Source organism: Bufo gargarizans, chromosome 6 (genome assembly GCF_014858855.1).
Source record: "Bufo gargarizans isolate SCDJY-AF-19 chromosome 6, ASM1485885v1, whole genome shotgun sequence".
Classification (NCBI taxonomy): Eukaryota; Metazoa; Chordata; class Amphibia; order Anura; family Bufonidae; genus Bufo; species Bufo gargarizans.
The window spans coordinates 364,407,644-364,551,822 of NC_058085.1; the positions used below are offsets into that span (position 1 = coordinate 364,407,644).

Below are 144,179 nucleotides of genomic sequence, written 5' to 3' on the forward strand. Positions count from 1 at the left end.
TTTTCACGCATCACTTTGTGCGTTTTTTCACGTAACGCAGGCCCCATAGAAATGAATGGGGTTGCGTGAAAATCGCAAGCATCCGCAAGCAAGTGCGGATGCGGTGCGATTTTCACGCACGGTTGCTAGGAGACGATCGGGATGGAGACCCGATCATTATTATTTTCCCTTATAACATGGTAATAAGGGAAAATAATAGCATTCTGAATACAGAATGCATAGTACAATAGCGCTGGAGGGGTTAAAAAAAATTAAAAAAAATTTAACTCGCGCAGCCCGGCTTCTCGTCTGTCTCTTTTGCTGAACAGGACCTGTGGTGACGTCACTCCGGTCATCACATGATCCATCACATGATCTTTTACCATGGTGATGGATCATGTGATGACCGGAGTGACGTCACCACAGGTCCTGTTCCTGCAATGAATGCTCACCACAGGTCCTGTTCAGCAAAGGAGTCAGACGAGAAGCCGGGCTGCACGATAAACTGGACTAAGGCGAGTTACATTTTTATTTTATTTTTAACCCCTCCAGCGCTATTTTACTATGCATTCTTTATTCAGAATGCTATTATTTTCCCTTATAACCATGTTATAAGGGAAAATAATACAATCTACAGAACACCGATCCTAAGCCCGAACTTCTGTGAAGAAGTTCGGGTTTGGGTACCAAACACGCGCGATTTTTCTCACGCGCGTGCAAAACGCATTACATCTTTATATGGACCACGGACAGATGATGTCTGCATCCTGTATTTCTTGCAGATCCACTCACCCGAGTGAAGGAATATTGAGGAGAATCGGAGCTGGATGCTTTCTCCGATCACAGCATGCACTGGGCATTGATGGAGATGCCTTCAGAGTGCATTAGGTTTAGATTTTACTGGCAGCTGCATAAGGGTCTATTCACATAGGATGGTTTTGACCACAGTCAAAATAGCATTAAAAGGGCATTTAAAACCGCACTCAGTTTTACCAGGTTTGCTGCAGTTTTGTGATGTGCTTATTTGCCATGCATTTTTCAGGTTAAAAATTTAATATAAATGTATTTCACTTGTACAACAGGGTTTTTTACCACATGGTAAAAATCATTTTATGTAGCTCCTGTATACCCTGGTAGTTAGGACTAGTGGATGCGGTGTAGGGGCAAAGTGCACAGTTCTCGTTTATTCACACATTGGTGTATCACAAAACGCAGGTGGCTTGGTGTTTGTTCACACACAAGGAAAGTCCATAAACAATAAAAGTCACCTTTTCTACTGGGTATTAATTCACACCCTGTTAGCCGTTCAGCCTCATCAAGTCCATAGGCGGCCTGTTTGCCTTTAGAGGGGCCAGAGTCCTCCAGCCCGGCTTAAACCCCAAATCCCAGCACAGCCCTCAGTTCACAGCACACAGACTCCTGAGCTCCACTGTCAGAGGGAGGTAATCCACACACCTGGCAGTGCTGGCTGTTTTTTTTGGCCTGGCAAAAACCGGCCTGAAACATGGGGTGTAGTCACCCACCCAGCACTTTGACTACTCCCAGTAATAGCCATGCTAAATCTTGCGGTGTCAATTAGCAATAGTTGCTGCTGACACATAAAATATTACCAAAACACAAATAATTGAGTATGTGTGAATATATACAATAGATCACCTGACACAAAAAATACCGGCTCTTACTTCACCGAGGCCAGGAACCTCGGTGACACATACCTTCCATCCATGATGATTCCAGGTACCTTCTTACAGCAGCTATAGCCAAACTAATAGGGGGAGTGACCACTAACCGTGCCTAGGGCAGAATAAGGCTAGGGCTACATGACGACATGTGTCGGGCGACCATAGGGCACAACTACACTGCAACATGTGTCGCGCGACAATTTTTATAACGATAGTCTATGGTGTCACACTGCGACGCGACAGTCGCAGAAAAATCCACCTGTCGCAGTGTGACACCATAGAATATAATTATAAAAATTGTTGTGCGACATTGGTGAGACAAAATGTCGCGCGACACATGTCGTTGTGTAGCCCTAGCCTAAAAGCTAAGTACAGCCCAGGTCCGGAGACTAAATCCAATATAATACAATTCATAATAACGACAGACAGGACTTTCATCAGGTGACGTCCAGCTGCTCCGCTTCTAAGCAATCCTGCCACTGCCACGAGAAGTAGGAAGACGGTGGACCAGAAGCAAAGAGATGCTACAAAGTGCGGGTGGGGGGAGGGGTACACAGAGATCCAAAGGGACTGCTAAACGGGGTCGCCCATGGGAACCCAGTGCTGGAGCGGGAAGAGGGGAGTAAAAGTCTGAAAGACCCAACAGTTGCCCGTTCTATAAACATTCATTTTAATGAGAATAGTGCAATACTTACTTTTCCCTGTGGGGGCGCTGCAGGGAATTGAATGCTTCCTGCTGGGTTTCACTACAGAGAACAGCTGATGTCTCAGAAGGATCTTGTGATCAGCTTAGTGTTGGCGGGCTGGTCTAACTAAAAAGTATTGTCCAATCTCTAAAAAGCGCCGAGATTTTGTTTTACTGGTTCTGCAACAATGTGTCCAGTGGCCTTAAAAATTCTACTGGTTGACCTTGGACACAGACAACAGTTTAGCTCCAGCCCTGCTGTCAGTCCCACAATGCAATGCTCTCTCTTAGGGTCCATTGACACGTCCGTAGTGAATTGCGGATCCACAATACACCCGGCCGGCACCCCCATAGAACTGCCTATTTGCGGACAAGAATAGGACATGTTGTATTTTTTGCGTAGCTGAAGCCCGGAAGTTTGGGGCCGCGGCCCGGAAATGCGGATTCGGACAGCTCACTGTCTGCATACGTGTGAATGGACCCTTAACAGGTTGGATATGTTTGGAGAGAACTAGATTTTTCCATGCCATTGGTTTGCGGTACAAATACCCTTATAAATTTTTATTTATTTTTGGGGGGGATATTTTTACACTTTTCACTGTGTGGTTGTTAGCTGTCAAAGTTGCTGTTGACAGATCGGGTATTCTTTTTGTCTATATTTGGTACTTTAGCGTATCAAGAGCAGGGTTGGTTTTAGGGTTCGGTAAACTGGCCCACCGCTCAGGACCACCATCTTCTAGGGACACCCCCACCCCAATGATGGGAACAACCAGGAGAAACCGGAATTTACTGTTGGCCCCTTCACTGCCCTTGACCACCAGGAAATGTGAAATTAATCCCTAATTACAGGTGGGGACAGGCTGGAATCACAACTGGGCCCATTAGAGACCAGTATTATAAATAACATGTGATATCTGGGGCCCTATTACAGATTTTGGGGCCTAAAAACTGCAAGTTACACCTTAGTGGTAACATGCTGTAAATGGGATGTGAGTCCTAAACAAATTCCATTCTATTGTCCCGGATTCTATGTCTCCTCCCCGTGCACCATGAGTGCCCAGGCCCCATCCAGACTGATGGCACGGCACCTGACCATAGTGGCCGTGGTGTTGTCCGTGTCCACGTGTTTACTAAATAGCTGCACTTTTTTTATATTACAAAGAAAATCCCTCCTAATAGGTCCATTGGGATATTCACTTAATGAGTATCAAGTGTTCATAACCTGCATGTTGATGGTTTCTACCTCATAGATGCGGCAAAAAGCAAAAATTTGTTAAAGGGATATTTCCATCGTGATGCGATATTACTAGTATATGCCCCTGGTGTAGCGCTGCATCCTCTTCCCTGTAGGGTGCTCTGGCAAAATTCAAGTGAATGGGGTTAGCTGCAGTTCCCTGCGTGGCCATATGGCTGGGAGTGGCACTGTGCAGGGGGATGCAAAGCTAAACCAGCGCTGCCACCCCTTTATTCTCAGGGAAGTATCCTTTTGTAGCCATGTTTTATTCCTCCGCTGCATCTGTAATGAAATTTGAAGCAAATTTCTCAAATTCAGGTGTCTCCATGGTTACAGACTACGCGCGGTTACGTGTAGTCTGACCCTGCAGTCGCACGTTCTCCTTTCCCACTTGCCCTTTCTAAAAGAGTGGGTGGAGGGAGTAGATCGACACAAGACGTCAGGGTCAGACTGCGCAGAGCTTGTTTGTGGTCTGTAACCATGGAGACGCATCTGTTAAGACAAAAGTTGATACAATTTTAAGTGTTGAAGGAGAAATAGAGAAAGTGGTTTCAAAAGTAAAGGACACACCCGTGTCTGAACGGTCTCCGGAGTATCAGGACCAGAGCCGCGCCGATAATCACAAGGTGCTCTAAAAATATACACACTTTAAACAGTCGTTTTTCCATATGTTCCTTTAAACAGACGCACGTCGCTGTATTGGCTCCTTATAAGAAGCAGGCGTCCCCTCAGCATCTTAGCCGCGGTCCGGGCCCCCCCCCCCCCTCCTCATGTGAATGATATTGAAAGAATTTATAACATCCACAAATATATATGTCTGGGCCCTGCCGACAGGAGGCATGAAGGATCTCATTCCTGCAAGTCCGTCCCCTGCAACACATGGCAGGAAACCTGAGCCGCGGATGGAGGGCTGCACGCATTGTGGATCCGCTTCTCCCATGTCGCAGCAGGACGTGCACTGCTATAAACTGCAATCAGCCGCTGATACAACATAAGCCCGTGTTTTATGGCTCTTTGGATGGAACATTAGTGACATCATTGTTCGAAAACTTTGTTATTCCCATAAAATAGAATTACACAAAGCGATGGCGTCCAGTTGTCTCCAGAAGTCAAACCAGAGTTCAGCCGAGGCACTAACCAGAGACGTGGTCGGCAGTGACAGTCACAGGTTGATCCCAATTATATGGTTGTACTTATCTTTTACTGATCTTCAGTGACATCACTGACTCTAGTCACATCCAGAGCTGCATTTAAAATTTGAATAACCTTTTACCAAATGCTCCACCCATTGATATAGGGCAAGTCCCTAATACAAGGCATTTAACTTACAAGCAGAACATATGACCCCCTCATCACAGCCCAAAATGAATAAAAGACTAAATACAGACCCCAGACCGTAAACAGATCCCATAAATACAGGTCCCGGACCAGACCCCTAAACTAATGCAGATACCAGACCAGGTGCCACAGATACAGACCAAACCCCTTAAACTAATGCACATCGCAAACCAGATCCCATATATACAGATTCCAGACCAGATCGCATATATACAGATCTCAGACCAGATCCCATAAATACAGATCCCAGACCAGACCCGTTAAAACTAATGCAGATCTTATACCAAACCACCCAAATAAATACAGGCCCCACCCAGGCCAGACCCCCTAAACCAGGCATCCTCAAACTGCGGCCCTCCAGCTGTTGTAGAACTACAACTCCCACAATGCCCTGAGGTAGGCTGATACCTGGAGGCTGTTCGGGCATGTTGGGAGTTGTAGTTTTGCAACAGCTGGAGGGCCGCAGTTTGAGGATGCCTGCCCTAAACTAATACAGACCCCAGACCAGGCCCTTTAAACTAATGGAGATCCCAGAACAGATCCTATACAGACACCAGACTAGAAACCCTAAACGAATGCAGATCCCTAAACAGATTTCATAAATACAGGTCCCAGACCAAACCCCTAAACAGATCTCATAAATACAGGTCCCAGACCAAACCCCTAAACAGATCTCATAAATACAGGTCCCAGACCAGACCCCTAAACAGATCTCATAAATACAGGTCCCAGACCAGACCCCTAAACTAATGCAGATCCCAGACCAGATGCCATAAATACAGATCCCAGACTAGACCCCTAAAAACTAATGCAAATCTCAGGCCTTCTAAACTTATGCAGATCCTAGACCAGATGCCATAAATAAAGACCTCAGACCAGACCCCTAAACAGATCCCATAAATACAGGTCCCAGACCCTTTAAACTAATGCGGATCTCATACCAAACCACCCAGATACAGGCCGCACCTAGGCCAGACCACCTAAACTAATGCAGACCTCAGACCATGTGTCTTAATAAATACAGACCCCAGACCAGGCCCTTTGAACTAATGAAGATCCCAGAACAGATCCTATAATAAAGGGCCAGGACTAGAAACCCTAAACTAATGCAGATCTCAAACCAGATCCCAGACCAGACCCCTAATCTAATGCAGATCCCACAAATACAGGTCCCAGACCAGACCCCTAAACTAATGCAGATCTCAAACCAGATCCCACAAATACAGGTCCCAGACCAGACCCCTAAACTAATGCAGATCCCACACATACAGGTCCCAGACCAGACCCCTAAACTAATGCAGATCCCAAACCAGATCCCACATATACAGGTCCCAGACCAGACCCCCAAACTAATGCAGATCCCACAAATACAGGTCCCAGACCAGACGCCCAAACTAATGCAGATCCCAAACCAGATCCCACATATACAGGTCCCAGACCAGACCCCCAAACTGATGCAGATCCTACAAATACAGGTCCCAGACCAGACCCCCAAACTAATGCAGATCCCAGACCAGATCCCATTTATACAGGACACAGTCTCTGTGATGCTGCAAACAACACCAGAAGTGACTGCAGAAAGGTGGGAGCATAGTCAGGTCGTGGCCCCTATGAGACTTGTTTGCTCTCTTGGCGAGGTTCTTTTAGACATTCTGAGAATCGGAAAGTAAGCCATTATCTGAAGTAGAGACCTGCTGCAGACCTAATACACACAGTGCAATACTCCTATATAATCTACAGTGGGCGCTGCAGGGAGTGCTTGGAGGATCGGTACATAACATTTATTATAATCTATATTTTTATTCATCCAGAGCAGCTGTAGATCACCATGGATGGGACTTCAGTGTGGATGACAGATCTCCACTGAAAGGTTTATGTCAGAGTCCGGTCCCAGGAAATCACAAATGTCTCAGATCTGGCAGGTTCCACTCTAACCAATGCACCTCACAATAGGGTCCATTCACACATCCGCAATTCCATTCCGCATTTTGCGGAACGGAATTGCGGACCCATACATTTCTATAGGGCGGCACAACGTGCGGCCCCGATCCGGAATTGCGGACCCACACTTCACGGGTCCGCAATTCCGATCCTGAAAAAAAATAGAACATGTCCTATTCTTGTTCGCAATAGCGGTCAAGAATAGGCGTATTCTCTTAGTGCCGGCAATGTGTGGTCCGCAAAATGCGGAACGCACATTGCCGGTGTCCGTGTTTTGCGGATCCGCTAAACACACACGGATGTGTGAATGGACCCTAAGCTGACACTTTCTGTTCTATAGAGATCATCATGTCCTAGGAGTCATCTCATGATCATCACAGGCAGGATTACAATATCAGGTAAGAACTATATAACGATAATGCAGGATTCATAATTCATAGGTGATTTCACAGCTTATCGACCCCCTCCCTGCAAAATGACACCTGTACAGGTCATAGAGCATGCCCACAACACTCTCCTAAACATGTGATCTCGGGAGATGTGACTCTGCTACATCTATAGGTTGAAATAATTGCCCACCTGCCTTCTCTGTCTATAGACATGAATGGATGACTCCCTTCGAGACACTGTGGATATCAAACACCAGGTACGGTAACTAAGAAGGTTCTTTTATGGCCATCATTGCAGTACTACAAACTTTATTTATTATGGACAATCTCTTTAAAAGGGGTTGTCTGGGTTCAGAGCTGAACCCGGACATACCCATAATGTCACCCAGGCAGCCCCCCCTGACTTCATCATCGGAGCAGTTCATGCTCCGATGCTCTCCTTTGCCCTGGGCAAGGGCTCTTTTATTTGCTATAACACACTGCTGGGAGGAGGCTTCCACCCAGCAGTGTGTTCGGTGATGTCACCAGCTCTGATGGGCGGGATTTAGCACTGCCCTAGCCTTTTTACAGACTAAAGCCAGCCCATCAGTACCGGTGACATCACCGGGCTTCCTGCTGGGCGGAAGCTTTCTCCTGGCAGCCCCATGGAGAGCCCGGTACATCACCTGAACTCCACAAAATGCCTTTGTCCTGCGCGATTCAGTGCAGGGCAAAAGAGAGCATCGGAGAATGAACTGCTCCGATGCTCTTGTCGGGGGGGGGGGCTGCCTGGCAAAAATTCTGGGTATGTCTGGGTTCAGAGCTTTAAGTTTCAAAACCTTCTCTGCACAGTACAAGGAGCATTGTAATGGGCGGTGGATTCTGTCTGTGAATATCACTAAATTGTTATCAATGAAGAATTCCTGGACTGCGACATCTCCGGATATTTGCACAAGTCAGCAGGAGAGGAGGTTTGGCAGCTGCTCCCGGAGACAGAACAATGACGAGATTGGATGGCACAGTGCTGAGTGTCCAGGACAAGGTGCTGCAGACAAAGCTCAGCCGCACAGGTCAGGACTGAGTGCTGCAGACAAAGCTCAGCCGCACAGGTCAGGACTGAGTGCTGCAGACAAAGCTTAGCCATGGAGGTCAGGACTGAGTGCTGCAGACAAAGCTCAGCCGTACAAGTCAGGACTGAGTGCTGCAGACAAAGCTCAGCCGCACAGGTCAGGACTGAGTGCTGCAGACAAAGCTCAGCCGCACAGGTCAGGACTGAGTGCTGCAGACAAAGCTTAGCCATGGAGGTCAGGACTGAGTGCTGCAGACAAAGCTCAGCCGTACAAGTCAGGACTGAGTGCTGCAGACAAAGCTCAGCCGTACAAGTCAGGACTGAGTGCTGCAGACAAAGCTCAGCCGCACAGGTCAGGACTGAGTGCTGCAGACAAAGCTCAGCCGCACAGGTCAGGACTGAGTGCTGCAGACAAAGCTTAGCCATGGAGGTCAGGACTGGGTGCTGCAGACAAAGCTCAGCCGCACAGGCCAGGACTGAGTGCTGCAGACAAAGCTCAGCCGCACAGGTCAGGACTGAGTGCTGCAGACAAAGCTCAGCCGCACAGGTCAGGACTGAGTGCTGCAGACAAAAGCTCAGCCGTACAGGTCAGGACTGAGTGCTGCAGACAAAGCTCAGCCGTACAGGTCAGGACTGAGTGCTGCAGACAAAGCTCAGCCGTACAGGTCAGGACTGAGTGCTGCAGACAAAGCTCAGCCGTACAAGTCAGGACTGAGTGCTGCAGACAAAGCTCAGCCGTACAGGTCAGGACTGAGTGCTGCAGACAAAGCTCAGCCGTACAGGTCAGGACTGAGTGCTGCAGACAAAGCTCAGCCACACAAGTGAGGACTGTGTGCTGCAGACAAAGCTCAGTTGTACAGGTCAGAACTGAGTGCTGCAGACAAAGCTCAGCCGCACAGGTCAGGACTGAGTGCTGCAGACAAAGCTCAGCAGTACAGGTCAGGACTGAGTGCTGCAGACAAAGCTCAGTTGTACAGGTCAGAACTGAGTGCTGCAGACAAAGCTCAGCCGTACAGGTCAGGACTGAGTGCTGAAGACAAAGCTCAGCCGCACAGGTCAGGACTGAGTGCTGCAGACAAAGCTCAGCCGCACAGGTCAGGACTGAGTGCTGCAGACAAAGCTCAGTTGTACAGGTCAGGACTGAGTGCTGAAGATTTGGCACATACTGTAGATACATTAGGTTCTTAGAAAGGTTTTAGACCATGCTTCAGCTCTTGAGGGTGTATAGTTCTTGAGATATTCCCCCCAAAAATGCAAATATTGCACCATCACATGACCCATCTTAGCCAATAGAACCTTGCAGGTCCTTCAATCTTGACATACAAACAGTTTTACACCAGGTTTCCATAACAACTCTTTTATTCACTTCTATAGGTCACCTTTAAGGGGGCAGGGCGATGTGGAGGTCACCGTTAAATGGGTGTGGCTCTGTGGAAGTCACTCTTAAGGGGGAGGTGTACTGTTAAGGTCAAATTTTAAGGGGGCAAGGTGCTGTGGAGGAACATTGTTAAGGGGGAGGACCGCTGTGGATGTGACTGTTAAGGCATACCTCCCAACGATCCCGGATCCAGCGGGACAGTCCCGGATTTCAGTGGCTGTCCCAGGTTTCTGGAACAGGGGAGGCATGTCCTGCTCTCAGGCAGCTGTCTGTAATGATGAAGCAGAGAGCCGTCAGCTCCCTGCTCCATTATTCCTCCCCCCGGCCTCCTCCTCTTCCTTTTATACAGACCAGCATCTCCATGTATCCTGCTGCTTGGGAGAAACCGGGTGAGAATGTAGAGTTTGTTTGTTCTTTTTACTTCCCGTGAAAGTGGCACATACCTGGGCATATCACTGTGAGGGGGCACATACCTGGGCATATCACTGTGAGGGGGCACATACCTGGGCATATCACTGTGAGGGGGCACATACCTGGGCATATTACTGTGAGGGGGCACATACCTGGGCATATTACTGTGAGGGGGCACATACCTGGGCATATTACTGTGAGGGGGCACATACCCGGGCATATCACTGTGAGGGGGCACATACCCGGGCATATTACTGTGAGGGGGAACATACCTGGGCATATTACTGTGAGGGGGCACATACCTGGGCATATCACTGTGAGGGGGCACATACCCGGGCATATTACTGTGAGGGGGAACATACCTGGGCATATTACTGTGAGGGGGCACATACCTGGGCATATTACTGCGAGGGGGGACACAACTGGGCATATTACTGCGAGGGGGCACACAACTGGGCATATTACTGAGAGGGGGCACACAACTGGGCATATTACTGCGAGGGGGCACACAACTGGGCATATTACTGTAAGGGGGCACACAACTGGGCATATTACTGTAAGAAGGCACATATCTGGGCATATTACTGTAAGAGGGCACACAACTGGGCATATTACTGTAAGAGGGCACATATCTGGGCATATTACTGTAAGAGGGCACATATCTGCGCATATTACTGTGAGGGGGCACCTATCTGGGCATAACTACTGTGAGGGGGCACATATCAGGGCATCACTACTATGAGGGGGCACATATCAGGGCATCACTACTGTAAGGGGGCACATATCTGGGCATAATGCCTTAAAAAGGGCACATATCTGGGCATAACTACTGCAAGGGGGAACATATCTGGGCATAACTACTGCAAGGGGGCACATATCTGGGCATAATACTGTGAAAATGGCACATATCTGGACATAACTACCGTGAAAATGGCACATATCTGGGCATAATACTGTGAAAATGGCACATATCTGAGCATAATCTGTGAAGGGGGCACAATGTGGGTATAAATACTGTGTGATGGCATAAAGGGGGAATTATTACTATGTGGGGGCATTTAGGGGACTGGGTGGGATTAGGTGTATAGTTATATTTTGGGCGGTGTTAGAGGCGTGGTCTAGTGTGGAAAACATTTGCCACAGCGCAAGCCACACAGCGTCCCTCTTCCTTCTTTTCAAAAGTTAGGAGGTATGGTTAAGGGGGCGGACTGCTGTGGAGGCCACTGTTAAGGGGGCGGACTGCTGTGGAGGCCACTGTTAAGGGGGCGGACTGCTGTGGAGGCCACTGTTAAGGGGGCGGACTGCTGTGGAGGCCACTGTTAAGGGGGCGGACTGCTGTGGAGGCCACTGTTAAGGGGGCGGACTGCTGTGGAGGCCACTGTTAAGGGGGCGGACTGCTGTGGAGGCCACTGTTAAGGGGGCGGACTGCTGTGGAGGCCACTGTTAAGGGGGCGGACTGCTGTGAAGGTCATGGTTAAGAGGACAGGTGCTGCGGAGGTTACTGTTACGGGGGTGAGGTGCTATGGTGGTCACTGTTATGGAGGCGGGGCACTGTGAATGTCATTGTTAAGGGGGTGGGCCTTTGTGAAGGTCACTGTTAGGGGAGCGGTCCGCTGTGGAGGTGACAGTTAAGGGGACGGGGTGCTGTGGAGATGACAGTTAAGGGGATGGGGCGCTGTGGAGGTCACAGTTAAGGGGATGGGGCGCTGTGGAGGTCACAGTTAAGGGGATGGGGCGCTGTGGAGGTCACAGTTAAGGGGATGGGGCGCTGTGGAGGTCACAGTTAAGGGGATGGGGCGCTGTGGAGGTCACAGTTAAGGGGATGGGGCGCTGTGGAGGTCACAGTTAAGGGGACGGGGCGCTGTGGAGGTCACAGTTAAGGGGACGGGGCGCTGTGGAGGTCACAGTTAAGGGGACGGGGCGCTGTGGAGGTCACAGTTAAGGGGACGGGGCGCTGTGGAGGTCACAGTTAAGGGGACGGGGCGCTGTGGAGGTCACAGTTAAGGGGACGGGGCACTGTTAAGGTCACAGTTAAGGGGACGGGGCGCTGTTAAGGTCACAGTTAAGGGGACGGGGCGCTGTGGAGGTCACAGTTAAGGGGACGGGGCACTGTTAAGGTCACAGTTAAGGGGACGGGGCGCTGTTAAGGTCACAGTTAAGAGGAAGTACCGCTGTGGAGATCAATGTTAACGCGGTAGGGCGCTGTAAAGGTCAATGTTAAGGGGGCAGGGCACTGTGGAGGTTGCTGTTAAGGGGGCGGGGCACTGTGGAGGTCGCTGTTAAGGGGGCGGGGCACTGTGGAGGTTGCTGTTAAGGGGGCGGGGCACTGTGGAGGTCGCTGTTAAGGGGGCGGGGCACTGTGGAGGTCGCTGTTAAGGGGGCGGGGCACTGTGGAGGTCGCTGTTAAGGGGGTGGGCCGCTGTGGAGGTCGCTGTTAAGGGGGCGGGGCACTGTGGAGGTCGCTGTTAAGGGGGCGGGGCACTGAGGAGGTCGCTGTTAAGGGGCGGGGCACTGAGGAGGTCGCTGTTAAGGGGGCGGGGCACTGAGGAGGTCACTGTTAAGGGGGACACTGTAGAAGGGACACACACAAAAACATTAAATTAAATAGTCGAAGTATACCCGTGCGAAGCTGGCTCATTCCGCTGCTACACATATAGGGCGAATTCATGCTACAGCCTTATGATCAAGTCCAGTTTTAGAGTAGATCCCTAAAATCTTGCAAATTTGCCACTAATTACGGGCCGCGCCACCCTCCCGTGAAGATGCTTTACACATAAAATAACAAAACGTTTCCCTCTTGGGTAAAGTCTTTTTAAATGACATCCAGCCATTGCTCCTACCATACTACTCGAGGTTGCCGCCCAGCTTTCCATGCACCTAGAGCGTACATCTCATGATACAGCCAGGATAATTCTAGTATTCTGTCAAGGAACCAGGAAGCTCAGGATGAACAGCACCATCAGTGCTGTTCAACAGAAGAACGCGTGGTACATTACTGCAGCGCATTAGTGTAGGAAACCATTTCTATAGAAATATACAGTGGCCGGTGTCTGCACAGATCTGCCTCTCAGTGTTCTGGAAAAGCAGAGTGACGAGTCCTATATTGGGAACCCTATTGGTTGTCACCCAGCTTTTTCCTGCCCGGTGTAGGGTGACACATTCCAGCATCTACTAAATTCACCTGAAGTAACAAGCTTCTTTAGAGGCAACCACCTGGTGGCCTCAAAGCCTCTACTGGTGGCAACAGGCTTTCCTGCCCCTCAGACCTTGCAGCCGACTCAGGGGACACTGACGACCCTGCCCTGGAGTCCTCTTTAGTGGGATGGTTGAAGATGGCTCAGTGCTGCTTGGTGTAGGCTGCCCACTTCTCCGCCATGCAGCCCGCACTCCCAGCTATCTGCACTTCTTAGCCTAGTCCTGTACACCACTCGATACATGGGCATTTCTCTCTGCCACATGCTGGTGGGTCGGTTCCTCCTGGTCTGGTTTACCACAGGCCCTCTGAACACTCACATGTACCACCACCCTTCGCTGCGAATGTCGCTGCTCCAACCTCTATCTAGGTTCCCCGGGTGGTGCACCAATTTCGGAGAGTCACTCACTGCCACTTGCTAGCTAACTGTCATGCTGGGCAGCTGGTCCTCTCTATGTCTGAGCCTGCAGCAATCTCTGCATACAACCACATGGCACCACTACAGATGCTACTTCGGGAGGGGACCTACTAGGCATCACCCTTTCACAGTATACATCCTACACATGGCATCAATGACCACGTACCAGTAGGTAAAATGGTCGACCACTGAAGATCCACTCATGATATCCGTGGCATCTCCATATGTGTCGACAACCTGGAGAAAAAAAGACTGTGTGTAGTATGCAAATAACTCCCTAGGTGCAATGAGGGCAGTTTCATTGCACCCATTGACTCAGCTTCCAGTCTTATATTGCACACCCACTTCCAAAACATATTGATGCCTTGCCCTGAAGTCTCTCAGAAGCGCATTTAGCGCTTGCGCTGTACAGTTGTGAATATGTTTGACTACCTGGCCTGTCAATCAAAGCGGTGGAGGTGCGGCATAACAGACAGGAAGCAGATTCTTTGCGTGCAACGGCACCACCCTGGTTGCACCTAGGGAGTCATTTGCATACCACAAAAAGTCTTTTTTTTTCTGGATTTGCCACCACATATGGAGATGTCACAGAACGGATCTACAGCGGATGACCATTTGACCTACTGGTATGTGGTGGACAGATCCCCCTACTCAGTATCAGACGCCATTACATATCATACATAACATATACACTGTAACAGAATCCACGCTAACTCAGGCGCACTCTGCCCTGTAATAACAGATCTGAAACAGGAACTTCCTGCTCCCCTGGCACACCCTCAGCGGGCGACCTTCGGCAGAAATAAATCTTACGTTTCAGACACCACAAGGAAGATACGATGACTAGAGACGCTTGTAGTTGTAGCTGTTTCTGGGAAAGCTGGGTTGGAAACCAATACATCTACCACAAGCGGCTGATACCCAGCTTTCCCAGGTGCCTGAATGCCCAACATTGCTACAATAAGGTGGCAAGGTATAGGTCATAACTGGGCAAATGGGGAACTGGGTGCCAACCCATGTGGGTGCCCAAACACCTGTCACTGGGGAGGATACTCGGCTTTTTAGGTCCCTGAATATGTTACATTGTATGCAGAATAAAAATAAATAAACAGGGATATTTTGCCACATAATGGGCAAGGCCAGCATTCAGGAAAGTAGAAGAGCTGGGTACGGACTCCTGTGGGCGCTGTATGGGTGTCAGCCATAATGGTTGTCAGACAATGTTCTAGCAGCCTGACAGAAGAGGATGGAAGATTTTCACTGAAGGCTTTAAGGGGAAGTGTCCTTTAAGGGACTGTCCGTACAGAAGGCCGAGGCTGGGCACGGGGCACGGCCTGGCATAGTTGCATGATAATAATTGGCAAATCTGTCCTCTGTGAAGAAGCTGGGGGTTGTCAGCAGAAGAGAAGCAGGGGGTCCGTCAGAGCACAGCTGTGTGTGGGTGGGAGGTGGGCTCCACAGGGAAAGAGCAGAGAAAGCTGCAGGAAAGGGAGTGGGTGGGGAGCGGGCGGACAGATGTAGAACTCAGGGTACGATATGCAGGAGATGAAGAGTTAATGCCAGCAGCAGGGGAACTACAAGTCCAAGCATGCACTGCAAGCATTAGAGGGCAACCAGGTGGATTACAGACCATGTGTGGCCGCCAGGTGGGCTACATGTCCATCTGAGGCACAGGTGCCATATATGTGCCCCAAGGGGCGAGGCTGTGCCCTGAGCTCCCAGACTGGTACAGATCCATCAATGCCACCGAACTAATACCCAGCAGAAACATGTACAGATTAATACAAGCACATATACAACGCCACCTGCAGAAACATACTGAAGACAGACACACACACACACAAGGTACATACACATGGTGGGCACAGTACACACACACAGTGGGCACAGTACACACACACAGTGGGCACAGTACACACACACACAATGTACATACACATGGTGGGCACAGTACACACACACAGTGGGCACAGTACACACACACACAATGTACATACACATGGTGGGCACAGTATTCACACACAGCGGGCACAGTACACACACATACAATGTGCACTGAACACAAACACACAATGTACACAGTACACACAATGTACACACACACATACAATGTATACAGTACAGACATGCAATGTACACACACACACACACACACATACAATGTACACACACAATGTACACACACACATATACAATGTACACACACACACACAATACACACACAATGTACACACACACATATACAATGTACACACACACACACAATGTACACACACACATATACAATGTACACACACACAATGTACACACACATATACAATGTACATACACATGGTGGGCACAGTACACACAATACAATGTACAAAGTACACACACACAATGTACACAATACACACATATACAATGTACACACAGACATATACACAGTACACACACACACACACACACACAATGTACACACATATACAATGTATACACAGACATATACACACACACATATACAATGTACACACAGACATATACACAGTACACACACCCACACACACACAATGTACACACACACATATACAATGTATACACAGACACCCAGATAGATGACAATATTGGATTGCTGTGAATTGCTCGCTCTGCAGTTATGTCTCAGGCAGATGTTATGATTACAGGTGTGGTATAAAAAGGCTCTCAGAGGCTACTTTAGGGTAGTGTACCTCTTGGAGAGAAATTGTTGACTTCTAGACATGCCAAAGACATTTTGCCCATTGACAGGGACGCATTACAGAAATGAGAGACGTAGGATGGTCGATTTGATGAATTGGCTGCCATCTTGGCCTTTCTGTCCTAGCTGTTAGGAGGCGTTGGAGCAGAGCTTACATGAGGGCACACACTGTGAACAGGGTCCAGACAGACCACTGGTAGAGAGGATCATTTCATCCCCCGACCAGCACTTACAGTTTCGTTGTCCACCATCTAGACACAGGAGGACCCTAAATTACACCAATTCCAGGCACTTAGCAGAAGGTGTCCTGTACCCATTGCGTGTCCTGCCATTGACAACCAGCCACCGTCACCTTCATTTGCAGTGGTGTCATTAGTGAGAAGTCGATCGTTAAGGTGAGAGGAAAATAAACAGCGTTGCGGCACTCACCAGGATAAAAGATCTTTATTGTGGCTTCCTTAGAAGAAGATACATGTGGGTCCAGAGGCGGATACACTGTTGCGGGCGGCGACGGCCGTTTCGCGCGTAGGGTCGCGCTTCCTCAGGCCGCTCATTAGTGAGAAGCCTGGACTGTTATAGACTGGAATCGTATCGTCTCTAGTGATGGATCCAGGATCTGTTTAGGATCCCACGTCTTTCAGGTTTCAGTATGGAGGCCTCATGGTGAGCGCTTCAGTCCTGCCTTTGCTGAGGAGTGACACGCTGCCCCCACCGCCGGCGACAGGGACACGCTGCCCCCACCGCCGGCGACAGTGACACGCTGCCCCCACCGCCGGCGACAGGGACACGCTGCCCCCACCGCCGGCGACAGGGACACGCTGCCCCCACCGCCGGCGACAGGGACACGCTGCCCCCACCGCCGGCGACAGGGACACGCTGCCCCCACCGCCGGTGATAAGAACACGCTGCCCCCACCGCTTGTGATAGGAACACGCTGCCCCCACCGCTTGTGATAGGGACACGCTGCCCCCACCGCTGGCGACAGGGACACGCTGCCCCCACCGCTTGTGATAGGAACACGCTGCCCCCACCGCTGGTGATAGTGACACGCTGCCCCCACCGCTGGTGATAAGGACACGCTGCCCCCACCGCTTGTGATAAGGACACGCTGCCCCCACCGCTGGTTATGATCTGGGGGGCCATCCTATACGACATTTGGTCACCCTTAGGCCCCCAGCACACAAACTTATTTTCTTTCCGTGTCCGTTCAGTTTTTTTGTTGTTGTCCGTATGCGGAACCATTCACTTCAATGCATTCCGTTTCCGTATTTCCGTTCCGCCAAAAAATAGAACATGTCCTATTATTGTCCACATTACGGACAAGGATAGGACTGTTCTATTAGGGGTCAGCTGTTCCGTTCCGCAAAATATGGAATGTACACGTATGTCATCCGTATTTCTTGCGGATCGCAAAATACATACGGTCGTGTGCATGAGGCCTTAGTAGTGATACGAGGGACACTAACAGCTCAGCGACATGTGCAGGACATCCTGCCGCCACATGTGTTCCTCTCATCGCAGGGCTCCAACTGGCACTTTTCAGCAGGATGACGCTTGCACGGGTTTCCCAGGAATGTCTCCTCCAGATTATGACACTTCCTTGGCCGCCCGGGCACCAGATTTATCGCCGATCCAGTATTTACGGGACCAGCTGCACCTTCATACATATCGAACATTGCACAGACTCTGAAGGCAGCGTCACCTGATGTATTACGTCACGTGCACCGCCTCGATTCATTATCTGCTCACGTATGCCAATTATGAACGCGCTTCTTCGATACATTCGGTGGATTTTTACTCCTCTTCCTCTTGACAGTTTTCAAGACTGTCACATGTGCCCCATATGTTGGAGCTCTGCTCGCCATACAACTCCCCCGCAGTCTCTCTGAGACGTCACCCACGTCAGCCGCTCGATCATTTATCTCGGGTGCTTTAGCTTGTACAGACTGGTATCCTTCATTCCATGGAATTCTAGGAAGGTAGGAAATGCAGGGCGGGGGTGGGAGGAGGAGGTTACTCCCGATTGTGTCTATAGAGCATAAAGGAGTGTCCATACTGGATATTATAGTGTAGATTATCAGGGTGTGACTGATAGGAGGACCACACATGACCCAGCTCGACCTTCCAGCCAAGGAGATCTGAAGTGATTGCCATCACAAGGAGATTATCCGGCCTACAGTATTGTGTGAGGCACCATCCCTGTCATGCCTCAGGGGTCACCTCCCGAAGTGGGGTTTATCTGGCCACCAGAGATGTCTCCCATTGATGGTGCTGCCACCAGTTGACACCCAGCTTTCCAGTTGAGTGCAGCAGGCCAACTGCTTTTTGGGAGTCTTGGATTGCAGGATGACGGCTCCTGATGAAGAGGTTTCCTTGTTGTAAAGGTAATGGTGGCCATGTTAGCTGTCATCCAGCTTTCCCAGACACAGATATAACAAAGCGATACATTTTGGTTGAGCTTGCAACATTGGAGAAATGCACTGTAGAGGCAATTGACCTCTCTCTGTTTGGAGATTTCACGGCATCAATGTTGGTCGTCACCCAGCTTTCCTGGAAACAGATATAACAATGGTGTTTGGGCCAGACCACAACATAGTCACCGGGTGCGACTGTAGCAGCGGCCATGTTGCTTGTCACCCAGCTTTCCCAGGAACAGATATAACAAAGCAAGGACTTTCGGCCCAGACCATGACATCACTGCAGCGTATAATAGTCCTATCACAGGTGGGGCGTCCTTTATTGCCACAGTAGTAGTGGCCACGGTGGTTGTCATCCAGCTTTCCCAGGAACAGACAGAACATGGCCTGAGGGCCACGTACGTCACAGGTAATCTGCATGTTCAGCAGAGGAATGCAGTGTGTACATAAGAGGCTGTGCTGCTTCCAGCAAAGCAGTGGGGAGGGGGGTGGGGGGGGGGGGGGTACTGGTGTATGACACAGGAATGTGTGATCACCAGGGGAGGGCAGGCCTGGGATGTAGCATTACACTTACATGGCCGGGCAGGTCCGCTCCGTATTTCCTGGTTTTGGGTGTGCTCCTTTTATGGGCAAAGAGAACTGTCGGAGTGAGGTCACCATGAGACATCCAAGGGACTGCAAGGAAAGTTCAGCACAAAGAGACAGTCACAAAGAGTCTGCGCTCAGCAACAGCAGGAAATCTGCAAACTGTGTAAATAAACAAACAATGTGCGCAGGTCACAGACTGATACATTGTTTCCACAGAAGGTTCTACAGTGCGATGTACATCAGGTCGAGTTCTACAAGTCACTGCACCAAGGCCACGAAGAACACCAAGGAGCACGTAGGGTTCAACGGACAATAAAGATCTGGCACCAGGCTGCTGCACTCCGGTGACTGCCGCGGCGGTCGCCAATATTAACCAATCGAATAACCTTTTTTAAAGAAAGATTAATAGAAAAGTCTCCAATACTAATGCATTTCAGGACTGGACGCTTCTTCAATTTCAGATATAGTAAAATCAATATAAAATGCTCATTATATACAAAATTAACGCGTTTCAGGACAAGCACTAGCTGATCGGCATGGGTCCAACACTGCCAGCTGTTTGGATGTAGCCCCGGCGCTGGCACTACACAGTCCAGTTCACAGAGTAGTGGATGAAACGCGCTACTACAGCTCTGTTCCTACTGAAGTGAAGGGCAGCAGAGCTACGCGCTTCCACCGCCGGACCTATAGCTGGACAGGGCGCAGGTCCCCTCAATAGGAAGGGCTATGCACATATGCAAATATAAACAAAAATAGCATGATTCTTTACATGCCCGGTGAGGAGGGTCAACTGCCCTACCTCATACTTGAAAAATGAGTATCTATACTCCAAAACGCGTTGTCACCAAGGTTATCCATAAAGCATTGTTTTGGTTGTGATCGCGCCAAGAGTTGTCCGGGCTCTCCGTTGTCTGCATCTTCTAATCCAAGGCTACCCCGCGGTCTGAGGATCCGAGGACACCGGCCGCACCGCCCTGTCCTATCCACATGCATTCACTAGTGTTCTGTCTACGCTTATTCAAAAATTCTACAAATTCCAGACTTACTACCCCATGAACGCCTTTTCCCATTCTGCGTTCGCCGCAATTTGCATTATCACTTTTTCGGAACTGGAACCAAACCCTTTAAATTAAGAGGAGACAAAAAAAAAAAAGTATAATGTCCACAATAGTAACGCATTTCAAGACTAAACAACTTATTTCCAGGGCTAACGCGTTTCGGGACTAGACTGGCCCATTTTTCAGATTAACAGCAGGTTTTTATGGCCTGGACTGGCTTCGGATATACAGAAAGTACAACTAAAAGGAGGGTTTTGGGACTGAAAAAAATAAAATAAAATCACCTTCCCCAGAATAAAAGTAAAAAAAAGGAAAAGTTCAATATCTCCAGTTACAGCGCGCTTCGGGACCGGACTGGCTCCTTTCTACAAAATAAGAGAAAGTAAAAATGAAGGTTCATTATTTGGACTAACATTTCAGGACTTAACTGAGGTAAAGTTGAAAGTGAAGGATTAATATATCCAGTGATTACGCGTTTCAGGACTGGATCTACTGGTTCTTCAGACTGAGAGATAGGATCTAGAGCTCTAATAACAGGGCATTTCTTCAGCTTATGCTAACAATGGCAAATAACGCATTTCAGGACCCCTTTTTCAGATTACTAGATGGTAGAATGACCTCCGGTAATGTTTTGGGGCCCTGCGCTAGAGGGGCCACACTGATCCAGGAGCACATTTCTGCTTAAGACTTTTCTCTGGATTTCACCACGGACTTGTCGCCATCATACGCCGCCGTCGCCCTCCTGGTTTTGCGCCTTTTTTTGGTGATGGAACCACTGAGGGGGGGAAAGACTGAAGCCACAGGACGCCAAGAGTCAGAGACCGGAGGAGTCTGGGCGGCAGGGACCTCAGAGAGTGCACAGTAATGCATACCAAGGTAGACAGTCAAAACAGGCAGAAATAGACAGTCATGCACCAAGAGACAGTCACACTCAGATGGAAAGCATACATGAAGAGACAGCGTCATGCAGGTACAGTAGACAGTCAGAGCCAGCCATCACCATGCACTAAGGGCGAGTGATCGATACAACAGAGGAGCGTTTAAATGGAGCGTAGACGGAAGACGTCTGTGTGTCCACATCTCTGCACGGACTGATGTCTCTGAAGGGACTGCCATACTCGTGAAGCCAGCAATAAACATGCAGGCACCAAGAGACAGTCATATGTGGGTAGACTGCCATGAGCACGCATGCACAAAAAGAATGTAGACAGCTATAATTGTGCATGCATCAAGAGACAGCCATAACTGTGCATGCGCCAGGAGACCGTCACGCTCAGGGAGACAGCTGTAATAAATATGCATGGCAACATGCACCAAGAGACATCTATAAAAATGCATACACCAAGAGACAGTCACACTCAGGTAGACAGCTATAAGCATCCATGCACCAAGAGACAGTCACACTCAGGTAGACAGCTATAAGCATCCATGCACCAAGAGACAGTCACACTCAGGTAGACAGCTATAAGCATCCATGCACCAAGAGACAGTCACACTCAGGTAGACAGACATCACTATGCATGCACCAAGAGACAGTCACACTCAGGGAGACAGCTGTAATAAATATGCATGGCAACATGCACCAAGAGACATCTATAAAAATGCATACACCAAGAGACAGTCACACTCAGGTAGACAGCCATAAGCATCCATGCACCAAGAGACAGTCACACTCAGGTAGACAGCTATAAGCATCCATGCACCAAGAGACAGTCACACTCAGGTAGACAGACATCACTATGCATGCACCAAGAGACAGTCACACTCAGGTAGACAGCTATAAGTATCCATGCACCAAGAGACAGTCACACTCAGGTAGACAGCTATAAGCATCCATGCACCAAGAGACAGTCACACTCAGGTAGACAGCTATAAGCATCCATGCACCAAGAGACAGTCACACTCAGGTAGACAGCTATAAGCATCCATGCACCAAGAGACAGTCACACTCAGGTAGACAGTCACACTTAGACAGCCATAACTACGCACGCACGAAGAGACAGTCACCTCAGGTAGACAGCCATGCACACACTGATGAGAGAGCACATACCCACCGTGTGACACCCTCCCAGAGTCCCAGTCATCTGCAGGCCTCGCCCTCTCCACTCCCCCTGGGCAGTCTCAGGCGGTCTCTGACTGTCTCTCACTCTGTGCTGGCAGTCAGTCTCTGCTATTCAGAGGTAAGATGCATTCAGTGTGGGTCTGTCTCCGTGTGCTGTGCCTGTCTCCTGTGTGTGACTGTCTCTGGCCGACAGTGGTATGTGGAGAGCTGCTGGGGGTGCAGGGGCCACTGCCGGGGCCCCAGGGGTGCTGTCTCTTTACCACTGGAGCTCAGATGTGACTGCAGCCTTTGTCCCATTACTGAGGCTGTCTCTTACCGGCTGATCCTTGGTACATTGTGTTGCAGTCACATTAAATGCGTTTTTCAGGGATTGTGTGGAACAAAAGTTGCTTTTGTGAGAACTGTCTCTTTACATATGAAGAGGGCTGTCTCTTATCACTTCTGCTATACAATGAGACTTGGCCTGCTCTCTGGATCCACACCCTATAATGGACTCCCTCCCCACTGTGACGGTCTGTTGTAGATGGCTGTCTCTTTTCATGCCTTTGGATATCTTGAGGAACGGTCTCTTTCTCTTGTTCATTATGCACAGTGTAAACATCTGTCTCTCCGTCTGTGCAGTCTCGGTGTGCTGGCTTCCTATGTACTGGGCTGTCTCAGGATTCGGAGTCTCTTACACCTCTGGCCACATTAGAGTGCTCCCTGGTCACCATAGTCTGCCCCCTATCCAGGGCTGTCTCTTTTAGTACAATGTATACCGGCTTATGTACCCCCAGGTCACTACAGTCTGCTCCCTCTGTACAGGACTGTCTCTTTCAGTGCTCAGTATTGGGGGTCTCTTACCCCCAGGTCACTACAGTCTGCTCCCCCTGTACAGGACTGTCTCTTTCAGTGCTCAGTATTGGGGGTCTCTTAGCCCCAGGTCACTACAGTCTGCTCCCTCTGTACAGGACTGTCTTTCAGTGCTCAGTATTGGGGGTCTCTTACCCCCAGGTCACTACAGTCTGCTCCCCCTGTACAGGACTGTCTCTTTCAGTGCTCAGTATTGGGGGTCTCTTACCCCCAGGTCACTACAGTCTGCTCCCCCTGTACAGGACTGTCTCTTTCAGTGCTCAGTATTGGGGGTCTCTTACCCCCAGGTCACTACAGTCTGCTCCCTCTGTACAGGACTGTCTCTTTCAGTGCTCAGTATTGGGGGTCTCTTACCCCCAGGTCACTACAGTCTGCTCCCCCTGTACAGGACTGTCTCTTTCAGTGCTCAGTATTGGGGGTCTCTTACCCCCAGGTCACTACAGTCTGCTCCCCCTGTACAGGACTGTCTCTTTCAGTGCTCAGTATTGGGGGTCTCTTACCCCCAGGTCACTACAGTCTGCTCCCCCTGTACAGGACTGTCTCTTTCAGTGCTCAGTATTGGGGGTCTCTTACCCCCAGGTCACTACAGTCTGCTCCCTCTGTACAGGACTGTCTCTTTCAGTGCTCAGTATTGGGGGTCTCTTACCCCCAGGTCACTACAGTCTGCTCCCTCTGTACAGGACTGTCTTTCAGTGCTCAGTATTGGGGGTCTCTTACCCCCAGGTCACTACAGTCTGCTCCCCCTGTACAGGACTGTCTCTTTCAGTGCTCAGTATTGGGGGTCTCTTACCCCCAGGTCACTACAGTCTGCTCCCCCTGTACAGGACTGTCTCTTTCAGTGCTCAGTATTGGGGGTCTCTTACCCCCAGGTCACTACAGTCTGCTCCCCCTGTACAGGACTGTCTCTTTCAGTGCTCAGTATTGGGGGTCTCTTACCCCCAGGTCACTACAGTCTGCTCCCCCTGTACAGGACTGTCTCTTTCAGTGCTCAGTATCGGGGTTCGCCTACTACAGTAATCTGGTCTCTTTTAGGCCATGGCTTATGGCGGTCTACTCCAGCTGTACTGGGCTGTCTCTATTAATACACAGTATCAGGGTTCCCTTACCCCCCCCAGGTCACTACACTCTACTCTGTGCAGGGCTGTCTCTTTCAGTGCTTAGTATTGGGGGTCTCTTACCTCCAGGTCACTGCTGTCTCTTTCAGTGCTCACTATTGGGGATCTCTTACCCCCAGGTCACTACAGTCTGCTCCCTCTGTACAGGGCTGTCTCTTTCAGTGCTCAGTATTGGGGGTCTCTTACCCCCAGGTCACTGCTGTCTCTTTCAGTGCACAGTATTGGGGGTCTCTTACCCCCAGGTCACTACAGTCTGCTCCCTCTGTACAGGGCTGTCTCTTTCAGTGCTCAGTATTGGGGGTCTCTTACCCCCAGGTCACTGCTGTCTCTTTCAGTGCTCAGTACTGGGGGTCTCTTACCCCCAGGTCACTGCTGTCTCTTTCAGTGCACAGTATTGGGGGTCTCTTACCCCCAGGTCACTACAGTCTGCTCCCTCTGTACAGAGCTGTCTCTTTCAGTGCACAGTATTGGGGATCTCTTACCCCCAGGTCACTGCTGTCTCTTTCAGTGCTCAGTACTGGGGGTCTCTTACCCCCAGGTCACTACAGTCTGCTCCCTCTGTACAGAGCTGTCTCTTTCAGTGCACAGTATTGGGGATCTCTTACCCCCAGGTCACTGCTGTCTCTTTCAGTGCTCAGTACTGGGGGTCTCTTACCCCCAGGTCACTGCTGTCTCTTTCAGTGCTCAGTATTGGGGGTCTCTTACCCCCAGGTCACTGCTGTCTCTTTCAGTGCTCAGTAATCTGGTCTCCTTTAGGCCATGGAGTCTACTCCAGCTGTACAGGACTGTCTCTTTAACATGTTGCACTCGGAGCTGTCTCTCTGACCCCCAGCCCAGCAGTGTAATGTTAGTTAATGACTCCCAGCTGGGGAAGGGGGGTGGGGGTCCAGGGGGCAGACCCCCCCCCTCCTCCTGCTGCAATCCTGAGACATTGCTCACTCACCTCACATCCTGAGAGGACACGGCCTCCCCCTCACAGTTACCTCATCCCTGCCCCGCAGACATGGGCCCTGCTGGTTACCTCATTCCTGACCTGCAGGCCACAGACTCTGGAGCCTCTCATTCACAGCTGCCATTGCCTTGCTCAGCATTCCTGGGGCCCGGGGACTTGTCAGACATTTCTGCTCCACTTTATGGCCTCAGTCCTGTCCTAAAACATCAGCTATTGTGCCTCCTCCACCCCCGGTCTTCAGACAGGCCTGGCCCAGGGTCCTGCAGCCATCCTACAGGGCCCCCCGGCTTGTAGCACCTCATAATCGGGGTTGAGCCACCATGCCCATGTCGTGTGGATCCCAATATTTGCTGCCCCCTGTCTATCCTTGCCTCGGGTTTCATCATTTGTTTCAACCCTATTCTTCAGCATTAGACATTACCCCCTCCAGTAACTCCAGAGCCCCCCCACTCTTCAGGGTCTCTGCAGGTTCTCAGACCACGCGTCCTCCTTTATTCTTTATGTTGTGTCATTTTAAAGGGAATGGCGGTCCGGAGGGCGCTGCAGGAGGGCAGAGCGCTGTGTGGCACTGGTAAAGGCCGCCATTTATGTGCTGAGTGCTTATTAGTAATGTGAGGTTAGATTTTCATTAGGAGCAATCACTTCTACAGTGAAATCCTATAGGAATGGTGCAAACACATCTTTGGGGGGGGGGGATGTGGGCAGGGCAATCTGTATTTAGGGTGCACTGCTGTGGATAGCACTAGATGTGCATACAGTTGTTACACTATTATCCTCTAGCGCAGGCATCCTCAAACTGCGGCCCTCCAGCTGTTGCAAAACTACAACTCCCAGCATGCCCGAACAGCCTACAGCAGGGCATTGTGGGAGTTGCTGGAGGGACGCAGTTTGAGGATGCCTGCTCTAGCGCCTCCAAGTCTCAAGGTGGTGTAACTGTATCTTCCCCTTTAGACTGATTTCTTATAGACTAAATTCTCTTACATCTCACCCTCTTATAGTCAATTCACCCACATCTCACCCTCTTATAGTCAATTCACCCACATCTCACCCTCTTATAGTCAATTCACTCACATCTCACCCTCTTATAGTCAATTCACCCACATCTCACCCTCTTATAGTCAATTCACCCACATCTCACCCTCTTATAGTCAATTCACTCACATCTCACCCTCTTATAGTCAATTCACCCACATCTCACCCTCTTATAGTCAATTCACCCACATCTCACCCTCTTATAGTCAATTCACCCACATCTCACCCTCTTATAGTCAATTCACCCACATCTCACCCTCTTATAGTCAATTCACCCACATCTCACCCTCTTATAGTCAATTCACCCACATCTCACCCTCTTATAGTCAATTCACCCACATCTCACCCTCTTATAGTCAATTCACCCACATCTCACCCTCTTATAGTCAATTCACCCACATCTCACCCTCTTATAGTCAATTCACCCACATCTCACCCTCTTATAGTCAATTCACCCACATCTCACCCTCTTATAGTCAATTCACCCACATCTCACCCTCTTATAGTCAATTCACCCACATCTCACCCTCTTATAGTCAATTCACCCACATCTCACCCTCTTATAGTCAATTCACCCACATCTCACCCTCTTATAGTCAATTCACCCACATCTCACCCTCTTATAGTCAATTCACCCACATCTCACCCTCTTATAGTCAATTCACCCACATCTCACCCTCTACGCGTAGTCAATTCACCCACATCTCACCCTCTTATAGTCAATTCACCCACATCTCACCCTCTTATAGTCAATTCACCCACATCTCACCCTCTTATAGTCAATTCACTCACATCTCACCCTCTTATAGTCAATTCACTCACATCTCACCCTCTTATAGTCAATTCACCCACATCTCACCCTCTTATAGTCAATTCACCCACATCTCACCCTCTTATAGTCAATTCACCCACATCTCACCCTCTTATAGTCAATTCACCCACATCTCACCCTCTTATAGTCAATTCACCCACATCTCACCCTCTTATAGTCAATTCACCCACATCTCACCCTCTTATAGTCAATTCACCCACATCTCACCCTCTTATAGTCAATTCACCCACATCTCACCCTCTTATAGTCAATTCACCCACATCTCACCCTCTTATAGTCAATTCACCCACATCTCACCCTCTTATAGTCAATTCACCCACATCTCACCCTCTTATAGTCAATTCAACCACATCTCACCCTCTTATAGTCAATTCACCCATTTCAATTCACCCACATCTCACCCTCTTATAGTCAATTCACCCACATCTCACCCTCTTATAGTCAATTCACCCACATCTCACCCTCTTATAGTCAATTCACCCACATCTCACCCTCTTATAGTCAATTCACCCACATCTCACCCTCTTATAGTCAATTCACCCACATCTCACCCTCTTATAGTCAATTCACCCACATCTCACCCTCTTAGTCAATTTACCCACATCTCACCCTCTTATAGTCAATTCACCCACATCTCACCCTCTTATAGTCAATTCACCCACATCTCACCCTCTTAGTCAATTCACCCACATCTCACCCTCTTATAGTCAATTCACCCACATCTCACCCTCTTATAGTCAATTCACCCACATCTCACCCTCTTATAGTCGATGCACCCACATCTCACCCTCTACACGTAGTCAATGCACCCACATCTCACCCTCTACGCATAGTCAATGCACCCACATCTCGCCCTCTACGCATAGTCGATGCACCCACATCTCACCCTCTACGCATAGTCGATGCACCCACATCTCACCCTCTACGCATAGTCGATGCACCCACATCTCACCCTCTTCTCATAGTCGATGCACCCACATCTCACCCTCTTCTCATAGTTCAGCCACGTATCGCTCTCTTCTCAAGGCACCTTCTGCATTACACCCAGTGCTGTGCTCAGTATGAAGCCATCTCCACCCCATCGCCCATCACTCCCTAGTCGCTGTAGTTGGGTGCTCACCCCCTTACCCTCTCTCATGCCCCTATGTCTTTTCTGTAACCCTGCTCCACATTTCTTATAGGGGAAGCCCTTGTGTTCCAAAGCCACTTCTGCACCAAATCTTCCTTCTCCCCAGCCCCTCGTAGTCCCTCCATGATAGGAGCCATGCTTAAAATGCTGAGCTGTGCAGGAACCCCCGGGAGTATTTCCATGGAAACAAAGCGAGACGGACTCGGAGAGAGACGGGCGGAGGAAGGCGTTCAACCTTGAGCTGCCAGGGATCTGATCCGCAGGATTCGATCATAGTGAGAGTTAGATTACACATAACGGCTTTTTTATTTAACCTTTGCTGTGCTATAAATGTGGGCGCTGGCAGCCATATTGTTTAGGGGATGGGGGAGGGGGCAACCTTTCTTTTGTGTCATTTTCTCTGGCAACCGAAGAGTTATTACAAGCGAAGCGTAAGCTGCAGATGATGAATGCCTATGGGGACCACGAACCATATTGTGTTCCATACAAAACGCTCCCTTCTAATAGAAAAATCACGTACAGACGCTGCAGAGCTGAGTTTGTCATTTGGCACCGAATGTGCTATTACAATCTGTAGCCTTACATAGGACTGCAGGTAAACCCATTGCATTCTATTATACAACAAAGGAATGGCTCAGTGACCATCTCGGCTCTGCTACATCTGTACCTGTCTGTATGGGTAAGGGTCATATATATCTTTGTGTAACATCTCCGTCCTTTTTTTTCCCCTTTAGACATCAAGATGGACCCAGCCGCTCCCGCCACCCGGATGACCTCCTCTTTCACCATCAACATCTCCACCCCATCTTTTTACAACCAGCCCAAAAAGTTTGCTCCAGTGGTGCCCCCTAAGCCTAAGGTGAACCCATTTAAAGCGGCTGAGGAAGGAGACCCCAAGACTAACTCTGCTGGCCTCCAGGATAGCGCAACCGCCCCGCGTGCTTTTTTGGGGAGAGTTGGAGAAATCCCATCCTTACCGCCACCTGAGCATGAGGGTAATGAGATCTTCTGTCTGTGATTCCTTCCTCATTTACAGGGGCTTCAGGACAGACCCCCACTGTTCACCGTCTGCTAGGGCACATGGACAGCACAGAGGGGGATGAAGTCCATGTCTACCAACATTTCAGTCCCACATTGCAAGATATTTTAAGCCCCACCCCTGCTTAGCACAGCTCCACCCCAAAGGAGCATGAAAATGCAAATTAGAATAAGCCACACCCTATTTTAGGTCCATGTCACAGGAAATTCAATATAGGCGTTTTTTTTGTGGGTGGCAATCAGAATGGTCACCATTACAGCTTTTAAGGGCATAGTCACACCCAAGGGGATATACATACCATGGAGGGGGTTCCCCTTTTAGATATTGGTTACTTATCTTCAGGATAAGTCATCAATATCAGATTGGTGGGGGACCAACACCCGGCACCCCTACTGATAAAGTTTCGGCAGGCACCCAAGCCAGAAACTAAACAGAGGATGGAGTCGGAAGGAGAAAGTGCCATCCACTGTGTAGCCTGGAGCTGAGCTGCAGTACCCCGGCATGGCCACTACACAGTGGATGGCGCCTTCTGCTTTCGTCTTCATCCCCTGTTTAGTTTCCGTATGGGTGGCTGCCGAAAATAGCTGATCGGCAGGGGTTCTGGGTATAGGATCCCCATCAATCAGATTTTGATGACTTATTCTGATGATAGGAACCTGTGTCCTGCTCTCCAAGGTAACTGCATTGTTGAAGACATTTCCAGAATTAGAACAATGACTTTCTTCCAAAAAACACTGCCGCGTCTGTCCACAAGTTGTAGTACTAAGCAGAACCCGTGGACAGGGGTGGCACTGTTTTTAGAAGAAATCCGCCATTTTTTTTTCTAATCCTGGGGCCCCCTTTAAGGAGCAAGGGTGGGGATTTGGGTGAAGGGACACTATACCCTTCTCTCCTGGGTGGCAAAATGCAGCATAATGGTGGCCCAGCTTTGATTGTCCCACCTAGTCCTACATTGATAAATCCTTGATGCATTGTATTCCTAGGTATATCTTTGAAAAGATGAGCGACAACCCATATGGGAGCTGTTTTGGTGTCCATATAAGTTGTTGCATTGTTTTTTGAAGGTGTGATATGTGTGTTACTTTTGCCCTAGCGAGGCTCGGAAAAAGGTCCCAACCTTCTTCTGAATGGCTCCTCTCGTGGTCCTGTACTGTAAGCTGATACCATTACATCACAACACATTTCTGTATCGGACGCCGAGGCGGGGCGTGTTTTTTTTTTTTTTCTCTCTTTGGAAAGCCTCAAGGCTAAAACAAACCTGGAATCTCTCACTTTCTAATACATTCTTCTCGTGCCGGTCCTGGGGTAGGGTCGGGCACCTGCGACTGTTCTCAACTTCAACTCCTTATAGGGAAGGAAAGGCCAAGACCATTTCCCTCATAAAAAAAAAATAAAAGAAATTCCAGTCGCCCAGTAAAATTTCTTTACCGGGACTGCTGGGTGACAACCAGTATGGCCGCCATTACTTCTCCCTCAGCCGTTGTCATTCAGCCTCCCAAGTCTCATGTATGGCAAATCTGCTTATACAGTGACAACCCCCCCTAACTAGGAAAGTGGGTGACAACCCATCTTTCAGGTCTCTAGTGGCAGCCCTATTGGTTGTCACCTAGGAATCTGCAAAGTAGCATTTTTGACAGTGGTATAGGACGACTGGTGTTTTTTTTTTATTTTGGGGGCAATTGGTGTTGAAGGCCAGCAGCTTGCCTATCCTCCAGATTAAAGAGATCCTCTCGCCTCTCCTGATATATCTGTTTTTGTAACTACTTGTAGTGCCCAAGTAATTCTGGAGCATTTATTTGTGTTACCAACTGGGTGTGTGTCCCTGCACAGTGTTACACTATCCAGTCAGTGCTGCTAGGGTCAGACTGTACGGGGACACAATCTCAACTGGTAACACCCAGAAGGACCTTCATTCATAATTTCTATCTTGGTATTACTCGGGGATTTCAAGTAGTTACTGAAACAGCCATGTCAGGAGAGGAGATAAAGCCTCATGTATGGAGAGTTGAGGACCTAACGTTCTAGGGCTTACTTTTCTTAAAGGGATAGTCCATTTTCATGCAAACTTTTTTGAAAATGATGTATTTTCCTAATGTAGCCAATAAGGGTCATTATCTACCTAGGGGTCTTCATATCTCTTTGCTAGGTGGCAGAGGGTTTTCATGCTTGGTGGCCTCCATAATAGGTCTATGTTGACCACTTTATTTCTAATAGTCTTCTTCAGGGTTTAGATCTAAGTCCATAGTCCTTGTCTACAGCCGAATTCTTGTGGTATAATTCAAACCCCCCCCCCCCCCAATTAGAAGGCGGTCTTCATCAATATTGGAGTGTCGGCCATCGATGTTCAATGAATAGAGGACCTTTGCTAGGATGGGTACCAAGGATGTCCACCATATCGCACTTCATGGTAATTTCCCCTGCTTGTTTCTCAATTTCTGTTTACGTGGCTCTGTGGTAGTGGACAGAGTAACCAAACCTGGGTCATTTTAGGTTAGGTCTGCACTGGTTGCTCTGACCAGATGCCGAAATCCTAAATGAAAGTCGTACAACTCACTTTTTATATACGTGACTGATTCCTACTGCCTTAGAACAGCGCCACCAAGTGGCTAAACATGTTGAAAGACGAGGACTACAGTAATATTAATAATGGTATAAAAATGCACTAGAAGTGGCAATCTGCAGTGTCTGTGTATGTCTATATCAGGGCTGGCCAACCTCCAGCTGTTGCAAAACTACAACTCCCAGCATGCCAAGACAGCCTATAGCTATCAGCCTACAGCAGGGCATGGTGGGAATTGTAGTTTTACAACAGCTGGAGAGCCGCAGGTTGGCCAGCCCTGGTCTATATGATGGATCTATATGGACTCTGTGCTGCCATAGGTCTCCTTCTAGCAGAGAATACCCTACACATGCAGCATCTGATGCCACCATTTTTCATCCTCGTCGTGGGGCCCCATAGATACAGTAGAGTCACATAGAAGGCTCTAGGCCTTATGTCATGTGTGAGTGTCCATGGGCATCAAACTTCTGCTCTTGTAAATTTCCAAACTGTGGCATATGTCGAATTTCTGGATTATGGGATGCCAGATTCAAGTAGACTTTCTGTATATTATAACCATTCGTTATTAGTATAGGGCACTTGTACACCTTACCGTTTTTGGTTTCTTTGGTTGCTAGACCTGTTTCACTGTATATGGGAATTACTACGCGCCCTCTCCTCCGAATTAAGTCATTCCTCCTGCCTGACTGCTTGTTGCACATGTAAATACTGGTTCTGCCATGTGTTTGCGAACTATGACCACATTATTGTACCCAGGGGCCTGGGGAGCTGAAGAATGAGATAATTAAGATTCATTATCTAGCGCAGGAAATTTAAGGGAGAATTAAAAGGACCATTAAACTGGAATTTCATGCAATTTTGCATTTATTTATTTTTGTATGGAAATGTAACAGCAGTCAGGCCCTATTCATTTATTTGCATGGTAAAGGTGCTACGTCCTCACTCCAATATAGTAGACTTTTTTCTTTTAATATACCATGGTTGACTTGTAGAGAGGGTGCAGACTGACCTGATATTGTAGCTGGGTGGAAATGAAAGGATCATTATTTATGGCCTATCACAATGTCTGATAGGTGCAGGCCCTACCTTTAAAGAATTGCACCTTTGTGAAGAATGGGTGTACTCTGACCCCCAGATGAGGTGGCCACCAGCGGTGAGATATTTGATGTGTCCACCTCTCTTCAGTCTGTACTGTGGAGGGTCTAGAAACAAATGCTCAAGTGTGCAAATCCCACAGAAGTCACTGGAGGCCAGGGACCCACGTCCATGCAGGTCCATCACCGTTTTTGGCAGCCAGCTCATCACAGGGTTGAGGGTTCTGTTATTCTCAACACAGTTGTAGGTCACAAAGCATTTATGGCTCTGGATATGCAATAAATATCTGAAAAGTCTTGGCCATTTACCCTTAAAAGTTCTAATCATTTGAGAAGCTTGGGTGACAACCACGGCCACAGCAATGGCTTCTGCATGGCCTGTCCACTGTTTTCTTTGCTGACCAACTTGTGGAGCTTAGTTGTGGGTCATAAATTACCTCCTGGATCGAGCACAAGTGGGATGATAGGTCCACCATTGAGTCAGACTGAGTGCCAAGTAGGCTCGATTAACTGTGGGTGATTTCTCACTTGGTCCTCTGGGGGCATGATTTTTTTTTTTGTTGGCATCCCTTTAAAACCTTTTTCTCTCTCTTCAGAATTCATTTTGCCACCTCCTCCACCCAACGATGACTCTGTCATGAGCCCCACCATGTCTTTCCCACCTCCTCCACCTTCCTTTGGGGATGACATCCTTGGTTCCCCCACATCCAGCTTCCCTCCACCTCCACCACCTGAATTTGCCGAGCCCTTTCCACCTCCTGCTGAAGAGTTCTTCCCTTCACCACCTTCCCTGGAGGAAACAAGCCTTGTTAGTGGAACTAGCGACATCCAGGTAAAAATATACGCACCAAAAATATGTAATTGGTACTTCTTTATTCTATTCTTCACTGCGCATCTACTGACAAGTTCCAGCTTCTTTGCTGATTCTTGGAAGGAAGACAGTTCTTAAAATGTCTTCAGAATGTTTATGTAATCTTGAGTTTTCATTCCTTAGACATTTTTGTTTCATATAAGATTTAAAAAATGTGCTTGAAATGTTCTAATGGGACAATTCATTATTAGTATTATCATCATGATGTGTCTTCATGTCAGTGTAGACTCTTGGTTGACTATATAAATAATGTTGCTTCAGAATTTTGTATTTTTGTCTTCATACTTAATGTCATGTTCATAATTCCTTGATTGTCTCCATCCATCTTGTTGCTGGTCATTCTCTTCTTCCTCCTTCAATTCTTCGGCACGTGGATGGGTTTTCCAATGAGCTGGTTCTTTGTAGTAATATAAACAGAAGAAGAATAACTCCTATCATTTTAATGTCAAGTTGAAGACCCTGCTTGGTCAAGAAATTGGTTGTTTTTTATTCCCTACCATTCATGGTGACCTTCACCAACTCCAGTGGCAAAAGACGTCACCAACAACGTAGCTTAATGGCATCGGTCAATACTTTTCTTTCTCTGTTGTCCAGCTGGTAAAGGTCTTGATTGAGGAACAGTCTTGCTTTCTTCAATCTTCATGAGATATGAAAGACATGAAGGGCACGCAATTAAAGTGAAATGCATAAAACTCCTAAACTCCAACAAAAACTCATGAGAGATTGTAAATTTTGGTTTTCTTATCGCACCCCCAACAGTGTGACAAAACATATATGTTCAGGATAATATTTTTGAGAAGAATGTCCTTGGTCTAGAGTTGGACCAGAATTTGTATTGGACTAGAAGACCATTTTTGATCATCTGAAAGAAGTATAACATTATGTAATGGTATCCTCTAAGTCTCTTTTCTGACCCTTTAGAGGACACAGGATAAAATAAGTAAAAAAGCAAATAATTAAAAATACCAATAAACAAAAACACCAATAAACCACCAATATCCCAAGTTTTAGCCTTATTGAGATTCTCATAACTAGGAAGTTATACTTCATAATAAATAGTGGACAATGGCGTACACAATGGCGCTGAGCTATTTTTAGAACTCCCATATCGGTGAATGGCGAGTGGCCAAGCATGCTCGGCTGCTCTCTGTTCACTTTGAGGGTCTCTTTCTGGAGATAGGTGTCGGTCTCACCTATGAGACCTGCTTCTATCTGACGTTCATGGCATATCCTAGCGATTTGCCATCAATGTCCCAGATGGGCCAACCCCTTTTTTGTATTATAGAGAAGAAAAAAAAAATTCTACACAAAAAAAGCCCGAAATATCAAACACCGTGGGAAAATGAAATAAAACTTAGTTAGTGGAAATGGAGAAATGCAGAAATAAATGTCAAAATCACATGTAAAAAGCAGCTGACCACAGATGTTGAATCCTCTCTGCACGGGCGTGTCAGGAAACACCTGGAGGAGATGGTTCAGAAAGGAGAAGTCCAGAACCAGTGGAAAGCAATTAAACCATCTGCTTTATTCAATGGCACAAGGTTAAAAGCCGAGATGGACAAAATGACGTAGTGCAAGACACTAAGGTGCCCACACACATTAGACTAAAGTTGATGAAAATGGACGATTTCAACCAAGATGAACATTCGTTGGGTGAAACGTAACATCAAATGATCCACCTTCATCATCTGGAGAGAAGTCGATATTCGGACGAATATCTTTTTGTTCTTAAGAAGTTTCCATCGTCCATGATTAATCTGTGTTTGAAAGAGCATTCCCAGAAAGATCTTTCGTACTTCGCCCAGAGTTATTGACCATGTATGACCAGTTTAAACAACCATATTGGCTTGTGGACAAAAATGAGTATGGCTTTGTCGGCAAAGTGATTGTTCACCAGATGATTCTTCGTTCAACGGTTGTTCAACCTTAAACCTACTCAAGTCTAATGCGTATGGCCGCCTTTAGTAGTAGTCACTGTTTTTGGACTTCTCCATTTACCCCCTCTACACAGCCTGTGTGTAAAGCCACTGAGGTGGTCAATAAGGCCCAAAATACCTAATACATTAAGGTCCTGCCTTAAATGTAGTTGCATTACATGGGACTATTTAAAGTCATTCTTCTCTACCTATCTGCGGGACATTACTATTATAGTCAGTCTTATTCAACTTTTTGCCTTTTCACAGGTCACACCACCACCACCACCACCTCCACCAGCTCCTCCAGTGGTCACTCCAAAACCACCTGCCCCATCTTCTTTTTCACCTAAGCCAACTGTGCCTTTAACATTTACACCTAAAACCCCAGCAACCACATTTAGCCCTAAGCCTGTTGCCCCTCCTTCTGTTAGCCCTAAACCTAACAATCCTATCCCAGTTGCACCAAAACCGGCAGCGCCAGTGGCAGTTTCACCCAAACCTTCTGTACCTAACACATTTATTCCAAAGGTTCCTGCCCCTTATACATTTTCTCCTGCACAGTCTTCTAACCCACCGCCTGCTCCTTCCTTTTCTCCTAAGCCGGTGAGTGCACCAACTTTCTCCCCAAAACCGGCTCCATCTCACACATTCACCCCAAAACCTTCTGCCCCCCACACATTCACACCCAAACAGATAGAACCAGCATCAGAATCTTCACGCCCACAACAGAAGTTTCCCACATCTCAGCCCAGTGCCACCAGAGTGGACCCTCCTGCTCCTTCCGCAACTTCGTCTAGAGGGCCATCAGGATTTAACTTTGCACAGCAACGTGAAAAGCCTCAAGTGCTTGAAAAAGCTAGACCTGACCCTGAAGGGTCACAGAAAGAGAATGGAAGAATTGTTGTGCCCCAGGCTGAGATCAACAGGAATTCTGGGTCACAGATGGAGAACTTTAGGAACCACCAAGGAATAAAATCCAATGGAGCACCATCAGAAGGCTATCAGTCTTTGAAAATACAGTCGGATGCAACCCAAAGAAAATCTCCTCAACCCAACATGCAAAGACCTCCCGAGCCTGTAAGTGTTACCTCGTATTTCTGAAATTCTTCTTGGTGGTGGGTTTTCTTAATGGACTAACCAATGTACTAGTGCAGTAGAGGTGAGTTTGTTATTTGGCACAGCTCATGGGGATCTTATCATGAGTGTTTTCCATAGTTTACGATTGATCCTGATGCACATGCAAAGCAAATGACAAATTCAGCTCTGCTACTTATGTAGGACTATAGGTCATACATACTGTTGTGATTGTCAGTGGACCAGATTGATTGGCAGATTAAAGAGTTCCCCCACCCAAAAATCCCCAGAAATAAAAAATGATCCATTCATGTAAGTCCTTGAACCACCCGGTTGTATGCAGCCTTCCTATATTCTTTCTGTGATTTCCATGTGTAAGAGAAAACTAGGTTGACAACCTGTGGGGCCACCATTACATGTCCTCTGGTGTTGTCATGCAGTGATATAGGAGGAGGGTGTTGACCTGTCCATCTGGCTTGTAGAACTTTCTTCACTTCAGTAGACCATATATTGACCAGTGAAGAAACTTGCCGAAAGCCTGGACTTCTGAGACGACTGGTGTTTTCAGCTCAAGCAGCTTTGGATGTTCTTGTGGCTCCTATGGCTGTTTTCAAGGTTATGTTGGTATGGAGGTACTGCATTGGTCACTGTTTGGTACGGTTTGTGTTGGCATGGAGGTACTGTGTAGGCCACTGTCTGGCACTGTATGTTTTGGTGCTCTTGGTCACATCTTGAATTTAGACTCTGGAGGGAACATCTGGAATTCTGCCTGACAACCCCTGTGGGAACTATACTAGTGGCCATATTGAATGCTACCCAGATTTGGCCAAAATGGCAGAAATTTGAAATTCCAAATTTGACAGGAGAGGACTGCTCAAGGACTTATATTTACTGGGAATTTTGAAAATGCTCATTTACAGTAATGACTGTCAATCAGAGCTCTGACACAGAGCCAGAGGCTCAGGGAGTGGAATGGGTAATGAAGCCACACCATGATGTCATGATTGTGTTGCATGGCTGGATACAATTTAGGGATAAAGAGTATTTGAAACGTGGGAGTTGTTTTTCTAAGCTGAGGCTGACAGAGCAGAGTTTGCTTTTGTGACATTGCAATTTAAAAAAAAAAACACTGACCTCGGTGACGCAGACTCCGCGTTTTCTTATGCAACCACCATGATGCTTTTGCAATGTGACTGTTGCTTGTTTACATGAGGCCATGTGTCTGCAAAATGGTGGAGTGATCAAGTGTCGTCACTGGACTCCTGACCATTGATACATTTTGTTTTAGGAAAGAGTAGAAGTACAAATCGGAGTCGTATGATGGCATCTACAGGAGCTAGTTGTAGGAAGGTGCTTCTGTTACATTATCGATATATGAAGCCAAGTCTTCATCCTTGTGAAATTTATGTCCTCCTTCAGCTTTTGAAAACTTCCCCTTGCTCCCAGTCTATTCCCCCTGTGATAAACCACAACCATTGTGACTCATGAACATCAAGGCCTGTCACAGTCAGCTACGTCCCGTTTGGAATTGCCTGAGACTCTAAAGTTCGGGTATACTCAAGATACTGTGGAGTCGTCCTCTGAAGAACCATCTTAACCCATTGAACCTCAAGACCAATTAACAGGCAGAACCCCTGAGTCGGACACTTGTATCTCCAATATCTAAGTGTACCAGCCCATCATAAATGTCTCACTACCCCCTCATTAACCTTTGCCTACGCCCTCTTCATCCTTCCATTGTTTTGTTGCCACATCGCTTCTAAAAATATTGTTTTCTTATGAACCTTTGCTTGAAAACTCAGCCAACCCATCCAATTTTACCAACTAGCTGGACAAATGTACCCTGTTGGCAAAATCTAGTTATAACCATACATGCTTGGCCAAGCATCCATGCTTATTTTAGTAGGGAGACAAGCCACCTGTCCCCTGGCATATGGAGTTACATTGAAGTCCAACATGTGAATGTGGTCATTTCCCTTGATATCTGACAATGTTGGATAGTTGGGGTGTCCCACCCATTAGATTCTAATCTGTAGTTGTTATTGACAATAGTTGGACTAAAGAAATGTTGCTCAGCCTAGTAGACTCTGAGGCCTGGAATATTCATGGCTTTCATCTTATCAAAAGGGCACCATATTCATGGTGGCACATTCATAGACCTTAATAGTAAAGGTGTCCAAGTTAAGTTCTCAAATAACACACTTGGTTTCCAGACTATGGACTGGACACCAAGGTTTTGGAAGCCCAAAAGGTAGTAGGATGGGTTGACTTAAAAGCAATGGTTACCCTTTTAACTGAGGTGAGGTGTCTACAATTATACTCTTCATTTTAGGATCGGACTGGACAGGGATTGAACATGAAAGAAGTGGAAGAGTTGGAAATGTTGACCCAGCAATTAATGCGGGAGATGGACAAACAGCCAACAGCAGAATCCCATACCATGGGTAAGTTGACCACATACATATGCTGTATTAAACGGGCTGTCCAGCCGTTAATATTGATGAGCGTTAGGTCATCAATATCAAATCGTCGGGAGTCCGACACCCGGGAACCCTGACGATCAGCTGTTTGATGAGGCCCCAAAATGTCATCCAAGATGAGAGAAAATGAAGATTTAAGAAAAATAAGCAGATAACTAAGTCAGATAAAACCAGGGCTGTGGAGTCGGTAGATAAATGCTCCAACTCCTCAGTCTTTGGTACTTCCAACTCCCCGACGACTCTGTATTTAATATGCAAATGTATTTTATACATTCCTTGAAGGAAAGAAAGGCAACATACAGCTGTTCCACCAAGTTCTTCTAAGCTCTTATAGCAGAGAGAGGTAGTTGGGCAGAAGCTGCTGCCTTCTCCTTTGTGTGCTGATCTTCTGCTGAAGATAGGGCAGTGGGATGATCCAGGAAGGGGCAGGGGAAGGGGCATTTGTTTTAAAACTTGACTTCCCTAGTAGAATCCCATAGTCATGTTTATAGTTTAAGCTAACAATCTGAGTTTACAAGTTTTTATAGCCTTAGCTGAATGACAGCAGTTTTTCAAATGGTTTACAGCTTGAGTCTTGAACTATTGACTATCAAAATTCCAGCTAAATCAATTAACATAGATGTAACGGGATATAAAGAGTATAAATCTAAGTTCCAGCAGAAAAGAACCCCTAAAATCACAATTTTAATGATATACCTTAAAAAGGATCCCAAATGAACCTTCTATACCAATGAAAAACAAAAAATACATACAGGGTATGTGACTGATATATTGCATCCAGAGACTTGATAATACACCTGGGGTACGGGAGTAAATTATGCCTATGTCTACCCCTATCCTAAAACCTCAGCCCAGGTGGAGGCCCCCTGTCCACGTTCCTAGACTATTATCCCTAAGTCGTCCCTGCAAGGGTGAAAACAGGAAATAATCTGGAGTGCCCCAGGTATGAGGTGAGGATAATGAGGTACCAATGGTACAACAATTAGCTGAATGCAAGAGACAAAGTACAAACACAAAAAAAAATACAGATAGTCAGGGTTGACAATATAGTCACACACCTGGATTACCCCGACGCGTTTCCCCCTAGACAGTGCTACGGGATCATCAGGAGGTATGATAACAAAAACACTAATAATCTATACAATGCTAATGTAACATGATATATACTAGCTTATAGCCAGGTTACATAGTCGAATTCAGATCATTGCTCTACATATAATTAATACAGGGGGTGCCGCTCTGAAACCAGTCCACATATGGTGTGGCACCATTCCAGGCCGGTCACAGACCAACAATATCATATGTGGTTATGGTGCCTTGGTCCAAGTCCTGGAGGCCAAAAGGAAGGTGTACTCCGCATCAGTTAGAAGGTATGATACACCCCAGCCAGACAGCGTTCCTGTCGTCTCACTGTGAGAGAGTCTTGGTAAGACCCACAATCCTGGAGGCCTCCCCTTAGTCACCGCTCTCCCTGGTAGACTATCCATTCCCGTCACTTATACAAGTGTCTCTAGTCCTGCAAAAAACATATTTACTTAATCAGTTGTCAGTGAGAGGCTCGGTTAACCATGGGCGTTGCGTTCCCTGTAACAGCGGAACACAACACAATGGAAAGTATAACACTGCGTTGCGTGCCATATAGTTAAGCATATGAAAAGCATGCTTCTTCTTCACGGTCGCTTAACGTGTTCGTTTTGCGGTAACGTGACGCGCTGCATGCATTGGCCTTTATTCTTACAGTAGAGAAGTAATTAATTATAACGTTTTGTGATTTGGGACATTTAAACTTGCTTTTTTTTTATTTTGTTTATTCCAATTAAAATTTAGTAGGAGTCGGAGTTGGTTCATTTTTGCCGACTCCCACTCCAGGTACCCATAATTGCCTCCGACCCCGACAGCCCTGGATAAAACAAGTCAATACATATAACAGTCAGAAATAGCTGATAACTAGTAACTAATCCAGATATTTTACCAGAGAAGTGGCCTTGACTGGTTGGGTCTGAGTCTGGGGCATTGTATGTTCAGTCCAGTTTCAACTTACGATGGGTCAGAAAAGACCATTGTGTGTGGAAAATATTGTATCCTGAGGCCATTGTATCTTGAGGGATCACTGTACTTGTATTACATTGCACTTCCGAGACAAAGTGTAGTGAAATAAAGAGGTGGCGCTCGCATGGAGCTGATTGGTGGGGGTGTCGGGAGTTGGACCCTTGCCGACCAGATTATGATGATAGGTCATCAATATTAATGGCGGGACAACCCCTTTAACTTACCTTGATGAACTATTTTCAGGAAAGATTTGTGGAGGCTTTCTTGGTCATACAAACCTCAGTCCCCCTGGGGCTATGAGGCTTTGAGCATCCATCCCTTTTCTCCCACATAGATGATGGGTGTCTACCTATTCAATATTTCAGTGGGGTCACCATGGCATAGCTCCATTACTTGTCTTTGGTTGGTGGCCCAAAACATCTGCAGGCTCAGAAGATAGACCACAAGACGGTTCAGTAGGAGCTTATGTTGGGTTTCTGGTCAAGATGAGGATTTTGAATGACAACATCTGTATTGGAAAGTTCTAAGATCTGAATGTGGTCTCATGCTGGTTTACTAGCCAACCCTGTCTCCATCCAGATGTTTACACAGGTGGAGGCACTTTGGAATGTGTACAAGTCTATAGGTGTAATATCACTCGGCTCCTATCCTTATTGGATACGTAACCCACATGGATCCTTCACTCTCGCCCACTCATTGCTTCTGGGATTTAATCTTCATAATGTAAACTCTCAAGTGGATGAGAGAAGTGGAGCTGGAAGAGCTTCACCCGGGGTCAAAGAGACACAAGACACTGAGTATTTGGATGGGAGAGCCAGCATTAAGTAAAATTTATAGGCTGGGATCCTCTTGGGCCTCTTTACTTCTCAGATTTATTATTTCTCATTGTACTCGTTCTGTTCAGTAATTCTTCAATCCAAGTGTTATTTTTTTCCTATTCTATTTCAGTTGTTTAATTTATTTTTATTTCAATGATTTGATTTTTTTTGTAATTTACTTACGGTGTATTATTTTTTGTTATGTGCACTATCCATATTTTTACTATTTTTGTGTTATTCTATTTTTTATTAAGATTTGAATAATTTTTAAAAAGTGTGAAAGAAACAAACACAGCTGTACGAATTTTAGAAATGTATGAATTTTAAAGTGAAGCTCTGCCCTAGATTTATATTGGCTCTGAAGCTTTCAACTGTAATATCTGGCCCCTATACATTTATTTTTATTTTTTTGCTGTTTTTTTATCTTTCGAGTTAATTTTTTTAAACTCTGTATAGAAGCAAAATCTGTTGTAATCTGGAAACAATCAGCAAGCAGGGTCACTGCTGCTGATGGATCTTAACGTCTGCAAGATTTTCTGCTGGTTTTGGGTTGGGGCTTAGCGGATGGATGGGTTGAAGTATTCCCGGGGACGCAGACAGAGAAGTGGGGGAGGGCTCCTGCTACAGCCAGGCGCCTTACAGCCAGAAACGGGTTTGTGAGAAGGAGAATGGGGCATTGTATTCTGAATACAGTTTTCACAGGAGAACATAGTAAAGTGGTTGTGCTAGGAAGACAACCCCTGTCTATATTCCCTAATAGGGCGCATGGATATCGTATAAGGGGCTCTATGAGCCAAAAATGAGAACTATCTGGATTCCAGATGTACTTTTTGTAATATATGTATTAAAGATCCAATAATAATAAATCCTATCGGACAAAGCAGCTTGCTGATGGTTTCCATGTAAAGAAATGCTTTTGAAAAAAATACAAAGATACTGGATTATACATTTGCTGACGATCTAGAAGCAATAGTAATGAAAGGTGTAGATTTTGCAGCTAGAGGGTTACTAAGCACGAGGGATTAGGTTCGTCCTGACAAATCTTATAATCATTTGGTAATTCCCGTTCTCACACAGATTAGGAGCTGTAGAAATCATTCCTATATGTTTTTAACAAATTAAATGTGTGAGGAATCTGCGCCAATTACCTGGGCTGGAGGTGATTTTTAATACAAACCAGTTAGGACCCGTAGGAGGTTCACAGTACAAACGAAAAATGATGATGATGTCACCCACACATTGCCCGGGTCACGGAGGAGGGACTTCTGTGGAGTCTTTGGCCTGGTGTTTGATCCACTAGTACAGTCCTGATCAAAAAATCATATTTAGCATGGCTGGATCTTAACAAGGTTCCAAGTAGAGCTTCAACATGCAACAAGAAGAAATGGGAGTGAGACAAAACATTTTTTGAGCATTCAATTTACTGAAAACAACGAATAAACTGAAACAGGCTGTTTTTCAGCTGATCAAAAGTTTAGGACCACACCTCCAAAACATCCCTAAACCCCCCCCAAAACAGAAATCCAACTTCCAAACATGAACTCAGTAATAATGTGTAGCTCCGCCGTTATGGTTTATCACTTCAAAAATTTGTTTCGGCATGCTTGATGCAAGCATTTCCATGAGGTGAGTGGGAACATTTCTCCAAGTGGTGAAGACGGACGCACGAAGGCCATCTACTGGCTGGAACTGTTGTCCATTTTTGTAAACTTCCCTTGCCATCCATCCCCAAAGGTTCTCAATTGGTTTTAGATCAGGGGAACACGCAGGATGGGCCAAAAGAGTGGCCCATCCTTATTCTCCTGGAAGAAGTCCCTTGTCCTGCGGGCATTGTGTACTGTAGCGTTGTCCTGTTGGAAAACCCAGTCGTTACCACACAGACGAGGGTCCTCAGTCATGAGGAATGCTCTCTGCAACATCTGGACATAGCCAGCGGCCGTTTGACGCCCCTGCACTTCCTGAAGCTCCATTGTTCCACTGAAGGAAAAAGCACCCCAGACCATTATGGCGCCCCCTCCACTGTGGCGCGTAGAAAACATCTCAGGTGGGATCTGCTTGTCATGCCAGTAACGTTGGAAACCATCAGGACCAGCAAGGTTACATTTTTTTCTCATCGGAGAATAAAACTTTCTTCCACCTTTTGAATGTCCCATGTTTGGTGCTCTCTTGCAAAGTCCCAACGAGCAGTTCTGTGGCGTTCAAGGAGATGAGGTCTTTGAAGACGTTTTTTGTTTTTGAAGCCCTTCAGTCTCAGATGCCGTCTGATGGTTATGGGGCTGCAGTCAGCACCAGTAAGGGCCTTAATTTGGGTCGAGGATCGTCCAGTGTCTTGACGGACAGCCAGTTGGATCCTCCGGCTCAGTGCTGATGACATTTTTTGGGTCTTCCACTTGACTTTTTTGTTCCATAACCCTCAGGCTCATTTAAGAAATACTGCGTCCCACCTCAGCAGCGATGGCGCGCTGTGAGAGACCCTGCTTATGCAGTTCAACAACCCGACCACGTTTTGCCTTTGCCATCACAACGTGTGACTACCTGACAGAAAATGACAATGAATCCACATCTTTGCACAGATTTGGCCTTTTAAAGGCATGTGGTCCTACAATTTGGATCAGCTGAAAAACTGCCTGTTTCAGTTTAATCGTTATTTTCAATTAATTGAATGCTCAAAAAATGTTTTGTCTCACTCTCATTTCTTCTTGTTGCATGCTGAAGCTCTACTTGGAACCTTGTTTAGATCCAGCCAGGCTAAATAGGATTTTTTGCAATTTTTCAAGTGGTCTTAAACTTTTGATCAGGACTGTATTATATCTGGGGGAAACTTCTGAAAAGTTTTTTTATTTTTTTATTTTATTTTTTAAGTAAATCTTTTTTGCAAAAAAACTGCACAGATGGCATTGGACGTTCACCAAAAATTTCAAAAATATTTATGAGAACATGGCACAAGTAAAATACATGAATTCTGTTCAATGTCAGTGAGCTGCTTTCAAGGCCGGCAGAATACTGTTGTGCGTTACGACAAACCTCGGAGTCCATAATGTTACCGCTTTACCAAGCGTTAGAGCGCCCTCTTCTGGAATATATTAATTGCGGCCAGTTTTGAAGGTCCAAAGAAGAAGAAAGTAGACTGATAATGGGCCTGAAGGCCATGCACTGCCGACGGCTGTTCATCCTGGCGCCTCCTCCATGCGCATGCCCCTGGTTGATATTGATGGACAGCCTTAGTGCTAGCTAACTATATTGGAGAACACAATCAATCATTGACTTATGGGACCAAGAACATTCACACTCCTGTCAGAGCGGAGTACACCAGGAGAGCCGATGGACGCAAATTATACTACTGCCATCATAGGTGTATGACTATTGATTGCATTGATTTGTCCACCTCCTTTTTATAATTTAGTATTTTCCTCTATCCATATGTCAGAGCTAAAATCGGGGATTTCTGGAGTCATTTAGAAAATGCGTGTTTTATTTGCTTACTGGGTTGACCAGGATTCTTAAGATAGCCTATCAATATCAAATCAGTGGGGGTCCGACACCCTCGTATGGGTCATCAGACCACTGTGTGCTTGGTATTTGCCGGAAGGAGCTGCAGTACCAGGCACAGCCGCTAGGAGGTGTGCAGAGATTTGTCAGGGCGATCGGCGTGGTTCCTGGGGGTCTGACCCATCTGATATTGATGGCCTATAATATTATATTATCGTCCCGCAAAGCCCTTCAACTTGAGGTTTTATCCTGGTGCTGAGAGCCTCCAACATTTTTAATGCAATTATTATTATTATTTTTTTTCTTACTTTTTGCGTTATGGATTATATAACGGACAGAAACTACTGATTGACAAAGGTCATTCATATTCCCATAAGGGCGAGGCAGAGCAAATATACTTGTATGGTGCATACCGAAAGTCCCACTAAAAGGGAAAGTTTCCTAGAATAAAACCTAAAAACAGACCTTTTTAATATACATTATAAAATGGGGGGAGGGGGGGGGGAACAACCGTCTGCAGGATCAACCCTACTCCACAAGTCATACTGTCTGGTAGAGTCAATCCCGAGGATTAAAATGTCTTGTGAAATTCGGTTGCAGCGTCCCCAAGAAAAAATAATTTTATTCTTTATATATAAATGAGTGTTTCAGGGGTCCGAGGGGTGTGCGCTTAGTTTTTCCAGGCCCTTAATACACTGACGCCGGGGTTCCAATATTCTGCATCTATAGTTGTTGACGTCCAGTATAAAATGTGTGACCAGTAGACTGTAGAAAATCGCCCCCCCCGCCTGCTTGCTGATAAGAGTTTACAGAATACCGCCATATAGTGCTCTAAGTGCAGTAATCCGTAATAAGACTTTCTTAAAGAGCCCACGTAATCCTGCCATATGAGTCACCCAAAATTCAGTTACTAAATAATACCGCCATACTTTGCTAAATAATGCTGGATGCTTGTAGTGTGCGCCTGAGATTCCCATGTTTGGGGGCAAGAACCTTTTCCAGTCCTTCCAGTAGGGGGGTCCTCTTGATCATGGACTCATGTTTTTTACCGCTCTTTGCAGATCGCTGTAAACTGTGTGGCCAGGGATTGTCCAGGACGGAGACGGTGGTGAGGGCCGGGGAGCACCTGTACCACGTCCACTGTTTCACCTGCACCAAGTGTGAGCAGCAGCTACAGGGGCAGCAGTACTACGAGTGTGAAGGGCGGCCCCTCTGCGAGGACTGCTACCAGGTGAGTCTGGGAAGCGGCGGACGGCTTGCAGCACTTGGTCTCCTAAGCGGTGGACCTTCTCATCATGACCTTGGGGTTCTCCATCCGCTCAGGTCCCTTCTGCAGCCACATTGTTTCAGCCATTCACTCCAGAACTTGCAGTGTTGCCGATATCTAATATGTCGTAATTGTTCAACTGACGGTTTATCCGCCCACAAAGCCACGCTCCACTGCTGCAGCCGCCCACGCGTGGAATGTGTACCATAGCATTCTGCGGGTCTGATCGTTCAGGTCGCCGAGTGACCACCAACTGATTGTGTGTAGGTACCAGTGCTGACGTGGTCGCAGGAAGCTCCACTCTGCTGGGTATCGTGCAGGCTGTCTCTCTTGTAGGTCACATTGGAGAGCTTTGTATAAAGCAGGCTGTCTCTCCTGTAGGTCACATTGGAGAGCTCTGTATAAAGCAGGCTGTCTCTCCTGTAGGTCACATTGGAGAGCTCTGTATAAAGCAGGCTGTCTCTCCTGTAGGTCACATTAGAGTGCTCTGTATAAAGCAGGCTGTCTCTCTTGTGGGTCACATTGGAGAGCTCTATATAAAGCAGGCTGTCTCTCCTGTAGGTCACATTAGAGTGCTCTGTATAAAGCAGGCTGTCTCTCCTGTAGGTCACATTGGAGAGCTTTGTATAAAGCAGGCTGTCTCTCCTGTAGGTCACATTAGAGTGCTCTGTATAAAGCAGGCTGTCTCTCCTGTAGGTCACATCGGAGAGCTCTGTATAAAGCAGGCTGTCTCTCCTGTAGGTCACATCGGAGAGCTCTGTATAAAGCAGGTTGTCTCTCTTGTAGGTCACATTAGAGTGCTCTGTATAAAGCAGGCTGTCTCTCCTGTAGGTCACATTAGAGTGCTCTGTATAAAGCAGGCTGTCTCTCTTGTAGGTCACATTAGAGAGCTCTGTATAAAGCAGGCTGTCTCTCTTGTAGGTCACATCGGAGAGCTCTCTATAAAGCAGGCTGTCTCTCCTGTAGGTCACATCGGAGTGCTCTGTATAAAGCAGGCTGTCTCTCTTGTAGGTCACATCGGAGAGCTCTGTATAAAGCAGGCTGTCTCTCTTGTAGGTCACATTGGAAAGCTCTGTATAAAGCAGGCTGTCTCTCTTGTAGGTCACATTGGAAAGCTCTGTATATTGCAGACGGTCTCTCCTGTAGGTCACATTGGAGAGCTCTGTATAAAGCAGGCTGTCTCTCTTGTAGGTCACATTGGAGAGCTCTCTATAAAGCAGGCTGTCTCTCCTGTAGGTCACATCGGAGTGCTCTGTATAAAGCAGGCTGTCTCTCTTGTAGGTCACATTGGAGAGCTCTGTATAAAGCAGGCTGTCTCTCTTGTAGGTCACATTGGAGAGCTCTCTATAAAGCAGGCTGTCTCTCTTGTAGGTCACATTGGAGAGCTCTGTATAAAGCAGGCTGTCTCTCCTGTAGGTCACATTGGAGAGCTCTGTATAAAGCAGGCTGTCTCTCCTGTAGGTCACATTGGAGAGCTCTGTATAAAGCAGGCTGTCTCTCCTGTAGGTCACATTGGAGAGCTCTGTATAAAGCAGGCTGTCTCTCTTGTAGGTCACATCGGAGAGCTCTGTATAAAGCAGGCTGTCTCTCTTCCAGGACACATTAGAGTGCTCCATATTATGCAGGCTGTCTCTCTTGTGGGTCACATTAGAGTGCTCTATATAAAGCAGGCCGTCTCTCTTCCAGGTCACATTGGAGAGCTCTGTATAAAGCAGGCTGTCTCTCTTGTAGGTCACATTGGAGAGCTCTGTATAAAGCAGGCTGTCTCTCCTGTAGGTCACATTAGAGTGCTCTGTATAATGCAGGTTGTCTCTTTCTTGCAGGACACGTTAGAGCGCTGTGCGGTGTGTGAGAAGAAGATAACAGAGCGTTTGCTGAAGGCCATGGGAAAGGCCTATCACCCAGAGTGCTTCACCTGCGCCGTCTGCAGTCGCGCGCTCCAGGGCGAGCCTTTTATTGTGGATCAGAATAACCTGCCGCATTGTGTTGCCGATTACCACAGGTCAGTGGGGCCCCTGCTACTGCAGCGTATGGGACGGTCATTCCTATGTTATATCGGCAGTGCATTTGTTTCTACTTGACACATTATCTGATGTCCAAGCTCATATTATACCGGTAAGGCTCCATTCACACGTCCTTAACGTGTTTCGCGGATCAGCACATAGCTGGCACTAATAGAATATGCCTGTTCTTGTCTGCAATTGTGGACAAGAATAGGACATGTTATATTTTTTTCAGGAACGAAAATGCGTATCCTGCGTGGTAGGGGGCAGGGCCCGTGTCTATTATGTCTGTGATACATATGTCATTTAAAGGGAAGCCATACCCATGTTGTAGCAGTAATATCCCTACATCTACTCACCTTGTGCATGGCCGATGCTCCTCTAGGTTGCATTGTAGCGTGAAATATTATTTTTTGTTCATTTTTTTTATTTTTTATTTTTTCTTCTCCCACTGTATATCTGCTTATCATACGGCTGGGTTTGCTTACATCACCTCTGCCGCTTTGCTTGCCTTTAGGAAGTATGCTCCTCGCTGCTCCGTTTGTGGAGAACCAATTGCCCCAGAGCCTGGACGGGATGAAACCGTAAGGGTGGTGGCACTGGAGAAGAACTTCCATATGATGTGCTACAAGTGTGAGGTGAGCATTCCTACCGACTAGCCTTCTTCATCCAGTGCCGGACAGGGGTTCCTTGGGCCCACCTGCCATATTATCAGTAAAGTTTAAGGCCCCTTTCACACGGGCGAGTTTTCCGTGCGGGTGCAATGCGTGAGGTGAACGTATTGCACCCGCACTGAATCCTGACCCATTCATTTCTATGGGGCTGTGCACATAAGCTGTGATTTTCACGCATCACTTGTGCATTGCATGAAAATCGCAGCATGCTCTATATTGTGCGTTTTTCATGCAACGCAGGCCCCATACAAGTGAATGGGGCTGCGTGAAAATCGCAAGCAAGTGCGGATGCGGTGCGATTTTTCACGCACGGTTGCTAGGAGACGATTGGGATGGGGACCCGATCATTATTATTTTCCCTTATAACATGGTTATAGGGGAAAATAGCATTCTCAATACAGAATGCATAGTACAATAGGGCTGGAAGGGTTAAAAAAATAAATAAATTTTTTTAACTCGCCTTAATCCACTTGTTCGCACATCTTTGAGGAATAGGACCTTTGATGACATCACTACGCTCATCACATGGTCCGTCACATGATCCATCACCATGGTAAAAGATCATGTGATGGACCATGTGATGAGCAGTGACGTCATCAAAGGTCCTATTCCTCAAAGAAGAAGACAGAAGAGATGCCGGCTGCGCGAACAAGTGGATTAAGGTGAGTTAAATTATATATATATTTTTTTTTTTTTTAACCCCCTCCAGCGCTATTGTACTATGCATTCTGTATTCAGAATGCTATTATTTCCCCTTATAGCCATGTTATAGGGGGAAATAATACAATCTACACAACCTTGAACCCAAACCTGAACTTCAGTGAAGAAATCCGGGTTCGGGTCTGGGTACCACATTCAGTTTTTTATCACGTGCGTGCAAAACGCATTGCACCCGCGTGATAAAAACTGAACAACGGAACGCAATCGCAGTCAAAACTGACTGCAATTGCGTACCTACTTGCGCGAGTTTGCCGCAACGCATCCGGACCTTATCCGGACACGCTCGTGTGAGAGAGGCCTAATAGGGTGTCGTTATAAGAAATAGACCTTACTGGCAAGTGATTGGCTCCGAAGGCAGCTACAAATGTTTTTTTTTTTCCTCCCGGACCATTGGGACTATTATGGAATCAGAGACTGGGCCCACAAGAGGATCCTCTGGTGAGCTAGCCTGACAGTCCTTAGTCCCTGCAAAAGATATACAGTCCCAAATAGCAACAAATAATACAAAGAGTATACAAGAAACAACGTTATTAGCACCTAGCACTCTGTGAACCGCCACAATATCGTGCAGGAATGCGCATGCGCACTGTGGCCGCCATGTTGGATGAGGGAACAAAAAATGGGCAATGCCAGTCTTCACGTAATTGATTACCAAAAAATGTTATAGAGAATAGTAATGCAATGATGGACACAGTCCTTACCCAGGCTTGAGTAGAATCTGTCCCCAACAAAGTGGATGTCAAATTTGACTTGCTTTAGCAGCGGCCTCCTGGCATTGAGTGCTGTTTCTTAGATCGCTTCTAAGTAGAGGTTCTTTCTCAGCTTGCTAATGCCTATGCCAATCAAGGCTGTAAAACTTTTCTTTTCCCTTTCCCCCCCCAGGACTGTGGTTGCCCTCTTTCCACCGATGCCGACGACTCCGGTTGCTTCCCGTTGGACGGACACGTTCTGTGCAAAAAATGCCACACAGTGAGGGCTCGGGCTGCCATGTAACATTGCCTATGTAGGTCGCTCCTAGATACAAGCTCCAGCTTCGTCCACCAAAGACTCTTGGAGCGACTGACCGCTCCGTCCTCCTCTCTGCAGCTGCTGCTTCCGATGTAGTTCAGTGTTACGGTTTATTAACCGGTTTACCGCTTCTGCCGCGGAGACTTCTAGATAACTTCTGGTTTTGCCGTCACTTCGCTGCTAACCACTAGTTAGTCCTTTTCGCTTACCTGCCCGACCGCCTGCCTGCCACACAATGTCTTTTATGTGTTCGTGCTGAAATGCCATTTTTTTTATTAGATTTTTTTGTACTCCCCCCCCCCCCCCCAATCTTGTGACTGAAGTAGAAATTTTCTTGGACTGGATGGAATTTTTGGGTAAAACTGGTGGGAGCCCTCATCGACAGTGCTTGTTCCACCCACTCATCGGAAATTTGGACCATGTTACTAGGTTCTCCCAAAAAAAAACAACACTTCTCCCTATACAAAAATCTCCAGTCCTTTCCTACATTGAGACTATGAATTTGGGGTTCAGTTCTTTCCCTACCGCTCCGTCAGGGGTCACCGCCCGGCTCCTCGAAGAATGACTGAAGGATAATTGTTTTGTAGGATTTTTCCATTTTCTGGGAGAGATGCGTCTCCTTCGGTCCTGAGGGTCTCCGCTCGCGTGTTTGCCTCTGCTAGCCCCGTAGATTATCTTTGCTGTGTGTCGCTAAGTTTCTTTATTTCTTTTTTCATTATTTTTTTTTTGCACATTTCTTACCAAAAATAGTTTTAACGAGGCTTAAAAAAAACGAAGAAAAAAAGCCATTTTATAGAACAATCAGGTAACCCAAGATAACGGCACAGAGTTTACAGAAACTTGGCTGTAGCGTCCCGTGAACCCCTCTTCATAGAGAGGACCATATAAAGGACCATATTTTTTTAAGTGACATTTTTTTTTGTTAACAATGAAATTACCCATTAAAAAAAAAATGTAAAAAAAAAATGCAGTTTTTTTTTTATTATTCTCCTGATATATTAATTCATGTAACAGTTCACCTTTAAAGGGGATGTTTGAAACACTTTTGGGAAACCTCATCCGACATTTTGAGGGAAGCGTAATTACCTGCTTCCTACCGCTCTGTTCTGCAGCCAGGCATCGGGGACTGGGGTTGGCAAACTGGGACCGGGGTCCAGTGGACAAAAGGAGCCAGAACAGCCATGGGTAGCTGGTAAATATCCTTCCCTCAAACAGGTTGGGTGAGAAGGGGGGGGAGACTGCCCAACCATATTTCAACGGTGGACAACCCCTTTAATGAGTCTTCTCTTACAGGTCAATGGTGTCTATGTCAGACCTATACATTATGTGGTGTCCTAATACTAGTGAATGTAATTGAGTACTAGGGAGGACCCCCCCCCCCCCCCAGGGAGGAGTTTCTGGCAGGGAGGACTGCCCATAGGAAGGAGTGTCCGGCGCGGCGAGCCTCCCCAGGGGAAGACTGTCTGGCAGGGAGGACCACAGGGCCCCCAATAAACTGCTCCAGCAGAATGCTGTAGAATTCAACTATACAATTCTGTCTGCCGCCACACACAGCCATATAAAGGGGTATGCGGGTAGCTCCCCTTAGTGGTGGCTGCCTGTACCTTTTTTTGCTGGGAGATGTCCCCTATTCTTGCAGACTGCTGTCTAATCTAGGAGAAGAGCAGATAAGTATCACAAATGGTACATACAACCCCCAAGTTTTTTTATTTGGCTTCCCCGCACCACTAGGATTTGTTAGGGGGATGCTTTCACCAGCGATAATAATACAGGCGAGTATAAGACACTTTGTAATATATCTCATCAGGCTCTTCACTGTGAATTCTCTGCTAAATCTGTCTTTAGAGATCAAGAATGACTTCAGGACACAGAAGGATCAGATGATATGCTGCCTATAGGAGTCTATGGAGAGGGGAGGAGGAATGAGCTGCTAGAGGGCGAAAGAAGCATTTTTTTTCTCTGATAAGCTATATTACAAATGTTTCTTATATCCACCTGTACTATTGATTTACGGAAAATTTGTTGAAAATTTAAGAACCCCTTCACTGTTTCTAGCATTGGAAAATTAGATTCGGTTGCTTTGCCAAATTTTACAAAATATTTGCTCCGTGACAAATTTATTTCTTCACAAAGAGTATTTCTTTGTAAGCAGTTGGTGCAATGACAGGGAACGGCGATTGCTTTCCTCCCCATCATTGTACCCCTCAGATGCTGCGTTCATAGCTGATCGCGGCCTCTGACATTAATATTACACTGTCAAATAAAATAAAAATAATTAATAAAATCTGACTTGCCCTCATCCATTTGATAGTGAAGAGTCGGCTGCCACCATCTTGTTTAAAGATCCGTCGCGAAATCTCGCATGGCCCGTACTGACGTCATCACGTCGGCTGGCGTGGTGATGTCATATGTCATCGCGCGCAGGATCTTCAATCAAGATGGCAGCGGCCGGCTCTTCACGCTCAGTCTGATTGCTGGCTGCTGCTTGATACTGTTCACCCGCATGCTCTGTGCCCTGTATATATGGCTGCTCTATAGCTTGGAGGGAGCAGTGCCCAGGTCCCATACTGCCCCGCTCACCAGCTTAGAGGGAATTTTGGCCACAACATATGACCGCACTTCTATTGAATCCTACGAAGTCCACAGGGACTGGAGATTGAACCGTTCCATCCATTACATCTCTGCTGTATGAGTTCATGGAATAAGGGATCAAATGTCAGCCGCTGAACACAAGCCTCGTTTATCGAAACAAAAGAAATGTGATATCATTACAATGTACGGTCCGGCTGCAGAAAAGCGGTAAGTATGGGCGTGAATCACTGGAAATGGGATCGGATTTACAACCTATCAGCGCCCATAATTACATGTGCAAGTCCTGGTTATAATACTAGTTCCCAGCAGCCAAAATGTTATAGGAGGGGAGGTCACACGAGTGCAAATCCTGCAGGACGTCCATGCACACACCCATCATCCATAGGAGGATGAGTATTCTAAGGGCGCACAGATCAGACTTCTAGAGGGAGATGGTATTTTAACATGCTTGTGTGGCGGAGCCCTGATTACCGTATTTTTCGCCCTATAAGACGCACTTTTTTCTCCGAAAATGGCAGCACGTCTTATGGGGTGAATGCTGCCGTTTACACTGCTACACCGCTGACCGAATGCTGCACAGCGCAATGGAGGGGCTAGGGAGGGGCTAGGGGCCGGCATCTGGTTTTGTAATTGCAACGGGGCCCGGTGCAGTCATTGTATTCTATTGCACCGGGCCCCGCTCACTGCACTAATCGTATCTAACTGCGGGCAATGTTTAACTATAGAATATATTCAATCCAGCAGCCTGTACTTACGTCCGTAGCGGGCGGGTGGGCGGGCACTGGCAGCGTAACTCACTGGTCACGTGCCCGCGCCGAAGAGCCCCATTTTTTTTATTTTCTTTTTTTAATAAAACGAGCGCTGTTTGTATTGTCCATACCAGTATATACACGAAGATACAGACCATATACCATGAAGAGAGAAATAAGAATGGAGACGGAGGATTATAGGCACACATTTTATTAGTATTATCATTAATAAATTATATTCATATATATATTTTGTTAAACTGTATCTGAAAATATAAATAGAATTTTTATGATATATTCTATTATTAAAGGGTAACTGTCATGTTTTCATCAAAAAAATCTATTTTGGCATATGTGACTGCTGCAGCAGCATTATGCATAAAGCAATCTTTAGTTTCTTCACATACCACTGTTTTCCTTGAGTTTTTCCCCTTAGTTACGGCTGTTTAAACATTTACAATATGAGGATCTTCTCGAGATGGCTCCTCTGCCAGTTCTCTGAGGCCAAAACTGCTTTCCCTCGGGTCACATACACACTTGCTGTAGCCAGCAGCTCCCTGCCAGCCAATCAGATTGGATTACTGAAAGACACGCCTCCTCACTCTGAAGCCTAATGCAGGCATGCAGTGTGAAGGACCGCCCCTCCGTCTTCTGTTTATACTAAAAGGAAGACAGACAAGCCCTAGCAATGGTCTTTTAAGGGAGCAGTGGAAAGGGACAGAGGACATTAATGAAAGATGTTATTATAAGGCAATTACAGACCTTTTGACAATCATTGACAGACTACCTCAGGTATACATGCCGAGCTCTAATAAACTAGCAAATAACAAAAAATGACAGTTACCCTTTAAGGTTTACTTCCGCTTTTCACACTTCCTTTAGAGCTAGAGAAACAGTTCAAGGACATTACATAGAATTTGATTTAATGCTTTTGCGCTGATTTCTGAGTGATTTCTATATCGTTTTTTCCTATTTGCATCCAGAGCTGCATTCACAATTCTGCTGGTTCCTGGAAACGGATCACAGTTTAGCTCCACACTCTTGTCAAGGTTTAAAGGGGTTATCCAATCCCTGAAATGTTCCCCCATATACCTGGGCCCATGGGTGACGCTAGGAAGACTCGCCCCTGTCACTGCTTGCCGTAAGCTTAAAGGGGTTGTCCCATTACAAGAACTTCTCTTCTATCCACAAGATAGGGTGGCTGATCATAGAGCATCTGACCACTGGGCCCCCCTGCTGAGAACGGGGTCCCTGTTCTATTTAAATGGAGCAACAGACAATTGCTCATGTCTTCAGCTCCATTCAGCTCAGGTACAAGTGCTGGGCTATCCTCGGCAGCCACATAGAGCATGCAGGTCTGCCACTCCATTCAAATGGGGGAACTCTGCCCCCCACATTCTTGTGATCAGTGGGGGCCCTACTGATCAAACACTTATCTGCTCTCCTGTGGATTAGAAGATAGGTTGTAATGGGACAACCCCGAGCCTTGAAGGGACTATGTAACCAAAGCCAGGTACAAGATAATGAAAGCAAAGGATTTAGAAAGTTACCTTAGATTTTTTCTTTAAGGTGAATGTCCGCACTTTGTCATCATATCATTTTCAGGTCTAACATGCTGTTCAGATACATTTCATATTATACCTATTTTGCAGTCGGAGCTCAGTTTTTTCTGATACAGAGACCTGAATCCCCTGCACAGGCAAAGTTACATGGTGAAGTTCAGTCTTCCTGCAGCTGACTGTATACAGTGTGCATTGCCACAGAGCACCTTCACCAGTGTAAGGCCTCTTTCACACGGGCGTTGCGGGAAAATGTGCGGGTGCGGGGCGGGAACATGCGCGATTTTTTCATGCGATTTACTCTCGTGAGAAAAATCGGCATGTTTGGTACCCAAACCCGAACTTCTTCACAGAAGTTCGGCTTGGCATCGGTGTTCTGTAGATTGCATTATTTTCCCTTATAACATGGTTATAAGGGAAAATAATAGAATTCTGAATACAGAATGCATAGTAAAATGGCGCTGGAGGGGTTAAAAAATAAAGAAAAAATTATGTAACTCACCTTAATCCACTTGATCGCGCAGTCGGCTTCTCTTCTGTCTTCTTCTGTGCTGTGTGCAGGAAAAGGACCTGTGGGGACGTCACTCCGGTCGTCACATGATCCATCACCATGGTAGAAGATCATGTGATGACCGGAGTGACGTCACCACAGGTCCATTTCCTGCACACAGCAAAGAAGAAGACAGAAGGAGATGCCGGGCTGTGCGATCAAGTGGATTAAAGTGTTAAAAATTTTTTTATTTTTTTTTTAACCCCTCCAGCGCTATTTTACTATGCATTCTGTATTCAGAATGCTATTATTTTCCCTTATAACCATGTTATAAGGGAAAATAATAATGATTGGGTCTCCATTCCGATCGTCTCCTAGCAACCGTGCGTGAAAATCGCACCGCATCCGCACTTGCTTGCGATTTTCACGCAACTCTATTCATTTCTATGGGGCCTGTGTTGCGTGAAATACGCACAAAATAGAGCATGCTGCGATTTTCACGCAACGCACAAGTGATGCGTGAAAATCGCCGCTCATGTGAAATGAATGGGTCGGGATTCAGTGCAGGTGCAATGCGTTGGCATTGCATGGCATCCGCGCGGAATACTCGCCCCGTGTGAAAGGGGCCTAAAACGTAACCTTTACTGATGATGTTAACATGAAGGTGCTCTGTGACAATATAGAATTCAATTACACTAGTGATTGACTGGGATTTCTGATATCTGTATTGTTCAGAACTGTGATTTATTTATACAGTGTGCAGTAAGCTCTTGAGCTGGATCAATTTCTCTGATACAGACCTGCATAGACATAGTTACAGGATGAAGTTCAGTCTTCCTGCGGCCACTAGAGGGAGCTCAGGAGCCTGCTTCATACAGTGTGCAGTCAGCTCTTGAGCTCCCCCTTGTGGTGACTGCGGTCAGACGGGACATTATCATGGAACTCTGTCTATGCAAGAGATTTGGAGCTCTGTATCAGAAAAAGGAAGCTCTGCCCCCCCCCCATAAAGATATATTATGGAGTAATCTGTGTGATGGACATACACTTTAAGGTTTCTGCATAGCACATGGGATCTAACCAAAAATTTACATGGACCACAGGGTCAGTACACGCACGTAAAGCCTACGTCAGTTGTCACACATAACACATTCAATTTGTTACATTGGTAAAACGTGCAAAACAGAAGGATACATTGTTAAATGGGATACATGATGATAATTTGCATAATTGAATGCATTAAGGGGGTATTCCGGTGCAGAATACAGAGCTCCCAGGGGCTGCACATGCTGTAAAAAAATAGCTGAAATTACACTCTCCGACAAAGGTCCCTATGAAAGCACTTCTTGTGCTCGGATGGTTCATTGTTATATTAATGCTGGACATCTGATCACAATCAAACTTCTATTAGTATAAGGGCTCATGCACACAAACGCATTTTATTTCCATGTCTGTTCCATTTTTTTTGTGGACCATATGTGGAACCATTAAATTCAATGGGTCCGCAAAAAAAAAAGGAAGTTACTCCGTGTGCATTCCTTTTCCGTGCTGGGAATGCGGAGCAAAACGGATCTGGCATGACCCCCAATGTAAGTCAATGGGGACGGATCCTTTTTCTCTGCCACAATAGAAAACGGATCCGTCCCCCATTGACTTTCAATGGAGTTAATGGCTATGTTAAAGATAATACAACCGGATCCGTTCATAACGGAATGAAGATGGTTGTATTATCAGTAACGGAAACGTTTTTGCTGGATCCAGTAAAAAAAAAGGGGTATCAAAGACTAGTCTTCGATAAATGATCCCCAATGTCCCCATGATAACACTGAATGGGCAGAGCCGCTCACCTCACAAGAATTTCAGCAGAAATAATAATTAAACATTTTCAAATAATTGTGTCACAGTGAAAATGGTGCAAATGGGTAAAAACAGATAATAATTTCGGGGGGAAGGGGGGTGAATACTTTAGTTTGTCTGTTACTTTTTTATGGTTTCATTCCCCCTTTGCCCTTGTGTAATATGTAATCAAGTATCTAAAATAATCTCATTATTGTTTGTAAACATTGTAGCCATTTTGTATCTATCACAAATATAGATTTTTCCATTTAGCAGAAAAGGCAGCAGCTTCTGAGATTTCCAGCGCCATGAAAAAAAAAATATTAGGCTACTTTCGCACTAGCGTTATTTTTTTCCGGTATTGAAATCCGGTAAAGGGGCTCAATACCGGAAAAAAATGCATCAGTTTTATCCTAATGCATTCTGAATGGAAAGCAATCCGTTCGGTATGCATCAGGATGTCTTCCGTTCCGTCGCTTGTGGAGTATGTGACCGGACAAAATACCGGAACAATACTGCACTTGCCGGCATTAATTTCCATAGAGATGTATTAATGTCGGATGCGTGTTCTGGAAATTGCTGCATCCGGTTTTCCGGTCTGTACATGCGCCAGGATAACCGGATCCGTTATTCCGAATGATACCATCTAACGGATCCGGAAAAAAATAATACGGCTTGCCTGATTCTAACAACGCTAGTGTGAAAGTACTCTTATAAATAAACAGATAAAATAAAACTAATTATAAAATCAAGCCCTTCCCCCTCCAAAAAAAAAAATCTGTTTCCCCCTTGGCAATGAGTAACATCAGTGTATGCCCCATCCTATGCACCTGGACGAAACTGCAGCTGCAATCTGATTGGCTGCTCGGGAAGCCTGCAGCGTTTTTATCTGTGCACACGGTTATGTCGCCCCGCTTCCCCCATCCCTGTTTTTGGCTAATAACAGAACAAACAATATTATTCACTACAAACTGTCAGCTGCTGGATCTGTCCCAGGAAAATGGAGGCAGTCAGCAATTCTGCGCTGCTGACAAGTCCCAGTGACGCTCTACCTTGGGTTAACATTGGCCCCATCATCAGGAACGAAACGGTCATTACAGTTTTCCTGCTTTATTGACTTATATTTCATTTTTTTAAATTTGGTACATACAGTTGCAAGAAAAAGTATGTGAACCCTTTGGAATGATATGGATTTCTGCACAAATTGGTCATAAAATGTGATCTGATCTTCATCTAAGGCTACTTTCACACTATCGTTTTTCTTTTCCGGCATAGAGTTCCGTCCTAGGGTCTCTATACCGGAAAAGAACTGATCAGGTATATCCCCATGCATTCTGAATGGAGAGTAATCTGTTCAGTTTGCATCAGGATGTCTTCAGTTCAGTCGTTTTGACTGATCAGGCAAAAGATAAAACCGCAGCATGCTACGGTTTTATCTCCGGCCAAAAAAACAGAAGACATGCCATAATGCCGGATCCGGCATTTTTTCCCATTTTTTCCCATAAAAATACCGGACCCGTCCTTCCGGCCTGCGCATGCGCAGAGCGGTAAAAATTTGAAAAAAGATACAAGACGGATCCGTCCTTGCAATGCATTTGTGAGACGGATCCGCATCCGGATCCGTCTCACAAATGCTTTCAGTCAGCGGCAGATCGGCAGATCCAGCGGGCAGTTCCGACGATGGAACTGCCCGCCAGATCACACTGCCGCAAGTGTGAAAGTAGCCTAAGTCACAACAATAGACAATCACAGTCTGCTTAAACTAATAACACACAAAGAATTAAATGTTACCATGTTTTTATTGAACACACCATGTAAACATTCACAGTGCAGGTGGAAAAAGTATGTGAACCCCTAGACTAATGACATCTCCAAGAACTAATTGGAGTGAGGTGTCAGCCAACGGGAGTCCAATCAATGAGATGAGATTAGAGGTGTTGGTTACAGCTGCCCTATAAAAAACACACACCAGTTCTGGGTTTGCTTTTCACAAGAAGCATTGCCTGATGTGAATGATGCCTCGCTCAAAAGAGCTCTCAGAAGACCTACGATTAAGAATTGTTGACTTGCATAAAGCTGGAAAGGGGTATAAAAGTGTCTCCAAAAGCCTTGCTGTTCATCAGTCCACGGTAAGACAAATTGTCTATAAATGGAGAAAGTTCAGCACTGCTGCTACTCTCCCTAGGAGTGGCCGTCCTGTAAATATGACTGCAAGAGCACAGCGCAGACTGCTCAATGAGGTGAAGAAGAATCCTAGAGTGTCAGCTAAAGACTTACAAAAGTCTCTGGCATATGCTGACATCCCTGTTAGCGAATCTACGATACGTAAAACACTAAACAAGAATGGATTTCATGGGAGGATACCACAGAGGAAGCCACTGCTGTCCAAAAAAAACATTGCTGCACGTTTACAGTTTGCACAAGAGCACCTGGATGTTCCACAGCAGTACTGGCAAAATATTCTGTGGACAGATGAAACCAAAGTTGAGTTGTTTGGAAGAAACACACAACACTATGGGCCAGATTTATCATTAGCTCAGGTCAGAATAATGGAGTGAAAAAGTCCCAAACGCTAAAACTGCGCACAAATTTGCGACTTTTTTCTGCTCTGCACTATGCTCGCCAGTTTTCTGAAAGTGGGCGTGTTTTCTTATGTAAATGAATCTCTAGACAGATTTACTATTGGGACTATTTAAAAAGTCGCAAAAAAGTCGCAATTTCACTCCAGTAAGGACCATGTTTATCTTGAGAGACTTTTTAATAGAACATGCGACTTTTTCATAAAACGTGCGACTTTTTCGTAAAAATGTGCGACTTTTGTAAAGCTGCTTACTGACGGATAAACTGCTACCGTCAAACCACATTTATTACAGTCTTAAAGGGCCGATCATAAATCGGACTTGGCTAAAACTGAATTTAGCCATATGTTAAAGTGGAGTGAGCTGTCAGAGTCATGATAAATCTGGCCCTATGTGTGGAGAAAAAGAGGCACAGCACACCAACATCAAAACCTCATCCCAACTGTGAGGTATGGTGGTGGGGGCATCATGGTTTGGGGCTGCTTTGCTGCGTCAGGGCCTGGACGGATTGCTATCATCGAAGGAAAAATGAATTCCCACATTTCTCAGGATTTATCACATTTTGCAGGAGAACTTAAAGCAATCTGTCCACCAGCTGAAGCTCAACAGAAGATGGGGGTTGCAACAGGACAACGACCCAAAGCATAGAAGTAAATCAACAACAGAATGGCTTAAACAGAAGAAAATACGCCTTCTGGAGTGGCCCAGTCAGAGTCCTGACCTCAACCCGATTGAGATGCTGTGACATGACCTCAAGAAAGCGATTTACACCAGACATCCCAAGAATATTGCTGAACTGAAACAGTTCTGTTAAGAGGAATGGTCAAGAATTACTCCTGACCGTTGTGCACGTCTGATCTGCAACTACAGGAAACGTTTGGTTGAAGTTATTGCTGCCAAAGGAGGTTCAACCAGTTATTAAATCCAAGGGTTCACATACTTTTTCCACCTGCACTGTGAATGTTTACATGGTGTGTTCAATAAAAACATGGTAACAATTAACTCTTTGTGTGTTATTAGTTTAAGCAGACTGTGATTGTCTATTGCTGTGACTTAGATGAAGATCAGATCACATTTTATGACCAATTTGTGCAGAAATCCATATCATTCCAAAGGGTTCACATACTTTTTCTTGCAACTGTAGTAGAAAAGTAAAGGGAAACAATCAATAAGTAGGCCAGCTGCTCCTGTTCTGGTTTTACTTTATGTCAATACATTCTCCCTGGAGTTGAGCTAATTAACACATTGACCCTTGGTGTGCTCACCGTGGAGGCAGATCCATGACTATGGGACTGTAGGGTGAAGCGACCCAGCACTGAAGTTCTTTTCTACATGACATGACACCACTAGGGGGAGCTCACTGCGTACACATTTCTTCAGCCGCTACCGAGTCCATTTGCAGTTAGCTCCCTCTAGTGGTGGTTACAGGCAGGCAGAAATATATACTGCAGTGTTATGAGTGGCCATTTCCCAATAATGAAGGCATTGAATGTTATATGATGGATTAATGATGTTAATTCTTATATAAGTCGGAAGTTTGTGAATTGTGCCTTTTGTGATGGTTCTTCTGAGTGGCTTCATCTCCGGTGGCCCTCAGGGTAACGTCATCCACATTCATTTCGAGACATTATCCTGGGTGGAGAAGACAGTAGTCAGAGCGGTGACCCCAGGGACCTGCTAGTCATAAATTGTATCCACTCTGCATTTTGTGACACCCAGGTTGTCACAGCCCCGCCCTTTTACTAAAACTAGTGAATTGAACACGTAGATACTTAAAGGGATTGTCCATGATTTTATATATATATATATATATATATATATTTTTAATTTTTTCCCCCCCTTTCCTCGGTTCTGGCTCCATGAGTCCCTTGCTGTCTTTATTGGTCCCAGCATGTAAACTGCCTGCACGGACAGGGTCACTGGGCTCCGCAGGGGGCGTTTCCTTAAGTGACATTTGGGGGCCACGTCACTGCTGAGGCCAGTCATTGGTGCAGCCTATCAGAGACACGGCTGGTGGCTCCTCATTTCCCTGTACTATGAAGGAATGTCACCCACGAGGATATGAATTGCACCGACCTCTTGTGACTGCTCCCTACGTATATCTTTACGCACGCTCTAGAAGGAAGAAGCTGCTTCCTGTCGGCCATATTGACTCTAAAGGGGCTTGTCTCATGGTCACAGAAGACCAACAACCTTGGTTCTGCAGCAAGGCTTGTCTTCCTCTCCCTCTGTCGGCTCCTCCTGGCAAATGCTTCATCCCTGTGTCTAAGTGAATCTGTGGCTGGGGAGTTTAGGGCCCGGTGCTGTCCTCGGGGCCCCTGCAGATGTAATAAGGTGTGTAAGATACCATAGATACTAATGCACAGGACTTTCATATCGCTGCTCTCCATTCTGTGCACAAGTCCCAGCATCCTGGCATCATGTAGATGGGACACGTGCCACCTGCCTAACCACTGTATAGACACGTACCCCCTCCATGGCAGCAGTGCCCTATCTCAGCAGGATGATGCCTCGGCCACATTGCAAGAACTGTCCAGGAATGAGGGAGAAGACAAGAGATGAAGGTGATGACTTGTCTCCAAATCCCCAGATCTCAATCCGATCTCCATCTGTGGCATCCATGGAGGCCGCACCGAGCTACTTACAGGATCTGCTAATCCATTTAAAGGGAAACTCCATTCACTAGGATCTCTATGTTGCTGCCCTCTTTTTCTTTCTTTCAGCCTCTTTTAATGAAAAGGGTTCCTCAAGATTTTTTAACTGTAGCTCTGGATAGGTCACAGTGTCTGATCGGTGGGGGTCCCCCACTGATCAGCTGTTTGTGAGCACTGCACCTTTCTCCCTGCTCACCAAGCACAGCGCCGTCCATTTGGTAGTGGCAGTGCTTGGTATTGCAGTTCAGCCCCATTCACTTCAATGGGACTGAGCTGTGCCTAGGCCATGTAACTGATTTACGTGACGTCACTTGGCCTAGGCAAAGCTGCGAGAAGGCCGCGGCGCTCATAGGAGCGCCGTTTCCCTCTCAAATAGCTGATCGTCTGAGGTCCAGGGTAGAGATGAGCGAAGTATTGAAAAATTCAATTCAGCTACAAAAAATTCGCTTCATGACAAATTACTTTGTCACGAAGCGCATTTCTTTGTAAGTAGCGGGGGCAATGACAAAGAATAGCAATCGCGTTGCCCCCCCCCCCCATCATTGCACCCCTAAGAGGCTGCGTTCATAGCTGATTGCGGCATCTGACATTAATAATGAAGCGTAAAATAAAAATAAAAAAATAAAAAATCATACTTGCCTCATCCATTTGATCGCGAAGAGCCGGACGCCACCATCTTGATTAAAGATGTAGCGCAAAATCTCGCGCAGCGCATGATGACGTCATCGCATACGGGATTTCGTGCAAGATCTTCAATCAGGATGGCAGCGGCCGACTGTTTGCGCTCAAACGGATGAGGTAACTATGATATATATTTTTTTACCGCTATTCAGAGAAAATTGATTCACTACCACGAAGCGCGAGGAAATTTGGCTTCGCGGCGAATCGAATTGTCATGGACTTAAATTCTCTCAACACTAGTCCCAGGTGTCGGACTCAGAAAATCTCGGAAGACCCTTTTAGTGAAGGACAATCTCTGTAAGTGCCATGGGGGCTGATCGTTTCCCCTGCAGGTAAAATGAGGCATTACATGGTGTCCATCAGTGGGCAGTATTGTCCTGCCTTAGATAAGAAGAACGTCTGGCGGTCTCACCGTTATTTTTTCCTCCGGGGAGCTCTCGCTGCCTTGCACGCTGCAGAAGCTGCTGCTATTGGATGAGGAGTACGAGGCTAACGGCTTCCTGCAGAGGTCCGACGTCTGACTTGAAAGATGCCTTCATACGTGAAAGGAAAACGTGGATTATGAGGGGTTGTCACTGTGTTGCAAATTGTTGCCAAAATGTGCAATCCCTCTTTAATTACAATGTTACACATTATAACTGATTAAACAACAACTGGGCCATAATTCCAGAAGCCCATCGCCCCCCAAAAATGTAGTGCCGTAATAACCCCCTACGGTGGAAGGTGCAGTCACCTCTGGGCCCCGCGTAGTCTTTGCGCCAGGGCCGCAGAACGTCAAGCAGCGACTCTTATAAAATCTCTGTTTTTCAATTGCAGCAGAGAAATGATTATTGACGACTGCTGCCATCATTGCATCTTAGGGGGGATGACGAGACGTTCCTTTTAGGTTAATACCCCCACCCACCCCTTGACGCACCTCTTCTCCTCGGAGACGTTATCTATTGCGATGCTGGCACTTCTTCCTCCTCGTGAAAGTGCGTCACGTGACCTCTGCGGGCTCCTTAAGGAAAGCGAAAATGTCTGGGAGGCATAGAGTTATAGGACAGTTTATATATGTAAGAAGGAGAGACTCGCCGAAGATGGAAATATGAACAGTAAATGGCATTACACTGACAGCTATGGGGTCCCAGCCATGGGGGATAATCCAGAATCTGCCTGTAGGGGGCAGGCTAACAGTCTTCATTCGTGGCCCTCTATCCACTTTGTGACTGCTTGCTAAGAGCCCAATGTATATATGATGTATATATACCCCATTGCCCAGTAATCCAGTGGCTGACTGAATGCACATACCGGTACTGGCCACTAGGTGGCAGAATTCAGAACACCTTTTACGATGTCCCATATAGGTATCTGTCCATTTGGCAGGAATTTGGTGAACGGATAATACAGATTTATGAAAAAAAAAAAACAGCTCCAACCGCGTCCATGGATTATCTGGGATTGTGGCTGAGCCCTATTCACATGACTGGATCTGAACTGCGATACCAGACACGTGCTGTGGACGGGGGTGGCCCTGTTTCTGGAGAAGGGTTTTACCCGGACTTAAATACTGATTATCTATCCTTGGATAATGGGATAGGGCCAACCTACTTTGGGGCCCGTTACCTATTAGCAGGGGTATACACAGATATTATAGGACCCTGTAATAAATCAGTATAACCCCCATAATGAGAGTGCTTTCTAAATAAACCCCGTCTTTCTCAATATATTTACATCATACAAGTGTCATAAACGCCCTGATCATCTCCCTGTCTCCTGCTTCCTTTCAGTACATGATAAAACTGATCACCTGCAGTCACCACTAGGGGGAGCTCTGTGCATAGGAATGCATACAATTACCATTGAAATCTATCTCCTCCTAGTGGTAGCTACTGGAAATGTTCGGGATATATTTTGAGAGTTGACGACTGGCTTCAGTGCTATGCTCTTCCTCCATGGTAAGTACTCTATGCTATGCTCTTGCTCCAGGGTAAGTACACCACCGTCCATTGGCTCTAAAACAACAAAAAGGGTCTAATCTCCTACTACCGGTGGTCTGCATGTCGGGGTAGACATAGCGGACGTCAATTGGTGTCAATGGGGAATTTCTCTGTATTTAAGTTTCGCTTGCCCTGCTGTTAAAGACCGGGAAACCCCTTGGCAATCGGTTTGTTTCGGGTGAACCTTCTATGTGACACAGGGTTCGTCCACGCGCTGCAGAAGCCAGAAAAATACTAAAAATCTACAGAGAGCAGATAAAACCCAAAACCGAAAATCTGCATCAATTCTGCAGCCTGTGAATCCCCTCTAAGAGTGCGCTGCCGGGACACAGAACCCCCCCCTTGAAGCGCACAGTGGTGGGATGATGGGACTCCTTGTCATTCACCTTGAAGTTCTCCAGGAATCCACTAGACGGATTCTCCAGTTTATCTCCAGGATTTTCCTCTAGAGAGCCCAGGACGCTCTGACTGTGTAGAAAGAGCTCATCGTACAAGGTGTCAATGAGACAGCTCCGCGTGCGCTCCTGGGGTGCGAGAAAAGACAAGACACAATACAAGGCTGAGGGGCCGCAGCGACATCTCTGCCCGGTGACCCCTCCATGAGCCGCCGTCTCCTCACCGATCAGTGACTGTCTAGCGGTAAATGAGACACCTGCTCCTCACCTGCAGCTTGGAGAACCTCTCGGCTCGGTAACAGCTAACCTCAGCGTTAATCAGCTTGGTGAGAAGGAATTCACGGAACTGCTGGTTCTGGGAATGAAGAGAGATCAGACATGCACTAAAACCACGCGTTTCTGGTCAAATGAAAAAAATTGGCCTGCTAAAAAAAGAAGCATGGAGCGTGGACATCCCGGAGGAGGACTGTCTGTTATTACTCCCCTTTGGTTCCCATGTAATGCAACCGCTATCAGACCCCCAGCCTCATAGCGGTTCACTACATACTGTATGCCTTTAGGATGAAGGGACATGTTGGTTGCTGGACAAAATATTTAACTTTTAGAGAACCTAGGAAGAGTAATAATAATACTCAAATAATAAGGCCACAGAGTACCTACTGTAATACTACAATACAGTGCGGAAATAGTTTCATATGGTGCTTACAAAATACTGTCATATATTGCTTGCATTATAATTTTATATAATAGAAACAGAAATATTGCATACAGTGCCTAAATAATACTGCCACATAGAAGCTTCTTGTTAGTGCCATATAATGCGTACATAAAACTGCCATATAAAAACTTCTTAATAGTGCCATGCAAAGCCCACAAATACTGTCACATAATGCTTACGTTATAATGATATACAATAAATGCTGAAATATATGGCATACAGTGCATAAATAATACTGCCATATAGAAGCTTCATTATAACGCATACATAATACCGTCATATAGAAATGCCTTAAAGTGCCATGCAAAGCCCACCAAATACTGTGACATAATGCTTACATTATAATGATATACAATAAATGCTGAAATATGGCATACAGTGCATAGATAATAGTTATTAGTGCCATATAATGCACACATAATACTGCCATATAGAAGCATCATAATAGTGTCATACAAAGCCCACAAAATACTGTCATATAAAGCTTACATTATAATCATATACAGTAAACAGAATAATACCGGACAGTTCATAAATAATACTGCCCTATTGGAGCTTCATACAGTTCTCTCAATGGGAAGCACTATAGTAGGGTAATACAGTCCTTAAATATTACCGCCATACAGTGCCTACAAATAATGACACACACTTCATGCATAATAACAACAACATATTGTATAATGAATGAAGAATAATGCCATACGGTGCTCATACTACAGTATATATTACTGCCAACAGAAAGATTACAATAGTGCCATATGGTGCATAAATAATACCCTTACAAAGCACAAATAAAAGCACTACAGTGTGCTAAGATAGTACTATAATGCATAAAGCGCTATAATGTAAGTTTGCAATATGCCACAGAAGAGGGACTATAAAGTAGTCTGTGTAGTAAAAGTCCTCGTGTAAGGAACCTGGACAAACATCCTTTTGACTATTTGCAGGAAACAACCCGCACTGTGCAACTGATATAATACGTATTGCCATATAGTCCCCGTATAATGCCACCACAACCGGCACCATGATGTATGCTGGTCACAAGCCATCAAAGAGGATCTTTCATATAGCCCAAGGGTTGGAAACCCTGGGGTGAGGAACCAGGGCAGTTATCCTGAAGACCTCATCCACAGCCAAACTGAAGTCATAAATAATACTGCCATTCAGTGCCCAAATAATACTACTATGTAAATTACAAAAATGCCATTCAGTGCCCAAATAATACCACCACAACCGGCACCATGATGTATGCTGGTGACAAGTCATCAAAGAGGATCTTTCATGTAGCCCAAGGGTTGAGAACCCTGGGGTGAGGAACCCGGGGCAGTTATCCTGAAGACCTCATCCACAGCCAAACTGAAGTTATAAATAATACTGCCATTCAGTGCCCAAATAATACTACTATGTAAATTACAAAAATGCCATTCAGTGCCCAAATAATACCACCACAAAGGGCACCATGATGTATGCTGGTGACAAGCCATCAAAGAGGATTTTTCATGTAGCCCAAGGGTTGAGAACCCGGGGCAGTTATCCTGAAGACCTCATCCACAGCCAAACTGAAGTCATAAATAATACTGCCATTCAGTGCCCAAATAATACTACTATGTAAATTACAAAAATGCCATTCAGTGCCCAAATAATACCACCACAACCGGCACCATGATGTATACTGGTGACAAGTCATCAAAGAGGATCTTTCATGTAGCCCAAGGGTTGAGAACCCTGGGGTGAGGAACACGGGGCAGTTATCCTGAAGACCTCATCCACAGCCAAACTGAAGTCATAAATAATACTGCCATTCACTGCCCAAATAATACTACTATGTAAATTACAAAAATGCCATTCAGTGCCCAAATAATACTACCATATAGATTACAAAAATGCCATACAGGGCACAAATAATACCACCACAACCGACACCATGATGTATGCTGGTGACAAGCCATCAAAGAGGATCTTTAGAGTAGTCCCAGGGGTGACGGTTGTCAGGTGAGAACCATTTTACTGCAGAGGACAACCCAATAAACTGATCTTACGTGAAATATTGATCGGCCGATGCTGAGTTAGTTTGGTGCCACTTGGCTGCGACCTCCATCCAGGATTGCGGTCAGCGGCTAAATAGGTGGCCGCGTTTTTTTTTTTTAAACCCATTTTGTGGCAATCAGGGATATTTTCACGGCTGGAGGACCTCCCTAACCTTGGAGAAATCCACATGTAGCACCATCACGGTCACAAATGTCAGACGCATGAACAGTTTTACTGAACTGTCCCTTCTTAGGGCTCATTCAGACGTCCGCATGCTATCCGCAAAAATGCGTATCCATTTTTTGCGGATTAGATGCTGACCCATTCTCTTCAATGGTGCCCTTTTCTTCCATTCCACGGCTCCGTAAAACAAATGAAACATGTCCTATACTTGTCAGTGAAAATCCGGACACGGCCCCATTGAAGTCTATGGGTCAGCAAAAATACGGAATGCTATCCGTTCTTTTGCAGACATGCTGAACTGATCCGCATTTTTGCGGACAGCATACGGCCATCTGAAAGAGCCAATTCCGTGAATGAGGAATTGGAGGTGATTGCAATGAGGCCCCTGATATCATCAGCACACAGCACGCGGCACCCCACGCCCACGCCCGGCGCGCGGCTGCGGAGTTCTAGCCTCAGTTATCCGATGATTCAGTATCCAATACACTATGGATAATGTATTCAGCTGGCATTTCAAATTAAGTTATGAATCATTGCCCTCCCCCTTTTCCCTGCTCGGCGTTCGCTGCCCCCTGTTCTCCCGACGCCACCAGAACGAATGGAGAAAATGTTTTATTCAGGGGGAAAGCACTTGTTAAATAATTGATTGGAACTTAATACGTGCGGAGATGAGAATATTACATGGTGGACGCTGCCACCTAGTGGTGGAGCTATGAAGCTACAGTGCAGCAATGCTGCCATCTAGTGGCGAAACAAAGAGAGTCTGGCGAGTGGAGGAAAGGGTTAAACCCTATGACCCAAAGCGATTATCAAGGAGGAGGAAATGTAACAGGACGTCTTGAGCGCGCAGATGATCATGGCGAGCTCAGGAAACGCACAGAGGAAGAGAGATATGACAGAAACAGAATGAGTGTGTGAACTGCTGGGGGTTCCTGCAATAAAAAGCCCCTGTAGCAGCACCGGACCCCAATATATCAGGAGCCCCCAACAGTTCTGTGCACTATGTCCCACTGTATACAGCTCCTCTCTGCAAGGATCGTGACCTGCCACCTGCAATACCTTACATCAGGCATGCTCAACCTGAGGCCCTCCAGCTGTTATAAAACTACAACTCCCACAATGCCCTGCTGTAGGCTGAGAGTTGTAGTTTTGCAACAGCTGGAGGGTCACAGGTTGAGCATGCCTGCCTTATATTACTGCTGTCTGATTATGGGACCGTTGACCCCTTGGGCCCCTAGTGCAAAAGTAGCCCCTGCACCCCTATGGCTTCATCACATTTTCTCAAAATATTGGTCCCCACCACCCCCTCACATAGTCAGTGATGACCTCAATCTCCTGGAGATATGACATCACTTACTGAGAAAAGGGAGTAGAAGGCAAAAAGACCTCAGGAGCTGACGCTCTAATCTGGAGAATAGACTGCAAGGACGTGAAGAGAAAAATGGCGTCACGTGGGGTCAATGTCCAAGCCTTGCCGATGTGATTTCTGGAACGTGGCCTTAGGCCATAGATGACCTCTTACATGAAGAAGAAGAGCTTGTTGTAGGCAAGTGGACAATGGAAAGAGTCACTGGGGAGATGTATCACGCCCTGCCCTCCGGAAATTTGGCTTAAAAAATATACAAAATGAAGGCTAGGCAACTTTTTGGGGTCCCTTGCGCAAAAAACGTTGTACCTTTTTCCATTTTTGAATCGCTCAGGTTTTGGTTAGTCTATGCTCATGATCTTCACTCCAGAGACTGAGACTTTTTAAAAAGTTGCAAACTCCCTCCAGTATAATACTGGCGTAGGAAACCGGGAGGAGCATTACTAGACTAAAGTGTTAGGTTTGAAGGGCATCTGTGGCAGATTCGTTTCAAATCTGTTTTTATTTATTTATGAAAGAAGAACAGTGAACAGATTCTGCATCTGACAAAAGTACCGCGTCAGACATTAGTACAAGGTTAGGAATGCTTATACCGTGTGAGAAGAAATACAGAAGTGTATTGAAAGAAAGTCACTGCGGTCTCAAGAGATAAGCTTGACCCTCAATTACTCAAACTTCTAGGTAGGAGACAAAGCAATGGTATAACCTAGAGTTTCTACAGCTTGGTGAGTATGTGGGTCCCATCAGTCCCCTCAGGCTGAGTGAGATGATCACCACAATGCAAGTAGTATAAGGAGACCTCTGCCACCCAAAAGATATGCAGCAGGAACTAATAAAGAATACAAGCAAAAGCATAAACAAGAAACAAGGAACCAGATGCTCGAGAGAAATGTCCAATATATGATTCTAGAGGCCAGTTGGATGGGGAAGGGGGATGGGGTGGAATTAGGTTCTTTTGTTTATAAAGTCTAGCCATGGAGTCCAAATCTGAAGGAACTTTGTTCTGGAATGAGATTCCCAGCCTGCTAACTCCTCTAACCTGCACATCTGATGTACTTTCTCAAACCATTGGGCTAGAGTCGGAGGAAAGGTTGATCTCCAATTCAAAGGGATCAGCAGCTTAGCAGCGGTGATGAGTGAGGTTGTGAGGTCATGTTAAGAGGGTCTAAAGGAGTCCTTTGTGAGCCATAGAAGGATTAGTTCTTTGTCCAATCGGATCTGAGATCCAGGGCAAATCTGATGTATTACTCCCTCTACATCTTCCAAAAATAGTTTAATCAGTGTGCACTCCCAAAATACATGTGAGAGAGTCTGAGAGATCCCACTTCCTTTCCACATCTCCAGCACAAGTTGTCCGGAGATAGCCCTGTTTTATAGAGATAGTCTTGGTAGGGTCGTATAAATCTTGGAAAGAATTTTAGGTGGTGGGGATTTGAGAAGAGTGTAGTTTTCCAGCCAGGAAGGATCTCGTTTATAGTTGGTACTCTTATTCTTCAGCTTATGAAGAGTTGAAAAGAGATCAAATGCCTGTAAGCTGTTATTAGTGGGCCTGAATTTTGTTTAATCAGGCAGTCTAGGGCCTCTTCATTAAGAGTTTTGATGGCTTCTATCATCCGTACATCAGGTAGTGAGTCCCACCATGTAGGGGTGTCCTAGTGGGCCAAGACAGAAGGTAATATGCTCAATGGTGCTAGAGGAGAAATCAGACCCGCACACATGGACATTGCAGGGTGGTCTCTGCACACTTTTAACATACCTCTTGTCATGGCACTAGGGATCTGACTACGATTTAGGGGGGGATGTTTAGTCCATAGCCAGACTCTCACAGAACCTCTCTCTCACTCTCTAAGTATGGGTATTTCAATTGGGTGGCTTGATAGTATAGCTTTATGTCTGGCAGAAAAATGCCTCCCCTCGATGATTTTTGAGTACGGTGGCTATAGGGTAGTCTAGCTCTTTTATTGCTCCACAAGAACCTTTTGAATATTGTGTGGATTTTCGTGAAATAAAAAGTTGGTATCTCTATAGGTAACACTTGTATCATATACAACAGCTGTGGTAAAATATAAGTGGATAGAATGTTTTTCCTCCCAAACCAAGAGACATGTGGGACTTTCCATTCTTGGATGTTTTTGCTTATTTTCTGATGCAACGGAAGGTAATTAAAGCAAAACAGGGAGGCAAAATCTGTTAGTAGATGGACTTCCTTGGTATTTGATAGCTTCTGAAGGACAACGGAAAGGGGAGATTTCCTCGACCAGGGCCAGCTTGGAGGCATCTAGGGACATTTAGTCCTTCTGATTTAGGGACACTCTACCAAATTCAGCAAAAAGTTGCAAAATGATTGGGAAAGCCTCTAAAGGGTTCGTAATAATCAATAAAAGGTCATCTGCAAAAGCGGCGGTTTTATGTGTGAAGGAGCCTAATTTGAGGCTCTTAATTTGGTCACATTGGCGTATTTTCAAAAGAAGTGTCTCCAAACACAAGATAAACAAGGAGGGAGAAAAGTGGGCAACCCTAGCGCATCCCATTCTGTATAGAGAAGGGTTCCAACAAGGTGCCATTTATCAGAATTTTGGCCATGGGGGTAGAGTAAAGAGAGAACACCGCTTGGATAAATGGGTTAGGGAAGTTAAAAGCTTGTAATGTGCGTCTCATGAATTCCCAGCTGACCCTGTCAAAAGCCTTCTCCGCGTCTGTACCCAACAATACCAATGGAATCTACTTCTGTTTAGCGTAGTAGGCAGCGTGAAGGACTCTAGATACATTGTGTTCCTCCTCTCTTCCCTGCACAAATCCCACCTGCTCTTCCCTAATAATCTTAGGAAGAAGACATGCGCAAGGATTTTTGCCCACCACTTGAGATCCGTATTTAATAATGAGATCGGGCAGTAGCTACCACAAAGCTCTGGGTCCTTGCCGTCTTTAGGTATGATTGTGACGTAGGCTTCAAGTGATTGGAAAAAGCAGAGCCACTCATCAGGGAGTTACACAAAGATACAAACTTAGGGAGAAGTGACTTCCTGAATGCTTTGTAGTATATTATAGGAAAGCTGTCTGGCCCTGGGCCTTTCCCTGAGGGAACCCTCTCTGCTTCTTCTTCAGTTATGGAGGCACCATTGTGCCCGGTCTTCGAGTGACAATTGGGGGATGTCTAAATTATGTAGGAAAGAAGTGATCATGTCGTCCAACTGAGGACTGCCAGTGAGATCAGACTTCACCTCCTTAGATGGGTGTAGGTTAGAAAGATGTATGGAACTGTTGTGTTATTAAAGGGGTGGGGGTGACTTTTGAGTTTTAATTAGTTTTAATGGAAGAAATTAAAGTCCTGGATCTCTGCTTTTTCAGTAGGGAAGACATTACTCTTGTATAGTGATGAGCGAACTTGTGTTTTAAGTTCGGCGTCTAAAGTTCGGGTTCGGTACCCTTATGCATAATATTTGTATCTCAAGTGTTGGAGGGTCTTAGCGGACTTAATGTTCAATAAGTCTTTGACTTGGCGTCTAAGGTTTGCTAATTTCTCATAGCAGCTAGTTTATGGGAGCTCTCTAAAAGGGAAATTTGTCTAAGTAGGGATGTTAGTTCTTTTACTCTCAGTTTTTTAAGTCTGCTTCCTAATGCAATAAGTTCTCCTCTGATTGCAGCCTTGTGGGGGGGGGGGGGGGGGATAGTTAGGTCTTCATTGGTCTGAAAGTATGAGTCTAGTTTTTGAGTAAGGTATTGTAAGTGAGATGGGGAATCTAGTATTGTAGTGTTGAGTTTCCAAGTACAAAACCTGGGGGTTAGATTGGGAAGATGCAGTTTTATGGAAACGTGTGCATGGTCAGAAATAGTTATTTGAGCAAAGTGGGCAGATACGATAGTAGAAATGCAGTGTGCAGGCGATGGTAGGTGCCATGTGCATTAGAATACGTGAAATCCTTGTCATCTGTATGTGTTATACGCCAAGCATCCACCAATCCCATATCTGAGAGCAGCATTTTCAGTCGGGTTAGGAGTTTCCTAGGTGTAGACTGGGTGGTGGAGGTCGAGTCTAGGGAGGGGTCTAGGACCACATTAATATCTCCTCCGAGTAGTAGTGTGCCAACTGAATGAGTTCGAATATGCCATGCCATATAAGCTATGTAATTTGCTGATACGTATATTTTCGCTATGGTCATTGGTTTTCCACCTAATCTACCCATCACAATAAGATATCTGCCCTCGGGGTCATTGATGAGGGATGTCATTTGGCAAGATGTGCTATATAATGTCTGATTTTCATTTTTTACATCAATGATGGGATAACCCCTTGAAGGGACCATGGTGGTTCCAGATTCCCCAGTAACAGGGATGCCATCCCTTTTTATAGTGATAGGACTTGGTGCCCTCGGTGGTACTTCTGGAGCTCAGCTTTGTGCTCCTCCCTCTACTGGGGCAGGATGAAGAAGACCACAGGCCGCGTGGCTGCGTTATACGCAGTTGTGCATATTTTATAAGCAGCAGGTTTTTAATGGACGGTCTGGCAGCCGAGCAGCGATCCGGCGCGATTCCATCTGAGCCCAACTGAGATTGTTGTGTTTAATGTCAGATTTAGTTCTCCTTAGGAAAACAAGGCTGATTGTGGTGATCAGACTACAAAACGGCAAGTGATAATGACCCAGGCGAGCTAGTGGCTCTGTCTGCTCACATGTCATTTCTAATAAAGTTGCGTAATTCTGAACGGGTGCTGGGGTGAATGTGATGACATATTGTGGTGTCTGAGATCTCTCTGCGGGACAGGAAGTAGCTGTCCGCCTTGTCAGCTCTCCTGTGGCTGATGTCACCCGGTCACTCAGAGGGTCCCCCGCTGGCCGTCACTAACTATGTAAGACCCTCCTATCCGAGTGCTGGGAAATATCATTTACTTGTAATATCAGTGAGGGAGGAAGTAGCTCGCTTCTCCTCCTGCTTAGTCTTCAGCAAAAGTCAATATAGCTGCGGCCGGAAACGCCATGAACTGGGTTATCTCGCCCCGGAACCACTAAAACGGCTGCAGCCTGAACGGGTCTGTGATCACGGGTCATCAGCAATCGCTTACAAGGCCCATGGTCGGTCCCTTTCCTCTCCCTTTTCATAAAAATGAAGAGTGGCCATTGGAAGCATGGACCTACCCGCTATAGGGCCCAACACAGGGTTCCCACGAGTGGTCCCAGTCTGCATAGGGCTCAGCGATATTAGTGAATAAGGAAGGGGACAGATCAGGGCTTGAGGGTCACGCCATACTTTTCTACTATAATACCGATCCTTCCACATATCCTGAGCTCGGTGGCAAGAGAGGAGCAGCTTCGGAAAAAAAGAAAATCACGACTGTGCGATACTCTGTGGGGAGCTGTTTATGCTATATGTGTCTGTGTGTGGCCACCCAGTGGCAGAAAGGCCCCCAAAGCTGAACAAACTGATTTCTAATGGTGCAAATTCAGTACAATATCACTATATGTTAAAGGGGTTGTCCGGGTTCAGAGCTGAAAACGGACATACCCTTATTTTCACCCAGACAGCCCCCCTGAGCCTAGCATCGGAGAATCTCATGCTCCGATGCGCTCCCGTGCCCTGCGCTCATGGAAAAGTGAGGGTCGGCACATCAGTCGCTGTAAATGGTAGGACGATTATGGGGGATTTCTATGGGATCCTCTCTCTACTGCTGTCAGGAATGACAATATATTTCTGTGGCGTAAGTGACTATATCCGCTAACCTTTTGGAACACTGCAGGGTTGGGCAGAGCCGGTCCAAATCCAGGAACGTCGTCACGGGCGGTGACCGAGACCTACATGGAAAATAATAGTCATGACCTCATTGAAAAGGCAAATCTTCACATACAATTAGGCAGCAGCCCTAGTATCCATCTCCCCCCATATCAAGCTCCTGGGGGTTCAGGAAGCTGAGATATGAGTGGCTGTATGTTGGGGCTCTCGTACTGACGGTGAACTTGTTGCCACCATAGCTGGACAGCATCAAACAGCAGCTCAGATCTCAGCTTCCTGGACTCAACACTTTTTCTATACATTTCTATAGCCTGTGAGTTATAAATATATCCTTTCCAGTTTGCACTAGTCCAATCGATGGTTGCATTAGACGAGGAGTGCTTCCATCTGGCCATATCTATTGTTCTTTTGATCTATAATTTACAATAGGTTTGCATTTTATAGCCGATTTCTCCGCGGCTCGCTCCTTCCCGTCTGGGAATTATTTTGTGTCTCTGGATGCATTTGTTAACCTCAATGGAAAGTTATTGCTCGTCCATAGGAACAGCTTCAACCTTAAAGGGGCTACATATCTCAATATGAAACACTTTACAATTTGTGTACAAACTGGTGTGAAGTCCCTGGGACATTGCCATGGTCCTACCTTGTACAGGGCGTCACCGCTGTGGCTCGGGCAGGACTGAATCACAATATAGCAGTGCAGAAAATGGGAGGTGATGATATCGGGGGCGAAGACGGCGCCCTCGTCCTGATAGACCAGCGATACTATGTCATTTCCAATGTGACGTTTCCTCTGGAGCTGAAAGTTAACAGTACAATGCTATATCGGGCTGTAGATGTCGGTCAAATACAAGACAACAGGGACACAATGGTAAATACAGTACCGCCATATAGTGCATTAGTAATCCCAACATACAGTGATCATGTAGCAGCTTCATACATCTAATTACACTGATATAGAAGGTTTCTATAGAATCACAGTAAAATAAAATGAAGAAGAGGAGGGGTATTGTAGGATATTATAGGGGGCAGAGAAGTGGAAGAGGAGGGGTATGTAGGATATTATGGGGGCAGAGAAGTGGAAGAGGAGGGTTGTAGGAATTATGGGGGCAGAGAAGTGGGAGGAGGGGTATGTAGGATATTATGGGGGGAGAAGTGGGGAGGAGGGGTATGTAGGATATTATAGGGGCAGAGAAGTGGAAGGGAGGGGTATGTAGGTTATGGGGCAGAGAAGTGGAAGAGGAGGGGTATGTAGGATTTAGGGGCAGAGAAGTGGAAGAGGAGGGGTATGTAGGATATTATAGGGGCAGAGAAGTGGAAGAGGAGGGGTATGTAGGTATATAGGGGCAGAGAAGTGGAAGAGGAGGGGTATGTAGGTATTATAGGGGCAGAGAAGTGAAGAAGAGGAGGGGTATGTAGGATATTATGGGGGCAGAGAAGTGGAAGAGGAGGGGTATGTAGGATATTATAGGGGCAGAGAAGTGGAAGAGGGGGGTATGTAGGTATAGGGGCAGAGAAGTGAGGAGAGAGGGGGGTATGTAGGATATGTAGGGATAATTAATGGCAGAGAAGTGGAAGAGGAGGGGTATGTAGGATATTATAGGGGCAGAAAAGTGGAAGAGGAGGGGTATGTAGGATATTATGGGGGCAGAAAAGTGGAAGAGGAGGGGTATGTAGGATATTATGGGGGCAGAGAAGTGAAGAAGAGGAGGGGTATGTAGGATATTATGGGGGCAGAGAAGTGAAGAAGAGGAGGGGTATGTAGGATATTATGGGGGCAGAAAAGTGGAAGAGGAGGGGTATGTAGGATATTATAGGGGCAGAAAAGTGGAAGAGGAGGGGTATGTAGGATATTATGGGGGCAGAAAAGTGGAAGAGGAGGGGTATGTAGGATATTATGGGGGCAGAAAAGTGGAAGAGGAGGGGTATTGTAGGATATTATGGGGGCAGAGAAGTGGAAGATGAGGGGTATGTAGGATATTATAAGAGGCAGAAAGGAGGAAGAGAAAGGATTAGAAATGAGCGAATTTCTAAAAAACATTTCAGTTCCAGTTCGATCAATTCGGTCTTCAGATCTGATTTGGTCCAAATAAATTTGACCCTGACCAAGTGTCCTAACTGGTTAAGACTAGTATCAAATAATTAGAAAAGGCTCCACCAGCAAACTACTGGAGCTCAGCCTCTCAGTTACCAGCTGAAAAGGAAGATAAATCAATACTAATAATACAGGCTGGCTCACAGTATTTTTGCGTAAATTTATTTGGTGTATTAATAAATTTACGCAAAAATACTGTGAGCCAGCCTGTATTATTAGTAAGTGTCCTAACTGCTCTGGAAGGTCGGGTATGTCACTCTGGGGTCTCCTAGGATGGTACCCAACCACTTTTAAGCTCTTTAACATCAATACCTCATTAGTAATGTCAGAATGACAGTGACATATAGGGCTATGGGTAAATGGATGGCAGCCGGTGGTAACAATTACACACTGCCCTGTCCGATTTGTTAGGATTTTTATAAATATTTAAAAAATTGTCCCTTTTTGGGGGCAGACGTCTGCCTGTGTTTATACACCCAAGGTGGTATCAAGGTGGTCCAAAAATGATCCCTTTTTGGGGAGTAGCAACAGGTTTGGTGTTATGATAAATAATCGATGATCATCTTTGGAAATTAAGCTGCAATGTCTTTTCCGGAGAAGTTTCAGTTTTGTCATACAGTGCACTGTAGGGTTCCCAATAGCAGCAGCACAGGATGGAACATGATAGACAAAGCAGGCGATGTGTGACTGTGTAGGGGTAGTAGAAGCAGCAGCACAGTATAGAATATAATGGACAAGGCAAGAGAAGTGTTACTGTCTAGGGGTAGTAGAAGCGGCACCAGCACAGTACAGTGTGGAACATGATGGACAAGGCAGGAGATGTGCAACTGAGTAGGGGTAGTAAAAGGGGCAGCAGCAATACAATATGAACATGATAGACAAGGCAGATGTGCAACTGTGTAGAGTAATAGAACAGTATGGGACATGATGGACAAAGCTGAAAATATGCGACTGTGTAGGGGTAGTAGCAGTAATGGCAGCAGTACAGTGTGGAAAATAATGGACAAGGCAGGAGATGTGAATCTGTGCAGGGGTAGTAGTATCGGCAGCAGCAGTACAGTATGGAACATGATGGACAAGGCAAGAGAAGTGTTACTGTCTAGGGGTAGTAGTAGTGGCAGCAGCAGTACAGTATGGAACATGATGGACAAGGTAGGAGATGTGCAACTGTCTAGGGGTAGTAGTAGTGGTAGCAGGAGCACAGTATAGAACACGATGGACAAGGCAGAAGATGTACGACTGTTTATGGGTAGTATTAGTGGCATCAGTAACTGTGTAAGGTTGCATAACCAGCAGCATCGCAGTATGGAACATGATGGACACAGCTTGAGATGTGCAGCTGTGTAGGGGTAGTAGTAGTGGTAGCAGGAGCACAGTATAGAACATGATGGACAAGGCAGAAGATGTACGACTGTTTATGGGTAGTATTAGTGGCATCAGTAACTGTGTAAGGTTGCATAACCAGCAGCATCGCAGTATGGAACATGATGGACACGGCTTGAGATATGCAGCTGTGTAGGGGTAGTAGTAGTGGCAGCAGAACAGTATGGAACGTGACTGACAAAGCAGGAGATGTGCGGCTGTGTAAGGGTAGTAGTAGCTGCAGCAGCACTGACTTTTTTTTAAAATAAACATTCTAATATATATATTTTTTTAATAGTTAATTGGAAATAGTACATTATATGGTTAGTAACTGTTAGTAACATCAATACATCAGGTAGACTACTCAACAGAATTTTTTGGTAATAAACATTGAAATATTTTCTATGATGTATAATGCCCAATGAGGTCTTTATGTTGAGATTTTAAGTAAGTGGGATAAGCATGGTTAGTAGTAGTAAACCTTCATAGAGGTAGTTATATAGTTAATATGAGCAAGTAAGGGTTGACCAAACCAACCTTCCTGAGGCAGCCTGAAGAAGTTACACTCACTGACTCCTGGCTCTGAACCATTTCTCTCTGAAATAATTCTAAATCTAACGAGCTATGGTCTTCTCCTCACTGTCAAATAGCCCCTCGGACACTAAACTAGCGGTACGTGTATCAAACAGATCTGATATCCTTCTAGTGTACCGAAAAACATGGCAGGTCCTGGCTGGGATCTTCTATAATGCCATCACAGCTCTTGTCCCTCATGATCGGCTGCAGCTGACTGTAAGGCTTTATGGTCAACCAGGATGGAATCTGAGACCTCCCTTCTTTATTTTCTCATCTTCCCTGTATTGTGATATGCAAAATGTCGGTCGCTATTTTGAGCAATTCCCAAAAACTTTGGATTTTCTAGAACCCAAAGTTTTTTGGGCAATTCACTTGTCTCTAAAAACACCCTATTGACAAGATGAATGGGTAACTCCCAGTTGTCGATTTATCCATTTCCAGGAGGAATAGCAGAGGAATGGCACAACTAAGATGATAATTTGTGAGGAATATTTTCAAAAGAAACATGCATAAAAGAAATAATAGAGAAACACACGGGGTAAATTGGGATGCCATACATGGGAGAAGCGACAGTCTCATGTCACACACAGACCTGCTGCGCATCCCCCGCTGTGTAGGGCAGTTTTGTCGACACATGGAACATGATCTCGTGGCCCCGGAACGTGGTATACACCGACTCTGTTCCCGTCTGACCTTGCGATACATCCAGACCCCCACGGAATCTAAAGTTTCAAAAATGAATCATCAGGATGCGTTCCCCTCCCCCACCAGACTCTCTGTAAGTCAAACTATACAATACGGAAAAGCGTGACACCGTTTACCCGGCCGTCTGCATTATTTATGTCCCTGCATTATTGAAAAGTTAATTATTTCTCTCCCACGCCAAGTCCATTATCATGGAGGAGCCTCACAACACACGAGCTCTCACCCTTTAAAATTCTGCAGGTTGATTTTTTCTCCCAAGAAATTGAGAAATTCTGCAAATCCCAAACTCTCCTCTGTGTTACCGAACATCTCCGTCTCCGTCACCTGGAAAGCAACATTAAAGGGACTATTTATGGTGGAGTCCTTCAAGCAGACTTCAACTCAATGCATGTAATCCAATTCATCCAGGTTAATCTCACAGGAAGCAGAGATGTTGACTGATGTACACAGGGGGCCCACGCTACAGGATTATGCAAATAAAAATGTATCATGTAATTTTATAGCTTTCTAATATACGTTTTCAGTTACTCACTATTTTTAGGGTTTCTGCTTGCTGTCACTGAACGTGGCAGTCATTATTGGCATCTAATGACTCTTACCAGTTATTAGCACATATTAATTACTCATCGCTCTTCTCTCCTGGCTCCTCCTCTGGAAGATGGACTCCTCTTTAGCTCCGGACACTGGTCAGCATCAGCGTGTAATGTGTGGCAGCACTCTGAACCAAAGTGGAGCCAGGACCAAGAAGGAGGTATTTTTTTTCTAAAAGAATCCGATCGTGGTGTCTGAATTTTGTAATCTTAGGTCCGAATTATAGAGTGTGTTTGATGGGGTCTGAATTATGGGGCTGGTCTAGGATTTCAGTATTGGGGTTTGGTCTGGGGTCTGAATTATGGAGTCTGAATTTTGGATTCTGTCGAGGGTCCGAATTGTGAGGCTGGTCTGAGATATCAATATGGGGTTTGATCTAGGGTCTGAATTCCTGGGTCTGGTCTTGTGTCTGAATTTCTGGGTTTGGTCTGGTGCCTGAATTATGGAGTCAGAATAATGGGGTCTGAATTTTGGAGTCTGGCCTCTGGTTTATAGGGATTATAGCATCTGTTTTATGGTGGCTAAATTATGGGGTTGGTCTGAGATCTCAATATTGGGTTTTGATCTAGGGTCCGAATTACTGGATTCAGTCCGGGGTCTAAATTATGGAGTCAGAATTATGAGGTCTCTGAATAATGGGGTCTGAATTTTGGAGTCTGGGCTCTGAATTATGGCGTTATAGTGTCTGTTTTATGGGGTCTGAATTATGGGTCTGGTCTGAGATCCCAATATTGGGTTTGATCTAGGGTCTGCTTTACTGGGTTCTTTCTTGTGTCTGATTTCCTGGCTTTGGTTTGGGCTCTGAATTATGGAGTCAGAATTATAAGGTCTCTGAATTAGGGTCTGAATTTGGGAATCTGAATTAAGGGGTTATAGTGTCTATTTTATGGAGACTGGTCTGGGGTATAGTCTAGGATTATGGGGATTTTGTCTAGGGTCTGAAATTCGTGTATGTAATCATTTTGGCCCCTGGGCAGGAATAAAGGGATTATTCAGATTTTACAAAAACTGTAATTGCAACAGCAAATGACATCTGAGATAATTTCTACGGGCAGCCCCCTCCCTCCATGCTGCTGTCACCATTAGGCCCTTGGAATAAGTTCACGCATCACAAATTCCAGATGAAATTAAGATGCAAATCCACACAAAATGACAGCCCAGTGCAAATCAGTGGAATTTTGCTCACACTTTGTAGATGCTGCAGATTTTGTTTAGTCCAAATTCCTTCTTGCGGATTCCATTTTGAAATCTATGGCATTAATTTGTCCAGTGGCCTCCACCAACCATCAATGTTCACGCCTATACACCTACCACTATCCAACATTGATGGACATGGTGATAATGGGAAACCTAGATGTCTTTGGCAATATCTGCCGTCACATTGTCCGCTTATGTATCTTACCTGCCCTGGTTTCTGGTATATGACACCAAACTTAAAGTTGTTGGTCATAACGTGTTCATCAAAGGTGACCAGCAGCTGAGAGGCCTGAGGAGCACATAATGAATGTCATGCATGAAATATACAATATCCTTCAGGAAGCAGCCCCATTTTTTAAACTTTTTAAACGATTGTGAGAATGTTTACTTCACGACACATTGTACTTTATGTTAGTGGTAAAACTTGCCAAAATCCTAATATTTAGGAAAATTTTACAAAATTAGCAAAATACAAATTTCCCCTTGCTGAAGGCAAATAGTATTACCAAGGCAAATAGTATTACCTCCCAAAATAGTTCAGAATTAATATTTACCATACAGTATGTCCACTTCATGGCGGCATCATTTATCAATCAAAATTTTATTTTTTAGGGACCTTAAAAGGCTTATAAATTTAGCAGCAATTGAAATTCTAATTTTCTAATAAATTTCCAAAACCTATTTCTTAGAGATCCATTCACTTCCGAAGTCGCTTTGGGGGACTTCATTTTAAAAACCGCACCCCTCAAGGTATTCAAAAGTCAAAACGGCATTAAGGAATGTTAACCCTTTAGGTGCTCCACAGAAATTCATTTATTACCCTGATTCTTCAGTTGACTTTGGATGCCTCAGTTTTTAAACTGTTTTTAAATTGTTATATATTAATTAACTACTATATTTTGAGGGGTGGGTCTGTGTTAAAAGCAGAGCATTAAAAAAATTTAAAGTTGGACAAAAATTTGCTCCTAACATACATAATGTGTCTTAGGCCCCATGCACACGACAGTATTTTTTCACAGTCCGCAAAAACGGGGTCCGTAGGTTCGTGATCCGTGACCGTTTTTTCGTCCGTGGGTCTTCCTTGATTTTTGGAGGATCCACGGACATGAAAAAAAAGTCGTTTTGGTGTCCGCCTGGCCGTGCGGAGCCAAACGGATCCGTCCTGAATTACAATGCAAGTCAATGGGGACGGATCCGTTTGACGTTGACACAATATGGTGCCATTTCAAACGGATCCGTCCCCATTGACTTTCAATGTAAAGTCTGGAGTTCTTTTATACCATCGGATTGGAGTTTTCTCCAATCCGATGGTATATTTTAACTTGAAGCGTCCCCATCACCATGGGAACGCCTCTATGTTAGAATATACTGTCGGATATGAGCTACATCGTGAAACTCAGATCCGACAGTATATTCTAACACAGAGGCGTTCCCATGGTGATGGGGACGCTTCAGGTTAGAATATACAAAAAAACTGTGTACATGACTGCCCCCTGCTGACCCCCCCCCCCTGTTTTTAACTCATTGGTGGCCAGTGGGCCCCCCCCTCCCTCCCCTGTAGTTAACTCGTTGGTGGCCAGTGTGCGCCCCCGCCCCCCCTCCCTCCCTCTTTTGTAATAATAACATTGGTGGCAGTGTGCGCCCCCCGCCCCCCCTCCCTCCCTCTATTGTAATAGCATTGGTGGCAGTGTGCGCCCCCCCCGCCCCCCCCCTCCCTCTATTGTAATAATAGCATTGGTGGCAGTGTGCGCCCCCCCTCCCTCCCTCTATTGTAATAGCATTGGTGGCAGTGTGCGCCCCCCCTCCCTCCCTCCCTCCCTCCCTCTATTGTAATAATAGCATTGGTGGCAGTGTGCGCCCCCCCCCCCGATCATTGGTGGCAGCGGAGTAGAAGCATCATACTTACCTGCTGCTGGCTGCTGCGATCTCTGTGTCCGGCCGGGAGCTCCTCCTACTGGTAAGTGACAGGTCTGTGCGGCGCATTGCTGTCACTTACCAGTAGGAGGAGCTCCCGGCCGGACGCAGACATCGCAGTAGCCAGCAGGTAAGTATGAATCTTCTACTATTGCTAAGGCTAAGTAACCATGGCAACCAGGACTGCAGTAGCGTCCTCGTTGCCATGGTTACCGATCGGAGCCGCAGCGATTAAACTGGGACTCCGATCGGAACTCCGCTGCCACCAATGATCTGGGGGGGGGAGAGGGGAGGCCGCACACTGCCACCAATGTATTAAAAGAATAGAGGGAGGAAGGGGGGGGGGGCGCACACTGCCACCAATGTATTAAAACAATAGAGGGAGGAAGGGGGGGCGCACACTGCCACCAATGTATTAAAACAATAGAGGGAGGAGGGGAGGCCGCACACTGCCACCAATGTATTAAAAGAATAGAGGGAGGAAGGGGGGGGGCGCACACTGCCACCAATGTATTAAAACAATAGAGGGAGGAAGGGGGGGCGCACACTGCCACCAATGTATTAAAACAATAGAGGGAGGAAGGGGGGGGGGAGAGGGGAGGCCGCACACTGCCACCAATGTATTAAAACAATAGAGGGAGGAGGGGGGGGGCGCACACTGTGCCAACAATGCTATTATTACAATAGAGGGAGGGAGGGGGGCGCACTGGCCACCAATGAAATTTAAACTGGGGGGGGGTCTGCCCCCTGCTGCCTGTCAGCCCGGATCTCTTACAGGGGGCTATGATAGCACAATTAACCCCTTCAGGTGCAGCACCTGAGGGGTTAATTGTACGGATCACGGCCCCCTGTATGAGATCGGGTGCTGCCAGGCAGCAGGGGGCAGTCATGTACACGCCTCTGTGTTAGAATATACTGTCAGATCTGAGTTTTCACGAAGTGAAAACTCACCTCTGAAAAAGCTTTTATGCAGACGGATCTTCGGATCCGTCTGTATGAAAGCAACCTACGGCCACGGATCACGGACACGGATGCCAATCTTGTGTGCATCCGTGTTCTTTCACGGACCCATTGACTTGAATGGGTCCGTGAACCGTTGTCCGTCAAAAAAATAGGACAGGTCATATTTTTTTGACGGACAGGATACACGGATCATGGTCTCGGCTGCAAAACGGGGCATTTTCAGATTTTTCCACGGACCCATTGAAAGTCAATGGGTCCGCGAAAAAAAACGGAAAACGGCACAACGGCCACGGATGCACACAACGGTCGTGCGGTCGTGTGCATCCGTGGCCGTTGTGCCGTTTTCAGTTTTTTTTCGCGGACCCATTGACTTTCAATGGGTCCGTGGAAAAATCGGAAAATGCTCCGTTTTGCAGCCGAGACCGTGTATCCTGTCCGTCAAAAAAATATGACCTGTCCTATTTTTTGATGGACAACGGTTCACGGACCCATTCAAGTCAATGGGTCCGTGAAAGAACACGGATGCACACAAGATTGGCATCCGTGTCCGTGATCCGTGGCCGTAGGTTACTTTCATACAGACGGATCCGAAGATCCGTCTGCATAAAAGCTTTTTCATAGCTGAGTTTTCACTTCGTGAAAACTCAGATCCGACAGTATATTCTAACACAGAGGCGTTCCCATGGTGATGGGGACGCTTCAGGTTAGAATATACTGAAAAACGGTGTACATGACTGCCCCCTGCTGCCTGGCAGGTGCTGCCAGGCAAGCAGGGGGCAGACCCCCCCCCCTGTTTTTAACTCATTGGTGGCCAGTGGGCCCCCCTCCCTCCCCTGTAGTTAACTCATTGGTGTCCAGTGGGCCCCCCCTCCCTCCCCTGTAGTTAACTCATTGGTGTCCAGTGGGCCCCCCCTCCCTCCCCTGTAGTTAACTCATTGGTGTCCAGTGGGCCCCCCCTCCCTCCGCTGTAGATAACTCGGTGGCCAGTGGACCCTCTCCCCTCCCTCCCCCTCCTAATTAAAACCGCCCCCCCTATCATTGGTGGCAGTGGAGAGTACCGATCGGAGTCCCAGTTTAATCGCTGGGGCTCCGATCGGTAACCATGGCAACCAGGACGCTACTGCAGTCCCGGTTGCCATGGTTACTTAGCAATTTGTAGAAGCTTCATACTTACCTGCGAGCAGCGATGTCTGTGACCGGCCGGGAGCTCCTCCTACTGGTAAGTGACAGGTCTGTGCTATAGGCAATGCGCCGCACAGACCTTTCACTTACCAGTAGGAGGAGCTCCCGGCCGGTCACAGACATCGCAGCTCGCAGGTAAGTATGAAGCTTCTACAAATTGCTAAGCAACCATGGCAACCGGGACTGCAGTAGGGACTCCGATCGGTACTCTCCACTGCCACCAATGATAGGGGGGGGGCGAATTTAATTAGAAGGGGGAGGGAGGGGAGAGGGCCCACTGGCCACCAACGAGTTATCTACAGGGGAGGGAGGGGGGGCCCACTGGACACCAATGAGTTAACTACAGGGGAGGGAGGGGGGGCCCATTGGACACCAATGAGTTAACTACAGGGGAGGGAGGGGGGGCCCACTGGACACCAATGAGTTAACTACAGGGGAGGGAGGGGGGGCGGCCGCACTGGCCACCAATGAGTTAACTACAGGGGAGGGAGGGGGGGGGCGGCCGCACTGGCCACCAATGAGTTAAAAACAGGGGGGGGGGGGTCTGCCAGGCAGCAGGGGGCAGTCATGTACACAGTTTTTCAGTATATTCTAACCTGAAGCGTCCCCATCACCATGGGAACGCCTCTGTGTTAGAATATACTGTCGGATCTGAGTTTCACGATGTAGCTCATATCCGACAGTATATTCTAACATAGAGGCGTTCCCATGGTGATGGGGACGCTTCAAGTTAAAATATACCATCGGATTGGAGAAATATACCATCGGATTGGAGAAAAGAACTCCAGACTTTACATTGAAAGTCAATGGGGACGGATCCGTTTGAAATGGCACCATATTGTGTCAACGTCAAACGGATCCGTCCTCATTGACTTGCATTGTAATTCAGGACGGATGCGTTTGGCTCCGCACGGCCAGGCGGACACCAAAACGACTTTTTTTCATGTCCGTGGATCCTCCAAAAATCAAGGAAGACCCACGGACGAAAAAACGGTCACGGATCACGGACCTACGGACCCCGTTTTTGCGGACCATGAAAAAAATACTGTCGTGTGCATGAGGCCTTAGGCTGAGTTCACACGGGCGTGACGGATTGGCTCAGGATGCGTTCAGTGAAACTCGCACTGTTTTGCAAGCAAGTTCAGTCAGTTTTGTGATAAAAAACTGAAGGTTTACAAACAACATCTCTTAGCAACCATCAGTGAAAAACGCATCGCACCCGCACTTGCTTGCGGATGCAATGTGTTATTCACGCAGCCCCATTCACTTCTATGGGGCCAGCGTTGCATGAAAAACGCAGAATATAGAGCATGCTGCGATTTTAAAGCATTGCAGAAGTGATGCGTGAAAAAAAACGCTCATGTGCACAGCCCCATTGAAATGAATGGTGCCGGATTCAGTGCGGGTGCAATACGTTCACCTACCGCATTGCACCCGCGCAGGAAATCTCGCCCGTGTGAACTCAGCCTTAAAGAACATTCTTAAAATCACTCAGAAGCATTCCAAAGATATTACCACATAATGTGACATAAGAAAAAAGGTCTGTATTAGGCCCCTTTCACACGAGGGAGTTTTCCGCGCGGGTGCAATGCGTGATGCGAACGCATTGCGCCAGCAATGAATCCAGACCCATTCATTTTAATGTGTCTGTGTACATGAGCATTGTTTTTCACGCATCACTTGTGCGTTGCATGAAAATCGCAGCATGTTCTATATTCTGCGTTTGTCATGCAACGCTGGCCCCATAGAAGTGAATGGGGCTGCGTGAAAATCGCATCACATCCGTAAGCAAGTGCGGATGCGATGCGTTTTTCACGGATGGTTGCTAAGAGATGTTGTTTATAAACCTTCAGTTTTTTATCACACGCGTGAAAAACGCATCAATGCGCCTTTCACCCGCGTGATAAAAACTGAACAACTGAACGCAATCGCAGGCAAAACCGAATGAACTTACTTGCGAAATCGCACATTATTAACTGAATGCATCTGGAACGCATCCGGACCTAATCCGTATAGCTCGTCTGCAAGGGGCCTTAGAGATAAGCGAATCGATTCTAACAAATCAATTTCACTCATTAGCAGAATTTCTTCACCTGTGGGGGCAGTCCTCCCACAGGTGCCCACCTGCCGCAAGATTGACAGGGCTAAACATTTATTCCGGCCTTGGCAATTTCCTACCTGCGCCACTGCTCCAATTACCGAGCAAGGGCAGAAACTTTGATTCAGCTTCAGAGCAGTGACTGTGCAGGTGCCACTACCTGGAAGTGCCCCCTATTTAAAACAATATAGCTACTATAATACTGCCCCTATGTACAGGAATATAACTACTATAATACTGCTCCTATGTACAAGAATATAACTGCTATAATACTGCTCCTATGTACAAGAATATAACTACTATAATACTGCTCCTATGTACAAGAATATAACTACTATAATACTGCTCCTATGTACAAGAATATAACTACTATAATACTGCTCCTATGTACAAGAATATAACTACTATAATACTGCTTCTATGTACAAGAATATAACTACTATAATACTGCCCCTATGTACAGGAATATAACTACTATAATACTGCTCCTATGTACAAGAATATAACTACTATAATACTGCTCCTATGTACAGGAATATAACTACTATAATACTGCTCCTATGTACAAGAATATAACTACTATAATACTGCTCCTATGTACAAGAATATAACTACTATAATACTGCCTCCTATGTACAAGAATATAACTACTATAATACTGCCTCCTATGTACAAGAATATAACTACTATAATACTGCTCCTATGTACAAGAATATAACTACTATAATACTGCCTCCTATGTACAAGAATATAACTACTATAATACTACCTCCTATGTACAAGAATATAACTACTATAATACTGCCTCCTATGTACAAGAATATAACTACTATAATACTGCCTCCTATGTACAAAAGTATAACTACTATAACACTGCCCCTATGTACAAGACTATAACTACTATAATACTGCTCCTATGTACAAGACTATAACTACTATAATACTGCCTCCTATGTACAAGTATATAACTACTATAATACTGCTCCTATGTACAGGAATATAACTACTATAATACTACTCCTATGTACAAGAATATAACTACTATAATACTGCTCCTATGTACAAGAATATAACTACTACAATACTGCTCCTATGTACAAGAATATAACTACTATAATACTGCTCCTATTTACAAGAATATAACTAATATAATACTGCTCCTATGTACAAGAATATAACTACTATAATACTGCTCCTATGTACAAGAATATAACTACTATAATACTGCTCCTATGTACAAGACTATAACTACTATAATACTGCTCCTATGTACAAGTATATAACTACTATAATACTGCTCCTATGTACAAGTATATAACTACTATAATACTGCTCCTATGTACAAGAATATAACTACTATAATACTGCTCCTATGTACAAGACTATAACTACTATAATACTGCCTCCTATGTACAAGTATATAACTACTATAATACTGCTCCTATGTACAAGTATATAACTACTATAATACTGCTCCTATGTACAAGAATATAACTACTATAATACTGCTCCTATTTACAAGAATATAACTAATATAATACTGCTCCTATGTACAAGAATATAACTACTATAATACTGCTCCTATGTACAAGTATATAACTACTATAATACTGCTCCTATGTACAAGAATATAACTACTATAATACTGCTCCTATGTACAGTAATATAACTACTATAATACTGCTCCTATGTACAAGACTATAACTACTATAATACTGCTCCCTATGTACAAGAATATAACTACTATAATACTGCCTCCTATGTACAAGAATATAACTACTATAATACTGCTCCTATGTACAAGAATATAACTACTATAATACTGCTCCCTATGTACAAGTATATAACTACTATAATACTGCTCCTATGTACAAGACTATAACTACTATAATACTGCCTCCTATGTACAAGAATATAACTACTATAATACTGCTCCCTATGTACAAGAATAAAACTACTATAATACTGCTCCTATGTACAGGAATATAACTACTATAATACTGCCTCCTATGTACAAGAATATAATTACTATAATACTGCTCCTATGTACAAGAATATACCTACTATAATACTGCTCCTATGTACAAGAATATAACTACTATAATACTGCTCCTATGTACAAGAATATAACTACTATAATACTGCTCCTACGTACAAGAATAGAACTACTATAATACTGCCTCCTATCTACAAGAATATAACTACTATAATACTGCCCCTATGTACAAGAATATAACTACTATAATACTGCCTCTTATGTACAAGAATATAACTACTATAATACTGCTCCTATGTACAAGAATATAACTACTATAATACTGCTCCTATGTACAAGAATATAACTACTATAATACTGCTCCTATGTACAAGAATATAACTACTATAATACTGCTCCTATGTACAAGAATATAACTACTATAATACTGCTCCTATGTACAAGAATATAACTACTATAATACTGCTCCTATGTACAAGAATATAACTACTATAATACTGCTCCTATGTACAAGAATATAACTACTATAATACTGCTCCTATGTACAAGAATATAACTACTATAATACTGCCTCCTATGTACAAGAATATAACTACTATAATACTGCTTCTATGTACAAGAATATATCTACTATAATACTGCCCCTATGTACAAGAATATAACTACTATAATACTGCTCCTACGTACAAGAATATAACTACTATAATACTAGTCTTCATTTATAAAAATATAAATGTGGTTATTATTTAGCACATTACCCCTCACCTATTATTGGATATTTGCTGCATTTTTTTTTTTTTACAGTAAGTTCATGTAGAATGATGATTTACTATAGTCTTGTTACTCAGAGGCCGACTCTTACATTTTCTACACCGTAATTCCTCTTCCATTACTTTTCTTCTGTCTAATCATAATTATATCCCGCCATTAGAAATCACTAGTAGGTGCCATATTGTGAACTGTCCTGGTCGGCAGCAGAGGGGCTCACTTACATAAGGTGTAATTTTCCTCCAGCATGTACCGTTATATGTCAGCTCCATTATATGAATGGGACAGTTCAGGGGTTATCACCACTAATCAGCATGGTGTCCTCACCTTCATGTGCAGGACGGGGAAGAACCTTTCCACAGACAATTCTTCACATAAGACCTGCGAGGAGTAAGAGAGATGACACAGGGGGTGAGGGACAGCGCTCGGACCTGGTGGTATAGTGTCAGTCATTAGTGCAGTGTGAGAAATGGAAGGGGAGGTACCTATAGCCAAAGGGATGCAGCCGCAACTCCTTCAATCCAGGGGCCCCACAGCAGTGACCTGCTACACCGTGAAATAATACTTGGTGGCTTTAGCTGGTTCCCATCATTGGCCCCCTCAAAAACAGGAGACCTAAGGAAATGCTTAGTTAGCGGTCCCTAAAACATGGTGTGCCTCTATCCGTTATTAACTCTATTGCATCTCCACGACAGGAGCAATGATGTATTGCACTGGTCTCATCCAAGGGATATGCCTGCAATTTATGGATCGTGCAGAATAAATGAGATCCTTAAAGGATATGTACGCCTATGGGGGCATCGTTTTTATTATTGCACTGTACTCATTTTGAGCTAAAAATCTTTTTTTTTTTTTGTCAATTGGTCTTTAGGAAAAATATGGAGCCCTTTTTTCTGTACAGAGCTGAGATGCTGTAGTAGCAGCCTCAGGATTTGCCGTCAGACCAGGAGTTGATGGGCTCCTTATATCTGCTCTCTGACATTATAAACACTCATTAGAGCTCAGCACTTATCTTACTGATAAAAATGTGGTTTAAATAAGTGTTTATGACCTTGCAGTAGTTTAGAGATAAGGCTTATTAGATGACCGGCACAAAGTGAAAGTGAAAGTACCAGTCACACAGCTAGAAAAATAGTTAACCCTTTGTGACAGAACGGCTCAATATTTTTTAATAAAGACCATTTGACAATATGATTTTTAGCCACAAATGAGTAAAATGCAATCATAAACAACAATTGCTTCCGAAGGTGTACATAGCCTTTAAATCGGCACCCCGCCTCCTCCCACCTTTGTATTAACTCCATTCCCTAGTTGGATGTTTGAAAAACTTTTGTAAACTGGACGGTCCCGTTACTAAAAAGTATTCATTGCCGGAGGCTAGGCGATGCGTCACTAAGAGTTAAGGCCTATTTTAGGCCGGCCGCTGCTATTTTGATTGAAGATTTTGGCCGTAATCCCATGCTTGGTGACGTACGACATTACAACGGCGACGGCGTGACGATGTCATCTCGGGCCACTCGAAATTTCTCGAAGATCTTCAAGCAAGATGGCGGCGGCCGGCCCATCGCGAGCAAATGGAGGCGGTAAGAAGGATTAAAAAATGTATTTCTGTTCATTTTAAACTGTATTATTACTCTCAGATGCGATGCCGCGATCATATATGAACGCGGCAGCTGAGGGGTACAATAATGGGGATCGGTGCTATCGCAGCTTCCTGTCATTGCACCCAAAATTTGCTAAAGTAACTGTATCGAATTTTCCAAAAGTTCGCTTATCTCTAGTCCTCATCATCATCAGCGCAGTCTTTTGCTTTATAAATCATTATAAACGTACAGCAAATAGTAAAATGTATTACACAGCTCAGCCACCAGATGGCGCAGTGGTAAGACAAAATGCACAGTAGTGTTTGACACCGTATTACAGTGTAGAGCCACCAGATGGCGCAGTATTAGCACCATATAGGCAGGAAAAATGTGAAAAAGTTATAAAAATAAAGCAATCTAATAATATTGGATATTATGTTTTATTATGTTTAAAGTCTTGAATCACGTCTTCTGTAATACATGGCCGTCCTCAAAATTTTTAGTTCTCAGGGCACCTGCACACGAGTGTAGATTTCAAAACAGAAAATCAGCATCAGATCCGCACCACAAACCGTATGTATTACTTGTGGTGTTTGGTGCCGCAGATTTCACCCTTCTATTGAAAAGGGTGAAATTTGCACCAAAAAAAAAATCACAAAAACAATTGACTTGCGGCGCATTTCTAAATCCACAAGGCCGGTCAATTTCCGCATAGAAAAAAAAGCCGAGTGTAGATGAGATCCGTATAATCGAATGCTCTTTGCTGGTTGTTTATTACACCGTGGATTTTCTGCACGTAAATCCGCGCAGCACATTTTTTACATATTTATAGTGGAATGCAGAAAAAGTGATTCTAACGCCACATTTTTTCGTTTTTTAGTCTTCCTTCTCCCTGAATGACATTTTACATTTATCTTCTGTGTTTCATTGATCAATGGTAATCTGTAATGTGTACATTGTAAATATTTTATTAATTTTATTTAATAAAAACTGTAACAAAATGTAAAATCCGTACAGGACGGCGCTGGGCCTTTGTTCTGTTCCTATTCCCCTTCAGTGCCACTAAAAGCATTGATGTTTGCAAGGGTTAAACATACGCCTGGAGATTTCTCCAATCCCTTCCACTGCCACCAGCTGTCTGTTACAGAGCCTAAGGCTACATGCGAATGACGGTTATTAAAAAACGGACACACTGTCAATTTTTCGGGGCCGTTTTTAAACCATTTCAGCCTGTTTTGCATCCGTTTTTTATGGCTGTTAAAAACGGATTATTTTATTATTATTTTTTTTTATATTGTAATACTGATGACCTATCCTCATATATATATTAAAAGCAAAACGTATGACAACTGATGGCATTAGTAAGACTGATCAGGATCATGATCAGTCTTAAAAATGCCTGATCAGTCAAAAAAATGCATTGAAATGCCGGATCCGTTTTTCCGGTGTCTTCCGGCAAAACGGATCCGGCATTTATTTTTTTCACCTTTTTTCCGGTCTGCGCATGTCACAAACTAAACAAATGATAACACAACAGGTCAAAAATGGCATCATGCAGAACAAAATTAATACTTGTACAAAGCTAAAATAATACTGCCATAGAGTGCTTAAAGGCTATGTACACCTTCGGAGGCAATATTTGTTTTTACTCGTTTTTGGCTAAAAATCATATTTTCAATTGGCCTTTTTAAAAATATTGAGCCATTCTGTCACAAAGAGTTAACTGTTTTTCTAGCTGTGTGACCGGTACTTTCATCTAATAAACCATTACTCTAAACTACTAAGAGATGATAAACACTTATATAAAGGGGTTGTCTCATCTCAGACAATGGGGGCATATCGCTAGGATATGCCCCTATTGTCTTATAGGTGCACCTTTATAGGAAACGTAGCCCCGCAAAGTGGTGGCTGGAGGACTCCGGTCCGGCCACCACCAAGCGGTCTCCCCATAGAAGTGAATGGAAGCGCACCACGCATGACCGGCCACCGCTCCTATTCACTTCTATGGACATGACGGAAATAGCTGAGCCAGCGTTTGGCTATTTGCAGCAGCCCCGTAGAAAATGAATGGAGGGCGGCTGCGCATGCGCAGTGCGCCCTCTACCACTTTCGGAGCTCCGTTCTCAATATATTTACAGGTCCCAGTGGTGGGACCCGCACCTATAAGACAATGGGGGCATATCCTAGCAATATGCACCCATTGTCTGAGATGAGACAACCTCCTTTAAGCCACATTCTTATCAGTAAGATAAGATCTGAACTATAGTGAGTGTTTATAATGTCAGAGAGCAGAGATAAGGAGCCCATCAGCTCCCCAACTGACGGAAAAGAGAGAAAATCCAGAGGCTGCTACTAGAGCATCTCAGTTATGTACAGAAGAAAAAGCTCCATATTTTTAATACCAAGACCAATTAAAAAATGATTTTTAGCTCAAAATAAGTACAATGCAATAATTGCCCCCAAAGGTGTAGATAGCCTTCAACTAATATGGCAATAAAGGATATAAATAATACCAACATATAATAATAATTACACTAAATACTGTAGTTCCCAAATAATACCACTATAAAACTATAACCCAAATAATTCATAAAGTGCTGGAATAATGTTGCCATGCAGTGCAAATGCAATAACAAATCTGGAGCATTAATTCTTATGACTCTACGGTGTGTTGTTCCTATATTATTCCTACTAAAATTATTAATTAATTGCCAATAAATGCCCATCTGAGTGTTACCAGTTCTTGGGGTGTCCCTGCGCAGTCTGACACTGGCAGAGCCCCCAGCTGGTGACATCACAGTACTTTTGCTGGCAATTCCTTTGTAACTTCTAGCAGGAATATTAGAGGATGGCACAACAAACAGTGATAAGAATCGATGCTCCAGAATTGTTAGTACATGGGGAATGCAAATAGTTACTAAAACAGACATGAGAAGAGACAGCTCCTCTTTAAGGCGATGGCCATAGTACAAATATAGTAGACATGTCGGGAGAGGTGAGAGGTCCCCTTTAATCTCTCACGCCATTATATTCATGCTCATTTACAGTGAAGGGTTAATGGACTCTTCCCTATATTATATTGAATCAAGCTTTATATAGATTTACAAACAATTGTGTAATGGGATTGAGAATGGTTGTCACGTTACCTGCGCCATCTGTCCTGCGGTCGGGAACTGCCTAAAGCTAGAGATGTTGACCAGCTGATGTTTGGTACCGGCTTTTGTTCTACAAAAAGATGAGAGATTAGGAAGAATTGTCTCCGTCCCTAATAACTCCATAGTCCACCGTCTACCTTCCAGCACAGAAACGTTTTCTGTTTTCCTTTTTGGTAAATTTTACTATCTCTTGCCTAACTTTGTATGTTGCAATAAATCGGATCAGATTTCTTGCAATTGTTGTGCCACTCGTGCTACCAGTGTGGTCAGGTGACAGTCGTGGCAACCACCATGGTTGCATGACCTAAAGTCACAGTGAAGCCCTAGCCATAAAACACAGGATGGAGGACGTGTAAGGAAATTGTTATCCACAATTTGGTAACATTTTGTAAAATGTGTAGATCCTAATTTTGCATCGTTAAATGTTTCCTACCTGGTCTGCAAAAAATATTCCTAGTTACCCCTTATTAGTAGTAGCCAGTAGGGGGCAACTAGACAGGAGAGGAGGAGGTGTTATCTTCTACCCTCTGACTTTACATAAGGGTCTGCGGGGTGGTTCTATCACTTTTTCCTGCAAGATTAAAGCTTCATGCGGCACTATTCTTGCCATTAAAACAATAGAAACCATAGAAGGAATCCAGATCAGGTCCTATTGGGGTTCACTGGTCACAGACGACCTAAGTCATCCTTCATTCAAGAGATCTGGCGCCATGATTCCTGCTATAAACCAGGGATGACACTAGTGATTGAATAAATCTACTCGGGTACGATATTTTTCGGCCGAACTTCTTACCTCAGTATAAGTCGTAGCCTCTCGCTTTTCTGCTCCAGTTTTGCAGACAGGACAACAGCCCCGAGACGTGGATCCTGAGCACAGAAGTTGTGGTGCTCCTAGGGGTAAAACAAAAATGTACTCAGTTTTTGTATCCTAAAGGAAATTTCAGTGACTAAATAAAGAGCCCATTAAAGAAACAATCTGCTATGTCTAGTGCAGGATCTAAAGGGGTGGAGCATGACAAGTGGATTTAAAGATTTCTAAAAATAGAAATCATGCTCCTGCCCATGCAGATCCCACACTAGATAGACAGCACATAATTTTTTCGTAGAGTATTCCTTTAAAGGCCTAATAACTCAGCAAATATTTTTCCTCTTCTGTGTCTTCTTCTACCGTGATGAAGTTATATTCAATAGTTTTTTAGTTACATCAATTTTTTGGGTAAAAAACAATTAGGGGTAATGACCGCTTCCACACATGCTCAATATTTCCAGGTACTTAAGTGGCCCTAACCTAATTATGCAGTGGCACAATGTACCCCCATGAGTCTTAGAAAATGGGAGGATGACCCTTGTGGGAGCTGTAATGGTCTTCATCTACAGAAATATGAAACATTTTATAGGGTCTTCTAAAATTTGTCAATGGGTAGATCCTTATGAAATCCACCAATAATAGTCTGACCAGTAGAATTTAATTTGACCAGCAGTCCTACCAAGCACCAGGTTACTTGAGGGGGTTGTTGTTGAACCCCAAGCCAAAATTAATCAAGGGCAGGAATGTGTCTAAAATAAATAAAGAACTGAGGGTGTGTTGTAGAACTGAGGGTCCTGTCCCCATACCGTAGCTTCCAGTCCCCTGTGGACCAGAAGTGATGACATCCCATCTGTGGTAATGTGCACCGATGCAGCCGTTTACTGGCAGCTCGTGACTGCATAGGCTCTGTAGTCACGTGCCACTTGGGAAAACACTACCACTGAGGCCAGTGAATGGCTGCACATGACCACGAATAGGATGTCATCACTTATGGCCCACAGTGGACTGTAAGCAGTGGGGTCGGGACCCTCAGAGATGTAGCAGAGCAGCTGGTGAATAGGTGAGTAGGCTTCTTTCTTTATTTCAGATACATTCTAGCTGTTGATTAATTTTGGCTTGGAGTCAGACGACCCAAGTCAATAGACCTGAGATGCAATATAGTGTCTGGACAAGAGTGGTTATTTAGCCCCATAGACCCTTCATCCTTGTAATCATTGACAGTCCCATTGGCCAGGATCCCACCACTAACATCCTTGGAATAATTTACCTATGTGAAATCTTAGGAACGCCATCACTATTGGTTCGTCAATAATATTATCATACCTTTCCCAAAAAGTGTTTTCTGTAGAAACGAGCCGTCGGGTCGGATTGAAGGATGCGTAATCTGTCATATGGAGCTAGAAGATCAGATTCAGGGGAGGGCAGAGAGTGGTTAGTTCCCTCTATCCAGTACCCACCTTGTGGGGGCACAATTAAGAGGGGCAAAGGATGACCTCTTCTCAACACCTAAGAGAAAAGTCAGGTGAAGTTAAGTAAGATGCAGTGATACAACAAGTATGGGATGAATGAGCAAGTCAAAGGTATGAAACCCAACAGAAGATGTAGCATTTGTGATCTTGTAGAACTTACTTCTTGAATTCCCGGATGTGTTTTCTCCTCTCTCCTCTATGGAGATAAAAATGTCATGTCAGTCAGTAACTAATCAATAGGACCTAATGAAATTATACTTTTAAGAGCATCGAAAGCCCAGTTCACTGCAAAAAGTAAATTAACCCCTTGATGTAACCCTTGAGAGGCAATGACCCCAACCAAACAATTACGGTAGTTATTAGTCAATCTCAACTGTTGACTTAAGGCTGTATTACACAGCCCGATTCTGCAGACGATTGTCGGGAACGTACTGTTCCTTCCTGGCGATCGCTTGCTCACTAGCAGAGTAGACCACTGCTATTACATTCAGCGATCTCCTCCACAGCATGGGGAGGAGTGATCGTTATGCCATCGCTCATCCCCATACTGTCTAGTTGTTTACCGGCAGCAGATCATGATTAGACACCACGATCTACCGCCGACAAACGCAGGTTTTTAAACATGCTGAAAGATCCCGATTAACTGATGGAATGAGCATCGGGTAATCAGTGGTGCTATAAGACTGCCGGATCATTGCTAACAAGCATTCCTCCGAAAACTTGTTAGGAATGATTGGCCGATAATCGCCTTGTGTAATATAAGCTTTAGAGATAGTTATTGGTTGGCTTTCTTAGACTATTGTCCCAGTTCAGTGTCTGCCGCAAGTTTTCTATTGGACACCAGTTTAGAGTTTGAGTGGATCGTTCAAAAGTAATCGTGTGATGGGTTAGGATCCAACTACAAGGACCGCAAGAATCTCTGTCTGGATGCGATCCTATGGTTGCTCTAGGCGCGGAGACACATCATTACTAGTGTTGGGCGAGCATGCTCCCAAACTCTGGAGCATCCACAGTCAGAAGAAGATGATGGTGGGGAACGGCAATTAGTGTTTCACGAGGTGGATGATGATGAAGAGACACAGTTATCAATAAGTCAACCGCAATTTGCGTCTCAAGAGGTTCATGATGAGGATGAGACATAGTTGTCAATAACTGAGGTTTTTGTTAGGTCAACAAGTCAGGAGGATGACCAGAGTGAGGAAGTGGAAGAGGAGGTGCTGGATGATGAAGTCACTGACCAAACCTGGGAAGGTGGCAAGCCGAGCGAGGACAGCAGTACAGAGGGGGAAGATCCTGCAGCACCGCAACAGGCTAGAAGAGGCAGTAGGGTGGCAAAAGGGAGAAGGCGGGCCACACCAAACTGTTCCCCAGAGCACCCCCTTGCGTCAAACTACCTTGCCAAGGGGTAGCTGTTCCACAGTCTGACACTTTTTTTGAGGAAACTGCGGACGATAAAAGAATTGTCATTTGCAACCTGTGCAGTACCAACAGCATGATCCTCCACATGGCATCAAAGTACCCTTATAGGTGGTCCGAAAGCTTGGGTCCACAACCAGTGTCTGCGGGTCACACCACTGCCTCATCTTCCCCTGTGTTACGTGCTGGACCATCAGCTAGCACATCCACTTCTGTGTCCCAGCACAGTGTACAGATGTCTATAACCCAGGCCTTTGAACGAAAGCGCAAATACCCAGCCTGCCACCCACAGGCCATAGCACTAAATGCGCACTTTTTCAATTTGCTGGCCCTGGAAATATTGCCATTTAGGCTTGTGGACACTGAGGCTTTCCGCAGCCTGATGGCAGCGGCTGTCCCACGGTACTCTGTCCCCAGCTGCCAATATTTTTCACGGTGTGCAGTCCCAGCCTTACACCAGCATGTGTCCCTTAACATCACCGTGCCTTGACCAATGCAGTTATTGGGAAGGTCACCTTAACGACTGACACATGGACAAGTGCTTTTGGCCAGGGACACTACATTTCCCTGACGGCACACTGGGTGAACGTTGTGGAGGCCAGGAGCGAGTCTTAACCTGGGATGGCACAGGTGCTACCAATGCCAAGGATTGCGGGCCCTACTTCCATCAGGGTTTCAGCGGCCACCTTTGTTAGTGGCTGCAACCCCCCTTTCTCCTCCTCCGCCTCCTCCTCTACTTCCACCACTGAATTATCATCTTTCAGCACCAGTCAGACATCAGTCAGTAGCTTGAAGCAGTGTAGCACTGCAATGGGAAAGCGGCAACAGGCCGTACATAAACTGATATGCTTAGGTGACAAACAACACACCGCCGCAGAGCTGTGGCAGGGGATAAGGGACCAGACTGAGCTGTGGCTCTCACCACTCAACTTAGAACCAGGCATGGTTGTGTCTGATAATGGCCGTAACTTAGGGGCGGCTTTGGAGCTCGGCAAGCTCACACACATACCATGCCTAGCCCACGTCTTCAACCTAGTGGTTTATCGGTTTCTCAAAACCTACCCCAATTTGCCTGAGCTACTGGTGAAGGTGCGCTGCGTGTGTGCCCATTTCCGCAAGTCATCGACAGCTTATGCCGGTCTGGCAACGCTGCAGCAGCGCTTGCAATTGCCAGCTCACCGACTGTTGTGTGACGTGAGCACGAGCTGGAACTCCACGTTCCACATGTTGGCCAGGCTTTTTGAGCAGCAGAGGGCAGTAGTGGAATGCCAGCTTCAACATGGTCGTCACCTTTCCAGTCAGCTTCCGCTCATCACAAGCGACGAGTGGGCATGGATGTCTGACCTCTGTGAGGTTTTACACAACTTTGAGGAATCAACACAGATGGTGAGCAGCGATAACGCTATTATCAGCGTAACCATCCCACTTCTGTGTCTACTGAAACGCTCGCTTCTCACAATTAAGGACGACGCTTTGCATGTGGAAGAGGTGGAAATGGAAATCACAGGGTGATAGCAAGACCACCCTCAGTTCATCTTCTCAGCGCGAATTGGATGATGATGAGGAGGAGCAGGATACGGTTGCCTCCACTACAGAGGGTAGTACCCATGGAAGTTTTATTCCATCTGTGCAGCGTTAATGGATAGAAGAGAAAGAGGATGAGGAGATTGAGAGTCATCCTCCTGATGAGGATAGCGAAGTCTTGTCTGTTTGGAATCTGGCACACATGGCTGACTTTTTATTAGGCTGCCTTTCCTGTGACCCACGCGTTGTACGCATTTTGGCCAACACCGATTACTGGTTGTTCACCCTTCTCGACCCCCGCTACAAAGAGAACTTCTCATCTCTCATTCCTGTGGTGGAGAGGACGAGCAAAATGCAATACCAGAAGGTCCTTGTGGAAAAATTGCTCCACAAATTTCCAGCTGACAACGCTGGAGGCAGAGTACGTAGTTCCTTGGCCAACCAAGGAGGGGAGACGAGGGTAACACACAGTAGTTCCAACAGAGGCAGGGCAACACTCTTCAAGGCCTGGGACAGATTTATGACACCCCGCTAACACCCTCGCCCTGATGCGCGGCCTAGTGTCACAAGGAGGGAAAATTTTGGAAGATGGCAAAGGAGTACGTAACAGACCGTGTCAGCAACCTCAATGATCCCTCTGTGCCTTACAACTATTAGGTGTTTAAGCTGGACATGTGGCACGAACTGGAGCTCTATGCCTTGGATATACTGGCCTGCCCCACCACCAGCGTTTTGTCAGAGCGGGTATTTACTGCTGCTGGGGGCATAATGACTGATAAGCGCATCTGCCTGTCAACTGAAAATGCTGACAGGTTAAATCTTATAAAAATGAACAAGGCCTGAATTGCCCCTGACTTCTCTACTCCACCAGAGGAAAGCGGCTGAACATAAGGGCACTCTAAATGTGGCTTTTATGGTGTATTGAATACACTGTATTCCCATGGACCCCTTCCACCACTAAAAAGGGTATATGGTTCAATCTCCCTTTTCTCGTCCTCCTTCTCCTCCATCATATCAACATGCTTATTAGACTGCCCTCGCTTCTAATGTTTTAGAGGGTCAGCTCAGCAGCGGGCCCTCACCCATAATGTTTTAGAGAGTCACCAGCAGACCCTCACCCATAATGTTTTTGAGGGTGAACATCAGGCCCTCAACCATAATGTTTTAGAGGGTCACCAGCAGGCCCTCACCCATAATGCTTTAGAGTCACCAGCAGACCCTTACCCATAATGTTTGTAAAGGTAACCAGCAGGCCCTCAACTATAATGTTTTAGAGGGTAAGCTCAGCAGCAGGCCCTCAACCATAATGTTTTAGATAGTCAGCTCAGCAGCAGGCCCGCAACCATAATGTTTTAGAAGGTCAGCTCGGCAGCAAGCCCTCACCCACAAAATGTGTTTTAGATGGTCAGCTCGGCAGCAGGCTCTTGCCCCTAATGTTTTAGAGGGTCACCAGCAGGCCCTTGCTCCTAACATTTTTGAGGGTCACCAGCAGGCCCTTGCTCCTAATATTTTTGAGGGTCACCAGCAGGCCAGCAATCATAACTTTTCAAGGGTGTGTATGATGCCCTCTTTTATGTGTAATAAAGGGTGTATTGGAGTGCCGGTTCCTTGTAATTTTTGGCAGCCCTTTCACTTAGTGCATAGACTTTATGAGTGTAGGAGTCCCACTACCTGAACTACCTGAGCATCCCCAGGTGTTCTACTCGAGCACCCGAGCACTTTGGTGCTCGACCAACACTAATCATTACATGTTTATCAAGTAGAGCACTGTGCCCCAATGCCTGGTACAAAGACGACGGGTTGTGGTATTCAAGTCTTGAAGCTTTTTAATTCTGCTAATAGGGTGGGGTGGGGATAAAGGTGTTCAGAGGACCTAAACTTCCACCCATCAAACCATTGAAAATGATGGGGCTATAGTTCTCAAGTGTCAAGACTGTCTGTATTCTTCTGATCAATTGGGGATCTCTAGAATGGAACCTTCACCCATGAATCATCAATGGCATATACTAAGGATGGGCTATCAATGGAAATTTTGGGAGAACTCAATCGAATGGTCTTTATTAGTGTTGAGCGAACACCTGGATGTTCGGGTTCGAGAAGTTCGGCCGAACTTCCCGGAAATGTTCGGGTTCGGGATCCGAACCCGATCCGAACTACGTCCCGAACCCGAACCCCATTAAAGTCAATGGGGACCCGAACTTTTCGGCACTAAAAAGGCTGTAAAACAGCCCAGGAAAGGGCTAGAGGGCTGCAAAAGGCAGCAACATGTAGGTAAATCCCCTGCAAACAAATGTGGATAGGGAAATTAATAAAAATAAAAATAAAATAAATAAAAATTAACCAATATCAATTGGAGAGAGGTCCCATAGAAGAGAATCTGGCTTCACATCACCCAGCACTGTAACAGTCCATTGTCATAAATTTAGGCCCCGGCACCCAGGCAGAGGAGAGAGGTCCCGTAACAGAGAATCTGGCTTCATGTCAGCAGAGAATCAGTCTTCATATCATAGCAGAGAATCATGCTTCACGTCACCCAACATTGGAACAGTCCATTGTCATAAATTTAGGCCCCGGCACCCAGGCAGAGGAGAAAGGTCCCGTAACAGAGAATCTGGCTTCATGTCAGCAGAGAATCAGTCTTCATGTCATAGCGGAGAATCATGCTTCACGTCACCCAACATTGGAACAGTCCATTGTCATATATTTAGGCCCAGGCACCCAGGCAGAGGAGAGAGGTCCCATAACAGAGAATCTGGCTTCATGTCAGCAGAGAATCAGTCTTCATGTCATAGCAGAGAATCATGCTTTACGTCACCCAACACTGGAACAGTCTATTGTCAGATATTTAGGCCCAGGCAACCAGGCAGAGGAGAGAGGTCCCGTAACAGAGAATCTGGCTTCATGTCAGCAGAGAATCAGTCTTCATATCATAGCAGAGAATTATGCTTCACGTCACCCAACATTGGAACAGTCCATTGTCAGATATTTAGGCCCCGGCACCCAGGCAGAGGAGAGAGGTCCCGTAACAGAGAATCTGGCTTCATATCACCAGAGAATCAGTCTTCATATCATAGCAGAGAATCATGCTTCACGTCACCCACCACTGTAACAGTCCATTGTCATATATTTAGGCCCAGGCACCCAGGCAGAGGAGAGAGGTCCCGTAACAGAGAATCTGGCTTCATGTCAGCAGAGAATCAGTCTGCATGTCATAGCATAGAATCAGGCTTCACGTCAGCCACCACTGTAACAGTCCATTGTCATATATTTAGGCCCAGGCACCCAGGCAGAGGAGAGAGGTCCCGTAACAGAGAATCTGGCTTCATGTCAGCAGAGAATCAGTCTGCATGTCATAGCAGAGAATCAGGCTTCACGTCAGCCACCACTGTAACAGTCCATTGTCATATATTTAGGCCCAGGCACCCAGGCAGAGGAGAGAGGTCCCGTAACAGAGAATCTGGCTTCATGTCAGCAGAGAATCAGTCTGCATGTCATAGCAGAGAATCAGGCTTCACGTCACCCAACATTGGAACAGTCCATTGTCATATATTTAGGCCCCGGCACCCAGACAGAGGAGAGGTTCATTCAACTTTGGGTTGCCTCGCAATATAATGGTAAAATGAAAATAAAAATAGGATTGAATGAGGAAGTGCCCTGGAGTCCAATAATATATGGTTAAGGGGAGGTAGTTAATGTCTAATCTGCACAAGGGATGGACAGGTCCTGTGGGATCCACGCCTGGTTCATTTTTATGAACGTCAGCTTGTCCACATTGGCTGTAGACAGGCGGCTGCGTTTGTCTGTAATGACGCCCCCTGCCGTGCTGAATACACGTTCAGACAAAACGCTGGCTGCCGGGCAGGCCAGCACCTCCAAGGCATAAAAGGCTAGCTCTGGCCACGTGGACAATTTAGAGACCCAGAAGTTGAATGGGGCCGAACCATCAGTCAGTACGTGGAGGGGTGTGCACACGTACTGTTCCACCATGTTAGTGAAATGTTGCCTCCTGCTAACACGTTGCGTATCAGGTGGTGGTGCAGTTAGCTGTGGCATGTTGACAAAACTTTTCCACATCTCTGCCATGCTAACCCTGCCCTCAGAGGAGCTGGCCGTGACACAGCTGCCTTGGCGACCTCTTGCTCCTCCTCTGCCTTGGCCTTGGGCTTCCACTTGTTCCCCTGTGACATTTGGGAATGCTCTCAGTAGCGCGTCTACCAACGTGTGCTTGTACTCGCGCATCTTCCTATCACGCTCCAGTGCAGGAAGTAAGGTGGGCACATTGTCTTTGTACCGTGGATCCAGCAGGGTGGCAACCCAGAAGTCCGCACACGTTAAAATGTTGGCAACTCTGCTGTCGTTGCGCAGGCACTGCAGCATGTAGTCGCTCATGTGTGCCAGGCTGCCCAGGGGTAAGGACAAGCTGTCCTCTGTGGGAGGCGTATCGTCATTGTCCTGCGTTTCCCCCCAGCCACGCACCAGTGATGGGCCCGAGCTGCGTTGGGTGCCACCCCGCTGTGACCATGCTTCATCCTCATCCTCCTCCACCTCCTCCTCATCCTCGTCCTCCTCGTCCTCCAGTAGTGGGCCCTGGCTGGCCACATTTGTACCTGGCCTCTGCTGTTGCAAAAAACCTCCCTCTGAGTCACTTCTAAGAGACTGGCCTGAAAGTGCTAAAAATGACCCCTCTTCCTCCTCCTCCTCCTCCTGGGCCACCTCCTCTTCCATCATCGCCCTAAGTGTTTTCTCAAGGAGACATAGAAGTGGTATTGTAACGCTGATAACGGCATCATCGCCACTGGCCATGTTGGTGGAGTACTCGAAACAGCGCAACAGGGCACACAGGTCTCGCATGGAGGCCCAGTCATTGGTGGTGAAGTGGTGCTGTTCCGCAGTGCGACTGACCCGTGCGTGCTGCAGCTGAAACTACACTATGGCCTGCTGCTGCTCGCACAGTCTGTCCAGCATGTGCAAGGTGGAGTTCCACCTGGTGGGCACGTCGCATATGAGGCGGTGAGCTGGAAGGCCGAAGTTACGCTGTAGCGCAGACAGGCGAGCAGCGGCAGGATGTGAACGCCGGAAGCGCGAACAGACGGCCCGCACTTTATGCAGCAGCTCTGACATGACGTTTACCCCGGTCTGTGCTGAAGTTGGTGGTGAAGGTGTGTGGCTGACTGGATGAGCAGGTGGAAGAAGAGGAGGAGGAAGCTGAGTTGGAGGAGGTGGCAACAGGAGGCAAAGAATGTTGCCCTGCGATCCTTGGCGGCGGAAGGACGTGCGCCAAACAGCTCTCCGCCTGGGGTCCAGCTGTCACTACATTTACCCAGTGTGCAGTTAGGGAGATATAGCATCCCTGGCCGTGCTTACTGGTCCACGTATCTGTGGTTAGGTGGACCTTGCCACAGATGGCGTTGCGCAGTGCACACTTGATTTTATCGGATACTTGGTTGTGCAGGGAAGGCACGGCTCTCTTGGAGAAGTAGTGCCGGCTAGGAACAACATACTGTGGGACAGCAAGCGATATGAGCTGTTTGAAGCTGTCTGTGTCCACCAGCCTAAATGACAGCATTTCATAGGCCAGTAGTTTAGAAATGCTGCCATTCAGGGCCAGGGATCGAGGGTGGCTAGGTGGGAATTTACGCTTGCTCTCAAATGTTTGTGAGATGGAGAGCTGAACGCTGGCGTGTGACATGGTTGAGATGCTTGGTGACGGAGGTGGTGGTGTTGGTGGTACATCCCCTGTTTGCTGGGCGGCAGGTACCAACGTTCCTCCAGAGGCGGAGGAAGAGGCCGAGGCGGCAGCAGCAGAAGAGGCTGAGGCGGCAGCAGCAGAAGAGGTAGCAGGGGGAGCCTGAGTGACTTCCTTGTTTTTAAGGTGTTTACTCCACTGCAGTTCATGCTTTGCATGCAGGTGCCTGGTCATGCAGGTTGTGCTCAGGTTCAGAACGTTAATGCCTCGCTTCAGGCTCTGATGGCATAGCGTACAAACCACTCGGGTCTTGTCGTCAGCACATTGTTTGAAGAAGTGCCATGCCAGGGAACTCCTTGAAGCTGCCTTTGGGGTGCTCGGTCCCAGATGGCGGCGGTCAGTAGCAGGCAGAGTCTCTTGGCGGCGGGTGTTCTGCTTTTGCCCACTGCTCCCTCTTTTGCTACGCTGTTGGCTCGGTCTCACCACTGCCTCTTCCTCCGAACTGTGAAAGTCAGTGGCACGACCTCCATTCCATGTGGGGTCTAGGACCTCATCGTCCCCTGCATCGTCTTCCACCCAGTCTTGATCCCTGACCTCCTGTTCAGTCTGCACACTGCAGAAAGACGCAGCAGTTGGCACCTGTGTTTCGTCATCATCAGAGACATGCTGAGGTGGTATTCCCATGTCCTCATCATCAGGAAACATAAGTGGTTGTGCGTCAGTGCATTCTATGTCTTTCACCGCTGGGGAAGGGCTAGGTGGATGCCCTTGGGAAACCCTGCCAGCGGAGTCTTCAAACAGCATAAGAGACTGCTGCATAACTTGAGGCTGAGACAGTTTCCCTGGTATGCATGGGGGTGACGTGACAGACTGATGGGGTTGGTTTTCAGGCGCCATCTGTGCGCTTTCTGCAGAAGACTGGGTGGGAGATAATGTGAACGTGCTGGATCCACTGTCGGCCACCCAATTGACTAATGCCTGTACCTGCTCAGGCCTTACCATCCTTAGAACAGCATTGGGCCCCACCAAATATCGCTGTAAATTATGGCGGCTACTGGGACCTGAGGTAGTTGGTTCACTAGGACGTGTGGATGTGGCAGAACGGCCACGTCCTCTCCCAGCACCAGAGGGTCCACTAACACCACCACGACCATGTCCGCGTCCTTTACTAGATGTTTTCCTCATTGTTATCGTTCACCACAACAACAAAAATATTATTTGGCCCAATGTATTGAATTTAAATTCAGGCCTTTTTTTACAGACACCTAACACTATCTGGCTATCTATTTAGGTACCGTATTACACTAATACAGGCACAGCAGTAACCACAGATTTAGCTGACTATAAATTTGAGGCCTATTATTTAGGCCTCAAATACGTTTACTGACAGAATTAGACTTGGAAATGCACAGTAGCGGGTGTGTGTGAAGTTATTCTGAATGACCCAATGTGCACCTTGAATCTTATATACCCTTTTAGGGATAGATTTCAAATAGCTCTGATACAGCAGAAACCACTAAATTAGGAAATTGCTAAATTGGGAATTGGATTTTAACCCAGAACAAAAACTGTGCTTTGACGGACACTAAATAACTTGACCAGCTACAGCAATAACCACAGATTTAGCTGACTATAAATTTGAGGCCTATTATTTAGGCGCTGGGTGACAGGTGTACGTTTACGGACAGAATTAGACTGGGATATGCACAGTAGCGTGTGTGTGTGAAGTTATTGAGAATGACCCTATCAGCACCTTGAATCTAATATACCCTTTTAGGGATGGATTTAAAGTAGGCCTGATACAGCAGAAACCACTAATTTAGAGAATTGCTAAATTGGGAATTGTATTTCAACCCAGAACAAAAACTGTGCTTTGACGGACACTAAATAACTTGCCCAGCCACAGCAATAACCACAGATTTAGCTGACTATAAATTTGAGGCCTATTATTTAGGCGCTGGGTGACAGGTGTACGTTTACAGTCAGAATTAGACTGGAATATGGCCAAAAAATAACCACACTATTGATGGTTAAATGCACTTGGTGTGACAGCTTCACCCTGATGTAGGATATAGCCAAAAAATAACCACACTATTGATGGTTAAATGCACTTGGTGTGACAGCTTGCCCCTGATGTAGGATATAGCCAAAAAACAACCACACTATTGAGGGTTAAATGCACTTGGTGTGACAGCTTGACCCTGATGTAGGATATAGCCAAAAAACAACCACACTATTGAGGGTTAAATGCACTTGGTGACAGCTTGCCCCTGATGTAGTATATGGCCAAAAAATAACCACACTATTGATGGTTAAATGCACTTGGTGTGACAGCTTCACCCTGATGTAGGATATAGCCAAAAAACAACCACACTATTGAGGGTTAAATGCACTTGGTGACAGGCTCAGCTTGCCCCTGATGTAGTATATGGCCAAAAAATAACCACACTATTGATGGTTAAATGCACTTGGTGTGACAGCTTCACCCTGATGTAGGATATAGCCAAAAAACCACCACACTATTGAGGGTTAAATGTACTTGGTGGCAGCTTGTGCTGGCGCACCACAAGACACAAAATGGCCGCCGATCACCTCAGAAAAAAGTGAATGAAAAACGCTCTGGGCAGCCTAAAAACAGTGAGCAATTGAATAGCAGCAGTTCAATCATCCACAGCTGCAGATCGATCACTGAATTAAGTCTTTTGGAGGAGTTAATCACTGCCTAATCTCGCCCTAACGTCGCAGCTGCAACCTCTCCCTACACTGATCAGAGCAGAGTGACGTGCGGCGCTATGTGACTCCAGCTTAAATAGAGGCTGGGTCACATGCTGCACTGGCCAATCACAGCCATGCCAATAGTAGGCATGGCTGTGACGGCCTCTTGGGGCAAGTAGTATGACGCGTGTTGATTGGCTGCTTTGCAGCCTTTCAAAAAGCGCCAAGAAAGCCACGAACACCGAACCCGAACCCGGACTTTTACGAAAATGTCCGGGTTCGGGTCCGTGTCACGGACACCCCAAAATTCGGTACGAACCCGAACTATACAGTTCGGGTTCGCTCATCCCTAGTCTTTATCAAAATTTTCCCTTTCTGCTTGCTTTATTTTTGTTATACGTTTGCCTTATGGTGATCTCATGAACATTAACATTAGGAGTGACATTGGAGCCCATTACTTCTTAAGATCTGGGTTTTGGGTTTCTTTGTGATCGCTTTGAAAATGATAAAATCTGATTTTAAGTTGTCCATACACTTTACATAGCTGTTGGGCAAATTAGCCATTCCTCACAACTCTACTAAAATTGGCCATGTTTGCAATGGAAGATAGAAATAAGGTGCTACCAGACCCCTCTTCAAGGGTTGGAAATGTCATAATCCATCCCTCAACGTCTGCAATTGGTAGAGAGTTAGGAGCCCCTCATAGATATTAGATAGTCAGCCAATCCCACCAATTTAGAAGCAATTGTTGTTGCATATAGAGACCAATGAAGGTGAAGCTCCAGCTTTTACCTATGCCCACCCATCCTATACTGAGGTTGACCATAGAGAGAATATGTGTACTGCCCCTTAAAGGTCTTAAATTAGCAGAATAGAAAATGAATATTTTTAAATAAAACATGAAAATGTCATTTCCTGAGCTCCAATGTTGGACATGTAGATGGATGACTGACCTTTAGAGAGGAGGGCAGGACGCAGCGCTGATCCTCCAGGCGGCTGCACTGAGGTAACCATACAGAATATATAAACATCAACAGATTCAACACATAAAAAAGCAACGTGCAAGAAGACAAGTGGAAGAATGACTACAAGATGTGCACCAAAAAGTTCACAAAACTCATGTATTCCAATACATCATGACCTGTGGTTATCATAGGACAGGCCAAGATGGTCTACATAAAACCACTACACCGGGCTATCACCATGTGGGGGTTGAGTACATAGAGGAAGTCCCCACCTTTAGAGAGATTTTTTGAGGAACACCATTTTTCGAGAACAAAAACAACATACCAACTCTATAATAAAGTAATTGAAAAGTTCTGCAAGGTGCCAGTCAGGGGATGGAAGGAAATCAGTAGGATGGTGGCCTACAATCTGGATAACCAATGAGACTAGATGTGTAAGAGCCCCATTTCATGTATAGGTCACCTCCTCCTGGCGGGCCTGCTCAATCATCACATTCATAATTAATAACCATCTATAGATCCCGGTTATGTCCAGTAATTGGCTTTATTTACTTTAATTAGTTAATGACATTTGACTGGGTTTCCTGTGGGGAGATCACGCCGTGCGGGAAGCAATTAAGGCCGACATATAAACACGTAGATTAATTACTGTATATAGATAGCAAGGGGGAAAATAAATAAATGAATAGAAGTATGGCGTCCGGCCCCGCTATTCAGCCTCATAAGCCACAGGCACTTTAGGACTAGTCTATGGAGACACAGACAGCGCTCTGAGGTCATTACCGCCACCTGCGCTGGGTTAGGCCAGTGACCTGCACCACAGATGGCAGCATGGAGTGGAGTAAGGGAGTATTGTCTTTTTTTTGTAGTTTGGGCACTGTGGAGGGACATTATTACTATGGAGGAGCACTGTTACCAATTGGGGCACTCTAGTGAAGTATTAATACTAAAATGGGGTACTATGGGAAAGCATACTATGAGGGAGCACTCTTAATCTTGGGAACCTTTTGGGCCACTATTACCAATGTGGGCACTCTGGAGGAACATTATTACTATTGGGTCACTCTGGGGGAGCATTAACACTATGGAGGCACTATTATTAATAGGGGCACTCTGGAAAAGCATTATTTGTGTTGGGGCACTCTGGAGGAGCATTATTATTATTGGGGAACTATTACTAATACGGGCACTCTGGGGGAGCATTATTACTATTGGTACAATATTACTAATGGGCGCACTCTGGGGAACCATTATTACTATTGGGGCACTATTACTAATAAGGGCACTCAGGAAGAGCATTATTACTATTGGGAGACTATTACTAATGGGGGAAGTCGGGGGGGACTATTATTACTTTTCGAACACTATTATTAATGGAGGCACTCTGGGGTAGCACTATTACTATTGGGGTAGTATTACTAATGGGGCCACTCTGGAGTAGAATCATTACCATTTGGGGCACTATTACTAATGGGGGCACTCTGGGGTAGCATTATTACTATTGGGCACTATTTCTAATGAGGCTACTCGGGGGTAGCATTATTACTTCTGTGTCACTCTTACTAATGAGAGCACTCTAGGGGAGCATTATTACTATTGGTACACTATTACTAATGGGGGCACTCAGGGATAGTATTATTACTATTGAGCACTATTACTAATAGAGGCACTCTGGGGGAGCATTATTACTATAGGGACACTATTACTAATGGGGGAACTTTGGGGAACCATTATTACTATTGGAACACTATTACTTATAGGGGAATTCTGGGGTAGCATTATTACTATTTGGGTACTATTACTAATGGGGGAACCCTGGGAACCATTATTACTATTAGAACACTATTACTTATGGGGGCATTCTGGGGTAGCATTATTACTATTGGGGCACTATCACTAATAGAGGCACTCTGGGGGATCATTATTATTAGGACACAATTACTAATGAGTGCACTCTGGGTGACTATTATTGCGATTGGGGTACTATTATTAATGGGGACACTCTGGGGTAGCACTATTACTATTGAGGCACCATTACTAATGGGGGCACTCTGGGGGAGCATTATTACTAGGGTGTGCTGTGCAGTGGTGGTATCCATCATGCAACAGAACCGTACAGCATCCCAGAAGATCACATACCATTTACGTGACATTGTCAGTCATTTAATGGTGGAGACGTCTTTGATTATAAAAGAAGTGGTCACAGTGTAATATTTCATACCATTTAATACACTGCAGAGTGACTCTGGCCGTCACCAGCTCAGCAGGGAACTACAGTACAGCCCCATTCACATGAATGTAGATGTGCTCACTTGCTTTGTGGGTTTGTTGGGGTTCTAAGGGCCAGGCCTGCACCGATCATAATTGTAGGGCATGTTCTAGCCTTCCCCTTTGCCTTTCTACGAAGTTGTCCCCTTTCTGTGCCGCTAAGATCAGAACCAGAGGCGTCATTCCCTGACCTTCTCCTTACCTGCATTTTCTCAATCATTTCAAACAAGTCGGAGGGCTGAAAAAAGTTAGAGAGGGTAATAGAAGATTAATAGTCGGACATGGTCCTACTCACCCTACCCAACTGTTTTTTGTATTGTTCCAAAGCATCTAAAAAAAAATCTAGCAACTTTGCAAATAGCCGTGACCAAATTCCTCCTACTGTACTGTGTACACAGCTCCTATGCAGAACTATATGTCTCCACAGTGACAGACCGCGAAGAAGCTCTGTGTCGTCATCCATAGACCCCCAACTTTTGGTTACATACATTTGGCGCGTTAGTAAGAGATAAAGGCCGGAAGGCAGTATGACTGCAAGATCAGACTACACATCATTTCTTTGTAGTCTGTAACCATGGAGACAAATAGATCTGCCTAGGAGCTCTACACACTATACGGTATGAGGTTTTTCATCAAAACTATTAGCAAAGTTGCTTCAATCTTATATTTTAGATGCAGCAGAGCAAGAAAATAGTTGTAAATGTGAATCCTGTGCAACTAAACACAAACATTTGATCTACATTCATATTTGACGATGATGATATTTATTAATTACAGGGACATTGATGATGCTGAAATTGTCCTGGTCGCCCTGCCTGGTGTTGAATAACCCTTAAAGGGGTATCCCCATCCGGGACAATCATGGTATACCAATAGTATATGCCATAAATGTCTGATAGGTGCAGTTTCCATCTCTGGGACCTTCTCGTATCTTAAGAAGTGAACTGGGAGCACACTGTGCATGCGCAGCATCCTTCACTGCTATGGGATTTCTTAAAAAAATAGTAAGTGCCATAGCAGTGAATGGAGAGCAAGCTGTACATGTGCAGCCACTTCTCTATTCTGAATATAGCTAAGCCACCCGCGCAACTATTTTCAGAAGTTTCATAGTGGTGAATGGAGGTTGGCCGTGCATGCACAGCTTGCCCTGCATTCATTTTGAGGTCCCATTCTTGAGATAGAAGCAGGTCCCAGAAGTGGAATCCGCACCTAATGGACATTTATGGCATATCCTATCAATGTGCCATAAACGACCCAGAATAAAGGGAATACCCCTTTAAGTCATGAAGACAAGGTTTTAGGTGTGCACCCTAAATATTCATCTAGGGCACCTTTAATTCATTGCATTAGATGTTACTTACAGCTCTAGTATTGACATGTAAACACCATAGAGACCTGGTGCTAATCACTATATATGACCCTGACAGGCCCACATATATGATACTGACCAATAGAGTGATGAAACTATATTTACTGGGGTGAAGTAAAAGTCTGGTGGACCACGTTTGTGATTTTTTTTTTTTAGATGAAGGAAATGAAGAGTAATATCACACAAACATTTAGGCAGGGTTCACACTGCGTCGTGGTCCTCCTCTAGGCTTTCCGTAGAGGGATATAAAACGCTATTTAATTCTATACCCGATGGGTACTTTCACTTCAACAGGGCAAATGGAGACCAGAGAATTAATTTTTTAACCTCCATCTTTTCTTTGCTGGACAGTGTCTATCATACTTTCCTATACATTCATACAGAGTTCACGTAGGACCATAAAGTGTCTACATACCTGTACCATACAGTGCTCGTGGGCAGTGCTGTACAGTACCACAATAATGCCAGCATAAGGAGCCTAAACAATAGCACCGCCACTACCTTGAGGCTCACTAGAGTGAAATGTAGAGTGGGACATGCATGGTGGAGATGTGGTTTCGGTGGGGACCTTAGGCCAATTTCTCCTTAGTCCAGACCTATGTCTATCAGATACCATCAGTAACACAATCATGATGAAATACATAAATGTACACCACGGGGATATATGGAAACAACCACCTGGTAGAGGTTACAGTATTTTCCACCTACCTCGAGGGACTGGGTAGTACCAGGGCATTTTTTGGTGTTTTATAAGGTCTATAGAACTGTACACAGAGGTCCAGGATCACAATCTGTACCAAGGGTCCCACCTACCATATTCCATTCCTAGCAGTGGTTCTCATGTGGCCTTTGAGCTCCCTTAGGCACCAGGTCCTAGACTGGACTGGTACCTCTGTGCCCCTATAGCTACACCATTGACTGCCCTTTATAAAAATTAAAATATGGTATTTACCACCAGTGAACGATGTCTATAGCAGGCAGAATTGTCTCACCTTAACCATAAACTGGCATGACACTTGGCAAAGAAAATATGGCACCTGGCATTATTGTAGTTTTATGGCACCACTACTATTGTATTTGGGCCTATGATGGGACTCTGCCCACATCATCTCTGATCTCATCCACTGCTAGCAGAGAGATCCACCATTCTCCACCACCTGTTATCATGAGTACCACAATCTACACAATAAATTCAGACATTACAAAAAAAGAGACCTTCTGACCTTGTTGCGGGAGGTTGGAGGGTGAGACATCTCTTCTAGTTGTCTGCTGGGGATATCTGGAATGCACACATCAGGGTCTTCTGACTTTCTGAAAAATAGTAAGAGATGTCGTCATCAATCATAGTATATAATATAAGAAGTCCTTTCAGGAATGAACAGCAATACTCCATAAAATCCTGAATCGAGAAAAAAACTATTAAAAAAACAATCAATAAAAAGTTGGGTCAAGATCCTGGGGGACATTTCTGATCACAGACTGATGATTTCTGGTGAAAAAAAAAGATATTTTAACTCACTGTGAGGGAAAAAAATTATCAAAAATAGAGGAGGTCAACGCAAGAGTGAAATAAGGAGCAGACTATTGAGACACAACTCGAGTACGACTAAAATACTGGAATTGAACAGAAGAATGAGACAGTTCACACACTTGATCTAAGAGACAGCTGGCAGCTACTCACCCTCCATACGCACCAAATGTGAAGCTCCTTTTGCGAGAGAACATCCGGAACCCCTCCAGAATGTCTGCCTCTTCGCAGCCTCGTGAGCTATGAAGTGATCCTGCCTGTCCAAGAGCAAATGAAGAGACTGCTAGACTCAGAGAGACCACCTACCTGGTGCTGACGGCCAGACACTTAGCCTGTCTAATGAATGTCAAAGTCAGCACTTGAAAGAAGAGGGAAAATGTCAACGAGACAATCAGTCAATGTGCCCCATTGAGAATCTAGGACCCCCCAGCCAGAGACAGACAGGATCCTCTCTTATGGGCCTTCCTCCTCCCAGCTCTGTCTTTATCCCTCTCGTCCTCATTGTCTCTTTCTGTCTTCTAACCTGTCAAACGTTATGAGACCTCCTGCTGCTCTTCTCTCCTGTGGGGACCATGACATTAACTACCAGGAGCGGCAGCGATTTTCCATCAGATATGTGGGAAAAGATTTGCTTAGTAAGAAAACATGTCAATACGCACAAGTGAATAGACAAGAGCGAATTTAGGTATGGATCGCCGTGAGTTATATCAAGAGTGACTTAACAGCTCTGTTGTCATTATAGTCCAAAAAATGTTGACAAATGTTTCTCATGATCTTAAAGGGGTTGTCCACTTTGGTTAGATAGCTGTTCATAGGCTGTCCTGCTGTTGGGAACTCTAGTGCTGTAATCTGTCACCAAATCAGGCAGCAAGTGTTCCCTACAGCACCCCCACAGGGGAAATGAGGCATTGCACAGTTCCCATTTAAATCAATAGGCTGTACAGTCAATGTCTGGACATGCCAGGTCCTCCAGAGTGAGAGATGTTCTTTGTAGGTAACTCTTTTCACAGGGTCTGAGCAGATACCATGCCTGCCGAGAGAGCCTGCACTGGGCAGCAATTGTGACCATTGTATCTGAGTGGTCAGTTACTAGGAGCACTAGACTCCCGGTGACCAATCAGCTCCACTGCAATGAGATCAATGGAAATGTTCAGTTTCTATGGCAGCCAGTGGCCTTCTGAAGACCCTTAGGCCTGCCATAGTGAAATTTCTATCAAGCCTTGCCTTTATCAAGTCATTGCAGTCTATGGGATCAGCAATCAGATGATCACATGTTCGATTCCACTAAGGAAACTAAAAATAAATGTTAAAAAAAGTTTGAAACACAAAACAAAATTGTAACAATTCAAATCATTCTACTTTCTCATTTTAAAAATAAACAATAAACAATTAAAGATCACAGATATTGCCGCATCTCAAAAAGCCTGTACTAATATAATATAAATATATTTATCCTAAATACGCGTAACATAATTTTTTTTTATCTAAATGGCCAATTCAATGTTTTTGGTCAATACATCTCCCAAAAAAATAAACAAAAAGAGATAAAAAATACACACCCAAGGGGGGCGTGGCTTGACGCGCTGGCTGCCGAACGCACTGAGAGAGAGCTCTGCCTGAGGAGCTTGTATTAGAGGGGAGAAACACTACAAATATGGGCAAATCAAGGCAAAAGAAGGCCCCAAAGAAACCACCAACCACCCAGCCGTCTTCTCGGCCGATTTTGGAGTTTTTCTCACTGATTGCTGAACCCCCAGAGGACTCTGACCTGCCGCCGCGAAGTGAGGCTCCGCCATCTTGCCATCTTCCTCAGGCACCCAGGACACCCGAGACAAAAGTGCTGCCACCACCAATCTCACCACTGGACCCTCCGGGCCCAGACCCATTGAGGGAGCTGCAGAAAGACCCCAGCCCCTGGTCACCTGGCTCGGATGGGAGACAGACACAATCCACTGTCACGACTACGTTTCTGGGGCCTACGTCGATTACTCACCGGCAACGCCAGAGATATCCTGGGATGCCACGGGGGATCATGCCTCAGGTACCTCTTCACCTGCTCCTAGCCATGTGGAGCCCCTAGGCTCTGAAACAGCAGGCACAGATCCACCACCTAAAAGGGCCCATTTGGCACAGCCTGAAGACAGGACTATTGCCACCTCAAAAAGGGCCGCCACCTCCTCTCCCGCTCGGGTCTCGGACCCTGCCAGACCCCATGACCCTGACCGCTCCATGTTTCCTCATACTGGCTGTGGTGAACCGCTCACCTTTAATCCTTTCACGGGACCAGTTCCCAGTCCGGTTCTCCCACCTCCTGAGGAAGCAGTAAAACTACTAGATGGTCATCTGGAATTAAAAGCCCTATTGGCCCTGCTTCCCAGTAAGCATGACATGTCTGCCCTGGCCGCGGACCTTAGACAGGCATGGACCCTTGATTTGCAACCTATACACTCTGATATATCTACTCTCCAGGAGAAGGTTGCAGCACTGGAATCGTTTAAAGAGACGGTTTCACATTCTCTTCAAGAACTTCGCAACTCGGCTATGACCTCTAAGCAGCAACACCTGCTCCTTGCTGACCAGCTGGACGATCTTGAAAACAGAAACCGGAGGAACAACATCCGTATCAGAGGCCTCTCGGAAACTATATGTCCGGTGGACTTAATGCCAACTCTTTTACACATTTTCAACTACTGGATAGGCCTACTACTACCCACATTGAGATTGATAGAGTGCACAGGGCGCTGCGGGCCAAAAGCCAAGACCCTGCTAAACCCTGTGATGTCATATGCCGCATACACGTCTGTGCTCTCAAGGAAGAAATAATGTCTAAGGCTCTGAATACCCCGGATATTTCTTTTGAAAAAACCCAGATACACCCCTTTCTGGATTTGTCCAGATGGACTTTGAGACAGAGAGCTTGCTTGAAACCGCTTCTGTAAGTTCTGCAAGCCCATGAGATACCCTATAGATGGGGGTTCCCATTTACCCTACACTCTCGTAAGGATGACAAAACAGCCTCTCTCAAGGCCCTGTCGGATCTACCCGGGTTTCTTCAGAACCTAAACCTCCCGCCTGTGACTCTTCCAGACTGGGACACTTTCCTGCAGGACTTGCCGGCTCCACCCCCTGTTGCCAACGTCAGCACTTTGGAAGATGAGAGGACTGGGATCCAGAAGAACGATCTGTTCCTTCAGAAGCCTATTGAGATGCCTAGTAGCTCTTGATCTGCCATCTAGCTTGTTCTCCCCTCTTTCCTTTAAAGGGGTTCTGCAGTTTTTTTAAACTAATGATCTATCCTCTGGATAGATCATCAGCACCTGATCGGCGTGGGTCCGACACCCGGGACCCCCGCCGATCAGCTGTTTGAGGAGGCAGCAGTTGGCAGTAGCGCAGTGGCCTTCTCGCTGTTTACCGCAAGCCCAGTGACGTCACGACTAGTATCAATGGCCTGGGCGGGGCTAAGCTCTGTTTACAATATTGACCCTGAAAGTGTTTGTCTGGTTCCTCTCTGTATATTTGAGCCTGTCTTGTATATTATTTCATTATTTGATGTAGTTGGGATTTTAGAATTAGATTAGATTTCTATATTTAGATCATTTTTGCGCTATTTCGTAATAGAAAACTATTGAAGTGTATAGAATATGCAGGAAAAACGGATCTTTCATACAATGAACCATATGTGTCCCTCATAGACTGTCCAAACAGTTGGGAGGTATGATATTGTGTTGGCTTCCCTTAATGTTAAGGGATTTAATGTTCCCGAGAAAAGATTCCGCATGCTTTACGATCTGCACAAACAGAAGGTAAAAATATTGTGTTTACAGGAGAACCACTTTCAACTACACAAAATGCCACCATCGAAAAACAGATACTACCCTGTCTGGTACCATAGCAGCAACACTTTAAACAAAACTAAGGGTGTCTCTATTTTGTTCCATAAATCCATAGCACCCAATATAATAGACACCTACGCAGACCCTGATGCCCGATTTTTTTTTTATCAATTGTAAGATTTACCATCAAATCTACACCACACCGCCTGTTGTGTATGCCCCTAATCATAACCAGACAACCTTTCTTATCAGAACACTGGATAAGCTCTCACAGTTTGTGAAGAGTTTCCGGATACTGTGTGGTGATTTTAATATTGCCATCCACCCTTCTCTTGACTCGTCCACAGGTCGCACCTCAATAGCCTTCAGTTGCATTAACACACTTCGCAAACAACTCCATAACTCGCAGCTTTTAGATATCTGGCGATTGCAACGTCATAATAGCTACAGCCACATTGACTATATTTTCTTGCAACATAACCTCTTTCCGTTGGTCCAAAAGTCTTCCATTGGTTCCATATTACACTCTGACCATGCCCCTGTATTTTGCTCCATCCCACCATCCGGGTCCCCTAACCCCCACAAAGGCTTTCTCCTGGCGACTCAATTAATCCATTCTGTTAGACTCCCTCTGTCTGACAAATTTAAGGCAAACAATTCCTAACTGATCATAGCTCAGACCCCACATCCCCTCCCTTGAGATGGGAGACCTTGAAGTGTGTGACCAGAGGAGTCCTCATCAAACATAGAGCCCGCCTGAAAAGGGAAGCTGCTCATTGATTACACACTCTCTTGACTAAGCTTAACTCACTAGAGGTCACCCATAAACACTCACTTAAGGACTCTACATATCAGATCCTTACCAGATAGTAAAACCAAGAGATACAAGCAGATTTGTGCCAGGGCCTTTTATGAAAGGGGCAATAAATCGAGCCGCTTACTAGCACGAGCCCTACGTGATAAGAGAGCTTCTACGTTTATACCGACTATACATCAGCTATTAGGTACCCTGGCATATCACACAGAGGATATTCTTTCCTCCTTTCACTCATATTATACATCCCTTTACAACCTACCTCCACCCAATCATACGCCTGACCTAGATAACACCCCTAGCTCGCTCCAACACTACCTCTCCCATACAGCTTTACCTACTCTATCGAAAGAACAGATAGCCTCCCTAGAGACTCCAATTACTTTGAAAGAGCTAGAATCTGTGATTTCTTCTCTTCTGGAAGATAAGACCCCAGGCCCAGACGGCTATACAGCCAAGTTTTACAAAATAATACAACCTGCTTAGTGTTGGGCGAGCATGCTCGGCCGAACACTAGTTCGGCTCGAGCATCGCTATGCTCGGCACATGGCGGTGCTCGAGTCAGCGTATTTAAATCTAATTTAGCCTCTATTTCTGAAAACTTTCTGGCGGTATTCAAACTCACAACCTTCTACATTACAGCCAAGAATGTTAACCACTACACAATAGAGCTGCATGGCCAGTTACTTAAAAAAAATAAAAAAAACGAGTAGTAGTAAGTCTTCCTATACAGCTCATAAGTCTAATTTTTTTTTACTAACTGGCCATGCAGGATAAGATTCTTGGCTGTAATGTAGAAGGTTGTGAGTTCGAATCCCGCCAGAAACTTTTCAGAAATAGAGGCTAAATTAGATTTAAATACACCGAGTGTGCCCAAGGACTGACTCCATATATGGACATAGCTAAATATGGAGCTATAGACTCTTAAGCCGAACTAGAGTCCCGACACCCTACCCTCTTCAGAGCAGGGGGTGCCTGGTTTAATGCTCGGGTTCTCCCATTGACTTCCATTGTGCTTGGGTGCTCTGTAGAGCACCCGAGCATCGGGAAGTGTTCTACTCGAGCACCAGAGAACTTTGGTGCTCGACCAACACTACTAGACACCTTTAATAGTGTTTCAACCACTCAGAATTTCCTCCTTCCTACATGCACATGTGGTAGTGATTTACAAGGAGGGAAAAGATCCTCAACTATGCTCTAGTTATAGACCAATATCTCTTATCAATGTTGATGCTAATATATACGCCAAAGTCCTGGCATGCGGTTTGGGGTGTCTCCTGGGTTCCCTGGTTCACCCGGATCAGATGACTCGTGACAATACATGGAAAACGTTCTCGGTTATCCACCATGCCAAAAAACAACGCATACCTCTCATGTTACTGTCTCTAGATGCCGAGAAGGCTTTTGACCGGGTGGACTGGGGATTCGTTTGGGCCACCCTGAAACACCTTGAGATGTGGCACAATATGCTCAGTAGAATACAGGCATTGTATCACTTTCCCTGAGCTCAGATACGGGTTAATGGATCTTTATCGGACCCCTTTACTATTTGCAATGGTACCAGACAAGGCTGTACTTTATCTCCTCTGCTGTATGTCCTCACGATAGAACATCTCCTTGTGGCTATACGCCAACATGAGGTCATGCAGGGCTTCAGCCATGCAGGTCTCCATCTTAAATGCTCGGCTTTCGCCGATGATCTTTTGGTTTATATCTCCCAGCCACGACAGTCCCATCCAGCACTCATTTCGATACTCCAAGAGTTCAGTTGCTATTCCAATTACAAAATTAACTTATAGTGATGAGCAGCATAGGCAATATTCTTTTTTGCGATATTTTGCTAATTTTTGGCCTAATATTTGCAATACATTTTCAAATTCTAGAATTTGTGATCTCCAGTCATTATTTTCTTGATTGCGAAAATCGGCAATGTATTATGTGTGTATTGCGCACGCAATACAGGCGTAGGTCACTGTTGCTACATTTTTCAAGGTGCTAGAAGTTTCCTGAGACTGGAGAAAATGCACTTTACAGTAATTCCTATCACACTACCTAACACCCTGCACTGGAACCTATCAGCTACACTATATCACTATATAACCTACACTGACTATCTGTAATATATATATGCGCTAACTATGTAATGTAACTGACTCAGCAAAGCACAGAGCACAGCAATGACACTGCTCTCTCTCTGAGAGCTGCAAAAAAAATGGATCCGTACCTCGGCTTGGACACCATCTTGTGCAGTAAAAGGGCTGTGTACTAGCTTGTACACACTGTGATACCTTTTGGCGCAAAACCACAATAGCGAATGTCGTCTTTTTAGAAATATTTATTTGTTCAGGTGACAACGCGTTTCGGAGTAAAAATACTCCTTTATCAAGTCTAAAAGAAACAGTAGTATGTGAAGTGATGGTATCAGGGGATAATACATAAGGATAAAACAATATATATATATATATATATATATAGATATATAGATATGTATATAACAATAATAGCAGATCATAATGATAATAGATCAAATAGATGTGGGATTAAAATTTGCGGTATAAAATATACGGTAAAAAATTAAAAGTGCAAGGGGAAGCTGTGGTTGAAGCAGTGGCCTAGGTACAGAGAGAACAGATGGACTAGTATAATATTATGATTAAAAAATAAAAATGAATATAAATGTAGATATAAATATGAATATGGGTGCAACTGTCAGAGGGTTCATAATTGATTGGTTGTATCACTGCTCCAGTTGCGATTGGGCTAACCACAAGTGTACTTTTACTTGAAAGATGACAGTGGGCCTGGTATGCCGTCAGTGGTCCCTTGGGTGGTGATGAGTCATATATATACACACACACACACACCCGCATGCGGAATAGGAAGCTAACTTATACATATAGATACACAAATACATACATACACATGTACAATAGTCAAAAAGATGTGATGGTATATGTGGGTGGTGGGGGGGGGGGGGAGGCACATGGGGGGTGATAGTGGAGGCCCTTTTACAGCATTCTATATCACTCCGATTGAGAAAGATACCAGCAGCATACCTCATCTGGATCGAATTTTTACTCCCCCCCCCCCCGCCTTTGCAAGTGTTGTGCTGACACAAGCACAAACACCAGAAGGTGAGTGCAATTACTGATACAGTACTCTATCTAACACTATCTACCAAAAATTACTACCCTATGAGCGCCTTGTTTCCCGTTTATCTCGCCAAATTTACCATCTTGTGCAGACACTCTTCCATTTGTCGCCAAACACTTGGCACAAATATGCAAGCTTTATCTGCACTTCTCCCCACTTTTCACAAGGGACCCTTGACTCCTGTCCTAGTTAATTTTGATTTCATTCCGGCCCTGTCCTCCCCCTCCATTCTTACACTTAGTGGCAGCAAACCAAATCCCATTTGGGAGACGCTGGGTGGAGCCTGTTTGTTGATGTATGAGAGCCTGGTTCCAGAATCTCTGCAATCTCCCAAAATGTCTTTTGAATGCCATCAACTGAAGTCTTTCTATATATCCAACAAGTCTTCCCTTGCTCTCCACAGACCTTTGACACCTTTCGAGGAACTTTGTGTCACTAAGACCCTTCCTCTGAGGGTGATCTCTGTTATATATGATCTGGTCCTAGACTCTCAGGGGTTGCAACCCCCCTTTTTTACATTGGGCTGGGAGAAAGAACTTCATCGATCTTTCCCAACAACAGCATGGCATAAGGCCTTCAATCTCTTTCATAAAGTATCCGTCTCATGTAAGGCCCAAGAAATCAACTATAAAGTCCTAACGAGATAGTATAGGATCCCGGCCCTTCTGCATCGCCTTTTCCCCGCAGTCTCAGACCGCTGCTGGCTTTGTGGACTGGAGGAGAGGACCATGTCCCATACTTTGACCCTTCCCCCTTATTGCTATGTATGTTCCATGGTGCTATAGGAACTAGGGACCTAGTCAGATTCCTGGTTCTGGTGGCCAAAATGGTAATTCCTTGCCTATGGAAGAGTGTCCGACTTCCCTCCATTTTGGAGTGGTTTCAAGAAATTTTCCACTTCTGCTCCATTTCAAGACATCTGGTCACTGCTGGGTTGGCTGGTCCCATTTACAGGCCTCAGAGTTCACAGCAGCTTGACTGCTATGTCAATTCATTGTTTGTCATTCAAGCCGTTGTAATCACCAATGTCTGTGATTGCCCACAGTGTTCACATGACCAAACAGATTCCTGGTTCTGTGGGACAGGAAGTTGCTGTGATTGGAGCAGTGGCGGGACAACAGGCAGGTGAGAGGGCTCTTTTATGTTTAGGGGGACAGATGAGGACCTCATGAGTTGTCAGCTCCAAGGCCAGAGCACCCCTTTAAATACAGGGAGTGCAGAATTATTAGGCAAGTTGTATTTTTGAGGATTAATTTTATTATTGAACAACAACCAGGTTCTCAATGAACCCAAAAAACTCATTAATGTCAAAGCTGAATATTTTTGGAAGTAGTTTTTAGTTTGTTTTTAGTTTTAGCTATTTTAGGGGGATATCTGTGTGTGCAGGTGACTATTACTGTACATAATTATTAGGCAACTTAACAAAAAACAAATATATACCCATTTCAATTATTTATTTTTACCAGTGAAACCAATATAACATCTCAACATTCACAAATATACATTTCTGACATTCAAAAACAAAACAAAAACAAATCAGTGACCAATATAGCCACCTTTCTTTGCAAGGACACTCAAAAGCCTGCCATCCATGGATTCTGTGTTTTGATCTGTTCACCATCAACCTTACGTGCAGCAGCAACCACAGCCTCCCAGACACTGTTCAGAGAGGTGGACTGTTTTCCCTCCTTGTAAATCTCACATTTGATGATGGACCACAGGTTCTCAATGGGGTTCAGATCAGGTGAACAAGGAGGCCATGTCATTAGATTTTCTTCTTTTATACCCTTTCTTGCCAGCCACGTTGTGGAGTACTTGGACGCGTGTGATGGAGCATTGTCCTGCATGAAAATCATGTTTTTCTTACCTTGCAGACTTCTTCCTGTACCACTGCTTGAAGAAGGTGTCTTCCAGAAACTGGCAGTAGGACTGGGAGTTGAGCTTGACTCCATCCTCAACCCAAAAAGGCCCCACAAGCTCATCTTTGATGATACCAGCCCAAACCAGTACTCCACCTCCACCTTGCTGGCGTCTGAGTCGGACTGCCCTTTACCAATCCAGCCACGGGCCCATCCATCTGGCCCATCAAGACTCACTCTCATTTCATCAGTCCATAAAACCTTAGAAAAATCAGTCTTGAGATATTTCTTGGCCCAGTCTTGACGTTTCAGCTTGTGTGTCTTGTTCAGTGGTGGTCGTCTTTCAGCCTTTCTTACCTTGGCCATGTCTCTGAGTATTGCACACCTTGTGCTTTTGGGCACTCCAGTGATGTTGCAGCTCTGAAATATGGCCAAACTGGTGTCAAGTGGCATCTTGGCAGCTGCACGCTTGACTTTTCTCAGTTCATGGGCAGTTATTTTGCGCCTTGGTTTTTCCACACGCTTCTTGCGACCCTGTTGACTATTTTGAATGAAACGCTTGATTGTTCGATGATCACGCTTCAGAAGCTTTGCAATTTTAAGAGTGCTGCATCCCTCTGCAAGATATCTCACTATTTTTGACTTTTCTGAGCCTGTCAAGTCCTTCTTTTGACCCATTTTGCCAAAGGAAAGGAAGTTGCCTAATAATTATGCACACCTGATATAGGGTGTTGATGTCATTAGACCACACCCCTTCTCATTACAGAGATGCACATCACCTAATATGCTTAATTGGTAGTAGGCTTTCGAGCCTATACAGCTTGGAGTAAGACAACATCCATAAAGAGGATGATGTGGTCAAAATACTCATTTGCCTAATAATTCTGCACGTAGTGTATTTATCACGTATCCTCAGGATAGGTCATCAATATCTGATCAGTGGGGCAATCCTGGCACCCTCACTGATCAGCTCTTGGAAGGGTCTGCTCACCCAAGTGCTCACTACCATCCAGCGCTTGCCCGAGCTCCATGGACCCTTCCAGCTGAGGGTGTCGGCAAACTGGGCAATTGTCTAAGGGTCCCCCTGCTTCAGAGCTGCTGTTCAGTTGAACATCCATGGAAGCGAGTGGGTGGACAGCTAGAAAGCCACAGCCAGCTGATTAAACATAAGGGAGTCGGGACGCTAGAGCTTAATGTTAAACTGCTGCAGAGAAAACTCCTAGTAATTTCCCATGTATTAGATATTATATAAGTATCATTTTATATATTTTTTTTGTATTTGCAATAAAAAAAATGTATGGCACAAAATAAATTTGGAATTACCAAAAAAATATGCGCTTACAAATTATTATTTTTTCAATTATAATTCTCATATTTATGATTACATAATACATGGGAAACCACTACTGAGGCTTTAAAGCGAACCTTTCACCTCATTTTCACTTTATAAACTAGCAATAGTACCTTATAGATTATCTTGAGTGTGTTGTTATCCATGTTAGTGCCGCTTTCCTGCGCTGTTTATTCATAAAAATATAGTCTTATAAAGTTCAAATTTCGTGCTCCAACAGTCAAGCAACAAGTCAAGGGGGTAGCCCTTCCCTCTCCTCTGGCCGTACCTCCCCTGCCCTCTCCTCTGGCCGTACCTCCCCTGCGCCGTCCGCAATACCTGCCTGTCTGCTCTCCTGTCTGCGCAGACAGGAGAGCAGACAGGCAGGGATTGCGGACGGCGCATGCGCGATTCTGTTACAGGATCGCGCTTGTGTCCGAAAGAAAGACTGGATCAAGCGGAGGAGGAGGACGGCGCATGCTCAGGATTCACAAGCGCTGTGCCGGCTGTCAATTACAGCGCATAGAGGCGGCGTTAGGGCAGGGGAGAGGGAAGGGCTACCCCCTTGACTTGTTGCTTGACTGTTGGAGCACGAAATTTGAACTTTATAAGACGATATTTTTATGAATAAACAGCGCAGGAGAGCGGGACTAACATGGATAACAACACACTCAAGATAATCTATAAGGTACTGTTGCTAGTTTATAAAGTGAAAATGAGGTGAAAGGTTCGCTTTAAGCCAGGTATCCTCAAACTGCGGCCCTCCAGCTGTTGCAAAACTACAACTCCCAGCATGCCCGAACAGCCTACAGGTATCAGCCTACAGCAGGGCATTGTGGGAGTTGTAGTTTGTCCAGATGGCCAGTGGCTAGATCCACTCTCATAAGAAGAAAACAACAAGGAGGTTTGGCTCTTCCAGAGTGTTGTCCTTATTTTATAGCTTCCGCAATAGCTAGGGTGCTGGATTGGTTTCGCTATGCGGGGAATAAGCTCTGGGTAATATTGGAACTCTCCCTTTCTCCTACCCCGCTGATGGCTGTCCCATGGATCCGTACCTCGGCTTGGACACCATCTTGTGCAGACACTCTTCCATTTGTCGCCAAACACTTGGCACAAATATGCAAGCTTTATCTGCACTTCTCCCCACATTGTATATTCTTGTACCTGCTATACTGCTCATTTGAATGAGCATAAAAAATACACACCCAAAATAGTATAATTTAAAACTACAGATCGCCCAGCAAAAATAAATAAATGAGGGAATGTTTTCCAAGTATGTCTTTAACAGTAGGGCTGCAGGGAAGGGGTTAGGTTGAGAATTTAGGATAAGGGGGGGGGGCCATGGTCATGGTCGTGACTCTTGAACCGCATGCTGTTGCCTGCGGTTTGTATTTAGGTGTTCAACCACAGGTGAGGGCCGCTAGTGTGCTGCCTCACTTGTGGTTGCCACGGGCAACAAGTTATTTTGTATGGTCGCAGTAGAGCAGCCTGAGCTGTTGCTAGGCAGCTTGCTGCAATCTGCATGCAGTTGCACTTGGCAACTTGGTTTGTATGTGTGCACTTTCCTTGTCTGGTGTGCACAGGGTTTATTTGTGTGTATTCCCCTTTAAGTTGTTGTCTCACTACACTTCCTGGTGTTGGAAGGGTTAATTCCCTTCTGTGTGTGTGAACACTGGGTGTGTCTGTGTGGGTGTGACTACTTGGGCCTATAAAGCCTCTATGTTATCTCCAGTCTGAGGGGTACTTCAGCCATGGCTCGCTGGAGTAGCCGCCTGTGTTTATCACCTGCCAGTGGGGGCCACCCTTGTGGTCATAAACAAGTTTAAGTTTAAGTATGTGTGATGTTCAGTTTATGTTTTCCTTTATTATTCTGTGCAGCTATGGATCTGGGTTCCTGTGTGTGTGCTGAGTTCTATTTGTATTGTTGTGGACTTCAGCTTGCCTGCACACGGATCCAGTCAGCAAGGCTGTGGCAGGTGGCTGGAACTAGTGCAGCACCTGCCATATCCATAGGCCTGTTTCTGTTCCCCTTTTTCCTGCAGCTTGGCCAGTGAGACTCCTGTTCCTCCGTGTCCAGAAGGAACAGGTCCTCTTACCCTTCACTCCTAGTTCAGGGACCGGTGGAGGGTGAGTAGGGATCCGAGGTTCCTGAGCATGGGCCCTCCTACCTTCAAGGTCGGCCCATGCAGCTAGGAGTTAGGGACGGATTAGGGATGCATTAGGAGGTGACCTGCTCCCTAATCCTCTCGTCCTGGCCGAGCAGGGGTTTACATCTTCTGGCATCGCACGGCTGAGGGTTTTCCCCATCCTCAGCCGTGACACATAACTTTTTTATTTTTCTGTTTACATAGCCCTATGATGGCTTGTTTTTTGTGAGGGAAGTTGTACTTTCTAATGCCACCATTTAATATTACATAGGATGTAGTGGGAAGCGGGAAAAAAAATCCAAATGGGGTGGAATTGGAAAAAAATGCAATTCCACCACAGTTTACATTTTTTTTTTTTACTCCATTCCCTATGCGGTAAAACGGACTTGTGCTCTTCATTCTCCCAGTCAGTATGAATCCGGCGATGCCACATATGTATAGTTGCGTTTTAATTAGGCATGAGCAAAGCGAGCTTCGGACCATAGAACGGAAGTCGCTTCGCTCAAAACTTTGGTTTAAGGGTCCATTCACACATCCGTTGTTTCTTTCCTGATCTGTTCCGTTTTTTGCAGAACAGATCTGGACCAGTTCTGTACCCATTCATTTTCAATGGGTCCTGAAAAAAATCGGACAGCACGTCAGATTTTTTTTCAGGACCCATTGAAAATGAATGGGTACAGAACTGGTCCAGATCTGTTCCGCAAAAAACGGAACAGATCAGGAAAGAAACAACGGACGTGTGAATGGACCCTTAGGCCTCTTTCACACGGGCGTCAGTTTTTTTGCCCGCATAAGAGGCGGGTGCGTTGCGGGAAAATGCGTGATTTTTCCGTGCGAGTGCAAAACATTGTCATGCGTTTTGCACTCGCGTGAGAAAAATCGCGCATGTTTGGTACCCAAACCCGAACTTCTTCACAGTTCGGGTCTGGGATTGGTGTTCTGTAGATTGTATTATTTTCCCTTATAACATGGTTATAAGGGAAAATAATAGCATTCTGAATACAGAATGCATAGTAAAACAGCGCTGGAGGGGTTAAAATAATAATAATAATAATTTAACTCACCTTAGTCCACTTGATCGCGAAGCCCGGCATCTCCTTGTGTCTCCTTTGTTGACTAGGACCTGTGGTGAGCATTAAATAGAGGTAAAGGACCTTTGATGACGTCACTCCGGTCATCACATGGTCTTTTACCATGGTGAATCACCATGGTAAAAGATCATGTGACGTACCATGTGATGACCGGAGTGATGTCATCAAAGGTCCTTTACCTCTATTTAATGCTCACCACAGGTCCTAGTCAACAAAGGAGACACAAGGAGATGTCGGGCTTCGCGATCAAGTGGACTAAGGTGAGTTAAATTCTTTTTTATTTATTTTTTAACCCCTCCAGCGATGTTTACTATGCATTCTGTATTCAGAATGCTATTATTTTCCCTTATAACCATGTTATAAGGGAAAATAATACAGTGAATAGACTGTCACCTAGCAACCATGCGTGAAAATCGCACCGCATCCGCTTGCGGATGCTATGCGATTTTCACACACCCCATTCACTTCTATGGGGCCTGCGTCACGTGAAAATCGCACAATATAGAGCATGCTGCGATTTTCACTCATCGCACAAGTAATCCGTGAAAATCAACGCTCATGTGCACAGCCCCATAGAAATGAATGGGTCAGGATTCAGTGCGGGTGCAATACGTTCACCGCACGCATCGCACCCGCACGGAAAACTCGCCCGTGTGAAAGGGGCCTTATGCTGTGTGGAGATCCGTCTCCATACAGCCTCAAAATATACGTCCTCCGACAAGGCGGTCAGTTATTCCCGAAGTCTCGCGAGAGTTTGGTGAATAATTTCGGTATTTGATATTTAAAATGAAAAACCATTTCAAACCTTGGATCCAGGCAAGTTTTAAAATGGTTTTCAGTTTAAAAATCAAATACCGAAGTTAAACACCAAAGTCTCGCGAGACTTTGGGAATAACACACTTCACCTCGTCGGAGGCCGTACATTTTAATGCTGTATGGAGAAGGATCTCCGTACAGCATTAAACAGAAGTTTTGAGTTAAGTTTTATTTAGGGGAAATGGATTTGCATTGTTATATATTTTTAATTTTTTCAAAACTTTTTATTTTTTCAAAACTTTTTGTTAGGTCCCTAATTGGACCACAATTTGCAATCATCAGATTGAAACTTATACAGAATAATGAAAATTGCTCCATTATTCTGTATAGAAATCACTGTATCACAGTTCAGTGCTGCCATCTAGTGGCCTGAACTGGGATATACTAATAATGAGCCTGGAAGCCTGGAAGCCTAGTACAGGCTGTGGGTCATTATTAGAACAGGGTGCTTTCCTATGAGGGGAGGGGGCATGTGGCGTATTCTGGGGCCATGAGGGTGCAGACAGGGCCGGCACCACCCATAAGCAAGGTGCGCCACAGCATAGAGCGCACTCTTGCTGGAGGTGCCGTCCCCCAGCGCCGCCTCCTAGCTAATTTATTTACTTCACTTGCCTCTGTGTAATCTCGCACAGGTGTACTGGAAGAGGCATCGTCGAGCAAAGTGCTCATGCGCCGTCTTCCAGCGCACCTCGTTCGACAATGCCTCTGCCAGTACGCCTGTGCAAGATTACACAGAGGCAAGTGAAGTGAATAAATTAGCTAGAAGGTGGAGCTGGGCGGGGAGGGGATCTATGGATGACATTTATGGGGATCTGTGGTGTATGACACTTATGGGGGATCTGTGGATGATACTTATGGGGGATCTGTGGATGACACTTATGGGGGATCTGTGGATGACACTTATGGGGGATCTGTGGATGACACTTATGGGGGATCTGTGGATGACTGTCATGGTCTCACCTTCTTACTGTTCTCCTTCGTTTGACATGTGCTGGCGGCCATCTTGGTTTCTGGGTTTCTTGTAGCCTTCCACCCTGCGGCTCCTCCTTCCCACTGGGAGGAGCTGGATGCCTAGCTCATATATATAGGAGGTCTGTGGCTTCAGTTCCTTGCTTGGTCCTCCTGTGTTCACATGCTTCTAAGACTGCTGCTGCTTCTGGTTCCTGATCCTGGCTTCGTCTGACTACCCTGCTGGTTCCTGATCCTGGCTTCGTCTGACTACCCTGCTGGTTCCTGATCCAGGCTTCGTCTGACTACCCTGCTGGTTCCTGATCCTGGCTTCGTCTGACTACCCTTCTGGTTCCTGACCTCTGGCTTCGCAAGACCCTGCTTCGGTTTAGCCATCCGTTTGGACTTTTGCCTTACAGCTTGATTTTCAATAAAGCCTTCTTATTTCCACTTATCTCTTGTTGTACGTCTGGTTCATGGTTCCATGACAATGACATTTAGACATTTATGGGGGGATCTGTGGATGACACTTATGGGGGGATCTGTGGATGACACTTATGGGGGGATCTGTGGATGACACTTATGGGGGGATCTGTGGATGACACTTATGGGGGATCTGTGGATGACACTTATGGGGGATCTGTGGATGACACTTATGGGGGATCTGTAGATGACACTTATGGAGGATCTGTGGATGACACTTATGGAGGATCTGTGGATGACATTTATGGGGGATCTGTGGATGACACTTATGGGGGGATCTGTGGATGACACTTATGGGGGGATCTGTGGATGACACTTATGGGGGATCTGTGGATGACACTTATGGGGGATCTGTGGATGACACTTATGGGGGATCTGTGGATGACACTTATGGGGGATCTGTAGATGACACTTATGGAGGATCTGTGGATGACACTTATGGAGGATCTGTGGATGACATTTATGGGGGATCTGTGGATGACACTTATGGGGGATCTGTGGATGACACTTATGGGGATCTGTGGATGACATTTATGGGGGATCTGTGGATGGCATTTATAGGGGATCTGTGGATGACATTTATGGGGGATCTGTGGATGACATTTATGGGGGATCTGTGGATAACACTTATGGGGGATCTGTGGATGACACTGATGGGGATCTGTGGATGACACTGATGGGGATCTGTGGATGACACTGATGGGGATCTGTGGATGACACTGATGGGGATCTGTGGGTGACATGGTATGTAGCTGGAGGGAGAAAACATGGCCTTACCACAATGAAGGGTACAGTCTGTATAAATAGGTGGCTGACAAAAAATGGGTGGGTCAAAGGGCGTGGTCAATAGGCGGAGTCAAGGGGGGTAAAATTAGCTTTTGCCTAGGGTGGCAAAAATCCTTGCACCAGTCCTGGGTGCAGATCTGTGTGTGGGGGCTTTATGGGGTGTAAATCTGTGAGGGAGGGCCGGAATCGACCGAAGGTAACTGTGTTGTTAGTACATTATTACAAGATTTAGGGCCCCACTTTTGATTTTGCCCAGGGCCACACTTTGTCTAAAAACGGCAAAATGGAACCCAAGACCCCTACTTAACAGAGCAGCAGAGAGATAAAGCAAAGTTTCCAAGTTTACCTGCCAGTTTACCCTTAGCCTGCTGGAGCCAAGAGAAAGATCAAGTATTGTTTGGATGACACAAGTTTATTGCAAGTTTATTCAAGTAAAAACCATTAAGCTTCAGCAAGTCTGGACTGTACTCACTCCACCAACTACAACTGGTTTGTCATTAGGGCCGCAGTATACCACTCAGCTTTCCTAAACACTGGGACCTATTAGGCTGCCCTGGGGGGCAGCCCACCGCAAATAGTCCACCATTCAACCCATCTGGAATATCCTGACAACTTTGAATTGCAGTAGCAAAAACCAAAAAGTCTCTTGACAAAGCCACTTTCTTGAGGATTGCCATGGAAAAGACGGCTGAAATCACCAATTCAAATCATATCAGATCAGAACCTAAATAAATCCTTTAAGCAGAAGATGCATCTCACTATCAGATGTCTGGAGAATACTTCAGAGCAGAATGGTCCAGCAGATGAAGGAATCACTAGGTCTATAGTCAGTAATCTCCGCAAACATTGAATATACAATGGCAACGTCAATTTTATATAGAAATGCATCAGAGCACGACGTAGTGGCACAAGATTACCACCAGATGGCGGTACAAACACACAGGACAATGCTATATTAGCTATTGCAGTGTTATCTGATTATAATAATCATATTCACAATAGAAAGTAACAATACAAGAGCAAAGACTGACACTCGGCTATGACCAGCCCCAGGACATTCTCCTTTCCTCTGTTAAAGGTATTTATGTCTTCCTCCCTCAAAAAAAATAAAAAAATAATAATAAAGCCAATATATACTGTACTGCAACTCAGCCTACAAGCCTCCATATGGTGGCATTGATGGAAAAAATAAATGTGTTTCTCACGTATTTGTGTGCTGTAGTGTTTCACACATATTTCTGAGTTTCTCACAGTGTCTTTATCATGTATTTTTGTGTTTCTTATGTATTTGTGTGGCTTAGTGTTTCTCTCATGTATTCATGTGTTTCTCACATATTTGTGTGCCGTAGTGTTTTTCTTGTATTTGTGTGGCATAGTGTTTCTCTCATATGTTTGTGTGTTTCTTAGGTATTTGTGTGGCTTAGTGTTTCTGTAGTACCCCAGAGTAGTACCTTCAACCTGCTACTGTCTCTAATAGGCTAACCAATAATATCATCTGTGTATATGATTCCAGGTCCTTTGATATTGTGCCCTAAACCTTAGGATACCAGAGGTTTTTTCATTTTTGTGTTTTCATTTTTCTTCCATATCTTTCTTGAGCCATAACTTTTTTATTTTTCCGTACACATAGCTATGTGTAGGCTTATTTTTTGCGGGACAAGTTGTACTTTTTTAATGCCACCATTTAATATGGCATACAATGGAGTGGGAAGCGGAAAAAAAAAATCCAAATGGGGTGGAATTGGAAAAAACCCACAATTCCTCCACCGTTTTATGTGTTTTGTTCCCACGGTGTTCCGTTTGTGTCAAAACTGACCCGTGCCCTTCAGTCTCTGGGTCAGTAAGATTACAACAATACCACATATGTATAGGTTTTTAATGTCTAAATAGTGTAAAAATAAATGTAAACTTTGGAAAAAAACAACAATATCACCATATTCTGACCTCCATAACTTTTTTACAGTTAAATCTACTGAGCAGTTTGGGGGCTTATTTTTCGTGTAGTTTTTATTGATACCATTTTGGAGTGTGTGTGACTTTGTGATCACATTTTATAACTTTTTTTGGATAAGAGAAGCAATGAAAAAATGGCAAATTGGCCATTTTGACCCTTTTTCCGTTACGCCATTTGCCGTATTGGAAAAATGCAACGTTTTTGGTCTCGGTGATGCCCATGATATTTATATTTTTTGTTATTTATGTATTTATTTTTTTATTCTACGGAAAGGGGTAATTTAAACTTATATTTTTTTCATTTTTTTTTAACTTTTTTATGATTTTGAAGCTCGTATTTGAGCCTACAAAATCCATAAATTTTTTTTACTCTGAACAATCACGGGTCTTTTATACCTATTATTTGTACAGAATTGCACATTTCTTATGTTGGCCAAAATAATAATTGCCGCTTCAATACCCTGGGTCTATTCACAGAGACCCATGCATTGAAATCAATTACCGGCATCCTCATTGGCCACAGAGGATGCCAGTAAGAAGCCCGGAAGTGCCATGTTTGCACATTGCTCCAGCGCCGTTCATGTACAGCGCTGGTAGCGAACGGGTTAATAGTATTGCCATGTAACTGTTATGTATTGTATTTTATGCACTGTGCCTGGTGTACCAGTAGGTGGCAGTGTGTCTGGCAGTGAACTATAGGTAAAATGGAACTAACCATTCCATTCTCTCCCCCGCTTTGGAGTAGTGGGCTCACCCAAATCTTCCAAGGGGATGGGTTTCTTGCCTGTTCAGGGTGAGTTGAACCTGAGTTTTGGTCCTAGCCAGAAGCTGGAGAAGTAGTGCAGTGCAGTGCTGGCCTAGAAGCCTGACAGGGACAACAGGCAATCTGCAGCCAGAGTCAAGTCAGCCCAAACCCAGTGGTTGTAAGAGTTGCAACTGAGATCCTAGAGTCTAAACAAAAATCCCAGAAAAAAAAGATGAGAAACAAAAAACATCCTGCACGATATGATAAATAAATATGCGAATGTCCATGGCTACATTTATGAAAAAAAATCACTGAAAAAAATAATAATGCACTAACACAATAGATGCAAGCATTATATATAGACTAATCCCTCATTCTGATATGATAAAATCAGAGACTCTTAGCCAATATATTTTGATCAAAACACATCTGTGCCCACCTACCCGCGCCAAGGTGGTCTCAATCAGGCAGGTCCTATGCTAGTCTATATATAATGCTTGCATCTATTGTGTTAGTGCATTATTATTTTTTTCTGTGATTTTTTTTCATAAATATAGCCATGGACATCTGCATATTTCTTTATCATATCGTGCAGGATGTTTTTATCTTTGTTTCTTATCTTTTTTTCTGTGATTTTTGTGTAGTTTGTAGTGCCATATATGCTTGAGAGAGTGGCACCTTCAAGTGTGAATACGCTCCTATTTTATCCTGGGAGTAGCATACCTGTGCACTTTTGCCCTGGCTATCAAAAAGACCGCCTTGATTAGGTGGTACATATAGCTGTGCGGGATCCTCCTCTCATTGGTTGCTGAATGCACACAGAGGTGACTAGGAGCAGCACACTATATGTGCAGAGTCTGTGCTCCTGAACATAGATGCCCAATGGCATTGGTAGGTTTAGCTTAGGACCTGCCTGATTGAGACCACCTTGGCGCGGGTAGGTGGGCACAGATGTGTTTTGATCAAAATATATATTGGCTGAGAGTCTCAGATTTTATCATATCAGAATGAGGGCTTAGTCTATATATATAGCTTGCATCTATTGTGTTAGTGCATTATTATTTTTTCTGTGAGACCCTAGACCGGGCACTGAGCCTGCTATCAGTGGCATGTAGCCCAGATGAAAGAGGCCCCTTACAAGATACCAGACAAGAGGGAGAGTTCAGTACAGCGGTAATAGAGGAAAGAACCCAGTGCACCTGCCAGTGCACCTAAAACCTGCTGGAGTCAAGAGTTACTGTTATTCTGTATGAGCTGCTACCTGCTTATGCCAGTATCAAGTAAATCAACTCAACTTGCATCAGAGTCTGGACCCTACCATTTACAGACTGTCTGTGCAGCCGCTACGCTGCCCGATCTCGGAGCGCCAGATCCAGGTACGAGCACCGTGACACCCCTCATAGCCATAACACAGCTCGGCATATTAACCCTGGATCTAGTAGAGCCACTGGGGACGGGCTCGCGCCACACCGCATTTCTCTCACGCAGTTATGTGTTTCTCACGTAGTTATGTGCTGTAGTGTTTCTCTCACATTTTTCTGTGTTTGTCACATATTTGTGTTTCTCATGTATTTCTGTGCCATAGAGTTTCTCTTACATATTCGCTTGTTTCTCACGTATTTGTGTGCTGTTACTGCTGTAGTATTCCTTAGGTATTTCTGTGTTTCTCACGTATTTGTGTGCCGCAGTGTTTCTCTTCTGTATTAGTGTGTTTCTCATGTATTTCTGTGCTGTATTGTTTCTCTGACGTATTCGTGTGTTTCTCTCATATGTGTGTGCCATGCTCTTTCTCACATATTAATGTTTCTGTATTTGTGTGCTTCTCACTAGAGATGAGCGAAGTGTGCTTCAGCTCCATCCGCCAGGAATCGGGTTAGCTGGAGCGTGTATGCAGCAGCCCCTGTCCACCTGCGTGATGGTACCAGAGATGGTACACAGCATTGAGCCTTACTCAAAGCTATAAAATTGAGGGATCTACAACAGAGATGACCATAATCCCGTAAGGTCCAGGATTTCTCCCTACTATGAACCTAGTGGTAGTTTCCTTTTAAAATTATTAGGGTTAAGACCAGATGGCTGAACATCGTGGATGGATAAAACATGGCCGTTGGATTATTGCAGCAACATGTCACTCCCTATGCTCAGTTTACAATGGCAGAGACCGCACGGGATCAGGATTTTATTAGGGGATTGCTACTGGCGAAATTGGCTGGCTGCACGGCATTAGGGGTCATATCACGTTCCTGGGATTCTTACTTTTACTTTGTAACATGTGCAGCCGCCATTTTAGGAAAAACTACCACGAAGCGTGAGAAAATTCGGTAACTAATTCAGAATCTAATTTTTCTTAAACTTTTGATCGAATTCCACTTTGGATGCTTCGATTCGCTCAACACTACTTCTCACAAATTTGTGTGCCTGTGTTTTACTGACGAATTTGTGTGTTTCTCACATGTAGTTGCATTTCTCGTGGATTTCTGTGCTGTAGTGTTTCTCTCCTCTAGTCGTATGTTTCTCATGTATTTGTGTGCCGTAGTGTTTTTCTAATGTATTTGTGTTTCTCACATATTTGTGTGCCGTCATGTTTCTCACGTATTCGTGTGTTTCTCATGTATGTCTGTGTGTGTGTTTTTTATCTATTTGTGTGCCTTATTGTTTTTCTCATGTATTCGTATTTTTTTCACATATTTGTAGTGTTTCTTTCATGTACTTGTGTGTTTTTTGTGTATTTATGTGCCGTAGTGTTTCTCTTACGTATTTGTGTGTTCCTCATGTATTTGTGTCAGCAGTATTTCTCACATATTCGTTTATCTCTTGTATTAGTTTTTCTCACGTTTTCGTTTGCCATAGTGTTTAACACAATGTATTTTTTTCCTGTAGTGTTTAAGTCGAACAATATTGACAAAGACATTGATCAGTATCGACCAAGACATCGAGTGGCATTGACATTGACCGAGACATCAACCTACATCAACCAAGAGATCAATTGAGACATTGACCGACATTGACTAAGACTTTGATTGACATCAACTGAGGCATTGACCGACGGGGACACCGACCAACATAAATATCGACTGACACTGACCAAGAAATTGACCAACATCAAATGTTGCATTGACAGAGACAGAGATTACATCAACCAAGATGTCAACCAACATCTATATCAACTATGACACTGACCAAAATCAATATCGACTGAAATCGAATGAGACACTGACCAACATTGATATTGACTGATATCGACCAAGACATCGACTGACATCAACCATGTTAGCCTCTCCCCTGGGGTCATGTACAGTGACATCAACAAGGACATCATATACATTGACTCAGACATACGACCAACATTAATATCGACTGACATCAACCGAGACATTGACCAACATCAACCGAGATATCAACATTGACTAAGACATCTACCAGCTTCGACATTGACTGAGGTTTAAACTGAGACATCGATTGATATTGACAGAGACACAAATTGGCATCGACCGAGAGACGCAATAGACGGAGACACAGATGTGCATCAACTGAAACATTGACCGAGACAATTAGAGATGTTCGATTCGGCTAACTCGCCGAATTTCACCCCAAAATTTGCTTCATACATGATTCCAGCATCTGAGTGTAAAATTAACCGGCTGGCGTGGTGACGTATGACGTCATCACATCGGCCGGCGTGATAATGTAATCTCGCGCCGCACGGGATTTAAGCCGAGATTTTCAAGCAAGATGGACGCTGGCGGCCCGTCGCGAGCAAATGGAGGAGGTAAGTTTGAATTCTTTTGTTTTTATACTATTTCAGGTTAAATCGATTCGCTGACACAAAGCACTTGGAAATTCGGCTTCTAGGCAAATCGAATTTATCCTGAAATTCGGACCAAATTCCACTTCGTGGGATTCGATTCGCTCATCTCTAGAGACAATGAGAGATGTTTTTCATGCTGATCTTCTCTGACTTTTTGGGCGTAACACACTGCAGTCTCTTTTCTTGGATCCTAATGCAGGAATTGGCGTTTTCTTCGCTTTCCACACAGCAGTTGCCATTTTTGGTGTGTTGTGCCGATGTGTGGACCATGAAGGTGGGAGTAGTATCTGAAGGTGAAAATCAAGAACCGTCAGCTCATCACCCGCACGTGGAGCTCCATCACATGGTGCTACAATTGTTCAGGTACACTGCTACACTACTAAAAGGGCTGCCAAATATTACAAGGAACCGGCACTCCAATATACCCTTTCTTGCACATAAAAGAGTGCATCATACACACCCTTGAAAAATTATCCTTGATGGCCTGCTGGTGTCCATGCAAAACATTCGGAGCGAGGGCATGCTGGTGACCCTATAAAAAATTAGGGGCGAGTGCCTGCTGTTGAGCTGACCTACTAAAACATTATATGTGAGGGCCTTCAGGTGAGCAGACCACATAAAACATTGCAGGTGAGGGCCTACAGGTGAGCAGACCGTATAAATCATTAGAGGTGAGGGCCTACAGGTGAGCAGACCGTATAAAACATTACAGGTGAGGGCCTACAGGTGAGCAGACCGTATAAAACATTAGAGGTGAGGGCCTGAAGGTGAGCGGACTCTATAAAAAATTGTAGTGAGGGCCTCCTGGTGAGCAGACCGTATAAAACATTATAGGTGAGGGCCTGAAGGTGAGCGGACCCTATAAAACATTGTACTGAGGGCATATATACTGTATGGAAGAGGAGGAGGAGAAAACAAGATTCAAACATATACCCTTTTTTTGCGGTGAAAAGGGTGCATCTAAATCTTGTGGATTGAGTACATTATAAAACATACATTTAAATTGCGTTTTTGTTCCTCATTAGCTCAGCTTTCCTCTGGTGGAGTGGAGAAGTCAGGCGCAATCCAGGCCTTGTTAATTTTTATCTGAGTCAACCTGTCAGCATTGTCAGTGGGCAAGCGGATACGCCTATCTGTTATAATGCCACCAGCAGCACTAAATACCCGCTCAGACAAAATGCTGGCGGCAGGGCAGGCCAGCACCTCCAAGGCGTAGAGTGCAAGTTCGTCCCACGTGTCCAGCTTGGACACCCAGTAGTTTTAGGGCACCGAGGGATCATTCAGGACGCTGACACGGTCTGCTACTTACTCCACCATCTTCGAAAACTTTTCCCTCCTTGGGACAGTAGGCCGCGCTTCATTGTGTGGTTGCTGGCGGGGTGTCATGAAAGTGTCCCATGCCTTGGAGAGTATTTCCCTGCCTTTGTTGGAACTGCTGTGTGTTCCCATTGTCTGCCTTCCTCTTTTGCCTATGGAAGTACGGACTCTGCCACCAGCTTTGTCAGATGGAAATGTTTGGAGCAATTTCTCAACAAGGACCTTCTGGTATTGCACCATTTTACTTGCCCTCTCCACCACAGGAATGAGAGATGAGAAGTTCTCTTTGTAGTGGGGGTCGAGAAGGGTGAACACCCAGTAATCCGTGTTATCTAAAATGCGCATAATGCATGGGTCGCGGGAAAGGCAGCCTAATATGAAGTCAGCCATGCGTGCCAGAGTACCAACAGGCAAGACGTCTATCTCGACGTCAGGATGACTCTCCATCTCCTCCTCATCCCCTTGTGCCCATCTACGTCGAACCGATGGAATTAAAGTTCCGTCGGTAGTATCCTCTGTAGCAGAGGCAACTGTCTCCAGCTCCTCCTCCTCATGGTTCAATTTGCGCTGAGAAGATGAAATGTGGGTGGTCTGGCTATCACCCACACTCCCCCATTTCCACGTCTGCCACATTCAGAGCGTCGTCCTTAATTGTGAGCAGCGATCGTTTGAATAGACACAGAAGTGGGATGCTTACGCTGATTATATCGTTATCGCCACTAACCATCTGTGTGGATTCATCAAAGTTTCTTAAAACCTCACAGAGGTCTGACATCAATGCCCACTTCTCGCTTGTGAATAGTGGAAGTTGACTCGAAAGGCGACAACCATGATGCAGCTGGTATTCCACAACTGCCCTCTGCTGCTCACAAAGCTTGGACAACATGTAGAACGTAAAGTTCCAGCGCGTGCTCATGTCGCACAACAGTCAGTGAGCTGGAAGCCCCAAGCACTGCTGCAGCGTTGACAGGCCGGCTGAAGTTGTGGACGACTTGCGGAAATGGGCATCCACGTGGTGCGCCTTTACTAGTAGCTATGTCGGTGTGCTGTTTGTCCCCTAGGCAGATCAGCTTCAGCACGGCCTGTTGACGTTTCCCCACAGCAGTGCTACACTGCTTCCAGCTACCGACTGATGGCTGACTGCTGCTGGAGGTAGAAGTGGTGGAGGTAGCGGCGGAAGAGGAGGAGGAGAAGTGGGGGTTGGAGCCAGTAACATAGCTGCTGGCGGAGACCCTGATTGACGTAGAGCCCGCAATCCTGGGCGTGGGAATCACCTGTGCAATCCCAGGGTACGACTCACTCCCGGCCTCCACAACATTCACTCAGTGTGTGGTAAGGGAAATGTAGCGCCCCTGGGCACCAGCACTTGTCCATGTGTCCGTGGTCAAGTGGACCTTCCCAGTAACTGCATTGGTCAGGGCACGGGTGATGTTCTGGGACACATGTTGATGTAAGGCGGGCACATCACACCGTGAAAAATAGTGGCGGCTGGGGACTGCGTACATAGGGACGGCCGCCGACATCAGGCTGTGGGTAAGGACAATTGGACGCTGCCCTGGGAGAGGGAAGTGGATGTGGTTGCTGATGGTGCATGCGAAGGCTCAGGTGCAGGGCAAGGGGCATCCGGCCCTGCGCCCTTGACAGGGGATTGGCCAGCAGTGCGTAACACAGGGGAAGAGGAGGCAGTGGGGTGGCCCGCAGACCCAGATTATGGACCCAGGCATTCGGCCCACTGATTAGGGTGCTTGGATGCCATGTGGCGGATCATGCTGGTGGTGGTGAGGTTGCTGGTGTTCGCGCCCCATCTCATTTTGGTACGGCACAAGTTGCAAACTACCACTCTATTGTCGTCTGCACTTTCCGCAAAAAAGCGCCATACTGCGGAACACCTACCCTTTGGCAAGGGAGATTTACGCATGTGGGTGCTCCGTGTAACGGTTGTTGGCCTCTTTGGTGTGGGCCGACTTCTCCCTTTTGCCACACCACTGCCTCTTACAGCTTGTTGCGGTGCTGCAGATCCCTCCTCGTCTGTACTGCTTTCCTCGCTCGGCTTTTCACCTTCCCAAGTTGGGTCAGTGACCTCATCGTCCACCACCTCCTCTTCCACTTCCTCATCCCCATC

The 144,179-nt window shown here is 45.6% G+C and overlaps 2 protein-coding genes across 4 annotated transcripts; one reads left to right on the forward strand and one right to left on the reverse strand.

The window, feature by feature from the left end:
* Positions 1 to 18,756: 18,756 nt before the first annotated feature.
* On the forward strand, positions 18,757 to 52,163 carry ZYX (zyxin). 3 transcript variants are annotated; one of them, XM_044296247.1, is made up of 9 exons: positions 18,757 to 18,796; positions 29,184 to 29,444; positions 33,739 to 33,974; positions 36,197 to 37,006; positions 39,336 to 39,447; positions 46,901 to 47,070; positions 48,930 to 49,108; positions 49,627 to 49,747; positions 51,386 to 52,163. In XM_044296247.1, the coding sequence occupies exons 1-9, from the start codon at positions 18,772 to 18,774 to the stop codon at positions 51,494 to 51,496; spliced, it is 2,025 nt and encodes a 674-aa protein (XP_044152182.1). In that variant the 5' UTR covers positions 18,757 to 18,771; the 3' UTR covers positions 51,497 to 52,163. The 3 variants fall into 3 exon arrangements, with proteins under 3 accessions (XP_044152182.1, XP_044152184.1, XP_044152183.1); XM_044296248.1 differs by lacking the exon at positions 18,757 to 18,796 and adding an exon at positions 22,517 to 22,655; XM_044296249.1 differs by lacking the exon at positions 36,197 to 37,006.
* A 12,867-nt stretch (positions 52,164 to 65,030) lies between these two features.
* On the reverse strand, positions 65,031 to 118,860 carry LOC122942230 (rap1 GTPase-activating protein 1-like). The gene is made up of 18 exons (XM_044299733.1): positions 118,743 to 118,860; positions 117,281 to 117,332; positions 116,670 to 116,757; positions 114,280 to 114,315; positions 99,664 to 99,699; positions 99,358 to 99,540; positions 98,020 to 98,117; positions 97,218 to 97,296; positions 92,816 to 92,869; positions 83,773 to 83,856; positions 82,003 to 82,103; positions 81,667 to 81,796; positions 77,685 to 77,840; positions 77,032 to 77,103; positions 67,291 to 67,377; positions 67,014 to 67,151; positions 65,565 to 65,668; positions 65,031 to 65,181 (listed from the first exon to the last, which is right to left on the reverse strand). Exons 1-18 carry the CDS (start codon positions 118,858 to 118,860, stop codon positions 65,031 to 65,033), a joined length of 1,767 nt encoding a protein of 588 aa, XP_044155668.1.
* Between the last annotated feature and the right edge of the window lie 25,319 nt (positions 118,861 to 144,179).

Excerpts from the sequence above, each read along its gene's own strand:
- LOC122942230 (XM_044299733.1), bottom strand. The coding sequence starts at position 118,860 with ATGGGTCTGGGCCCGGAGGGTCCAGTGGTGAGATTGGTGGTGGCAGCA. Across the intron at positions 117,333-118,742 it reads GCCTCACTTCGCGGCGGCAG|TGCTGACTTTGACATTCATT; the intron begins GTCAGAGTCCTC and ends TCTTCTTTCAAG. Across the intron at positions 65,182-65,564 it reads AACGTCTCCGAGGAGAAGAG|GCATCTTTCAAGTCAGACGT; the intron begins GTGCGTCAAGGG and ends TCACGTATGAAG.
- ZYX (XM_044296247.1), top strand. The coding sequence starts at position 18,772 with ATGAAGAGGTTTCCTTGTTGTAAAG. Across the intron at positions 49,109-49,626 it reads TGTGTTGCCGATTACCACAG|GAAGTATGCTCCTCGCTGCT; the intron begins GTCAGTGGGGCC and ends GCTTGCCTTTAG. Across the intron at positions 49,748-51,385 it reads TGATGTGCTACAAGTGTGAG|GACTGTGGTTGCCCTCTTTC; the intron begins GTGAGCATTCCT and ends TTCCCCCCCCAG.